At 43.0% G+C, this 110,000-nt stretch overlaps 1 protein-coding gene and 1 long non-coding RNA gene across 2 annotated transcripts; one reads left to right on the forward strand and one right to left on the reverse strand.

Annotated features, from left to right (window-relative positions):
* Positions 1–43,534: 43,534 nt before the first annotated feature.
* Positions 43,535–46,453, forward strand: LOC121402893. The gene is made up of 3 exons (XR_005966843.1): positions 43,535–44,064; positions 44,993–45,083; positions 45,252–46,453. It is a non-coding gene; the product is annotated as an uncharacterized LOC121402893 (long non-coding RNA).
* LOC108713442 (protein inscuteable homolog) lies at positions 46,426–106,806 on the reverse strand. The gene is made up of 14 exons (XM_041589675.1): positions 106,630–106,806; positions 104,235–104,382; positions 88,991–89,085; positions 83,082–83,427; positions 80,812–80,864; positions 79,165–79,288; positions 75,421–75,534; positions 72,052–72,177; positions 57,253–57,424; positions 56,827–57,005; positions 52,544–52,610; positions 51,222–51,377; positions 49,402–49,478; positions 46,426–47,328 (listed from the first exon to the last, which is right to left on the reverse strand). Exons 3-14 carry the CDS (start codon positions 89,041–89,043, stop codon positions 47,200–47,202), a joined length of 1,596 nt encoding a protein of 531 aa, XP_041445609.1. The 5' UTR covers positions 89,044–89,085; positions 104,235–104,382; positions 106,630–106,806; the 3' UTR covers positions 46,426–47,199.
* Positions 106,807–110,000: the final 3,194 nt, after the last annotated feature.

Genomic DNA, 110,000 nt, shown 5'->3' on the forward strand with positions numbered 1-110,000 from the left:
ATACCTGCCAATACATGTATTGATGGCAATTTACAGGGGGAGGGGCTGGAAGTCTGTGACACAAGCAGTGGGAGGGACTAGGAAACGCTGATGGCAGCTTATAGGGGGTCTTGTACCCAGTTGGAGGCTACAGTGCATTTGTAGAAGATGGGTAAATGTAGGAGTTACTAATATGTGTTGAGTACTAGGTAGGGTTGCCACCTGGAGATATTTTACCGGCCTACCCAGTAAAACACCTGCCAAGGCCGGGGACGGTATAATAAATTTACTGGCAATGTAGTTGCCGATAAATTTGTAATACCCTTAACAAAAGCCCTTGGCCCTCTGCTGGAAACGTACCTTTTCTCCACCTTCTGGCCTTAGTGTGACGTGGCTCCGTCCCTTTTGTGTAACGGTTCATATCCGATTCCCCACCCCCTTTTGCATCATGGCCCACCCACTTTGTTCCCGCCCCCACCGCCGGCTGGTATAAATTTTCTGAAAAGGTGGCAACCCTGGCACTGGTATAATATGGATCTATTGTGCAGTGTTAATAACAGGACTGGTTTCCATGCAGCCCACCAGAGCCTGTCCTTCCCAACTCCTAAAAAAATCTCACCATAGAAAAGGTTAATTTATACCCAAAGCCTCTCACTCGTTCTTACCAACCCCAAATATACCCCCCCCACACCCCTGCCTGGAATCTTATGCGCTGAAACCCTCCGCGCTACAAAAACTAGGTCAAATGAGAGAAACTTAACTAATTATTTACATTGGATAAAGCTTCAGGGGGAAGAGAACTGAAAAGAGTTGAATTTGATGTTGTTATAATTAAGATCCAGGCGGAAGGGAAGTTGACAGGTAGAGATTCTCTTTGTGATCACCTGTGTGAGAGCCGACCATAAACGACCTGACAACAAACAAAAAGGAGGCAAAAGCCCCCGTGCGTCTGATCTTCTCTGTGTTCTCCGTAACTCGCTCTTGGCTGGTTCAGGACTTTTACCGCTCGTAGCGTCAGGAATCCCCAAAGAATCTGATCTTTCCACTAACAAAATACAAAATGCAGGATTAATAAAATAATCCTTTGAAACTGACACTTGTGCCGCGGGCAATCTCCTCGCCTGCCAACTGCCAGAAACCTCCGCTTTTTCTTCTTTTTCTTTTTTCATTTTCCCCGATTCCTGCACCTTTTGTACACAATTCCCAGGACCGACCGGGTCAGACTTTGTTAACAACAGCAATTTTATCACTTGTGTTTCTGTAAATGAGTAAAAACGGACTCCGGCCGGCTACGGGCGATTTATTGTCAACTGGGAAGACTTTCCGATGATAAATTCAATTGTATGGGGGGGGGGGAGACTGCGCTACGGACGCACACGATAAATCGATTTATAGGGACAAAACATCTTACAGTTATGTATTTACTAACCCCAGCCTCGGGAAATAGGTAAACTGCTTATAGTTGTAGTTGAGATGAAATAAGACACATGTTGTGTACATCAAGTTGATACTCTTGGCTTCAGTAAATCCCAACTTCCCCTCAAAGTCAGGAGAATAACATCCCTAAATCAATGTATTCACCTTTGTATAATGTGACATATTCCAAAGCCAAAGGCAAGAAGACATATTTTGTATTACTATTCACTATTCACCAGACTCAGTTGCTTAGAGCAAGCAGAGGCATCATGCCTACTCAACTCATAGCCAAGTGTACACTTTATTGTGATACGGAGAGGCCACAAAACATCTACTTGGTATAATATTGTAGGGTACTAATTACATATAAAGCTCCTGGTAACTGTAATGTAGGCCCAGGGGTAAAATGACTTCTTCCTGACCAGAGGTTTTATTAAGGGGTGGAATCACATGGCTCTTCATCTTCGGAGTAAGAAGAAGCTTATTAGCCTAAGGGAAGGAGGACCCTTAGTAAAGTCAGGGAAAGGGACGCCAAGATCAAAATATAGATAAAAGAGATGTTGTAGTAGAACAAAGTAGGAGTGCTAGATAGGAAGGGTAACTATAAATAGCAGCCTGTGCTCCACCAAGCAAATTTAGTGTGGGGTGGTTTCCCAGGAGGTACTCCCTGGCCTTAAACTCCCTGACAATACACTGATACATTTGCATATACCGAGAAGTATCTACTGCCGTTTGGGAATAAATCATCATTTGGTTTAAGAACCACTGGTGTCTTTATTGTTTTAAGATATCTCTCTATCTTTCTATCTATCTCTCTGTCAATTATCTATAATTTATCTATCTGTCTGTCTGTCTATCTGTCTCTCTATTTATTAATTATCTATCAGTTATCTATCAATCTATCTCTCTCTCTCTCTCTCTCTCTCTGTATATATATATATATCTATATCTCTCTGTCTTTCTATCTTTCTATCTATCTATCTATCTATCTATCTATCTATTATCTATCTATCTATCTATCTATCTATTATCTATCTATCTATCATATATTTATCATCATCTATTTATTATCTATCTATCTGTCTGTCTATCTATCTATCTATCTATCTATCTATCTATCTATCTATCTATCTATCTATCTAATTATCTATCTATCATCTATCTATCATCTATCTATCTATCTATCATCTATCTAATTATCATCTATCTATCTATCTATCTATCTATCTAATTATCTATCTATCATCTATCTATCATCTATCTATCATCTATCTAATTATCATCTATCTATCTATCTATCTATCTATCTATCTATCTATCTATCTATCGATCGATCTATCTATCTATCTATCTATCTATCTATCTATCTATCTATCTATCTATCTGTACAATATCTATAAATTGCTTCTTTGCTAAAGTTGAATTTTTCCTTGTAATTTGCACTTTGTTTGTGAAGGGAGTTATTTCCGGGGGGGAAGATGCATCTCATTCCAGACTGTGATAACACTGCTAAATATTCTTTATTCTTGTTCTATTAATTATTTATAAATTGTCAACACATTTCACAGGACTGCAGACATTGTGAGAGCTGGGAATCTATGGAGAGTAAGTGAGCAGGAGAGACATAAGGAATCAGAAGATGTGGCATAAGGGGTGCAGGAGGCAGAAGTGGAATCAGCGGGGCTGCAATATTGTAAGTGGTACATTCACTCTCTGGCAACAAGATTTTCTTTGGAATACAGGGATAGTAAAAACCTCCTTAAAGGAACATCACATACACTTAAATATGCTGGTTCAATCCTTCACAGAAAGAAATAGCTAAACTGGAATAGATTTTCTTTTATTTCTCTTGGTACAGACTATGAGCAAATTTAGGGGCTGTTCCTGCTGAATTGTGCTTAGTACAGGGAATACCTATGCTGCCATAGTTTTATGGGATCTCTCTGTACAGACTATGAGCAAACTTAGGGGACTGTTCCTGCTGAATTGTGCTTAGTACAGGGAATACCTATGCTGCCATAGTTTTATGGGATCTCTCTGTACAGACTATGAGCAAACTTAGGGGACTGTTCCTGCTGAATTGTGCTTAGTACAGGGAATACCTATGCTGCCATAGTTTTATGGGATCTCTCTGTACAGACTATGAACAAACTTAGGGACTGTTCCTGCTGAATTGTGCTTAGTACAGGGAATACCTATGCTGCCATAGTTTTATGGGATCTCTCTGTACAGACTATGAGCAAACTTAGGGACTGTTCCTGCTGAATTGTGCTTAATACAAGGGAATATCTATGCTGCCATAGTTTTATGGGATCTCTCTGTACAGACTATGAGCAAACTTAGGGGACTGTTCCTGCTGAATTGTGCTTAGTACAGGGGATATCTATGCTGCCATAGTTTTATGGGATCTCTCTGTACAGACTATGAGCAAATTTAGGGGACTGTTCCTGCTGAATTGTGCTTAGTACAGGGAATACCTATGTACCATAGTTTTATGGGATCTCTCTGTACAGACTATGAGCAAACTTAGGGACTGTTCCTGCTGAATTGTGCTTAGTACAGGGGAATACCTATGCGGCCATAGTTTTATGGGATCTCTCTGTACAGACTATGAGCAAACTTAGGGGACTGTTCCTGCTGAATTGTGCTTAGTACAGGGGAATACCTATGCTGCCATAGTTTTATGGGATCTCTCTGTACATACTATGAGCAAACTTAGGGACTGTTCCTGCTGAATTGTGCTTAGTACAGGGAATACCTATGCTGCCATAGTTTTATGGGATCTCTCTGTACAGACTATGAGCAAACTTAGGGACTGTTCCTGCTGAATTGTGCTTAGTACAGGGAATACCTATGCTGCCATAGTTTTATGGGATCTCTCTGTACAGACTATGAGCAAACTTAGGGACTGTTCCTGCTGAATTGTGCTTAGTACAGGGAATACCTATGTGCCATAGTTTTATGGGATCTCTCTGTACAGACTATGAGCAAACTTAGGGGACTGTCCCTGCTGAATTGTGCTTAGTACAGGGAATACCTATGTACCATAGTTTTATGGGATCTCTCTGTACAGACTATGAGCAAACTTAGGGGACTGTTCCTGCTGAATTGTGCTTAGTACAGGGAATACCTATGCTGTCATAGTTTTATGGGATCTCTCTGTACAGACTATGAGCAAACTTAGGGGACTGTTCCTGCTGAATAGTGTCTAGTACAGGGAAATATCTCTGCTAGTTTATGCCAGTTGGGTTTAAAGCAACAAAGAACTGAGAGGCACACTCATCCCTTGGATATTATAATGTAAACCCTATTTAATTTATGGGATTGATGAACTGTTCCTCATGGGCAGGTCTCAGGCTCTTAGACAAAATATTGTCCATCTACCTATTTGGCTTTTTGACCAGATCTGTTGACTTTTTTCCCAGTCAGTCGGATACTTCAATGATCTGCAAAGTGATGTTGATTGGATGAGGTTGACAACCACTGCCCGAGTATTTGGGCCCCTTGACTCCCCCAGATAGAAATGTTGATGACTTTAGAGCAATTCGGATGAGCAAGAAATCAAAGAATATCGAATTGCCTTAATCCTTGTGCCGGAGTCAGTGGGAATATGCTCAGTGGGGAAAGTGCCTGTGCCCAAGAGGTGTGTAAAGAGACGAACGGCGTGTCTGTTTTAGCCGAATCTGATGGCGTTTAGGGTGATTAGCATATCTGAGGTATACATCCCTTTAGACACCAACTTGGTGCCTGTAGAGCAAAAAGACAGGTATTTAAGTAACCATCTAAAAGTCTAATTATATGGAATTTGCATTCCTTTTATGCCGGGATTGTGCTTTTGTAAAGCAGTGACAGAGACTCCCGTCGCTTCCGACTCACCAATTCTGCTTCTGATAATATCACATTTCTTACATATTGGGGAGGAAAAAAAAAGAGCGTCGGGGCCCAGCGCAGCATACGAAATTGACTTGTTTTAATTCCACCAGATGCACGGACATATGTTTAATTTAAAACGAAGGCAGGGCGTCTTTCTATTTGAGTGCAATATTGATATGAAAGAGCACTAATATAATGCCTGTTCTTGTCACGTTTAAAGAGAAATGAGAGCGTGCCGCTAGTTACAATTCCCCCAGACCCGCCAGTGCTTTTCAGGATGTTAAATATCATTTGTCTCCTCTTTATCTCCTCTATCTGCAGGCGAAAGGGAAAGGGAGAAGGGAAAGGATCCGTTTTTGAGTTCAAATTTCCCACCCAGTTCTTGGCCTCCTGTTGTGGTCTTCAGAATGTTCCATCACTGTTTATGGTCAAAAGTAAGGGGACCCCTGCTCCCCAACATCTCATTCCCAAATCAAAGGGATGAATATGAAGTTGCCCTTTGCTGATACAACTGCCCCTGTGGCTGTGCTTCTGGGAAGGTTCTCACTAGATGTTGGAACATTATTGCTGGGAGTTACTTCCATTCAGCCACAAGAGCATTAGTGAGGTTGGGCACTGATGTTAGGGATCAGGCTCACAGTCGGGGTTCCATCCCACAGGGGTTCAATTGGGTTGTCCCTCCTTTTTACTGCTATAACTGCCCCTACTCTTCTAGAAAGGTTCCCCCTAGATGTTGGAACATTGTTGCTGGGAGTTACTTCCATTCAGCTGCAAGAGCACTAGTGAGGTTGGGTGCTGGTGTTGGGGATCAGACTCACAGTCAGGGTTCCATCCCACAGGGGTTCAATTGGGTTGCCCCTCCTTTTTACTGCTATAACTGCCCAGTGCTTCTGGGAAGGTTCCCACTAGATGTTGGAACATTGTTGCTGGGAGTTGCTTCCATTCAGCCACAAGAGCATTAGTGAGGTTGGCACTGATTTTGGGGATCAAGCTTACAGTCGGGGTTCTAACTCATGGGTTCAGTTGGGTTGAGGTCAGGGCTCTGTGCAGTTTCACCTCCCATCCATTTAGTTCTGTCTACATGTATTTGTTGGGCCCTAGGAGACCCATCTGATACTATTTGGTCCCTCCTTTATCACAGCCAAGGTTGTTGCCTCAGACTATACTAGTTGGTGCCTGAAGGATTTTGGGCAAGTTCAAACCATTCTGGTGCCTGCTGAACTCCCAGCATCCCCTGACAACCAGTGCCTTGTAAATAAACAATGGCCAGAGGGCTGCAGGTATCATACCTTAAGCCCAAACATTGACTAGCCACCTGAAATCAAATATGTAAATGAAATTGTCTCAGTGGAATATATCAACATTTTATAGCCTGGGGCAAGAACCTTTTCTTCATTAACATTTTAGAAAGCTAAACCATTCTGCTTAATAATAATAATAATAATAGTGGATTCTCCATTCTTTTCCAGAAAACTCTGGGTATTTTATGGATTTTGAAAAGATAATTTTGCCTGAAGAACCCCCCCCCCCCAAGAAATGTTATTGTCTATAACTCAAATACAATGTCCTTATAAGGAACACTCACTGCCGAGTCTTAAACTGTATCCAGACTCAGGTTGCCTCCTTTCCATATTCTAAAAGCTGATCGAAGATTGGGAGATCACCATGTCAATCTAGGAGAGTCCTGCCCAGTTTTCCCAATTAGGAAGGTCAAAACTGGACAACACTACTCCAGAAGCACAAGAACTATTAGTAGGGAATGTGAAGTTTTTATGGGGGAATCAGACGGCCACTGGTTCCAGTGAAACCTTAAAGCTACAGGGTACAGTGACAATTCCGTACTTCCTACTTTGTGAAACAGTTAGGGGGGGCCTTTTCCTCTTTCAGCACAATAATGCTCCCCATGCACAAAGCCAGGTCCATACAGAATGGGGTTGTTGAGATGGGAAGAACCTGACCTTAACCCAACTGTGGGATGAATTGGACCTCTGCCTGTGACGCTGATCTCCAATATCAGTGCCCAACCTCATTTATGCTCTTGTTCCTGAATGGAAACAACTCCCAGCAACATTGTTCCAACATCTAGTGGGAACCTTCCCAGCAGAGTTCAGCAACCCAACTGAACCCCTGTGGTATAAATTGGAACCCCAACTGTGAGACTGATTCCCAACATCAATGCCCAAACTTACTAATGCTCTTGTGGCTGAATGGAAGCAACTTCCAGCAAAAACTCCCAGCAACAATGTTCCAACATCTAGTGGGAATCTTCCCAGAAGAGATGGGGCAGTTATAGCATCAAAGGGAGGGGCAACCCAACTGAACCCCTGTGGGATGAATTGGAGCCCTGACTGTGAGCCTGATCACCAACATCAGTGTCCAACCTCACTAATGCTCTTGTGGCTGAAGGGAAAAAACTCCCATCAACAATGTTCCAAAATCTAGTGGGAACCTTCCCAGAATAGAGAGGCAGTTATAGCTGCAAAGGGAGGGGCAACCCAACTGAACCCCTGTTGGGTGAATTGGAACCCCGACTGTGAGCCTGATCCCTAACATCAGTGCCCTCACTAATGCTCTTGTGGCTGAAGGGAAGCAACTCCCAGCAACAACTCCCAGCAACAATGTTCCAACATCTAGTGAGAACCTTCCCAGAAGAGCAGGGGCAGTTATAGAAGAAAGAGAGGGGCAACTTCATATTAGTCTCCTTGGTTTGGGAATGAGATGTTGGGGGGTGCAGGGGTCCCCATACTGTTGAAGTACAGTTTACATAGGAAGGGATCTCTCACAATTGTAACTCAGTCTTCCCTAGTATTACGTTTCTCTTCTGGTTTGGATAAAACTCTTACAATTCTCACAACAAGCTGTTACTAAATATCTTTACTGTATTTATTATAAAAAAAAAATCCACAAACATCCAAACAGAAAGGGTTTTAATCAGCCGACCATTTTGGCCAACAATAAGTTTATTCCGGTGAATAGAAGGACACAGACGGCAGACGCTGGGGAGCCTTAACTGCCACTCAGTGCGGAAAGCAATGTATAATCTATATCTTGATTTATAAAGGGAGGCCTCACAAAGGGACGTGTCAGTCTCCCCTCTATACAGCCAAGGTGCTTTAAGTATAGTGTTTTGTGCAAACATTCCCAGGATGCAGGCAAGTTTGCCTTTAATCATGCACTTAAGCTAAATAATACATTCGGAATGTCATAACCAAGAGGACAGTCATATTAAAGAAATGTGATTTAACCCCTGTTTGCTTGGCCCAATAATACTCGCCTTTCTTTATCCTGGGACTGCTTGTCATTTATAATTTCCAGCCGACGGAGAGATAATGGATTTACAATGAAACCCTGAAGGCTTTCCCAGTAAAATGGAAATATAGGAAATAAGCGCCCGTGACATTAGCCGACGCACTCACAAATAAAAAATATATATATAGAAAAAAAGGGGAAGATAAAATATGTTTTCAGGTGAGCGCCGACCCGATGACAGAAAATAAATACAAGGTTTGAGCAGGAAGAGCGGTTTGGAGCTAATCGCAGTCTTTTCGATGCTTATGGTAAAATAAACTTTTTTTTTTCCCTGAACTTGGCGGCAAAAGGTTACAGAAATGTGCATTAAATGATGTCCTCCGAGACGCGCTTATAGGTTTGACATTCTACGTGGGAGGGCGGCTATTATCTGTCTGTGGAACGTCCATTGATTTCAATGCCGCGCCAGTAAATAGCACTCGGCCGATTGGCACTTTCCCTTGTGAATTGTATAAAGGAAAACATGAAAAATGATAAAACTTGCCATAAAACATGAGAAAGTATTTTAAACATTGATGGTTTCTGCCTGTCGCTAGCTTTTATATGTGATATAGTGAATAAAGTACCTCCTATTGTAAAATATAAGGATATTATAAGTTACCGAGGAGTTTCATGACCATATAAATACACGATGCCGAAAATATAAAAACGCTGAGGTGACTTCTAATATCCACATATTTTGTAACAGGGGGTACTTTATTTATTACAATACACAAGTCTTGTGACAGAAATGACATCACTAAGCTCTGATTGTAACTGATGACATCACTAAGCTCTGATTGTAACTGATGACATCACTAAGCTCTGATTGTAACCAATGACATCACTAAGCTCTGATTGTAACCAATGACATCACTAAGCTCTGGTTGTAACCAATGACATCACTAAGCTCTGATTGTAACCAATGACATCACTAAGCTCTGGTTGTAACCAATGACATCACTAAGCTCTGATTGTAACTGATGACATCCCTAAGCTCTGATTGTAACCAATGACATCACTAAACTCTGGTTGTAACCAATGACATCACTAAGCTCTGATTGTAACCGATGAAATCGCTAAGCTCTGATTGTAACCGATGACATCACTAAGCTCTGATTGTAACCGATGACATCACTAAGCTCTGATTGTAACCGATGACATCACTAAGCTCTGATTGTAACCAATGACATCACTAAGCTCTGATTGTAACCGATGACATCACTAAGCTCTGATTGTAACCGATGACATCACTAAGCTCTGATAGTAACCGATGACATCACTAAGCTCTGATAGTAACCGATGACATCACTAATATAAGGATATAATTTACAGGATCTTTATGGCTCCTGTGTTTTAAATGTTTATCATCCCATTAATTATTATTGTGTTTTATATATTATATTATTTTTAAAAAGTATTTCCTTTTTCCCCTGTAATAAGAAGATAGTGTAATTTACTTGATCCAAACTAGGATATAACTAGGGATGCACCGAATCCAGGATTTCGGAATTCGGCCAGGATTCGGCCTTTTCCAGCAGAATTTGGATTCGGCCAAATCCTTCTGCCCAGCCGAACCGAATCCTAATTTGCATATGCAAATTAGGGGCGGAGAGGGAAATCGCATGACTTTTTGTCACAAAACAAGAAAGTAAAAAATATTTTCCCCTTCCCACCCCTAAATTTGCATATGGCTGAATCTTTCGCAAAGGATTCAGGGATTCGGCAGAATCCAAAATAGTGGATTTGGTGCATCCCTAGATATAACTAATCCTTATTGGAGGCAAAACAATCCTATAGGCTTTAATTAATATTTAAATGATTTTTTTAGTAGATTTAAGATATGGAGATCCAAATTACGGAAAGAGCCCTTATCTTGAAAATTCATTCTGGATAACAGGTCCCATACCTGCACCCTGCCTGTAGGTAACTCCCATGCCCCAGACTCTCCCTTAATTATATGAATATTTGTGTTTATTCATAGGAGTGGGGCACACTGACTCACAGTAATAATTGGGCTGTTAAAATTCTTATTAAAGGGATACTGTCATGGGAAAAAAACATTTATTTCAAAATGAATCAGTTAATAGTGCTGCTCCAGCAGAATTCTGCACTGAAATCCATTTATCAAAAGAGCAAACAGATTTTTTTATATTCAATTTTGAAATCTGACATGGGGCTAGACATATTGTCAATTTCCCAGCTGCCCCAAGTCATGTGACTTGTGCTCAGATAAACTTCAATCACTCTTTACTGCTGTACTGCAAGTTGGAGTGATATCACCCCCTCCCTTTCCCCCCAGCAGCCAAACAAAAGAACAATGGGAAGGTAACCAGATAGCAGCTCCCTAACACAAGATAACAGCTGCCTGGTAGATCTAAGAACAGCACTCAATAGTAAAATCCAAGTCCCACTGAGACACATTCAGTTACATTGAGAAGGAAAAACAGCAGCCTGCCAGAAAGCATTTCTCTCCTAAAGTGCAGGCACAAGTCACATGACTTGGGGCAGCTGGGAAATTGACAATATGTCTAGCCCCATGTCAGATTTCAAAATTGAATATAAAAAAATCTGTTTGCTCTTTTGAGAAATGGATTTCAGTGCAGAATTCTGCTGGAGCAGCACTATTAACTGATTCATTTTGAAAAATTTTTTTTTTCCCATGACATATGTATTAAAAGTTCCACATATAAAAAGCATGAACGAATGAATTGAAAACACAGAAAAATACCAAAACCTCAAAATCCTCATTTACTCCAAAATTTTCATGCAAAAAAACTTCAAAAACTCTAAAACCTCACAGTAACCAGACATTTTACAGCTTGTTAAGGACAGCTCCCAATGACTTCTATGTGGCCTCAACATCTTTTAGATGGTGTACTATTACATTTCTTGTGGTTTTTACGCTTAATCATTTGGAACACGTTTTAAAACCATTCTTTGCGTGCAAGATATTTAGCGCTACAAAGTTCAGATCGTAAAAAAATTAAAACGTTAATAAATACGTCCCGTTGGTGAAGGAGAAGGAAAGGCTAAAAGTAAGTAAGCTTTATCAGAAAGATCTATATAAATACACCAGTAACCCCTCAAAGTAATGTTGCTCTGAGTCCTCTGTCAAACATCACATTTCTTTCCTTCTATTGTGTACTCATGGGCTTCTGTATCAGACTAACTGTTTTCAGCTTAAACCTCCAGGGCTTGGGCTTGAGCATGCTCAGTTTGTTCCTCTCTCCTCCTCCCCTTCCTGTGGAAGAAGGTAAGTGCTGGTGGGAGGTCTGGGAGGGTGGACAGAGGGCTCAGAGTTCAGGGGGATTTGTGATGGGGCCCATGCAGGGGGCAGAGTTGGGTCAGGGGTTGGGAGCTCGTGCGGTAGCTGGGGGGGGGGTCGGGCCAGGGGGTATGTGGGCTCCTGATGTGTCAGCCCTGGTGAACTCAGACCCCCAATCAGACGCTGTATATATTAGCATTTCCCTTGACCCCAGAGAGGGGTGGTCCACCACCCCTCTCTGGGGTCAAGGCAAGTGCAAATATATACAGCGTTGGACTGTGGAGGACCAAGTCATGCTTTTAGGGTCAGGTAGGAATGTGCAGGCCGGCACAATAGCCGCGGGTCTAGTAGGTTTGGGACAACTTCAACAAATATTTTGTGGGTCGCGGGCGTGTTCAGGTTGAGATCTTCTTCTGCTTCTTCCTGCCCTCGACCTCACTATGCGGCTTTTGGCTCCAGCAGCCTCAATTTATGGGTGCACACCTGTCCCCCCCTTTAGTGACATTAGACATGGGCGGGTCTGCGTGGTTTTCTAAATGTGGTGCCGGCTGGGTTTGGGACGTGTGGTTTGGGAGTGGGGGTTACGGTCAGGTGTGGGCTGAATTTTTGTTGACTACAGTAGGGGTTAAAGATTTCGAACTAATGTATCAGTGAGGTCCAGGGGGTACTGGGGTACTGGCCAAGGTGATGATGAAATAGAAACAGGTTAATGATAAGCCAACGAAGCTCTAATGTCCCTTTAATGTGCTAATTACCCCAGCGACTATGTGCAGAACCCCAGCAATGGAAATGTATTTGATACGGGTGGTGGTGCCTGTTTGAATGCCAACCTATGGAAAAGATGTGAAACACCCAAATAATTGCAAAAACCCAGGCATTTAAGGGATTCCGCCACCAGTAGAGTGCACAATGGCCCCATTATGTCTAATTATTACGACTTTAAGGCACATTATTAGGAAGTCATTGTGCTGCTGTTGGCAAAACAGCCGTGTCGTTGCTGCTCAGTAATTAAAGTCAGTAAAACAAACATGATCTTTCTCGTTCTGGGATTAGGAATCGCAGGAAGACACAAATCCTTTTAATCAATAACCCTGTCTATCTGTCTGTCTATTTTCTACCCGCGGAATAATGAATCCAGCTCCCAGCTGGCCCTTTTAATTACCATATGGTTGGATCTTGGCTGCTCCTTCTGCTTTATGTAGATTGCCATCATGAAAGAATAAAACGTGATAATGAGGGGAAGTGATCAGGCGCCGCAGCTAAACAAATTGTCTGACGCCCTACAAAGCCTTCGGAAAGTTTAACGAGGTTCCGACACAACTTGTTGTCCTTCCCCAAAGAGGCCGCCGAGTCGATCAGCTTTGAACTGAGAAGATGTTAATAAAACATCACATTTTTTGTTAATTATTTGGTTTTTGTCTTCCAGTAACGATTTCTGGTTTATCTTTATTCCATTTGTTCTGTCCTGGGATCTGTACCAGGTGAACATGTTCATTTAGGAACAGGGTATCTCTGGGCAAGCTGAACCCTAAGCAACCTCACTAGTAATTGCCAAAAAACTGGCCAACACCCATATTGCACCTCTTCTTAAAGGGCTCAGTCGCCTTAAAACTAAATGTAAGCAGAATTGTAAGAAATATTATATTTGGTCTTCATTTTAAATTTTTTGGTTGTTTTTCTTCTGCAGCTGCCAGGCTTCCAGTTTGGGTTAATTGCCCCAGAACCAGGAGGAATCAAAATGGAACAGGAAGAGTAGAGAGTAAACTGAAGCTTTTTGGTTGTCAGGGTCACCAACCCCCAACAAAGGCCGGAGGAGGAAAGCTGATCTTTTTCATTATTTTTGGGTTTATATCTCGATGGATAAATTGAGTTGAACTGGAGTTTTAATGTAAAGTCTAATGAGCTCAGACCTAAGACTTTAACCTGCTGGCTTTTCCTATTGGGGTAGGAAAGAGGGCGCCATTCTGTTGAGGTTTCCATCCGCCCGTTAGAATGTAAACCTGGAAAAGTCTCCTCTAAATCCCGATAAGTGTCGAAGTGACAAGTAACAGTCAGTAGATGGATGAAGACACGTGCGAGTGGAATTGAGCCTTTATGTTTATTCAGGTGACACCATAAGAAATGTTTTTTCCCTTTCTAAAAGCTGTTTTGGCAGCAGCAGGTCCTCCTGTAAATAACTGGGCTGAGGGGAAGGAGGAGGCGGATCAGAACAGTTCTGTCCGAATGTAGGAAAAGTAGGTTCTGACTGATGTACAATATCAATATATGTGTGAGATACAGATCATTATCACAAGGTTTGGGGGTGCAGGAGTATAGAGGGGACAGTGGGGTTCCTGACTGATGTACAATATCAATATATGTGTGAGATACAGATCATTATCCCAAGCTTTGGGGGTACAGGAGTATAGAGGGGACAGTGGGGTTCCTGACTGATGTACAATATCAATATATGTGTTAGAGATACAGATCAATATCCCAAGGTTTGGGGGTGCAGGAGTATAGAGGGACAGTGGGGTTCATGACTTATGTACAATATCAATATATGTGTTAGAGATACAGATCAATATCCCAAGGTTTGGGGGTGCAGGAGTATAGAGGGACAGTGGGGTTCCTGACTTATGTACAATATCAATATATGTGTTAGAGATACAGATCAATATCCCAAGGTTTGGGGGTGCAGGAGTATAGAGGGACAGTGGGGTTCATGACTTATGTACAATATCAATATATGTGTTAGAGATACAGATCAATATCCCAAGGTTTGGGGGTGCAGGAGTATAGAGGGACAGTGGGGTTCCTGACTGATGTACAATATCAATATATGTGTTAGAGATACAGATCAATATCCCAAGGTTTGGGGGTACAGGAGTATAGAAGGGACAGTTGGGTTCCTGACTGATGTACAATATCAATATATGTGTGAGATACAGATCATTATATACAAGGTTTGGGGGTGCAGGAGTATAGAGGGACAGTGGGGTTCCTGACTTATGTACAATATCAATATATGTGTGAGATACAGATCATTATTCCAAGGTTTGGGGGTGCAGGAGTATAGAGGGACAGTGGGGTTCCTGACTTATGTACAATATCAATATATGTGTTAGAGATACAGATCAATATCCCAAGGTTTGGGGGTGCAGGAGTATAGAGGGACAGTGGGGTTCATGACTTATGTACAATATCAATATATGTGTTAGAGATACAGATCATTATCCCAAGGTTTGGGGGTGCAGGAGAATAGAGGGGCAGTGGGGTTCCTGACTGATGTACAATATCAATATATGTGTGAGATACAGATCATTATCCCAAGGTTTGGGGGTGTAGGAGTGTAGAGGGACAGTGGGGTTCCTTTCTGATGTACAATATCAATATATGTGTGAGATACAGATCATTATATACAAGGTTTGGGGGTGCAGGAGTATAGAGGGACAGTGGGGTTCCTGACTGATGTACAATATCAATATATGTGTGAGATACAGATCATTATCCCAAGGTTTGGGGGTGCAGGAGTATAGAGGGGACAGTGGGGTTCCTGACTGATGTACAATATCAATATATGTGTGAGATACAGATCATTATCCCAAGGTTTGGGGGTACAGGAGTATAGAGGGACAGTGGGGTTCCTGACTGATGTACAATATCAATATATGTGTGAGATAGAGATCATTATATACAAGGTTTGGGGGTACAGGAGTATAGAGGGACAGTGGGGTTCCTGACTGATGTACAATATCAATATATGTGTGAGATACAGATCATTATCCCAAGGTTTGGGGGTGCAGGAGTATAGAGGGACAGTGGGGTTCCTGACTGATGTACAATATCAATATATGTGTGAGATACAGATCATTATCCCAAGGTTTGGGGGTGCAGGAGTATAGAGGGACAGTGGGGTTCATGACTGATGTACAATATCAATATATGTGTGAGATACAGATCATTATCCCAAGGTTTGGGGGTGCAGGAGTATAGAGGGACAGTGGGGTCGGTGTTGGCATTTTGTGAGCCCCAAATGAAAGTACAAAGCGAGTGGCTGAGATGCTCAATGTGCCTTTGCTGCAGAGGGTGGGAAAGAAAATCTCCTTGTTTGGGAAAATAAAAAGCTGATTTCTTGGCTGCAGAAGTAGCAGGTTTGATTAGTGAATGATAAATATGAGCTGATAATCAGTTTGTACAGTGCCCAGAATGCAATAAAAATGATTGGCCCATTACGCCTTGTGTCCGGTAAGCGCTGGAGCTGGTGGAACTCTGATTTATACACAACATCCCTGACTAAATATTCCATTTTAATACAGACTTTTTTCCCTTGTTTTGATCTTAATGCTGAATGCATCTTCTTTGGGGCATGTATAATTTATAGGGGATGTTTTATAGTGTCACCGAGCTGTTGGCATCCCATAATATTTTAAGAATCACACGTGTATCTGTGGGCGGCTAATGGCTGCCGGTGCTGGGAATGGAGCGCTAGCAGGTGGCTCAGAATTTACATTTTTATTGCAATGACCTCACTATTGTGTTCACTATAAAGAAAAAATATTACAAAGCATTAATGCACTTTAAGCATTAAATTACCCTTGATTTACGGGGGGATATCTCTAAATGAATTTGGCCGATTGAAGGAGGGTTATTTGCATGGGAATATACAGCCGCTAATGGCGGGAGAAGGGGCCGTAAATGTTCCACCTCGTCTGTTTCCTCTCAGATAAAACAACATCCCCCTTTTTAATTGTGTTGGGGGGGGGAATATTCCAGGCGGAAAAAAATGCGATCTCCGGCAAAGCTGATTCCCACCTTCACCTCCTTTGTATTAATCTGTTGTTATCATTAAGTTATCATGGGAAAGTATAATGACAAGACTTACCTCTACCCCAGGTGCAAGTGCAAAGGCAATGGGAAGTGTTTCCCCCTGATTTCAGGTTAAAAAACTGGTGCCAAATGCAGAGCAACCGAACTGATCCTGGGGAGACCCCTGCACCCCCTCTGCATGCACGACTGCTGAACAAAGGCAGTACCATAATCAGAGTGAGGGGTAATCATTTTTCTTCATTTCTTGCATGGGTGTATTTTAATGAAGACTTGTGGGCTAATATAATAAGTTAAGGCTGTATTTATCTGCTGTGGGTTCTGGGGTATTATACATGGAATTGACACTGTATTTATCTGTTGTGTGTTCTGGGTATTATACATGGAATTGGCACTGTATTTATCTGCTGTGTGTTCTGGGGTATTATACATGGAATTGGCACTGTATTTATCTGCTGTGTGTTCTGGGGTATTATACATGGAATTGGTCCTGTATTTATCTGCTGTGTGTTCTGGGGTATTATACATGGAATTGGTCCTGTATTTATCTGCTGTGTGTTCTGGGGTATTATACATGGAATTGGCCTGTATTTATCCTGCTGTGTGTTCTGGGGTATTATACATGGAATTGGCACTGTATTTATCTGCTGTGTGTTCTGGGGTATTATACATGGAATTGGCACTGTATTTATCTGCTGTGTGTTCTGGGGTATTATACATGGAATTGGCCCTGTATTTATCTACTGTGTGTTCTGGGGTATTATACATGGAATTGGCACTGTATTTATCTACTGTGTGTTCTGGGGTATTATACATGGAATTGGCACTGTATTTATCTGCTGTGTGTTCTGGGGTATTATACATGGAATTGACACTGTATTTATCCTGCTGTGTGTTCTGGGGTATTATACATGGAATTGGCACTGTATTTATCTGCTGTGTGTTCTGGGTATTATACATGGAATTGGCCCTGTATTTATCTGCTGTGTGTTCTGGGGTATTATATATGGAATTGGCACTGTATTTATCTGTTGTGTGTTCTGGGGTATTATACATGGAATTGGCCCTGTATTTATCTGCTGTGTGTTCTGGGGTATTATACATGGAATTGGCCCTGTATTTATCTGCTGTGTGTTCTGGGGTATTATACATGGAATTGGCACTGTATTTATCCTGCTGTGTGTTCTGGGGTATTATATATGGAATTGGCACTGTATTTATCTGCTGTGTGTTCTGGGGTATTATACATGGAATTGGCACTGTATTTATCTGCTGTGTGTTCTGGGGTATTATATATGGAATTGGCACTGTATTTATCTGTTGTGTGTTCTGGGGTATTATACATGGAATTGGTCCTGTATTTATCTGCTGTGTGTTCTGGGGTATTATACATGGAATTGGTCCTGTATTTATCTGCTGTGTGTTCTGGGGTATTATACATGGAATTGACACTGTATTTATCTGCTGTGTGTTCTGGGGTATTATACATGGAATTGGCCCTGTATTTATCTGCTGTGTGTTCTGGGGTATTATACATGGAATTGGCCCTGTATTTATCTGCTGTGTGTTCTGGGGTATTATACATGGAATTGGCACTGTATTTATCCTGCTGTGTGTTCTGGGGTATTATATATGGAATTGGCACTGTATTTATCTGCTGTGTGTTCTGGGGTATTATACATGGAATTGGCCCTGTATTTATCTGCTGTGTGTTCTGGGGTATTATACATGGAATTGGCACTGTATTTATCCTGCTGTGTGTTCTGGGGTATTATATATGGAATTGGCACTGTATTTATCTGCTGTGTGTTCTGGGTATTATACATGGAATTGGCACTGTATTATTTTGTGTTGTGGAGCATTATATATGAATGTGGCACTATATTTATCCCTACTTGTGTTGTGGTGTATTATTCATGGAATTGGTGCTTGGATAGGCTTAAGGAATCTTTGCAGAAAATGTTAGTAATCAGCCTCCCCAAATACAAAAATCACCCTTGGACGATACTTTTGTAGTAAAATATATAAAGGCAGAGACAAATGGAAAATGATGAAAGGGTTACTGCCTGCTTTGTATTTATTTGCCATGTATAGGATTAAAATAATTTTTTCACCTCGTACTGCTGACATATTGAGAAACAAACTAGAAGTTATCAGCTTATTACTACCAACCTCAGGGAGCAATAAAAGGTTCCTTCCACACCTTGGTTAATATTGCAGGTAACCAATTTTTCCAGGACTTCAAACTGTCCCCCGTCTGTTGCTAAACCTCTTCTGCCAAACCCCCCCCCCCCCACGTGCCCCTTCCATAATATGGGAAATAAAATTAGTTCTGACGGGTTGGCAGGTGTGACTTCGGGGAGGATAAAACAGGACAGAAAAAGGAGAAAAATATCTTGAAAACATCAATGTTCCCGTCACAAATGACTTCGCTGTCAGATTATTTTACTTCAAAGAGCAGGAGAAACAATTAAAACAGATAATTAATATAGTGTTTGACTTCTTGTCTCTTAATTACCGGGGTTTCTGGCACCTCCCTAATTATAAGAAGGTTATTTCGTTCTCTCTGTGTCTGCTGGCCTAACGAGTTTTATCTGATTAGCGAACATGTGACATTTATACCGACCTGTTTATAATGTTGTATAAAAATCAAATGTGCTGAGGATTGGAATGTAATAACCAGTGAGAAACATGGGCAACTTCATGAAGAAAAATGGCCGAGGGAATGTTGGCACAGAAGCCTGAGGGAAAGGGATCTCCAGTTGGCCTTTCCCTCAAATAAATTCAGCAAGTATATAGAAGACTGGTCTTTGGGTTCATAAAGCAATTTACATATAATGATGTCTAGGATCATGTAAAACATTATGGTTGATGGTTATTGTACCATGGCTGGAGGAGGAGTCCTCATGAGTGTGAGAGAAGGAGGGATGATGGTGGAAGGAGAGACAATGAGGAAGACCCAGATAACAATATCTTGACTCCCAAGTCCACTGGCAGAGGTTTGGGAAGTGACTATAAAAGAGTGGAGGTTGTTGGTTGAGCATTTGAGGTTGTATCTTGAGGTTTTATGAAGAAAATGTCCAACTTACTGATCATGAGGAAAGTGATTGAGAGAAAGTTGGCATTGACAGCTTTAGTAACAGGGATCTCCAGTTGGTTCTTCCATTGGTGCCCCAGGTTAGCTGTACCTATGAGCAGGCTGTACTCTTGAGTCCCTCATGAAGGGAAATTACTATGAAAGCCAGGAGGTTATTGGTGAACATTTGGCTGGAGGTTTTATGAAGAAGATGCCCAACTTACTTCAAATTACTGATCATGAGGAAAGCAGTTGAGAGAATATTGGCACAGAAGCCTGAGAGAAATCATCTCCAGTTGGTCTTTGCTTCAGATAAATTCGGCAGGTCTATAGAAGACTGGTTTTTGCGTTCATAAAGCAAATAACTGCTTGTGATACCTGGGATCATGTAGAGCATTAAGGTTGATATTCATTCTACCATGGTTGGAGGAAGAGCCCTCATGAGTGTGAGACAAGAAAGGATGTTGTGGGAGGAGACACAATGAGGAAGACCCAGATAACAATATCTTGACTCCCAAGCCCACTGGCAGAGACTTGGGAAGTGACTATGAAAGAGAGTAGGTTATTGGTGAAAATTCGGCTGGCAGTTTTATGAAGAAGATGCTCAACTTACTGGAACTTACTGATCATGAAGAAAGTGGCGGTAATGTTGGCACAGAGGCCTGAGGGAAAGTGATCTCCAGTTGGCCTTTCCTTCAGATCAATATAAATTGATATATTGAATATAAATTCAATATAGAAGACTGGTATTTGAGTTAATTTCAGCAATTAGCATCTTATTCTACCATGGCTGGAGGAAGAGCCATCATCAGTGTGAGAAAGAGAGGAAGGGATGTCGGTGGAAGGAGAGACAGATGACAGAGGTTTGGGAAGTGACTATAAAAGAGTGGAGGTTGTTGGTTGAGCATTTGAGGTTGTATCTTGAGGTTTTATGAAGAAAATGTCCAACTTACTGATCACGAGGAAAGTGATTGAGAGAAAGTTGGCATTGACAGCTTGAGTAACAGGGATCTCCAGTTGGTTCTTCCATTGGTGCCCCAGGTTAGCTGCACCTATGAGCAGGCTGTACTATTGAGTCCCTTTTGAAGGTCTTCAATGGCGATTTGCACAGGAGTAGGGCAATTTATGTTCAAAAATCTGCCATTAAAATATCTTTATTAAAGGAAGATGATAGCCCCACCACCACTACAACAATAACAAAAAGGTGGTAATATGACAATTTCAATTACATCACGGTTGCCTCTCCCTTGGGATCAAGGGGTCAGTACCATCTATAGATACCACTGCTTATACAACACACAGTCCTCCTCACTACATCTGTATGGACAAGAGGTGGTGCATAGATGTATTTACATGTTTTAACCCCCTATAAGAGCAGATAAGGTCTTTCACACCTCAACCACCCCCGCCCCAACAGCAAAGGAGTCTAATATTATTAGCCTCTCAGCTCTCTGCTTTAGACTCTCTGCTCATAACCTCTGCTGAGAGATTCCATGAAAGTATGGCATTCAGGGGCGCGCCGCCAATGAGGCGAGCTGAGACGCTCGCCTCAGGCGGCAACGCCGAAGCGGTTTCCAGGGGCGGCAAAAAGCCGCTCCTGCACCTTTAAGAGCCGAATTTCCGGTTTTTAAACCGGAAATTCGGCTTTACTAATGCGAGAGAGCGCAATTGCGCTCTCCGCATTAGTGTTCCTGCCTCCCCTCCCGACAAGTAAGTCGGCGAGGGGGGGCGGCATTGCAGGAGCCGCCTCAGGCGGCGCTTAGGTCCGAATCGGCGCTGATGGCATTGCCCATTACTAAGCACAATTCAGCAGGAACAGCCCCCTAAGTTTGCTCATAGTCTCTACAGAGAGATCCCATAAAACTATGGCAGCATAGGTATTCCCTGTACTAAGCACAATTCAGCAGGAACAGCCCCTAAGTTTGTTCATAGTCTGTACAGAGAGATCCCATAAAACTATGGCAGCATAGGTATTCCCTGTACTAAGCACAATTCAGCAGGAACAGCCCCTAAGTTTGCTCATAGTCTGTACAGAGAGATCCCATAAAACTATGGCAGCATAGGTATTCCCCTGTACTAAGCACAATTCAGCAGGAACAGTCCCCTAAGTTTGCTCATAGTCTGTACAGAGAGATCCCATAAAACTATGGCAGCATAGGTATTCCCCTGTACTAAGCACAATTCAGCAGGAACAGTCCCCTAAGTTTGCTCATAGTCTGTACAGAGAGATCCCATAAAACTATGGCAGCATAGGTATTCCCTGTACTAAGCACAATTCAGCAGGAACAGTCCCTAAGTTTGCTCATAGTCTGTACAGAGAGATCCCATAAAACTATGGCACATAGGTATTCCCTGTACTAAGCACAATTCAGCAGGAACAGTCCCTAAGTTTGCTCATAGTCTGTACAGAGAGATCCCATAAAACTATGGCAGCATAGGTATTCCCTGTACTAAGCACAATTCAGCAGGAACAGCCCATAGACTGTGTTTATTGCAATTTCTATCTTAGAATCTTAGTTGAAAAGGACTCAAGAAAGTCTGAGCTAATGGGATTTGACTTAAATTATCCTGCACACCCTGCGAAGAAGACATAGTCCCTGGGGGTCTTTCTCTCTTTATTTATACTGTATATATATATATATACAGTATATATATATATATATATATGAGTCAGTGTGTTGTGCTGAAGAGGGGCCTGTTTGTGCGGCTCTAGATCTCACTGAAGCACTTGCTGTTTTCAGAGAACACAGAGTTGCTAATGATTTTAATGAGTGCGACTTCTGGATTCATATTTATTTCAAAGAATATATCGCACTAAAATAAAATCAATGAGAAACATTAATTAGGGCCTTTTTAGCTGCCGTCTGTGTGTGTGTGAGTGTGTGTGTGTAGGTGAGTGTGTGTGTAAGTGAGTGGGAGTGTGTGTGTGTGAGTGTGTGTGTGTGTGAGTGAGTTTGTGTAGGTGAGTGTGTGTGTAAGTGAGTGTGAGTGTGTGTGTGTGAGTGTGTGAGTTTGTGAGTGAGTGTGTGAGTGAGTGTGTGAGTGTGAGTGTGTGTGAGTGTGTGTGTGTGAGTGTGTGTGTGTAGGTGAGTGTGTGTGAAAGTGAGTGGGAGTGTGTGTGTGTGAGTGTGTGTGTGTGAGTGAGTTTGTGTAGGTGAGTGTGTGTGTAAGTGAGTGGGAGTGTGTGTGTGTGAGTGTGTGTGTGTGAGTGAGTTTGTGTAGGTGAGTGTGTGTGTAAGTGAGTGGGAGTGTGTGTGTGTGTGTGAGTTTGTGAGTGAGTGTGTGAGTGAGTGTGTAAGTGAGTGTGAGTGTGTGTGTGTGTGAGTGTGTGTGTGAGTGTGTGTGTGTAGGTGAGTGTGTGTGTAAGTGAGTGGGAGTGTGTGTGTGTGAGTGTGTGTGTGAGTGAGTTTGTGAGTGAGTGTGTGAGTGAGTGTGTAAGTGAGTGTGTGTGTGAGTGTGTGAGTGAGTGTGTGTGAGTGAGTGTGTGTAAGTGAGTGTGTAAGTGAGTGTGTGTGTAAGTGAGTGTGTGTGTGTGTAAGTGAGTGTGAGTTATTGTTACTGCTTTTGAGGAGCGGCAGATGAAGAACGCTCGGGCTTTATTTCAGCGAAGTTGTCTGACATTTAGATGAGAGAATAAAGAAAAGAAAAAACCTCCCCAGTAACAAACACGGGAACAATTTCTGACGTCTCTTTGTCGTGCGCGGCGAGAAGAAAGGGGCCCAACTGCGAGATTTTACTTTGAAGCCTCGGAAATTTGTAATGAAAAATTTAAGATACAAGGGGAGGAAGAAAGGCGAGCGATTCAGTGGCTTCTGCATACATTAGCACTCGTAATTCCAACCAAAGGTTCCTTGTGTGTTTTCATAATTCCGACTGGAATAAATAACACGGGAGTCGCTTTGATACCCCCCCCCAATCATACGGGAGCCGCATCCATTAACAAATACGGGGGGACAATAATATTCCATCTCCAAGCGCTAATGAGACGGTCACTGCTCTTTAATTATTACAGACATGAAACTATGAGTTCAAAGGATCCCAGTGTCTTTGGGCAACACCGGAGAACTGTTTATTGCTCCATCAAACGAGCGCCACCCACATCTCTGCTTTTATATGTCACTTATTTTGCCTTTAAATCAGCGCCGTCACCCGGATCTTTCATTTCCCTTTTGGGAGGGTGTTATTTGTATTTAGAGACATTAAAGAGGACGTGTCAGGATTCGCTATTATAATACCTCATGGCAGCAATCAAAGCAATGACTCAAAGCAAAGATTTGTGAGCTGCTCATATATTCAAATTGTTTGGCTTTGTTGCCTCTGATCAGTGATATGCGACATACCAGCACCCCCCTGCTGTAACTCATAAGGATATTAGAAGTCCCTCGGGGGATTTGTGACCATATAAAGGCACAAGGCTGCAGGCTGAGTTATACAGGGAACTCTGAGTATCACTCATGTATTATAAGGGATAATGTACCCCCTACTGTAAATGATAAGGATATTAGAAGTCACTGAGGGGTTGTTCTGTGACCATATAAAGGCACAAGGCTGCAGGCTGAGTTATACAGGGAACTCTGAGTATCACTCATGTATTATAAGGGATAATGTACCCCCTACTGTAAATGATAAGGATATTAGAAGTCACTGAGGGGTTGTTCTGTGACCATATAAAGGCACAAGGCTGCAGGCTGAGTTATACAGGGAACTCTGAGTATCACTCATGTATTATAAGGGATAATGTACCCCCTACTGTAAATGATAAGGATATTAGAAGTCACTGAGGGGTTGTTCTGTGACCATATAAAGGCACAAGGCTGCAGGCTGAGTTATACAGGGAACTCTGAGTATCACTCATGTATTATAAGGGATAATGTACCCCCTACTGTAAATGATAAGGATATTAGAAGTCACTGAGGGGTTGTTCTGTGACCATATAAAGGCACAAGGCTGCAGGCTGAGTTATACAGGGAACTCTGAGTATCACTCATGTATTATAAGGGATAATGTACCCCCTACTGTAAATGATAAGGATATTAGAAGTCACGGAGGGGTTGTTCTGTGACCATATAAAGACACAAGGCTACAGGCTGAGTTATACAGGGAACTCTGAGTATCACCCATGTATTATAAGGGATAATGTACCCCCTACTGTAAATGATAAGGATATTAGAAGTCACTGAGGGGTTCTGTGACCATATAAAGGCACAAGGCTGCAGGCTGAGTTATACAGGGAACTCTGAGTATCACTCATGTATTATAAGGGATAATGTACCCCCTACTGTAAATGATAAGGATATTAGAAGTCACTGAGGGGTTGTTCTGTGACCATATAAAGGCACAAGGCTGCAGGCTGAGTTATACAGGGAACTCTGAGTATCACTCATGTATTATAAGGGATAATGTACCCCCTACTGTAAATGATAAGGATAAGGATATTCAACCAAGCTCAGACTAACCTGCCAGGAAACCAGTGAATCTCCAGGTTATCGGCACTTTTTGACAAATCACGCTCTCATATTTTTTACCATAGACTTGTGTACAAACACATTGATAACATTACAGGGGTGCACATAGTGGGCCCCAGGTGTAACTCTGGTTTTAACACTATTATTGCTGCCTATTTAGCCAGGCTGGTGAGGTTATAATGGGAGACATTTGTGGAGCTAAAAAGGGGCGAGGGAAAATATTGGGGTGGTACATTTGCAAATGCCAGGGGGTACAGCACAAGCTAGAGATAGACCCCTGATTGGCCGCTCTATATATGAGCTTTTCAGATTAAAGGGCAAATGAACCTGCAGAGCCCTGGCTATTCTATGTCCTCTGAGGGGATGTAATTGTATGTGACTTTAATTCTGATTGTACATCATAGAGAGCAATAGAAGAAATAACGAGACTGCACATAAACGTCGCCAAACGTTAATCCTGACCCATAAGAAAAAAATCATTTCTTCCTGAGAAATAAATGGCGATCCCTTTCGAGGCTTCGCTGCACACGGCGCCCGCTTCCCTCCCTCCGCCCCTTTGGTTATTTTAAATAAATGTTCCGTAAATGCAGCACGTCCCCCCCTAATTTGCAAATGATAGGAAACATTTCTCAAAAGGAGAGAAAAGTGTGAAATTTGTACATTAAGTGATTTCTATTAATGCCGGAAGGGTTCAATGACCCGGAAAGAATTAGCCGATCGGCGGAATTATCAGAATGAAAAATCGCCCTCATTTTGGCCTCGACGAAGGCGAATGTTGAACGCGAGGAAGAGTCGTTTCTGGGGAGGGTGAAACACAGATTGAGAAATTGGAACGAGTATTGATCCATATTTTCCCTATAATAACGACGTTCCAGACAGTCTTCACGGAGTCGCACGTTTTTGTTTTTTTACGGAAACAGCTGTTATTTCATCTCGTCGTTGTGCGGTGGAGCGGGGGGGGGGGGAAATTGTCTTTCTGATAAAAAGTAAAATTATGCGCAACGGCGGCGGCGCTTTCTAAGTGGGAAAACAGCTCTAATTAGGGAAGATTTCAGCAGGAACCTCGCTGGATCTCAGGCTGGTTTCCAACCACCAGACTTGAGCAACACACACTGGTAACGATGACTTTCAATGGGGGAACATCACTCGTAAAAGTATCTGTCACTCTAAGCGACTTCTGCTACATTGTTTCAAGAGTCAGAACCGGAGTGCAGAAAAGGACAGCAGATGTTGCCTTCAATGGAAACGACTAGGAACCCAGTGAATGATTTTATTGGCTGGTTCCTTTTATTATGCAAATAGATTTCAGAAGGAATGTTCTGGGCACACAATAAGCTATACCCTCATACTGTACTGTCTAAGGGAATCAATATGGCACCTCCTCCTCCCATATGTATAAATACAAATATACAGAGAAGGAATGTTCTGGGCACACAATAAGCTATACCCTCATACTGTACTGTCTAAGGGAATCAATATGGCACCTCCCTCCTCCCATATGTATAAATACAAATATACAGAGAAGGAATGTTCTGGGCACACAATAAGCTATACCCTCATACTGTACTGTCTAAGGGAATCAATATGGCACCTCCTCCTCCCATATGTATAAATACAAATATACAGAGAAGGAATGTTCTGGGCACACAATAAGCTATACCCTCATACTGTACTGTCTAACTAAGGGAATCAATATGGCACCTCCTCCTCCCATATGTATAAATACAAATATACAGAGAAGGAATGTTCTGGGCACACAATAAGCTATACCCTCATACTGTACTGTCTAAGGGAATCAATATGGCACCTCCCTCCTCCCATATGTATAAATACAAATATACAGAGAAGGAATGTTCTGGGCACACAATAAGCTATACCCTCATACTGTACTGTCTAAGGGAATCAATATGGCACCTCCTCCTCCCATATGTATAAATACAAATATACAGAGAAGGAATGTTCTGGGCACACAATAAGCTATACCCTCATACTGTACTGTCTAAGGGAATCAATATGGCACCTCCTCCTCCCATATGTATAAATACAAATATACAGAGAAGGAATGTTCTGGGCACACAATAAGCTATACCCTCATACTGTACTGTCTAAGGGAATCAATATGGCACCTCCTCCTCCCATATGTATAAATACAAATATAGAGAGAAGGAATGTTCTGGGCACACAATAAGCTATACCCTCATACTGTACTGTCTAAGGGAATCAATATGGCCTCTCTTATTTGCACAAATACAGAGAAGGAATGCTGTGGGCACACACAATAAACCTTGCTCTTTACTACTTATGACCAGTACTTACAGTCAGAGAATAGTAGTTGTTACACAGTGGAGGGGTGACCATAGAAAGAAACATAAGGTGAAACAAAACAAACACTGGCAGGTTACGACTGCTGACGGCCCCCCTAACACATCAGTGGGGCTGCTGAGAGTCGGCTAATATAATAAAGCGGTGCCTGAGTTCAAGACGATTAAAACTTAGCGTTTGCCGTTTTACAGCCATTTTATTTAGAAACACAAATAAATATGCACTGCGCTCCCATTCCTTTCATTACCCGCACAACTCCGGCTCTACCTTGTATGGGCGCGTTTTTATCTTCGACATAAATGTCATATACGGAGAGCCAAGTTCTCTCGCCTTTTGCCGGGGGACAATAAAGGTAAATTTGCAATATGCGCCGACATCCCTAACAGCCATAAACAAATGGATTTAAAATCCCCCTTCCTTTTAAAAAGGAATTAATGGCAGCTTCTATTGCATTGTTTATGCACTGTAATTTAAATAGAGCACGCGGCGCTCGCAGGTAGTTAACAAAAAGATTACGGCGGCGCCGACAATATATGCGCGCTCATTGATAATCTGAAAACCTTTATTTCAGCAGCCATTAAACAATCTCACAAAATTATTACCTGTATTTGCCGCGACTTCCAAGCAGCCTTTATTCCTAGTTACCTGTGAAGTGCATCGTAAGTGGGGACTTGGATTGTTACCCTCTTAACATTAACGCGGGGAGCGCCGGCGAAGACTTTCATTTTTTTATGTTGGTTTTTTTTTTAAGGTAAATCTGAAATCGTAGGAAGAAATAACTGCCATTAGTAGGGAACGTGTATTCCGCAGAGTAGAAGGGTTAAGTGCTCGCTTTGTTCCGGAGTCTTCTGCTTAATGCTGTGGAACGCGTCGGGGTGGAAATGTAACTTAATGCACTGCCAAAACGAAACGAGATCAATGATTGTGATCATTTTGCCAAATTCTATATTCTTTTGAGTCCAAATGATACAAAGTTCATATGGAAGCAGCTAAGATTGACCCATTCCCTGTCCTTTCAGCCCTGGCCCACTCACAACTCCAACCCACCCCATTTTACTCTCAATCTGTCCCAATTCACACTCCCATGACAGCCAGTTCCACCTTTACCCACTAGGCTTCACCCCTCATCCACACAGTCCTAACCCCAGGGTCGGACTGGGCCGGCGGGACACCGGGAAAAAACCTGGTGGGCCCAGGTTTTTTCCCGGTGTCCCAACGGCCCAGTCCGACCCTGGGGTGAGACTGTGCGGATGAGGGGTGAAGCCTAGGAGGGCCCTAGGCAGGGCCGGCCTTAGGCCTATTGGACCAATTGGGCCCAATAGGGCCCCGCACCACAGGGCAGCACAGATAATATTTCCCTCAGCACATGATGCTGCCTGGCCTGCCCCCAACTTTGAGAGTCCAGCCCATCCCCAAATCCATAGGTCCAGCCCACCCCCAACTCTGATAAGCCAGCCTATCCCCCAACTCCATAGGTCTAGCCTGCCCCCAACTCTCATAGGCCCAGCTTTCCTCCAACCTTGATAGGCCCTGCCTGCCCCCAATCCAACCAAGCCTGCTCCCAAGCTGAATCTGCCCAGCCTGCCCCAAACTAATTGGCCCAGTCCACTCTCCTATTTCCTCCCTCTCTCTCTTACCCTGTGTGCCCCTATTATGTGCCCCTATTTCATCCCTCTCACTCTCTTACCTTGTCTGCCCCTTTCCTTTCTATTTTGTGCCTGTATGCCCTTATTTTCCTAAATACTTGGTGTGTCAGTAGCCAGCAACACTTTGTCTAGGGGCCCCGCCAACATGGTCCCAATTGGGCCCCACATTTGATAGGATCAGCCCTGGCCCTAGGTGTCGTAGCCCCAGTTGGCCCCCAATGCTCCAGTCCGACCCTACCCACCCCTGTTAAATCACCTCCCCAATGTGATCAACTTGTGGGACTGTTGGACTGATATGCAAATGTTTAGCATTGTAGAGCTCATTTATGACCCCACCCGCAAGCATGGTGGCTAGGGTTACCACCAGCCTGGTTTTGACATGGACAGTCCAGTTTTCAGGAGAGCTGTCCAGGTCAGGACCTGGACTGATCAATCGGCAATCATCACATCATAACCCCCACCCGATGTCACTGGGCCTGCCTCTGAAGTCGCCGACCCTGCTCATGATATCACCCATCACATCCCACTGCCCCATCTAAATGCAGCCAGAAGGTGGCACTAAAATGGGGCCCACCGACACCATTCATTTAAGGTACCCAAACACACTCCTTGCCCTTACGTAAAAGTGCACTTGGCACCAGCGTGTTTATGCCGTTCCTTGAATTGAATCAAGGGCAAGTATGCCTGTTGATAGTGGGAAATCCTCTATCTACCACCACCTTTAACATGGCAGTAATTCCATAAAGCTTCCCAATCACAAGCTAAGGACATTGAAAACCTGATCTCCAAAAGTGCCTCCATCCCCAATGGGAATATTTTAACCTAAACTGCACCCAATGGAGTCAAAATACAATTGCAATTAGGGGATTCCATGGATCAAGCAGATCTTTATCCAATTTTAGTGGGGCCTAGGGAGACCCATCAGAAGATGACCATCAACACACAAATGTGGTCTACTCTCAAGAAGACTGGATAGACAGATATCTGTAAGGTGAGGGATCCATGAACGCCAACATTATCTGGAGCGGCCGAATCGACAGATTTCATAGGCCGGTGTTTGGCCACCATTACTCTAATCAAGACGAAGCTTAGACATTCCTAGCCTGGTGCATATCTTTGGGAGAACCTAACAAAGAAAAATCCCTCGAGCAAAGTAAATACTTTTAGAACTGAATTTTGTGAAAATGACCAGATTTTTAAAAGTTTAAAACGGCAGACACCAACGCGCTTTGACGCGGTGAAATTTGGTGGATCTCTAGGGGGGCTCTTGTAGAGCAAGACAAGTATAGGAAGAGAAACCCTCAAACATCTTCCTTTATGATTGTAGAGACTCGGCTCACAATGGGCCCTGCATTGTTCACTCATGTGCACTAACTCCTATTTTTATGCAAGAGTAATTTGTGATTAGTAGGTGAGATTTAATGGAGACTAATTAGACAACATCGTTACCCTGGGCCATGCTTGTCATGATCAAATAAGTGTCACCCCCCGATGCTGATACAATGTTCTCACTCGGTGCTACACGGTAACACTCCCACACTGAGCAGCCTGAGATCATTGCCTGCAGCAAACATGTCAAATTATAGAGCCTCCTATGCACCTGATATTTAATTACCTCCTCGCTCTACAGACGCGCCGTGCAAACGGCCAGCGACTTCAATACACTGAGCCAGACAGCAGGAACATTGTTTGTGGCAGGTGGAAAAGAAAAACCGTACAGAAAGGACGCCGTTGTAATTGACTGGTCTGACCACCACTTACCCTTTGATTTGCCTCCCCCCCCCCCCCGTCTCTTCAAAACACTCCCAGGCTGTTTAGTGTGAACCTGTCTATAGCAATCAATTCCTAATCTGAATCACACATTTGAAATTGACATTTGCAGCATTTTACACTTGCGCACAGTCTCCAGATGCATCGCGTTGCTGCGGGGGGAATCACAGAAGAATCATTTCATTACCATAAGAAACACGGTTTTTTGTTGATACTAGAGAGCAGGGTTTGTGTCAGGAGCATTCAGGGATCAATTCAATCTTCGGAAAAAAATGGCAAAAAAAAAGATTTTCGGGGGTACTTCTTTATATAGGGGGGCAATTACATGTTGTAAATACCGGGGAAAGATCTCAGCAAGATCTCAACGCACAAAGTGTCAGCAATTTATATGAGGTTTTTACAACCTCAGATTTCAGTGTTTCTCTTTTTAATATCAATTAATAAAAATTTTGGGCACGTTTGTCCATTTAGCTTAAATCTAAATATGCAAATCAGGCTTTGGGCTTTCTTGCTGTTGTCTAGGAATTAAGTTTATTCCAGAAAATGATTTGCTTTTGGGCAGAGATTTGACTTTTATCTGCAAATAGGGCACAGCTATGGGGATCACAGTGGTCCCTAACAATGCACATCTATTTATGAATTTTGGGGGGTCTTTCCATGTCATAACCATGGATGAGACAGAAGGAAGGCCTCCTTTAAATTTGGAAATGGCACATTGATTGTGTATTTTTGGGGGTGAATTGACTGGCACACAGGACTCTGCAATGTGAGGGATCTCCAAAGATTAGTTGGTCACATACAGCGTTTCAGGGGTAGGCCCCTTAGTCAGGTAATTATTTAGGGTGTCACTTGTAGATATCAGGGTTTCTCGTACGACATCACTAAATGGCTTGGAATTCCTAAAGTGAAAAGGGAGACTGTTCGTTACCTAGACGTTCCCCATAAGTTAGTTACTACGGCAGACCTCCATGTAATTGTTACTGTTTGAAGGCACCACATGTTCCAGGAGTGGGCAAATTTGGGACACAAAAGAGGGTGCAGTCACTATATTTTTTTGTCTGTAGATTTTTATTTGGTAGGTTTAAGCCAAAAAGTGTGGATTTGGAGAAACCTCTAATTTCTTTTTTGCCTTTTGCAATAAATGCACCAGTTCATTGACATTACTTATTGTGTTGTTATTGTTTGGATACTTCTCCTAAAGAGCAATATTCCAAGTGAGTGGAGATCATAATATCTCAGCCCCAGGTCTCCCATTCCATAAATCTGCCCCATGTGCCATGACCCTTAAAGCCAATGTATATCAAGGTGGTGTAAGTATACAACTATACAGAAGGATACACTGAGTACAGAGAAGGGAAACACACAAGGAAAAGCACAAGGTTGGTGCCCTATCACATACTCTCTATAGGGAACATGAAAAAGGAAGAACAGAGTAGTAGACAAACAAGGAACCCAGAAATCTACATTCTTGAGGAGAAAAGTCAGAAAGTAAAGAAGAGAAGGAGTAAATTAAGGAGAGAAGCCCACAATGGGTGGGAATGATGGAGAATAAAACCATATTGGAAAGGAGGAGAGAAAAACAGAATGAGAAAAAAAGAAGAAAAGGAAAAAGGGAAGATAAGAGGAAAATAAAGAATGTGGTAATAGAAAACAGGGCACAAAGAAGAACCTAATGATGGACCAAACTGGAAAGGAGGAAAGAAAGACAGGATTAGAATAAAAGGAGAAAAGGGAAGAGAATAGGAAAATTAAGAATGAAATAGAAGAAAACAATAGGCATGAAGAAGAACCTAGTGAAGAACCAGACTGGAAAGGAAGAGAGAAAGACAGAATGAGAATAAAAGGAGAAAAGGGAAGAGAAGAGGAAAAGAAAGAATGTGATAGATTAAAACAATGGGCATGAAGAAGAAGTTAATGACGGACCAAACTGGAAAGGATAAAAGATAAATTGGGACAGAGTAGGGGTGAATTAGTTATTCCTTTGGCCTTAGACTGTACTGCAAAACTGTCCCATTCAGCCTCACCCTGCCCCCATCCATCCAACCAGTTTCAGCCCTTTTTTTTGGTCCTGGGCCCCCTAAGAATGAATGACCGCAGATAGACCTGATGTTAAAATTCCACCGGATAAGAGAAGGAAGGGGAGAAAAAGGTAAGGGGAGAAAGGTAGAGTATCTGGAGAGAATAAAAGGAAGAAAGTGAAAGGAGATGGAATGAGAGAACAGAATGAGAGAAGTGCAGGAACCAGGGCCAAACCCTACAGTGAGTCTTGTTCTTTGATGGGGCCACAACACCCCCTAATCTCAGTAGCAAATGTATCCAGTGGATCACACATTGCAGGACCTGATTTTACATTGGCGCTTCATGGTTAGAACCATTGGGGGGATGTACCATCTCAAATTCAGATTAAAACTTATTTAAGTTCCCCAATACAGTCACACGGTACACGGGTAACTTTTTCTTCATTAAGGGGCGCCATGCAGGGGGAAATCTCTGGCACTGTAATTATGTGGGGGGCAGTGGAGCAGAAGAGAGGGAGGAGAGAGTTACACAACTATTTTGATTGCCTTATCTGGGGTTTGTTTTTCAGTTTGTAAAACAGCCCAAATTCTCTATATTTTGCGTTCACCATGTAATTAGAAGGTAAGTGGCCCTCACCTCTGTATTCTAATGAGCTGATCAACAACAGAATTAGCAAAGGGAGATCTTTTGTGATGTGCGCAGGTGCCTGGTGGCTAAACCGCTCCCTTTCTGCATCTCCGAGCCCTCGAGTCAGAATAAAGCAATCTAATTACCTGTAATCCTAATTGCGCAGTCGGCTAGTAAAAGGCTTAATACGACTTCTTTTATATTTATAAAACTGCACAGCTTGTGGAAAAAGTCCTCCAAACACTTGGCAGGAATCCCAGGAGATCAAGATGGAGGCTGCCGTGCCGCCAACACGTAAACAAGCTCTTTGTTCTTCTTCCTAAACATTATTCTTCCTAAACATTATTCTTCCTAAACATTATTTTCCTAAACATTATTCTTTCTAAACATTATTCTTCCTAAACATTATCTGCAACGGGCCTCAGCCTGGACCCATGTTGCCTCACTCTCTGCTTGTTTGGGAAAAGCTGGGGCAAAACTGACAAAAAGTTATAGTGGGGGAGGGGGTCTCATTACTGGAAGGATATAGTGCAGATGTACTAACATGATACATAAAGACTGTATTCCTCTTATCATAAACTTCATGATCTCTTTAATGGAAAGGAAGCAAAGCAACGAGCATAGGAAGGGTGTTATTATTACAAGGGCTGCTCACCAATCTAAAGGGTATAGGTATCCTACATTGTGCTGTACAACTCATCAAAGTTTTGGGGTGCAGGAGTATAGAGGGACAGTGGGGTTCCTGACTGATGTACAATATCAATATATGTGTGAGATACAGATCATTATCCCAAGGTTTGGGGGTGCAGGAGTATAGAGGGACAGTGGGGTTCCTGACTGATGTACAATATCAATATATGTGTGAGATACAGATCATTATCCCAAGGTTTGGGGGTGCAGGAGTATAGAGGGACAGTGGGGTTCCTGACTGATGTACAATATCAATATATGTGTGAGATACAGATCATTATCCCAAGGTTTGGGGGTGCAGGAGTATAGAGGGACAGTGGGGTTCCTGACTGATGTACAATAGCAATATATGTGTGAGATACAGATCATTATCCCAAGGTTTGGGGGTGCAGGAGTATAGAGGGGACAGTGGGGTTCCTGACTGATGTACAATATCAATATATGTGTGAGATACAGATCATTATCCCAAGGTTTGGGGGTGCAGCAGTATAGAGGGGACAGTGGGGTTCCTGACTGATGTACAATATCAATATATGTGTGAGATACAGATCATTATCCCAAGGTTTGGGGGTGCAGGAGTATAGAGGGACAGTGGGGTTCCTGACTGATGTACAATATCAATATATGTGTGAGATACAGATCATTATCCCAAGGTTTGGGGGTGCAGGAGTATAGAGGGACAGTGGGGTTCATAACTGATGTACAATATCAATATATGTGTGAGATACAGATCATTATCCCCAAGGTTTGGGGGTGCAGGAGTATAGAGGGACAGTGGGGTTCCTGACTGATGTACAATATCAATATATGTGTGAGATACAGATCATTATCCCAAGGTTTGGGGGTGCAGGAGTATAGAGGGACAGTGGGGTTCCTGACTGATGTACAATATCAATATATGTGTGAGATACAGATCATTATCCCAAGGTTTGGGGGTGCAGGAGTATAGAGGGACAGTGGGGTTCCTGACTGATGTACAATATCAATATATGTGTGAGATACAGATCATTATCCCAAGGTTTGGGGGTGCAGGAGTATAGAGGGGACAGTGGGGTTCCTGACTGATGTACAATATCAATATATGTGTGAGATACAGATCATTATCCCAAGGTTTTGGGGTGCAGGAGTATAGAGGGACCAGATGCAGAATGAGGTGCAAGTTACAGAAATAAAGGGAAAATGGTGTAAATAATAAATTCAGAAGCCGCTGATACATTTACAGAGGGAGAGAGAGAGAAAGTAACTCCGTTTGGGGAATTTACACCTCTGTGGAATTTGCGGGGAACATTCCTGATCACAGGAGAAATCTTTATGCCTTTGGGGGGAGAAAGCGGCTACCAAATCCGGTACAAATTACTAGAGAAACGTCTGTAGCCAAAACAAATTTAAAAACAAAAAAATCAAAACAGATTTGAAGTATAAAGCGGTGTTTTCCCTCCTCGCTGGACCTTTTAAAATTGTCTTTAGATGTGGAGAGAAATTGGACAAAACATCAACTAACAGGACGAGGCGGATTAAGAAAACCTTCTCGAAAATCACATTTCAATTTGGCAGCAAGAAGCGTAAAGTGTGTGTTTGTGTATCACAGTGAGTGTAAGCTGGACTGGTGCAAGGACTGATGGGAATCATTACCTAGAATAATACTGCGAGCTGTCAGATCCCGAAATATTGAAAATGTTCATTTTTTATAATTCTGATGATTTTACCCTTTATATAAATTCTGAGATGCTCAAATGTCAAAATTATTTTATGAGGTTAAAAGTTGTGGAAAACATGAAATGTCCCTCCATAGGAAATAATGATTTTTTTTTCTCCTCCATCATGACCAGAGGCCTGGCAATATTAAATAAAAATAGTAAAATAAAAACAATAAATCAAGATAGTGAAAAAAATAAAATAAATACAGATTTTAAACTAAAAACTATAAATCAAGACAATGAATTAAAATGTAAAAAAAAATTGATAAAAATAAAATAAAAATGAAAAATAAATATTTAAATATATAAAATAAATAAAAGTATATTATATTTGATAATAAAATAAAAAACAATTTAAAAAAAGAAAAAATAGAGAGGGATGGTGAAATGAGATTTATTCACCAAATATTTACTTATTTTTCTTGCCAAACATCATTGCAGGATTGTGAGCTGATTAGAAAGAGGTGCTGTGTCCTATGAATGGGGACGTCGCTGCTGGGACCCCCAGACAATCAATAATCACTTTGGCAGCCCTTAAAAAATGTAAAAAAAATAATTGTTAATTAAAAATATACATTGAAGAAAATGTTACAGCTAGTACATGTCATGTGATGTTGCCGGTAGATACTTGTAAAGTGTAAGAGAGGAGTGTATTAATAATGAAACATTGTTTGTGTTGTGTATGGAAAGAAAATAATACAAAGCAACTGTATCCAGGCTTACGCTAAAGTAATACACCAGGTTACGCCCGCCATTGGCCAAACTAATACATTGAAAAAATATAGGGTCTATCAGCTTGAATGTTTTTGTTTCAAATTATTTTATACATGAATACATACATTCACGAGACTGTGGTTCAGGTTTCAGGAGTGTTAGTACAAGGATGAAATGGGGGGCTGGTGTGAACCCCCCTATATGAGAGACGGCATTTAAGAAATGGGCCCAAATCAAAGCAGGGGATTTGAGCAACAATGTAAGTACAAACTCATGAGCGCTGGAGAGAGAAATTAAACCAATTCCCAGAAAGCTGCATGTAAAGTTGGCATAAAAATGTGCCGAAATGCCCCCCCCGATTCAGAATTGTGTTGCGCTGCCACCTAGTGGTGCCGTCGGGGAGTGCGCGCGCTCATCAGATGAAGACGTTGTACTGGAGATTTTTATTTCAATTTGCTTTATTTATTTATTTCCTCAGCCCTTCCCTGGAACATCTTTATTAGCAAGTAGTTACTGTGTCCAACCCGTAATATTGTTTTTTCAGCTTTCTTTATATTTTTAATTTGTAAAACTTTTTTGGGGGGTGGAGAGGGGTGCAAAATCTATCATCTATCTATTCATTAACAATTGATCTGGAGATTCTGCAGAAGTATCAAGTAGACAGTGTGGAGCCCTACAAACTGACCGATAGAACACAAGTGCCCTGAGAGCACCCATGTGCCGAGAAGCTTGATGCCATTTGGGCCCATGTAACCAGGCTGGGGTTAGGGTGCAAAGATTGGGGGGCAGAACGGGCAGAGAATTTCATTACCAAATAAATCCTAATCCTGGCCTAAATCTTGGGTGCAGTCTCTCTCCTTATTGCAGGAGACCTGCTCCACCCACATTCCAACATGGAGACGGGCAGTGCGAGAAAATTCCACCTGATTTCTTCCTTTTCATCTAATCCAAAATCATTTTATTTTGTGGAAACCTGTTTCCAAGTGTTGAATCCCCCTGGTTCCGAATGGGTTTAGGCCCTTGGAAACAGAGCCAGTCCACCTGTTACACAACTACATTTCCCATCATCCTCTGTTAGTTACATTAAGCCTCGATTGTAGCAACTCTGCAAAAACAAACCATCACAAACTGTCAGTTATTATTGGGCTAAAACTCAGCAATTTATTGTTGAAAGGTCACAAATTCTGGACCCTGTTTCTGGCAGGGAAGTATGGAGCCAGTACCCTAATTAGAGGCCCATCATGATAAGGATTCTGACTCAGGCCCAGTCTGTGGGTTCTGGAAAATTCCAGAGGGGCTGCTGTAAGATGCCATAGAAAGTCACTATTTAGTGGGCTGGTGGGGGGCTGTTTGGGCTTCTCTGTATTTGGAATGCCAGGGCCTCTAGACCTGTAATCTGACTGACCCACTGGTACCGTCCAATCAAACACAGCATCACAATAATGAATAAAATGACAGGCTCCTGTTGTATTTAATTCCAGAACAGACAGGAGCAGCCCCCCCCACCCTGATATCCCACTTTCTGCCCCAGTCCCCCCAAAATCCCAGATCCTTGTCCGGGGGCTTTGATGTGGGTGGCCCCAGAGAGTAGATATTATTTGTAGGGCCTCTTTGTTTAAAAATTAATGTTATTATCTCTGCATGAAACGCGGCAATTCCCCGAGTGCACCAGAGCCGGGGCAATTAGCATGTTCAATTGCTGGTCTGTTTCGAGGCGGAACCTCCCCAGTGAATGTACATTCTGAGCTTCGTTTGTGCGATCGCTTCCCTCCCGGCCGGGCAAGTAGAACTGTTAAACTTTAATGAACGCAACTTGTACGCCGTGGTGCCGGGACTCTCACACAATGCAGTGACCTACTTAGCGCTCGTCCCTATTATCATAATGATTGTTTCACTCGTTATTATTCCTCATCAAAGAGATGAATATGGAATGTGTAATGACTGTGAGTAATTAGTGCAATGTGAGTGATTGAGTGCAGATATATATACATATATATGAGTGCCCTGCCAGTGGCCTTGTCTCATGGGTCCATTTCTTTACAAGTGGCATGTCATGTCATCAGGTCTACTTGCCCTTGGCTGCTCTTCAATGTTGTCTCACTTTGTTCTGATAGTAGCTTACAGGGGGAGGAGCTGGGAGTCTGTGGCTCAAGTAGTGGGTGGGACTACAACACTCTGATGAAAGCTTACAGGGGAAAGGGCTTGGAGTCTGTGACTCAAGTAATGGGCGGGACTAGAAGACTCTGATGGAAGCTTATAGGGGTAGGGTCTTGGAGTCTGTGACTCAAGCAGTGGGTGGGACTGAAATACTCTGATGGAAGCTTACAGGGGTAGGGTCTGGGAGTCTGTGACTCAAGTAGTGGGTGGGTCTAGAAGATTCTAAAGGAAGCTTACAGGGGGAGGGGCTTGCAGTCTGTGACTCAAGCAGTGGGTTTGACTAGAACACCCTAAAGGAAGCTTAAAAGGGTAGGAGGTATGAGTCTTTGACTCAAGCAGTGGGTGGGACTAGAAGACTCTAAAGGAAGCTTACAAGGGTAGGGGGTATGAGTTTGTGACTCAAGCAGTGGGTTTAATTAGCAGACTCTGATGGAAGCTTACAGGGGGAAAGGCTGGGAGTTTGTGACTCAAGTAGTGGATAGAGCTAGAAGATAATTGTTATGTTTTGGTAGCCGAGGATGAGTAGAGTATAAAAGTGCTTTATTAGCAGGTTCATGCAGCCATTACACTTCAACTCTAATACTTTAAACCAGTCTAGAGTACTTTATACACAGTATAACTCTTGTGCACAGTGAAACCTACAGGCCCTTTGTATAAACACCACAATAATGATAAAAGCTTACAGGGTTAGGGGCTAGAAGTCTGTGACTCAAGCAGTGGGTGGGATTATAAGAGTCTGATGGCAGCTTGGGGCAAATTGGATCAGTACTTGTTCAAAGGGTGTGTGAATCCCATGCATTGGGCTGATACAACCCATCCTACACCTGAGGTAAGATATTCAATTTGGGCAGCTGCACATCATTCATCGGACACAGTGGCTCCTATTTCATATGTTCCGCTTCACCCTCTCAAAACACAAAGCATTTGATTCTAATCAGTTTATGGCTTTGCAGGGAAAATCTTAGTATTTAATTAGATATTGATATATATTAACCTGACACCAAATGGAGCGCACTTCTAGGAGAACTCAACATTACAGAGTTTATTATAAAGGCTTGAGCGACATCTGCTGGTCAGGCACAGAAATGTCCAGAAACAGAATAAACGAAGGGGATTTATTTTGGAACAGAGGGGGCAAGAGAAGCAATTAGCAGCATTCCAGTCGCCCCCTTCTGTACTTCCATTTCCGAACAGTTTGGTGCTTTTTGGAGCATTTTAATATAAAAGCTTTCAATCGATTGAGCCAATTCCAGAATTCTGCTTCCTCTGCAACGTGAGTAACGCTCTGCAAGGTGTTCTGCATCAGCATTGAATGTAGTAATAACAGCAATTATATGTGGAACTCAGCACATGCCCACCTACCTCTCTGTTCCATTTGCCATTGTATCAAATCAGTGGCTGCTCTGCTCCCTACAGAAATAGGGATTGGTAACACTAGATAGGTACCTAATATATAGAGACAAGAGGAAAGTGTTGGAAGGGTTACTGTCTGCTCTCTCTCATTTCCCTACAGAAATAGGGATTGGTAACACTAGATAGGTACTTAATATATAGAGACAAGAGGAAAGTGTTGGAAGGGTTACTGTCTGCTCTCTCTCATTTCCCTACAGAAATAGGGATTGGTAACACTAGATAGGTACCTAATATATAGAGACAAGAGGAAAGTGTTGGAAGGGTTACTGTCTGCTCTCTCTCATTTCCCTACAGAAATAGGGATTGGTAACACTAGATAGGTACCTAATATATAGAGACAAGAGGAAAGTGTTGGAAGGGTTACTGTCTGCTCTCTCTCATTTCCCTACAGAAATAGGGATTGGTAACACTAGATAGGTACCTAATATATAGAGACAAGAGGAAAGTGTTGGAAGGGTTACTGTCTGCTCTCTCTCATTTCCCTACAGAAATAGGGATTGGTAACACTAGATAGGTACCTAATATATAGAGACAAGAGGAAAGTGTTGGAAGGGTTACTGCCTGCTCTCTCTCATTTCCCTACAGAAATAGGGACTGGTAGAACCAGATAGGTACCTAATATATAGAGATTTTTATTATAAAAATACACTTATATTAATGCAAACAAAACATCAGCAAATAAAAAATTCAACAAACCCACCCATACACCGTCCTGCCCGCAGAGTCCATCACTCTTTCCATAGGCAACAGTCCAAACCACCAATTCACAAGGCCAGACTTGCAAAGTCTTGTTTGTGTCCATATGGCCTTTATACCACGCAACACAAAAACAATATCCAAACTCCACAACCCTCTTCCAGAAATATATGAGTAACAAAGAATCATTTGCAGCCCTTGCTCTGAGCTTTGCCTTCTTCTAAGGTCTCCCTGATAGTAAGAAGAGCCCCAAAGATGCTCCGCCCTTTCACCGTGCCGAATTGAAAGCCTGACAATAATGTGCCTGAGAACGTACCTGAGAACGTGCCTCCAGTTCTCAATATGCTCCGGGTCCTTACCTTTTGAAAGCAGGATCAAAGAAGAAATCCTCATGGAGGGGTTCAAGACGCCCTCAGCCAGGCTGTCTCTAAAGACCTCCACAAGGACCGGGGCCAACTCTTCTTTGAAAGTCTTCTTTTTATGAAGGCTGTCAATAGCTGCTCTTACCTCGGCCTCTGTTATTTCTGCTTCCAAAGGGGAAAAGTCCAAATTAGACCCCGGGTCACCTCGAAGTAGTCAGTCAGCCAATCCAAGACCTCACAACACCCAGGATGCCCTCCCTGGTAGTCTGCAACTTACCCTGGGTGTCCATGAGGCTTGTTACTAACTTCCTGGCCACAGATTCTCGATAATTCTGAAAAGGGTCCGGTGAGTGAAAATTGCCTTAATCCCTCTCCAGAACCAAAGATCTGTAACGGCTGTACTGATGCCGCCTGATCTCGGCCTTCAGCTGGTTCAACTTTGTCCCATCCACCCCGTCCGAAATACAGGCCTCCAACTTCTTTCGTAGGGACAGGTATCTTTTGTATTTCTCCCCCTCCCTACGTACAGATAGCTTTCTGAAGAGATTTCGGAATGACTCCTTGGCATCCTCCCACCACAATGACACAGAGTCATAAAAGTCAACCCTATCAATCTCGCTCTGAAGGCGCATCCTGAAGGAACGCTGAACCTGGATCTCAATAAGATGATGAATGACAACATTTAATGCTCTGAACAGCACCCCTACACCACCGCATGGCTCAGCCGCTATTGACCAGACAGAAGGCCCATGACACCATTCAGAAGTCGCCTTCCGCGTGTCAGCCCTGGTGGTCAATCGAGTCTCCAAAATGTCTCCATCTGATGATGAGAGACTAGAGAAGGCCAGAAATCTAGCCCTGGGCGAGCAGATGCTACAGACAGAGGTGTAAATCCTAACTGGTACCGTAGCCATGTTGGTTTTTTAATTTGGCTTTTTTTCCTTCTCTTTCATCTTCACATACCCCCTCTCCAAACCTCTTGATCTGGACCCCTGATGGTATAGAGTCCTCATCCCCAAGAGGGACCATCTCGTCCTCTGTGGTTGGATCCATCTCAGGCTGAGAGATAACCATATCGGCGATGCCAGGACATGTTGAACCTCTTCTAAAGAGGCCATAGTGGGTCCAACCACTTCAAGGCTTCACTACACACCACATCATCTGATATGGTCCCATTACCCATAGGTGTTGACTGACTAATGGGAGATGAATGCTGCACTAACTGTTCTAGAGAAAGTTCTTTATCTGTTCTCTGAAACTCTGTCTCCATATTAGACCCCAAGAATCATCAAGATTCAAATCATCGCCTTCACCTGCAGCTGGGCATATCGATTGGATGTTTGTGGGCTGAAAGCCATGATTCCAGGGGACTTCTTTCCTTTACCTGAGGTCTTAACAAACTGCCAGCCCCCTTCCTCAGGGCTATGGGTGTCTCTCTGCTCACTGTCTGATTTATCCTTTTTTTTTCTTCTTTTTTTTGGGTGAATGTTCCTGCAAGGTGGGTGCAGGGCTCAGGCTGGATTCCTGAGATTGCTGGGGTGTTGCCCTTGATGTAGCTGATTGCTGTTTGGGATCAGGGGCTTTTGGGGGAATTACAGCCTTTGACGGGCCTGTTTTAGCCAATGATGGGCCTGCCTGTGGTCTCTGAACATCAAGTCCCTGATCATTAGAGCTCCCTTCCTGACTTTGTGCCTTCTTGCCCTCATTGCTCTGATGTTTCCCAGGGTCTCTCTGCTGGGTCTGATTGGCCTTTGCAGCCTCCTGTCTGTGGTTTTTCTCCACCCTGTCCTGCTGCTCTATCTCCTGAACTGCAACAATCAGCTGATCTTCCTCCTGCTCCAACACATCTTCCCTCTGGGTGCACTGACGCTGCAGCCACAACGCCACATCATTAACTGGCACCCCTTCATTTCTGACAATGATAGTGACAGTTTTTGTCTCAGGTCTGGAGACTGGAACGGCATCAACATTTTTCCATTCTGGCTGATTTTTAAGGGTGTCAAAAAGGCGCCAAAATGCATCCAGTCCCTGTGGTATTTTAAAGCTGACATCCCATTCTGTAGGGGACTGGACAATGCAGGCCTCCATTTCACGGGCCTTAAACTTGGCAGACCTTTCCAGCAGTGTCTTAATATATAGGTTCTACTAGGAGCCTCCTCTTTCTTTCCTTCCCACACCAGTTTAACGCAGTTTTGTCTACGGATTTCTGCTCCCCCTCGGAATCCTCAGCCTCATTGTCTGTATCAGGCATCACATTCCCAGCAGCAACAGCTGAACTTCCCTGATTCCCTCTAGTGGCTGCAGTCAGTTGGGCAGGTGAAGGGTTAAGATGAGAGTTGGGTTCAGGTGTCTCGTTACCTGCAGGATCCTGAGCAGTGGATTCCCCGGCCTGTGAAACCTCAGCAGCCCCAGATCTGACAGTTTGGGACAAAATAGCAGCTTCTCCCTTTCCAGCTGGACTTTTCCCTGCAGCACAGTCTTCAAGGGGTGTTTCTGGCACCACATATTCATCACCCCCAGTCTGACTTATTTGGCTGCCAGAAGAGATGTTTACAGGGGATGATGGGAGTTGTAGTTCATGCACAGACACGCCTCCACCCTGTGGTTCCCCATGACATGTGCCTTTAGCATCCAGTCTGGCTTCAGCCCTCACTGTAACACCAGAAGGTGAAGCCCCCAGAGATGCAGAGTGCTGGTGTTTTCTGCTTTTGGGAAGAGGGGATTTAGTACTCACCGCACCAGAACGCAAGGTACGAGTTTCCTCCTCAGCTGCTCCCGGGGTAAGTTCACTTTCTTTTGCCTCTGGGTGTTTCTTCCACTTCTTCTGGTTTCTGATGGCTCAGACTTTCTGCCTCCAGCAGTCTTTTTCTCTGCAGTTTGTTTGGCAGGGGCCTGGGCCTCCATCTCACCTGCCTCCACTTCCACTGCAACACAATGGCCTTCGGAAAAACTTTGACCCCGGCGTCTAAATCGTGAGGCCGGCGAATTTTCGCGGCCTGCCGAATAAATTTGCCCATCACTATAGATAACGTGATTGGCTAATTAGGAGAGTGTTTGGCGTTCGGATTATTTGGGGGGGTATAATGTGGGGTCCCTCATGTCACAGAAATCATCTTTCCCGCATGTAACAGTTCAGAGATGAGTCTGCGCTGCGGCAGGTCCTTTGGGAAACCCAAAATGAGGGAGAAACATCTGCCTATTTGTATATGGGGGGGGGCACTGAGACTGGGGGTCTAAAAGTGGGTGCATTGGGGGCACTAGAGCAGATTACTTGTCAGGCACAGCAGTCGCAGGCAGGAGATTAGAATCTAATAATGTTCTGACCCTCAGGATCACGGAAAGTAGAACCCGAAATTAAGTTGTGGTGTTGTAGTTTAACTACATCTGCACGGACAGACACCCACAACCCACCCAAAAAGATGGCTGAACTGCCCAACCCACTGATTCTACAGATTTCAGCCCAAGCTTCACTAATGGTTTACCTGTGAGTGGTGAAGGTTCGGGCTGACAATGGAAGGCAGGTGGAGCTTATGGGCAGGGGGGCGGGGGTATTAATAATCTGTGGCCCCCTGGTGACATCATTGCACATATCACAAATGCTTTGGAGACATCACCAGGCATATGCTGCCCCTCGATAATTTTCTTTACCATGACCCTCCTCATCCTCTTTTTGTTGCATTTCCCCTTGTCTCCCCAAAAATTCCCAAGGAGACCAGATAGCAACCCATAAAGACGTTGAAGCTGATAAATCTGTTCTGCGCTGAACCCCCACAACTTCAGCGGCGACAACATCCGGCAGGTGAACCATTTCTGTTAATCAAATCTAATTGCCTCCTATTTCCATGGGATTTCTCTTAGAGCAGTTAATAAGTTGGATGAGGTTGATGAGGAGACGTCAATCTGAAATGACTATTAATAGAACATTTTGGAGATTTAACAACAAAACAACATTTCATCTCATTTCTAGAATTTGGAAACGAGGTCAAGAATCTTTCTAAGATGGGGCGTAAAGAATGAAATGAATGTTCTGGTTCTCAATGAAGCAGTTGCTGGGGGAGGGACAATGCGATCATCGGACTCTGAAGGAAGCAGAAAATGATTAACTTCTATGGTCATTGAGAAGATACTTCAGGAACGAGAAATAACATCCCCTCCCCCATCCTTCATAACTACAGAGGGACCCAGGCACGACAGCTGATAGACATTCCGAGCAGAATTCAAAGGAGACAGAGATGAATCCACCAAAGGTGAAGAAGATCTCAACAAAGAAAGTGGAGGACACATCGGCTCTTCGGTGGGCACGGGTGGTGAACCGCGGAGAAGAGAAAAGGAATACCGAGATTATCAAAGTGTTCCAGAGATCCGCCATGATTGAGTGCTCTGATATCAACAGAGACATCAAGGCCTTGAGGCAATCCCTGATAAGGATCAACACGTCTACTGGTTCCTTTGAGGAACATCTCAGCCGAGAGAAGTAGAGTCGTGTGGTGTCTAATCCTCAACCTCAAAAAATCCAGCATTTAACAATGGAGGCAAAGCAATCTTAGAACCTGATGAGAACATGATGGAACATATCTCCCCACCAGCCACAGATGAACCTTCCATTGAGTTGGCATTGGACTCAACAGACCTGCTAGTGATCCACATTATAATGAAATGGTTTCCTGTAGATATCAACCCTCCTGTTTATAACATTGCTTGTAATTTTAAGGGGGTCCTAAGGTGTTTCTTTTATCATGTATCCCCTCACAATGTAGAATTTGAAGATGTCTTGTTTCCCACTAAATCAGATATTGCCATCTGGATTAAAGTTGTATACAGTGTGTTTACCCTACATGACGAAAAGTATGGGGACCCCTGTGTGGTATCTCCTTCCCAACGTAAGGGTATTAATATGAAACTGCCCCTCCCTTTGCTGCTATAACTGCCCCTACTCTTCTGTGAAGGTTCCCACTAGATGTTGGAACATTGTGGTCTAAATTGACCACTCCCATGATCTGCCCTGACCACACCCAAACGCTTTCTAAATCCCACCCACTCTTCCAAATCTGAACTATTTGTATCTGGACTTGTCTACTCACAGTACCCCTACCCCTCTGCCCCAAAATGACAGCCCCGTTGTACATAATACACAAAATCAATCAAAATGAGTCATTATTTTAGTTATATTTCTGAGAATCCAGGATTTCCCTCTTTGCTGAAGGAACGTCAATTTATTTACTGTAAATCCTTTCTGCTTCCCAACCTGTGATATGCGGATTATTGTAAAGTTCTTATTATATTGAATTATTTTCTTAATAAAGCACCAGTCTTATCTCAAAGCCTTACGTGCTGCCCTCTGGTGGAAATGTGAAGGAGAGTTTTGTGCAGAGAGCCTGGAGTCCAAGAGGTGAGGACATGGGTAGGTACCAATAGCACCACTATAATACAATGATGATTAATAGCCTAATGCAGATTTGTAAGGTCCGTTTGACTTATATCCAGTGTCTGCTCAACTGGACCAGGATCCAGACAGCGTTACCCCAACTTTATCAGTTATAATGGGATTTCTACACCCCATGTGAATTTTAGGCATTTCCCTAAGCATGAGTCCCTTGTACTAAGCACAGTTCATCAAGAACAAAATGGGAATTAAAGGGAAAGTAAAGAATGGGGCAAGAATAGACCTTGAGCCAACGTTGGCCATGACACTCAACCTCACCCCAAAGTTTTTGTTCTTAGTATAAAATGTTTCCAGATCAAAATGAAACCCATAAAAACCAATATAAAGTTGATATAAAAGTGTGTGGTACAAATGAGACACTTGGGTGGCACCCGGCAATGATGTCCGGTCCTTCTCCCGGCACCGACGCCATTGAATTCATTACAGAATATTCTCCTTAGTGCAAGTGATATGGGAACCCGCCGGCTTTCTCCTATACGAAGCTCTCCTCCATGTTTGAGCAGAGAAGGAAAGAATCAACAAGTCGTGGCTTCACCAGTTGTTTGAAATCGGAATCTTCTAGACCCTCAGGGCACATGGTCGCCAGTCTCCGCAGAGCAGCCTGCAGAGAAAACTTCAATTAATAATAATAATAATAATAATACTGGGAGAACTTAAGTGAGTGAAGAAGAGTCACATGGGAACTATACAATGAATTCCTTGCAAGTACAAGGATGTGGGTATCAATACATATACAGCAGCGCAGTGTTACTCTAAGAACTGACTCTTCCAATCTCCTCTCCTGCAGCAAAGTCTCTCCTCTGACTCTCTTGTTTCTGTTGGGCTGTAATGTCATGAGGCACAGGTCCCACTCCCCTTCCCTTTTCCCTAATAATCACATTCTCTTTCTGTCTCCCTGTTGGCTTGTTATGTTGTATTTGCTTCTCCCCACTTACCTCTCATCATATTACTATACCCAACTGTTTGGCCTTACTCTCCCCTATCCTCCCTCTTCTCTCCCCTTCTATATTTCTCCTCTACATTTGTCTCTCTACTCCCTAACCCCCTTTCCCTTCTCTCCTTCTGTCTCTCATCCCCTCTCCTTTCCTTTTCTCCCCCAACTGTTTGGCCTTACTCTCCCCCATCCTCCCTCTTCTCTCCCCTTCTATATTTCTCCTCTCCCCATTTGTCTCTCTACTCCCTAACCCCCTTTCCCTTCTCTCCTTCTGTCTCTCATCCCCTCTCCTTTCCTTTTCTCCTCCAACTGTTTGGCCTTACTCTCCCCATCCTCCCTCTTCTCTCTCCTCTTCTATATTTCTCCTTTCCCCCATTTGTCTCTCTACTCCCTAACCCCCTTTCCCTTCTCTCCTTCTGTCTCTCATCCCCTCTCCTTTCCTTTTCTCCCCCAACTGTTTGGCCTTACTCTCCCCCATCCTCCCTCTTCTCGCCCCTTCTATATTTCTCCTCTCCCCCATTTGTCTCTCTACTCCCTAACCCCCTTTCCCTTCTCTCCTTCTGTCTCTCATCCCCTCTCCTTTCCTTTTCTCCCCAACTGTTTGGCCTTACTCTCCCCCATCCTCCCTCTTCTCTCCCCTTCTATATTTCTCCTCTCCCCCATTTGTCTCTCTACTCCCTAACCCCCTTTCCCTTCTCTCCTTCTGTCTCTCATCCCTTCTCCTTTCCTTTTACTCCCCAACTGTTTGGCCTTACTCTCCCCCATCCTCCCTCTTCTCTCCCCTTCTATATTTCTCCTCTCCCCCATTTCTCTCTCTACTCCCTAACCCCCTTTCCCTTCTCTCCTTCTGTCTCTCATCCCCTCTCCTTTCCTTTTCTCCCCCAACTGTTTGGCCTTACTCTCCCCCATCCTCCCTCTTCTCTCCCCTTCTATATTTCTCCTCTCCCCCATTTGACTCTCTACCACCTAACCCTCTTTTCTCTCTTTTTTTTCCTTCTCTTATGCTTTCTTTTACATTTCCCCTATTTTTTATTCTTCTCCTTTTCACCCCATTTTTCTAGTGTCTGCCCCTCAGTTTCCCCTCTGTGGGTAAGTTCTGTACAGTTATATTTAGGAGCCCAGCAACCTTTCCCTTAGTAACTCGGCTCTGGAGTTGATTCTGTTTATAATGATCTTCGTCTCTAATGAAGTGAGTTTGGGAGGCAAATTGTTCAGCCTGGACACATTCTCAGTGTAACAGTTGAGAGATCAGGTAAATTGGAAGGACGGCCAATAATTAACTGAGTGAATAAGACTGTGAGGTTATTGCTGGGGAGGGAATTTAGCAAATAACAATTCACTGCCCCTCAGTAAATCAAACTGACCGAGGAAATGGCCCTACAGGGTTCAGCCAATAAAACCTCTTTTATGGTTTGTCCCAATATTGTTTCCAGGGGGATTTTAGTCGTTTATAGAGAGGGAAAAGGGACAATAAAGAGTAAATTCATTATTAGTAAGTTTTACATGGAAGGAATCTCCCCAACAGTCGCCGCGGTTGGAAAAAAGATGATGAATTTCATGGAATGAGATGAAGGTTCCATTTCCCCAATCCTTGTTTTTCATTGTGTAAGACCCCAGTGTTTCCTATATTATTATTCTGCTCTGTAACTTGCTGGTGTTCTATACACTACATAAATGATGATGATGATGAAGAAGAAGGAGAACAAGGATCATGATCATTTCTCAGAGTCATTAACTGACCAGACAGGCAACGAGGACGGCGTCGCTGTTATGTCTCTGCTCTGGCGAACGGCAAAGTTGGATGAGCCGGGGGATACCTGCGGGGGGACAGAGAAATATCAAAGTCTATGAGAGCAGCCCCCCGACGGGGTCCAGTATCCAAAGTCAGTAAGTGAATGGGAAAGGCCCATCTCTTTTACTGTATAATTAATGCAGATAAGGCCAAACTAATTACCTGTGTTATTCTAATTCACTGCTTTTTGCAGTGAAACACAAAGACTCTTATTTAATTACCTTAATTATCCTAATATAACATAATCCGTTTATTCCTGATCTGTGGTCGTTGTTTACTTTCCCTTTAATCCCTTGCTGGGAAACCGACATTTGATCAAATTGTATGAAGTCCCGGGAGTCACAGACTATTGGCTGATTCATTTGGTGTATGACTCTCACCCTTGGGTTAAGGACTCCATTTCTGTCTGGCCTGAGAGCACAGGCGGCACTGAGGGAAAGGAGGGGCTTGTTACCAAATGGGGGTGGGGACAACTATAAAAAAAAAATCATCGAAAATGTTTTTTGGTTTTTTTTTTAGATAAAAAACAAGTAGTTTGGGATTCTTGCACAATTGTAGCTTTGGCAACTTTTTTACTATTTCACTGAAAATTATTTCCCAACATCATCAACTTTTAAAAAATGTAAGAATTAGACAATTTCTACTTGATTTTAAAATAAAGCTACAAATTCAGTTTTAATTCAATTCGACTTTTTTATCACCAGGTTTGAAAATATTTAAATCTTTAAAATCTTGGAAATAGGTGCAATTTGACTTTTTTTTTTGTTGTCAATTAGAATTGCCCAATTATAAAGCACCTGGAAAAAAATATTCTTAGAAAATTTACAAATAAAATCTTTTTTTCCCATATCCCCCCATAATTGTTTGATTTAGATAAAATGTGAAAACTTTTGAAAATCTAAATTCTAAATTTGATTTCAATTGAATTTGATTGCTTTTGAGAAACATTATTGCTTATTTTATAGAGAAGCAAAAAATGTTCCATCTTACAAAAAAGTGAATTTTATCACTATGAAATTTTGAACTTTTTCATATATTTTCCCCACCAAAATTTTTTTTTTTTTCTTTGCAAGGTGTGGAGTTGAGAAAATGTTTAAACTTGAAATTTTTTTTTAATTTATAAAGCTCTAAATTCAATTCTGAATTTTAATTTGTTTCATTTGTGAAATTTCATATTTTGTGAAATACAATTGCCTATTTATAGAGAAGAAAAATAATGTTCTTTTAAAAAAATAAAATAAAAGACTACGGATGCACTGAATCCACTATTTGGGATTCAGCCGAATCCCCGAATCTATCGTGAAAGATTCGGCCGAATACCGAACCAAATCCTAATTTGCATATGCAAATTAAGGAGAGGACAGGAAAAAGTGGAAGAAAATCTTCTTTTGTTACGAAGAGTCACGTGATTTCCCAACCTGCCCCTAATTTACATATGCTAATTAGGATTCGGATTCGGCTCGGCCAGCCACAAGGATTCGGCCGAATCCAAATCCTGCTGAAAACGGCAGAATCTTGGCAGAATCCCTAACCGAATCCTGGATTTTGTGCATCCCTACAAAAGAATATTATCCTTATGCTCCCAAGTGATGCCAAAACTCTGCCCACTATGCATCTAAACCCCGCCTACTCATAAGTCCCGCCCCTTTTATGACCTATGAATTGTGCTTGTGTGACAGCAATACCCACTGTAGCCTCCTGATGGCAGCACTGATCTCAATGGAGTTAGGCTAAAACACATTCAATATTTGCACTATTGGGAACTCACAATTCTGTTTTATTGCACAGCGGGCGACCTCGGGATCCCGACACAGACGGGCGAGGGTGACAGCGGCTTTCTGCTGGACGCGCTCACAGGATGAGATTTCCGACAATCTCCCAGAAGCGGATTTCTCAGACAGCATTTCCATCAGAGTGGCGACGCCTTGGTAAATAAAGAAATGTTTAATTACTGACATGTGTGCTGCTGGTTCTGACCCTTGAAACAATGTAGCAGAAGCCAGCTGAGAAGCATGCAAGTTTGACTTCTGCTACATTGTTTCAACAGTCGGTATTTGCAGTACAGATGGTGAAAGACGGACACAGAACTACAAACCCAGTGAGAATGAGGAATGAATGGATATTGGGAAGTTGTATCAGGAGTCAGAAGCAGCAGTGCAGAGAAAGGGACAGACACAATGACAGTTACACAGAACTATAAACCCAGTGAGAATGAGGAATGAATGGATATTGGGAAGTTGTATCAGGAGTCAGAAGCAGCAGTGCAGAGAAAGGGACAGACACAATGACAGTTACACAGAACTATAAACCCAGTGAGAATGAGGAATGAATGGATATTGGGAAGTTGTATCAGGAGTCAGAAGCAGCAGTGCAGAGAAGAGAAAGGGACAGACACAATGACAGTTACACAGAACTATAAACCCAGTGAGAATGAGGAATCAATGGATATTGGGAAGTTGTATCAGGAGTCAGAAGCAGCAGTGCAGAGAAGAGAAGAGAAAGGGACAGACACAATGACAGTTACACAGAACTATAAACCCAGTGAGAATGAGGAATGAATGGATATTGGGAAGTTGTATCAGGAGTCAGAAGCAGCAGTGCAGAGAAGAGAAAGGAACAGACACAATGACAGTTACACAGAACTATAAACCCAGTGAGAATGAGGAATGAATGGATATTGGGAAGTTGTATCAGGAGTCAGAGGCAGCAGTGCAGAGAAGAGAAAGGGACAGACACAATGACAGTTACACAGAACTATAAACCCAGTGAGAATGAGGAATGAATGGATATTGGGAAGTTGTATCAGGAGTCAGAAGCAGCAGTGCAGAGAAAGGGACAGACACAATGACAGTTACACAGAACTATAAACCCAGTGAGAATGAGGAATGAATGGATATTGGGAAGTTGTATCAGGAGTCAGAAGCAGCAGTGCAGAGAATGAGGAATGAATGGATAATCTTTAATTACATCTTTTTTCATCCTGTTTCTAACTGTCATTTTTTTCTAATGATCCTTTTTGTATCACTGGGAAATCTGCAATAACAGTAATATCTGGGGGGGATCAATATGGACAACGTGGGAGAAACGTACCGTTTCCTTGAACAAATTCCGGGGCGCACTGATCCAGAACCGACAGGTTGGCCAGAATTGTCACAATCTGTGGGGGCAAAAGAACATGAAACGGAGTCAGCGGTGACTTAGATCTGATCTATCTGATAATAACTTAACCCTTCATTATCTGACAAAACAACAGTCCTGCCTTGCTTTATGGCTATTTACGTATTGACCTTTCTATTGCCGCTTACAAAGCCGCTATGAAATAATAAGCACAAAGCTTGAGTGAAATACAAATGACTCTATAAGTAGCGATGGGCGAATTTCTCCTGTTTCGCTGAAAAATTCGTGAATTTCCCGAAAAATTCTCGAAATGGTGAAAAATTCGCTAAAAATGAGTGAAACTCAATTTTGACGCCAGCATTAAAGTCAATGGGCGCCCGAATAGTGTTAATAGGGGAGTGACTTTTCGGACGCGAGTCCAAAAATTTTTTATGCCGCCGAATTTCTGCTTGAATTTTGTGAATTTATTCGCCCGTCACCATCTATAAGATCTGAGCTGTTTATAAGTTTTAAACCTCAATCCTTCCTTATGTCTCACACAATGACCTTCCCTGAGTTTTCCAGTTCAGTGGAATCTCAATGGGAGACATTGTAGCCAACGACGAGAGTCTTTTTACCCTTTAAATGATTAATTAGTGATTGTTTTACAGGTTGGGGAACCGCTGAGAAGGGGGGCAGGTAAGTGAGAAGTAATTTGCACCTTCAGTCCCGTAACCATAAATTATTGTCAGCGAGTGATCGACTCAGACCTGTCAGTCACGGGAGGGTTTTACATACGTGATTATCCTCCCGCCAGAATCCCCCGCCCGCGGCAGCGCGTTAATAAATGGCGAGGATTAAGTGTCAGCTCGGACCTTTGTTTAGCAACAAACACTTTCCACTTGGGGAATTAACGGAGGTAAAAAACGAAATTACCGTTCATTTAAATCTCAACGTGAAATTATTTCTAATCTGTAAATAGTGTCGTTATGGGTCTGTTCTGACTCACTCCGAACTCCCATGGCTGATTATTAAAGGGCAAGAAAGTCATATTCACTGGGGGAGCCAAATGTTTATACAGAATGAGACAAAAGGAAAGTGTTGGAAGGGTTACTGTCTGCTCTCTCTCATTTCCCTACAGAAATAGGGATTGGTAACACTAGATAGGTACCTAATATATAGAGACAAGAGGAAAGTGTTGGAAGGGTTAATGTCTGCTCTCTCTCATTTCCCTACAGAAATAGGGATTGGTAACACTAGATATGTACCTAATATATAGAGACAAGAGGAAAGTGTTGGAAGGGTTACTGTCTGCTCTCTCTCATTTCCCTACAGAAATAGGGATTGGTAACACTAGATAGGTACCTAATATATAGAGACAAGAGGAAAGTGTTGGAAGGGTTACTGTCTGCTCTCTCTCATTTCCCTACAGAAATAGGGATTGGTAACACTAGATAGGTACCTAATATATAGAGACAAGAGGAAAGTGTTGGAAGGGTTACTGTCTGCTCTCTCTCATTTCCCTACAGAAATAGGGATTGGTAGTACTAGATAGGTACCTAATATATAGAGACAAGAGGAAAGTGTTGGAAGGGTTACTGTCTGCTCTCTCTCATTTCCCTACAGAAATAGGGATTGGTAACACTAGATAGGTACCTAATATATAGAGACAAGAGGAAAGTGTTGGAAGGGTTACTGTCTGCTCTCTCTCATTTCCCTACAGAAATAGGGATTGGTAACACTAGATAGGTACCTAATATATAGAGACAAGAGGAAAGTGTTGGAAGGGTTACTGTCTGCTCTCTCTCATTTCCCTACAGAAATAGGGATTGGTAACACTAGATAGGTACCTAATATATAGAGACAAGAGGAAAGTGTTGGAAGGGTTACTGTCTGCTCTCACTAGATCGGTACCTAATATAAAGGGATATATAGGGAATCTGGGCCCATTTATCTATGGAAGGAAAGTGTGGGCACAAGGGAAGAGCACGAGGAACTACGTGTTGTGACTCCTGACAAAGCTGCGAGTGTTGGAGCAACTCGGCGCTTGATACAAACACAAACAGTATTTAGTCTGAGGATCTGAGACCCCCAATTCCACAAGGTATCGCCCTAAACAGATGCGCGGGGCAGAGTGATTACAGTTCAGGCGCATCTCTCGGCTGCTGATGACGGTGGGCATACATCAATATAAATATCGAATTTCACATGCAAAGAGACAGAACTGTGATTGCGCCGGTTCCCATAAATGTTTCCAATTACAGACGTGTAATTAGAGCGTGTGCGGCGCGGCTCCCCGGGAGAGACTGAGATTGAGGATTTCATTATCTTCCCTGAGCCAAAGTGGCTGATCTGCGTTACAAGTAGGAACCGGTCCCCCCTGACTCCAGACTCTTAACTTGCCCTTTTATTTTCCGCCGTTCAGACTCCCCAGTCTCTCGTCTCCGCAATGGAAAAAACTCAGACACGGCCCTGAAATGGTTAATAATCACCGGGGGAGACGAGCCGGCGCAGCAAATAGGGACATTAAATAATTAAAGGGATAACGAGTTGATCATTTCATTTTTTATAATCACCTACAATTACAAATAAAGTCACGGGGAGTTTTAGTTAATGAGAGTTTTAGGTTTCCATCAAAGTATTTTAAAGAGAAATTTAGTTTGTATGTTCCCTTTAAGTCTGAGAAGTTGGGCAGAAACACAGTTTATTCCATAGACTATAATGCAACAGCGCCCCCTAGTGGCAAATACTGATGATATTGCTTAACAATTTATTCAAATATCTGCCCTGTATCCGTAGAAACAGTTCCCCACCCATCAATAAATTATTCATAACCCCTGGGAATCCCATTACCTGACTGTCCTTACAGTAAAGAACCCCTTCCTATGCTGATGGTGAGATCTCCTTTCCTCCCCACCAATGAATCACTCATTCCCCTCTCTTGGTAGGGAATCCCATAACCTGACTGTCCTTACAGTAAAGATCCCCTTCCTATGCTGATGGTGAGATCTCCTTTCCTCCCCACCAATGAATCACTCATTCCCCCTCTCTTGGTAGGGAATCCCATAACCTGACTGTCCTTACAGTAAAGACCCCCTTCCTATGCTGATGGTGAAATCTCCTTTCCTCCCCACCAATGAATCACTCATTCCCCTCTCTTGGTAGGGAATCCCATAACCTCACTGCCCATAAAATTAAGAACCCCTTCCTATGCTGATGGTGAGATCTCCTTCCCTCCCCACCAATGAATCACTCATTCCCCTCTCTTGGTAGGGAATCACATAACCTGACTGTCCTTACAGTAAAGAACCCCTTCCTATACTGATGGTGAAATCTCCTTTCCTCCCCAACATGAATCACTCATTCCCCCTCTCTTGGTAGGGAATCCCATAACCTGACTGCCCTTACAGTAAAGAACCCCTTCCTATGCTGATGGTGAGATCTCCTTTCCTCCCCACCAATGAATCACTCATTACCCTCTTTTGGTAGGGAATCCCATAACCTGACTGTCCTTACAGTAAAGAACCCCTTCCTATGCTGATGGTGAGATCTCCTTTCCTCCCCACCAATGAATCACTCATTCCCCCTCTCTTGGTAGGGAATCCCATAACTTGACTGCCCTTACAGTAAAGAACCCCTTCCTATGCTGATGGTGAGATCTCCTTTCCTCCCCACCAATAAATCACTCATTCCCCCTCTCTTGGTAGGGAATCCCATAACTTGACTGCCCTTACAGTAAAGAACCCCTTCCTATGCTGATGGTGAGATCTCCTTTCCAGCGCCGTTTCTGGGGAAGGAGCCGCCTGAGGCGGCTCCTGCAATGCCGCCCCCCGCACCGACTTACCTGTCGGCGAGGGGAGGCAGGAACACGATTGCGGAGAGCGCAATTGCGCTCTCTCGCAATAGCGCAGCCGAATTTCCGGTTTAAAAACCGGAAATTCGGCTCTTAAAGGTGCAGGAATCCTGTCTGGCGCTGCCGCCTGAGGCGAGCGGCTCAGCTCGCCTCATTGGCGGAGCGCCCCTGCTCCTTTCCTCCCCACCAATGAATCAGTCATTCTCCCTCTCTTGGTAGGGAATCCCATAACCTGACTGCCCTTACAGTAAAGAACCCCTTCCTATACTGATGGTGAGATCTCCTTTCCTCCCCACACTAAAGAGTAGTAATCTGAGGCCCCTTTTTATGAACACCTCTCTGAATATAGGGGCATTATCTGTAAGACCTTCAGGCCTCTTTCATGCTTTATACCCATCTACAGTAGAGTGTAAGCTCCACTCACTTGGTCTCTGGCAAACGATGTGTCAATCCGCTGTTTGTCGGTGCAGACGTTGAGCAGGATTTTCATGGCGTTCATCTGAAGAAGCATCTCGCAGGCGAGCGTATCGAAGAAGGTGATGTTGGCGAGCGCGGCTGAGGCCAGTAGACAGACTTCCCCACATGAAGCCTCTTTACAAAGTCCTGGGAGACAGATACAAGAAGCTGATTGGATTCTGTAGCACAATCATATTGGCTTTGCTTGATAATAAAGTTTTTTTTTAGTGCAACTGGACCCACCGTTCTGAAACATCAAGGGCAATGTTCTTAGTTGAACATGAGCCACCTAGTGGACAAATAAGGAACATCAGGCCCACCAGAGAACCTACAGTCTACAGCCCACCAGGTGATGTCCCGGTCTACCAGCAGTCCATTCCCCACCAATACTCACTCAGCAGAGCGGTCACAATTTCCTCCATGTTTTCCAGGAAGCTGCTGAGATGTTGGGTGAAAGGGAGTTGGGGCGACGTGATCTGGGCTATAACCGCTGCCACTTCTGCTCTCGTTGCTTCTGGCTGAGTCTCATCCGTCAACATATCTGTCAGACACAAGATCCCGTCCACCTGGAAAATGAGCCGTCAGTTTTCAATCACAGTATTACCATCAATGATTGCTTATTCGTTAATCAAATAGAGGCAATAACATTTGCAATTGTTAGTTGTGTGCTACTTGCCCTTTAATTCAAAATAAAACCCTAGCCTAGAGCTCAGTTGACTCTTAAGAGTAATGAGCCCCTGTTTCCCATCTCGTTATACCCTCCTGTATTACCCACAATCTGCAGGCAGCAGCTAAAGGGGTTTAAAGGGGAAGTAAACCTAATTTTTTGCTCACTTTCTATTGAGAAAGGAGAAATCTCTAGGTATTTGCTTAAAATAATTCCTTGTTCAAATATTTCTTCACTATGAGCTCATGATTCTCCACCATATGATTTAATTTAACGCTCAATGACATTTCTTCATGCGATTTGTGCGTTTCTGAAGGTTAGGGGAAATAAAAACACAGAAATCTGCTTTTCTGTTCAAATTGGATCAATGCCCGAGTCGCACTGATTTCAATAAATTCAGATTAATAAGTGCTAAATTGGTTCGTTAGTCGTGCTTGTTTTGTTTTTAATCACGTCAAGATTCATTACAGCCAGTTACAATGAGAGTCTTTGAATCAATGCGACTGCAATTCCATGCGGGATTACAAAATACCCCTTTATTTTAGCCTCGAAACGCCAAACACATGACTAGCTCTGGAATGAACCAATAGAATTGCAGCTTGAAAGCATCAGACATTTCTATAATCCCATAGCCTTTCTCAAATACAAACACTGTATGTGTTTTTTTGGGAGATTGTGTTGAACTATACATTTATGTCTAGAGGGGTATAAACCCAACGGAGCTGGAGTAATTCTGAAAAAAAAATAAAAAAGGACATTATATATAAGAAGACAGAGAAGAGCAACAAAACAGATAAAGGGGATGAGGAAACTGATTTATGAATATAAATTCCCCTCGCTGGTATTGTACATTGAATTAGAAGAATGGAGAGTGGATATGACCTCTCTCTTACCAGTAGATCTATCCAGAGGACACCAGGACATCCCTTGACAGTGTTGGACTGGACCTCCTAGGGTCCACCAAAGAACCACACATCCAGGGCCCTCTCTGCAGCAATTAGATGGAGTAAGTGCCAAATAGTGTGGAAGTTATTTAGGCTTAAGGTGGAAATAAGAAAGTTCTGATGGGAATTGTCCCTGGTTTTATCCCAACTGGAGATCCTCAGGCACTCGTTGAGGCCAGTCAGACCCAGTCCCTTGAGATTGGAGACCTTGAAGAAAGGAGAACTCAATTTACCATTACAGAACTAGTTCTCAAAACCTCTACATATACATACATATACCATAGACATCACAAGTCATGTTCAGTCCTCAGCGTCCTTGGTTAGTCAATTCTGTTGACTTTTTCTTGCTCACGTAGTCATTGCTGAGTTACAGCTGTTCATTGTTTCTGGACCTGCTCCATCTGCTTGTTGAGTGATGGCCTGTTCCATGATGCGGATCTGCTCCCATGTGCTCATTTTCTTGCTGCTCATTGCTGTAGAATGGCTCCATCAGCTGAGGGACCTTCATCCTTTTGCTCATTACTCTGATCCCAATGAATCCTTTGACTGTTGTTGACAATCTACATCTGCTTGTTGCTCTGTTCAACTAAGGGTTTTACAACTCCTTGCAAAGAAGACGCTCATCATAGGGATTTCTCCTAAGATCCTAGGGATCCTACACCGGCTGTTGGTTGGTCACCAAGGATATAGTGCATCCCACTTGAACTGTAACAACCTACACAGCGGTTTTTTAGGGAGACAAATGAGCAACTACTAGAAAAAAGTACAAAATTCAGATCTCTGCCTCTTCCCTGCAACAGTTTCAGGGACACGTAGTGTCTGGCTCACCCCACGACTGTCTCCAGGGTCTATGGTTGCCACCTCAGTCCTGGAAACATATTAAATCCACATATGACTTGGCCAATCAGCAAATAATTATGATGCATAGCGCAGGCTGCACTGGACCTTGTACCATGCCAAGGTCATTCCTGTTTAGCCAATAAGAATGCAGATTTCATACTCTACAGGGTCCGACCAAGCGGCCAAAACCACTGCAGAACGTTCAAAAGCTCCACCTACCTTTTTTTTTCCCCTTGATTATTAAAAAATATGTGTCTTTGAAATATTTGGTATTTTTTCATGAGATTTTCAATAAACCCCGAAGGCCAGAAGGAAAAGGCCAGCGTCCCGCTAATGATTCATTGGCGTGAGGAACAATCTTTTAAGCACAGTTTTATCTTCCAAAAGCTGCTGATCCAAGCATGGGTATAATTAGAATTAATGTTCAGAAGGGAACTGGATCCCTGCCCTGTGCATTCTATTCTTTTATTACAGCAATCAATTAAAGGCTATATTAATTCTGCGCCGCTCGGGATATGATAAAAGTGGGAGCGTTGAGGCCAAGTGACTTGCAGGAGTTATTTTTGTCCGTCCCTTGTGGTAAATTTCATTTGCTTCTATGACATCTGCTTCTTTAAAAGACTTGCAGCCACGAGTAACCTCTGTGTTTGTGCCATTTTATCCCATAATGCTTGGTGTTTCCATTAGACTATGGGCACACTGATGGCTGGGGGCATTGAGTGGGTACTAGAGTACAGGGTGGGTCTCCTTGTCCTTCTGAAAGTTGTATCTTTAGGAACCAAATATTTGTCATAATTGTATAATGAAACTGTTTATGCCCCACTTCTTGAGTAAATTAGGGCAGCACCGAAATAAATAGAATTACTGTAAACTAAGTGTAAACAACATGTAAAGATGATCAGCCTTGGACATTGCAGAAATAGATCAGGCAAGAAATCCAGAGAATCCCATTGGGTAAAGACCTCATCAGGCCACTGGTACAAACCTTGTCCAATGAGTATAAACAGGCCATGCATGATCCAGTTGTTTAAATCGGGGATCACTGAAAGTGATTACTGGAGGTAAAGTGTAAACAACATGTAAACATATAAAGAAGATCAGCCTTGGACATTGCGGAAATATATCAATCAAGAAGTACAGAAAATCCCATGGGGTGAGGACAAGGCCACTGGTACAAACCTGTCCAGTAAGTATAAAGTGTAACATGTAAATTTGTGTAAAGAAAATCAGCCTTGGACACAAACAGTGCAAACTATAGTAAATACATGGACCAATACTGCCTTCCTACTAAGCTGCTCATCAATTTAACAGATTATTGGGTGGTGTTTGGGACTATGGGGATGATATCTGATTGGATTTCCAATTGGTTGAAGACTCATCAGCTGTTGTGTAAAGATCAGCCTTAAACATTGCAGAAATAGAAAAAAATGGCAACATGCAAACAACAAAGTGTAAAGTACAGTAAAGCTGCCTCCACATGGACCAATACTGCCTTCCTACAAGGCAACAGATTATTGGCTAATGTTTTGGACATAAAATGCTGATATCTGATTGGGTTATATTCACATATCAGTCAAGAAGCCCAGAAAATCCCATTGGGTGAGGACCTCATCATGCATGTGATCTAATTATTTGACTAGGGATCACATCAGTATTATACATGGAATTGGTACTGTATTTATCTGCTGTGTGTTCTGGGTATTATACATGGAATTGGTCCTGTATTTATCTGCTGTGTGTTCTGGGGTATTATACATGGAATTGGCACTGTATTTATCTGCTGTGTGTTCTGGGGTATTATACATGGAATTGACCATGTATTTATCTGCTGTGTGTTCTGGGGTATTATACATGGAATTGACCCTGTATTTATCTGCTGTGTGTTCTGGGGTATTATACATGGAATTGGCTCTGTATTTATCTGCTGTGTGTTCTGGGGTATTATACATGGAATTGACACTGTATTTATCTGCTGTGTGTTCTGGGGTATTATACATGGAATTGGCCCTGTATTTATCTGCTGTGTGTTCTGGGGTATTATACATGGAATTGGCCCTGTATTTATCTACTGTGTGTTCTGGGGTATTATACATGGAATTGGCCCTGTATTTATCTGCTGTGTGTTCTGGGGTATTATACATGGAATTGGCCCTGTATTTATCTGCTGTGTGTTCTGGGGTATTATACATGGAATTGGCACTGTATTTATCTGCTGTGTGTTCTGGGTATTATACATGGAATTGGCCCTGTATTTATCCTGCTGTGTGTTCTGGGGTATTATACATGGAATTGGCCCTGTATTTATCTGCTGTGTGTTCTGGGGTATTATACATGGAATTGGCCCTGTATTTATCCTGCTGTGTGTTCTGGGGTATTATACATGGAATTGACACTGTATTTATCTGCTGTGGGTTCTGGGTATTATACATGGAATTGACACTGTATTTATCTGCTATGTGTTCTGGGATATTATACATGGAATTGGCTCTGTATTTATCTGCTGTGTGTTCTGGGGTATTATACATGGAATTGGCCCTGTATTTATCTGCTGTGTGTTCTGGGGTATTATACATGGAATTGGCCCTGTATTTATCTGCTGTGTGTTCTGGGGTATTATACATGGAATTGGCCCTGTATTTATCTGCTGTGTGTTCTGGGGTATTATACATGGAATTGGTCCTGTATTTATCTGCTGTGGGTTCTGGGCTATTATACATGGAATTGGGCCTGTATTTATCTGCTGTGTGTTCTGGGGTATTATACATGGAATTGGCCCTGTATTTATCCTGCTGTGTGTTCTGGGGTATTATACATGGAATTGACACTGTATTTATCTGCTGTGGGTTCTGGGTATTATACATGGAATTGACACTGTATTTATCTGCTATGTGTTCTGGGATATTATACATGGAATTGGCTCTGTATTTATCTGCTGTGTGTTCTGGGGTATTATACATGGAATTGGCCCTGTATTTATCTGCTGTGTGTTCTGGGGTATTATACATGGAATTGGTCCTGTATTTATCTGCTGTGTGTTCTGGGGTATTATACATGGAATTGGCCCTGTATTTATCTGCTGTGGGTTCTGGGGGTATTATACATGGAATTGGCTCTGTATTTATCTGCTGTGTGTTCTGGGGTATTATACATGGAATTGGCCCTGTATTTATCTGCTGTGGGTTCTGGGGGTATTATACATGGAATTGGCCCTGTATTTATCTGCTGTGTGTTCTGGGGTATTATACATGGAATTGGCACTGTATTTATCTGCTGTGTGTTCTGGGGTATTATACATGGAATTGACACTGTATTTATCTGCTGTGAGTTCTGGGGTATTATACATGGAATTGGACCTGTATTTATCTGCTGTGTGTTCTGGGTATTATACATGGAATTGACACTGTATTTATCTGCTGTGTGTTCTGGGGTATTATACATGGAATTGGCCCTGTATTTATCTACTGTGTGTTCTGGGTATTATACATGGAATTGGCCCTGTATTTATCTGCTGTGAGTTCTGGGGTATTATACATGGAATTGGACCTGTATTTATCTGCTGTGGGTTCTGGGGTATTATACATGGAATTGGCACTGTATTTATCTGCTGTGTGTTCTGGGTATTATACATGGAATTGGCCCTGTATTTATCACTCCAGTCAAGAGGAAGGAAATATGTGGTCCAGGGTATTAAGACCCCATGAATAAGGATAAGGCAGTATTTGGGCCTATGCCAAGCTGAAGTCACAAGCAGATATGACACATGCAGACTTTAGTGGACCGTGTGTGGTTCTGTTGCCCGAGGCTACTAATAGCCGAGAGAGCCAATGTTTAGGCATCAGTTGTCCACTTGCCAGAGAACCTTATTCTGCTTTTGACCACAGGGTAAGTTGCAACACACGCTGGTTGGACACACAAAGCTCCAATATAAGTGAAGACTCATGTTTGACTATAATGGGTCTGATGTGTTGCCCAGAAAGACCCTATAGCAAGTCAATATGGCGACCGGTGTTAATTCAGGGGTTCCTCTGTCCCTCTTGCCATTTTAGGGGGCAGATCCTGTGCCCATACAGCAAAAAAGTCAACGGCTCTCCCTGCATTAAAAGAGTTGAATTTCTGGATTAGAAAGTTTATCGTTGGCGCTGCCCGGGGGCACAAGAAAGGAAACGAGAGGCATCAGATGAGAAAACTGCCCAGAAGTGCTGACATTGCGCATTTCCTCAGCCGCCTCCTTAAATCTCCCTCCATCTTTGTTCTGCGGCGACTTGGCCACCGGTATCTCCTGGAAGAGAGGGAATTACTAATGGCAGCAAACGAGACGCGCCATCCATCTGAGCTAACGATCACCCCCGGCACAGTCTGCGCCCCCTGATTTATTAACGAACAAACCAAGCGCCTCATTGACATAATGTTTCCGAGTCCCCCTCGCCTCACATTGGTCACAACTAACGAACTTGTGTTTAAAGGAGCGGCGCGTTCCCTCGGCGCCATTATTAGAGCTCAAGTCTTGGCCGTTCCATTTGCTGCAAATCAGGATACGCCGGCCACTAAATAATTCATGCGGTGTATCGAGTCGAGGGGAGCGGAGAGTTCATTAAATGCAATGTGGCTCAAGAGCTGTCACTCACTCTCATAATAATGACACAATGCTGGAAAGGAGGTCAGACATTAAATTCCGAATGTAATTCCAACCCCCACCCCCCCCCCACGGGTCTCCGGAACCAACAACAACAAACACGCAGCCCGAAATGTCTAAGAAACGAGGAATTTCTCGTACTCGTACAAACTAGAGTTTCACTCGAATGTTTCAATAATTCATATTGTTTTGATCAGCGGATTCTGCCCGTTCCCCATGTCTCATTATCCCCACTTGTCAAGAATGTCACATAGTGTCGGGTTTGGGGCTGAAGTTTTAGGTTTACAGCAAATGAAGCAACTAGAAAAAAAAAATGATATATATATATTAGTTCTCTGAATCTTGAAACCATATTGATATTAAGTGCAATTCAGCAGGAACAGTCCCCTAAGTTTCATTATAGTCTGTACAGAGAGATCCCATAAAACTATGGCAGTATAGGTATTCCCTGTACTAAGCACAATTCAGCAGGAACAGCCCCTAAGTTTGCTCATAGTCTGTACAGAGAGATCCCATAAAACTATGGCAGTATAGGTATTCCCTGTACTAAGCACAATTCAGCAGGAACAGTCCCTAAGTTTGCTCATAGTCTGTACAGAGAGATCCCATAAAACTATGGCACATAGGTATTCCCTGTACTAAGCACAATTCAGCAGGAACAGTCCCTAAGTTTGCTCATAGTCTGTACAGAGAGATCCCATAAAACTATGGCAGCATAGGTATTCCCCTGTACTAAGCACAATTCAGCAGGAACAGCCCCTAAGTTTGCTCATAGTCTGTACAGAGAGATCCCATAAAACTATGGCAGCATAGGTATTCCCTGTACTAAGCACAATTCAGCAGGAACAGTCCCCTAAGTTTGCTCATAGTCTGTACAGAGAGATCCCATAAAACTATGGCAGTATAGGTATTCCCTGTACTAAGCACAATTCAGCAGGAACAGTCCCTAAGTTTCATTATAGTCTGTACAGAGAGATCCCATAAAACTATGGCAGAATAGGTATCCCCTGTACTAAGCACAATTCAGCAGGAACAGTCCCTAAGTTTGCTCATAGTCTGTACAGAGAGATCCCATAAAACTATGGTACATAGGTATCCCCTGTACTAAGCACAATTCAGCAGGAACAGTCCCTAAGTTTGCTCATAGTCTGTACAGAGAGATCCCATAAAACTATGGTACATAGATATTCCCTGTACTAAGCACAATTCAGCAGGAACAGTCCCCTAAGTTTGCTCATAGTCTGTACAGAGAGATCCCATAAAACTATGGTACATAGGTATTCCCTGTACTAAGCACAATTCAGCAGGAACAGTCCCTAAGTTTGCTCATAGTCTGTACAGAGAGATCCCATAAAACTATGGCACATAGGTATTCCCTGTACTAAGCACAATTCAGCAGGAACAGTCCCTAAGTTTGCTCATAGTCTGTACAGAGAGATCCCATAAAACTATGGCAGTATAGGTATTCCCTGTACTAAGCACAATTCAGCAGGAACAGTCCCTAAGTTTCATTATAGTCTGTACAGAGAGATCCCATAAAACTATGGCAGAATAGGTATCCCCTGTACTAAGCACAATTCAGCAGGAACAGTCCCCTAAGTTTGCTCATAGTCTGTAAAGAGAGATCCCATAAAACTATGGTACATAGGTATCCCCCGTACTAAGCACAATTCAGCAGGAACAGTCCCTAAGTTTGCTCATAGTCTGTACAGAGAGATCCCATAAAACTATGGTACATAGATATTCCCTGTACTAAGCACAATTCAGCAGGAACAGTCCCCTAAGTTTGCTCATAGTCTGTACAGAGAGATCCCATAAAACTATGGTACATAGGTATTCCCCTGTACTAAGCACAATTCAGCAGGAACAGTCTCTAAGTTTGCTCATAGTCTGTACAGCCCTCTATTCCATCATAGGCACCTATATGTTTAATAATTGATCTCTATTTATCTATTTAGTTTCCTTTTAATCTATTGATTGATTGTACAGATTGTAAAGCTTCTCAGTTTACATTTCTCTCTCTCTAATGATATTTGAAGATATGGGAGGGTGCTGCCATGTCTCTTGCCACACCTGAAATCTTTATCCATAAAACAGCACCCCTAGAGGACATAAATGGATGTGGGGCGTCTATGTGGACACACGGAAGCATTTGAGTGGAGTCAGACACATCATTATGGAAAATAGAATAAAAATTGTCAGTTCCACCCCTCCCATTGAATCTGAAGAGTTGCAGTTCCCTTACTAACCAGCAGATGGTAGTGTGAGACAGCAAATGATTTCCCATACAGGAGACATTATTCATTGCAGTTATGTAGAAATATTCATTGTTTTGTTACAGGAATTCTGTGGGAAACCAGAACCCAATACTGTATCTGAGAGGGGTGTAAAGTCATTTGGGCAAGGCCCACTAAAGAGAGATAAATAATAATATACATTGGAACTGCCCTACTGTAAATCCTGCCAATAAATCAAGGGCCTATGGAGGAAAGCCTCTGCTATTGGGCACTTGCCATTATCTGTACCCCTAACCCCTGCATCTGCCAGCTCAGTTTTAGGGAGCCGAGAGTTGTAGTTGAACTACAGTGGAAGGATTGGCCATTGTGGTTTATTTATCTGCATTGTTTTGTTTGGATTCAACTTGTCCTTGAAGGTTGAAAAATCATTTTCTATTTATCTGTCAATTCAATAAATATTGATCGGGATCAGCAGTCGTTATCCCACGGCAGCAAAATTCCAGCGAGTTTGGGGAGTCGCATCCCTTGGAGGCAGGGGAGCCGGTATTTTACTGACCTGGCTGGTAAAAATTATGGCTGATCCCAATGTTATTAATAGGGAATAAAGATAAATATATAGGAAGGTCAGTGATCCCAATGTTATTAATAGGGAATAAAGATAAATATATAGGAAGGTCAGTGATCCCAATGTTATTAATAGGGAATAAAGATAAATATATAGGAAGGTCAGTGATCCCAATGTTATTAATAGGGAATAAAGATAAATATATAGGAAGGCCAGTGATCCCAATGTTATTAATAGGGAATAAAGATAAATATATAGGAAGGTCAGTGATATGATCCCAATGTTATTAATAGGGAATAAAGATAAATATATAGGAAGGTCAGTGATCCCAATGTTATTAATAGGGAATAAAGATAAATATATAGGAAGGTCAGTGATCCCAATGTTATTAATAGGGAATAAAGATAAATATATAGGAAGGCCAGTGATCCCAATGTTATTAATAGGGAATAAAGATAAATATATAGGAAGGTCAGTGATATGATCCCAATGTTATTAATAGGGAATAAAGATAAATATATAGGAAGGCCGGGATTTATTTCCTACTTGGAGGCCATGGCGGATCCATCGGTCCAGTAATAACTTCCAGCGATCGTTATGGATCATTCACCATTGGTACATAATCCCTATAGCGTATGCCATTTAAAGGGCCAGCTATGATCTTCTGACACAGTTTGCAAGTGGTCATTATTTATTTAGCTAATTACAATTGCCTGGGAATCCCCCCCAGATATTCAGCCTATTAGCCGTTAGCCAATGGGAAGGAAGGAAATGAGTGGCAGACTCAAGGACAGAACTTTCCGGAATGAAATATTTAGGAATAGACAAGGATGAGGAATCATTTATTTATGAAGGTGTAAATGGGTTTGGGAGGTTCCGTTAAATTGACGTCCCTGGTGGGGCATTGGCCAGAATGAAAGCTGCTCCAAGAATGGAAAGCAGGAGGAATTCTGGGTAATTGACAAAAATGCTAAGGAACCCTGTATCTATGGGCTTTTTATATGCTTGCATTATTCCCAGTGCACATCTTTGCTTTCCAGCAGTGATGCGATGATGGCCCAGTTTCCTATATTAAAAGAGTCAGTGGTCAATTTTCTTCACTCCCCAGCCTGTTAAACAATCATCGGTGATTTATATATATTATATAGATATATATAGGGGGTCTGGCCATGCCTGGGGAGGCAGTGGGGACCCTGAGACTTCAGAGGGGCAGAATAAAATAGATTTGCTTCACTTAACATTTGACCTGTCTCTTCTATTGCAGCCCTATGGGAAAGATCAGCCGCTGCCCCATGCTGGTGGGAAGGGGTACTGCAACTAATCAGCTGGAAACCCAGAAACCACAAGGGTCATGTTTTAATGAAAGCTCCATAAATATCCATTGGGAATAAGCGTCAGACCCACAGGGGTTACAGGATTTGCTCCATGTAGTCCTCACACCTTGTATACGGATTTATTATTTGTTCTAGGGTGGCCCTTGCCCAGACACGCCACTCTAACGCCTCTCTAACGCCTCTCTAACGCCTCTCTTACATCTCCGGTGGCAGAATATTCACACATTGGAATTAGGGAACATGACTTCTTTCATTTTTCCTATTACTGGATCAAGCCCCCGTTTTCTTGGTTATTGCCCTCCCCCCTGACCCTTTAATAAAACTCAGATCAAATTTGCATTTCTGCATTGAATGTTTGCAGTTAGTCTTTTTTATTTGTATCCTTTTAAGGGGCTTTTTTACCCTTATGCTCTGTAGTGCCCAGGTTTGGCATTTACAGTTGCTGCCTGGTTGCTAGGGTCAACGACCCTCTTTTTTTACCCCCGGTGTACGGCTGCTGATAAAAACACAATCAGCTGTAGAAATTGGTCAGAATGAACTGTAAACTGCCATGAAAGGGTTAATTGGGAGCGCAGCAGGAGAGTAAATATGTACCCAGGGCAGCACTAATGCTTCTTTATTCTTTCATATTCTCTGCAACGCAACAAGAGGGACGTATTCATACAGCTCTGGCTCAGTATACGGGCGAATACAAACATGGCATCTGTAGTTTTATTAATATCAGCCACAATAGTCGCCAGGAAGCACAGCGTTGTGGTTTGTTACTGCCCCGGGCCGGGGCTTTATTTGTTTGCCAATCACAGGTCAGAAGAAGAAATGAGGGTTTAACAATTTAATTGAAAACCAGTTAATGAATCTGTCTGGCAATGAGCAGCCGAATTAGGCCCTGGTCTTATACCAGTGTTAGTATTTAAAGTTCCAAATACAATTGTTAGAGGGTAAGTGGCACAAAATTGCACCCGAAGGGCACATGCCCCAAGGCAGATCCAGTGAAAGGTGCAGAAAAGAAATCGAGCAGAAGAGATTCCTTATTCAGCTAATTGGGACAGACAAACGAGAATAGAACGTTCAAGAACACGAAGATCCAGTTCATCTGTTTCTCTCACACTGGGGATGAGCACAGACAGTACAGAATAACCTTCACTTGGGTAAATAATGACTTCCCTCCTCTACTGATTTACATCCCAAGTTGGGCTCCTTCAGACAATAAAATATGTTGATACTACAATAACTCTGATGCTAGAGGAGAAGAAAAGAGAAAGGGGTGGGAAACTAGAAGAAGAAGAATAAAGACTTTCTGATGGTGGGATCTGCTTTTGAATTGAGGCTCCTCCTAACTTGACCCATGTTTTTCTTAGATTGTCATCTGCCAAGTATTACCTGCAAGTTCAGAGCAGTTCAATTTGTACTTTATCATCGGTTTGCAAAGGACTGGGCTGGTTGGAATGACTTGAGATGAGTTAAATCAAGTTGTGTTAGATGAGGCCAAGTCAGGATGCAATCGGTTGGGACAACTTCATTTAGGTTACATTTATATTTTGTTGGGAAGAACTGTGTTAGGATTGCCTGTGATACATTTTATTGTTTTAAGATGAGATGGAATGGAAATAGTTAAGCAAGTTGAGTTGGGTTGTAAGAGATGAATTTGAGTCTGTTATGCTAATACTTAGCTGGATTGCGTTGACCATAGATAGGTCAGAACAAGTTGGGAAGGCTATGTTGAGTTGGGTTGGAATTGTTGAAGTTGTGTTGAGTTACACTTAGACGTATTGAGTTGACCGTAGCTAGGTGAGAATACATTGGCCAGGTTTAGTTGAGTTGGGGAAGCTGAGTTACACATTGTTAGACTGAGCTGACTTTAGCTAGGTCGGGATGGATTAGTGAGCTAAGTTGAGTTGTTTCAGAATTAAAGTTAAGTTCAGTAGAGTTACATGTAGTGGCATTGAGTTAACCTTAGTTACATCAAAACACACTGTCCAGGCAAAGTTGAGTTGGGTTAGAATTGGTGAAGTTGGGTTCAGTAGCTGGATTGAGTACACCTTAGATAGGTCAGGACACGTTGGCCAGGCTTAGCCGAGTTGAGTTCAGTAGAGTAATATTCAGTTGGAATGAATTGCCCTTAACTAGGTCCGAAGGCATTGGCCAGGCTAAGTTGAGTAGTGTTGGAGCTTTAGTTGAGTTAAACATCTGAATTAAGTCCATTTTATGTTGTAGATGGGTCAGAACAGTTTGGCCAGGTTAAATTGAGTTTGGTTGGATTGGGTCAGTAGAGTGGCACATGCAGTAGAACTCAATTTTAATCCAAAATTCAATATGGATGATAGATTGGTGGGATAAGACAAAATGGTATTAAATGTGAATTAAAGCGATGAGGTTTTTCAGTAAAAATGCTGGAGATGTAGAAAATTCAGCAAAAACATGAATTTGGAAATTAATAAATCAGCCTCCCCGTGTTCTCATAAAAAGTAACTGAAATTCCAAATATTTAAGATGCTGCAAAGGGATGAGCCCCTTCAAATAGAGATCTCCAGTAGGAATGGCACAAAGTCATCTTCTGTATAAGAGCGAGGCATATCCTAGCAACATTCTCGTTTAACCATTCGCTGCCATTGGCACGCAGTCTGTTTAACTTGTTATTTGATGTGACAAGAAAATGATTATTATAAAAACCTACAAACAAATCACTTTTCAGCTCCTGAGCCTCCATGGCAACAAGTCTTGCCTTTCCCTTTCATCCCAGACATCATCCGCCTGAATTCCTTTCTAAATCACTGGGGCAATTACACAACAATGGAGCTGGTGGGGCGGAGTCTAAAAACAAAGTTATTCGAATAAAAACGCTTTCAGGTTAGTCAGAAAAAGTCTAGAAATCTATATGAAATTTGGCAGATTCCTCTGTGTTCTTAAAGATGAAATAATACTTGGTGCCCTTTGACCTTCCAGTTACAAATGAAGCCCCAAAAGTTACAAGATTTTTGTAGGAAACTCTCAATGGGGGGTTAGGGTTATAAAATGTATCACTTTTCTTACAATATCTTGAGGGCATCTGCCACAGGTTTATGGTGCCACCAGAAGGGTAATATTTGCCTTGAGGAAGAGCACACTACTATTGAGTGAATTTAATTATTCAATGTGAAGTATCTCCACCCTTACTCTAGGCCAGTGCTGCCCAATGGTTTCCATAGAGTTGGTCAGTCATTCATAACAACACAAGCTTGTCATAAAATGAGAAGGTCATCCGTAAAAGTCAGAAGAGCTCTTGAGCAGTCTTGTGAGGGCCACATATGACCAGAGTCTTCCAATGGAAAGCCCTACCCAAGGCCAGGCAGCAGAGCAGCATTAAGTGCCCTATACAAGTACAAACCAAAAGTCCACTGGATAGTTCTAAATGCTGCTCTTTAAGGCCCAAGGAATTATTACCCTGAGGGGGGGAAATGTCCATATTAAGAAAGTTGAGCCTGAGGGGAGCACCACGCATTGCCCATTAAAACCAACATATGGGTGGAAAAACTATGGGTCTGGAGATGCCAAGATCCTTCTGTGATGACGTCATTGTGCGCCTGCCACATTGTGACATCATCATATACCAACGCCACTTCTTTAGCACTAAATTCAAATCTAAAAACCCCTCAAGACATGTGTTTGATGCTTCCTGGGTACATTTTGACTTTTATCATTCAGGCTGTGTTGACTCTTGTACATTCCTGACTATCCTCATCCTCATTGACCCAGGGGCATAACTACAGAGGAAGCAGACCCTGCAGCTGCAGGGGGCCTCATGAGGCCCTAATTAAGGAGAATATGAATTTGTTGTGGGGCCCAGTATCATATAGTTACTCCACTGGCTTGACCTTTGGACTAGGGCTCTGCTTGACCCTTCTGGTACCTTCCAACTGATCTGTTCTACAATGTTTCCTCCCCAAACCTTACGTCATGGTCCCGACCACCATCTACCTCCATGACGACTACTTACCTTCTCCATCTGGCAGAGACCTTCCTCCACGCTGCACAGAGAAGCCAATGACCGTAGCGCTGGCGAATGGAGACATCGGAAGCAATCTTGCCGGCAGATCTTAAACAGCGCCACCACGGCTTCTTCCTGTAAATGACCCAAGACTTGTTACTGAGACATTGGCCATTGGTGAATAAGCCCCTTCGGCTGATTAGGTTGAACCTTGACATAAATCTGTAACCATGCCTACCATCTACCCTTTTCTACCCGCCCATTTATTAATATGTTTTATTAGCCAGAAATCAAACAAAATTATCTAATTTATCTATTATTAGATCAAATTGACTTTTAGCATTTACAAAATATCATATTAATTAAACTCGCTGTAAGAGTCAAAGAGGCGGCGGCATGAAGTGAATCATCCTCGGCAAACTGCGCAATTTGGAGCCTTAATTAGCGACCAATTAAGATGGAAGAGACTTCAGTGACCAGTGATAACGAGAGGTACAATGCGGAATCGACCCGCTCGCTGTCGTTGTTTTTTTCGAGTTGTCAGACTCCTATTTACTGACACTTTTATTGATCACTTTCATTTTCTGACATGTAATTAGAGGAATAATAATAGCTCTTAGCATGAATAATAACGTTTGTCCAGTTGTGCAGCAACTAAGTCTTTAGTAATAACGAGCAATTATACACCATCGTCTATTTGTGTTACCCTTTAGTCCGATCCCTTTGGCTTGGTACAAACTGGAGTTTATAAATGGCCAGTAGGGGCGCCGTTCTATGTCTGGTTATGGTTCATTCCATGAAGCTTAATTGTGTATTGTGTTCATTATATTTTCATTTATCTTGGTTGGGTGCTCAAAATATTCTTAAAAGGGGACCTCAACCTTTTCCTTTAGGGAACATACAGAGTTGTGCAGTTGGGTTGACGGCCGCCATATTTGAGGTCTGTCCCCAGGCCCCAGAGCGATGGTTCTGGTTCAGGGTTCATGTTCCTCTTTGTTGATCACCAACCTGGGAAATGCTGTGGCTAAACATGGCGGCCACTAGAGTAGCACAAGAGACCTATGAGAAAATTGGGAAACTCTTTATTGGGCTCATGTACAAGACTAGCCAATGTTACCGAAGAGGTAGAAAGAGCGAGCGACTGCAGCGGCGGGTGCGTCAGACTTTGAAGCGCAAGACTTTTGCTCAATTGATGATTAACCCCATAGCAGCTCCATTAGCAGAGAGGTAGGCTCGACTGAAATGGAAATGAGTGTGGCAGCTCACGGGCAGGGATGTAATTTCCTGGGGGTCACTGACTCCAATGGAAACTGCCGCTGACATTCATTGCTGGGCTCCTCGCCGGAAAGTTCAGCAGCAAATGAACATCAGCACTCGATACGCATGAATCTCAAGAGGATTCTCGGAGTTCAGACTTCACAAATGACCTCATTGTCGCCGCGTTTCCAAGCGCCCATCGCAGGCGTCACAATGTGGAATGTGTGAGTGTCAACAATGCCTCAGAGATGCTTCAACTTACCCTTTACATCCAAACGTTCATCACCATTAATCACCTATTTAAGCCCATTGTGGAGTCAGCAAAAGTTTCATGAGAAAAACTGTATTCTTGAATTTGTCAATAGTTGTAAAAACACTTGGAATGTTCCCTATGCCGTATCAGTGCTCTAAAGCCTATCAAACAAGCTGCCCAGATTCCCTTTCTGTGCCCCAGTTTGGGGATTTATACTGACCATTTTTTTTTGGCTGCCCTTGCAGCACTGCAGGAAAGCAGATCTAAGATCAAATGAGTAAATTCTGAATTCAGGGTGGAGGCGTGGCTATGCAGGGTGGAGGCGTGGCTATGCAGGGCATCGGACCAGACGTTTTTCGGATGAGCTCCATTCCTACTTTGATCGATTAATACCTTGATTGCTGTGACCGATACCCGTAGCACCATTGACAAGACAAGAGCTGTGACATCCAGGACACGTCGCAGGTCCAAGTGTGGCCCCTAACCGCACTCAAAAAGGCAAACTCAACCACCTCAAGGTGCCATCTTGGAACAGGCCCCAGCCACCTTCTGCACTATGACTGGCAACTATCCCAGAACCAGCACAACTTCCCAAGATATCTCCAGATATCTCCTGGGGTCAAGTATGTACAGGACTTATATCCAGAGGGTCAACTTGAACAACTTGAACAACTGCACCTTGTGGAACAACTAACTCCCAATGTAAACTTTAGATATTTCCAACTCAAACATGTAGCAATTAGCCAATTTACAATCATGGGCCCTCAACTGATATCTACTACTCTGGAAATTAAACTTCAGCTGCAAACTTTGTTTAAACCTCCGTCTACTATATACCAGGTCTTGACTCTCCCAAATAATCCAAAACATCTCTTCTGCCATGATAAATGGAGCTCAGATATACCTACTGTAACTGAAAGTGACCGGGCGACGGAGCTCGGCATTTACTACCACCATTGATGTTGGCCAAGGCTAAGCTGATACAAATCAAATGTATCCATTGTGTATACATGACCCCCAAACAACTTAACTGCATTAACCTGAATAGAGTGAACGTCCGTCCGAGATGTGGGAGCGACCCTGGGAAATGGCAACATACGACGTGGTCCTGCTCCAACGTTGAAGACTATTGACACAGATCTTGGCTTTCATATCAAAAGTGACGGTTTCGAGCATTGAACCTACTCCGGCGACCGCACTACTGGGATCAACCACTGGAATTGTCTCCTCTAAAGAAAGTAGAACTTTTCTTTTTCTAAAAAAACTGATTATCCTGAAATGGAAATCACCCACCTTAATGGAATAATGGAAAGAAACAGTAAACGAAACGTTACCATTTTATAAAGCGGCATAAATTGCTTGGGGATGCCAGGACAAGTTCTTAGACATTTGGCTATTAGTCCCCATGTACAGTGAGTAGCCTCCTTATTAGAACACAATCTGATGTGAGTAGGGATCCAACAAATCCACTATTTGGGATTCGACCAAATCCCTGAATCCTACGTGAAAGATTCAGCCGAATACTGAACTGAATCCGAAAACTTGAAGGCATATGCAAATTAGGGGAAGGAAAGGAAAAAATGGATAAACATCCTTGTTCCTTGATAAAAAGTCATGTGATTTCCCTTACCGGCCCTAATTTACATATGCAAATTTGGATTCGGATTTGGTTTGGCCATGGACAAGGATTCGACCGAATCTGAATCCTGCTGAAAAAGGCAAAATCCTGGCCGAATCCCGAACCGAATCCTGGATGGTGCATCCCTAGATGTGAGCCAGGTTGTAGCTCTCTCCCTTCCACCCTTTTCTTATTGCTGTACTGTGCACAAAAAAAATTCTGAATGCAATGAAGAAGACTGGACACTTACCTGGGCAACCAGACTGCAGAGCCGAGAGCCTTCTTGGGTGAGACTGTATAAACTGCAGATTGCACCCTCCATGCTATAGATGTTATCACAGGCCTCCAGCTCCGCAACCAGGCTCTGCAAGAAATAAGGGAAAGAGCAGGGTCAGTGGATAAATTCTGGAAGAGGTTTGGCAGAACTGGACTGGTTAAAGGAAACGATATGGCAGCTCCTACACAAATATACAGAGAAAACTGCATTGGGTCATTATGACTTTCTTCCCACCCCAAAATACAGTGTAGGTATAAGACCTATAATCCAGAAGGCTCTGGACCTGGGGTTTTACAGATAATGGATCTTTCCGTAATTTGGATCATCATACTTTAAGTCTACTAAAAAATCATGTAAACAATAAATAAACCCAATAGATTAGTGTTGCTTCCAACAAGGATGCATTATATAGTACCAGGTACTGATTTACCATTACAGAGAGAAAAGGAAATCATGTTTAAAAATCATTATTATTTAATTATAGTGGAATCTATGAGAGACGGCCATTCCATAATTCGGAGCTTTCTGGATAACAGATCCCATACTTGTACCAGAAACTCACACTGATATTTCTAAATGGTGGCAGGAAGGGGCGCTGGTTCGAAGAATCAGAGAATCAGACTGCACTTCATTCTGTATATAAACCCTATGTACAAACAGAGCACTAGGATTAAGACATGGGACCTCACAATGGAAGAGCATTTAGCAGAGGGATCATCAGCACCAGCGTTGAGCTCTGAATGGCCCAGAATAAATATTTACAAGCCCTTGAGTCAATATTCTGCCTCCTCTTGTGGCAGCTGAAAGTCAATAGAAAGTAAGGGAAGAGCCGCAGTTGATTAGTTGTGCGTGGGCCGGGGAGTTGGGGGACAGTTGGGCCTCATTAATGGCCTCACCGATTGACATAAATAATGGAGATGTTGGTGCAGATCCTGAGGAACCTGGAGAAAAGGCCACATTTATTCCTTGTGTTGGAAAGTCCTGACCTTGGGAGAACGAGGCAGGTCACAGGGGGTCACAGCTTGTAAAGGAATCATAGGTCGGGGGGAAAAGGCGGCCTCATCCAGATATACTTTCATTCCCATGATGCTCTGAGAACACCACCAGACTTTATAGGGTGAAGAAATACGGGGAAGTAGAGTTTGTATTTGTTCCTCTTTATTGGAGTATTTCTCTTTATTCATGTGAAATGTTCAATGCTCTGATTCTCTATAATTCTACATTTATGTATCAACGACAAGATGGAGACAGTAGGACAAGATGGAGACAGTAGGACAAGATGGAGACAGTAGGACAACATGGAGACAGTAGAACAAGATGAAGACAGTAGGGCAAGACGGAGACAGTAGGACAAGATGGAGACAGTAGGGCAAGATGGAGACAGTAGGACAAGATGGAGACAGTAGGGCAAGACGGAGACAGTAGAACAAGATGAAGACAGTAGGGCAAGACGGAGACAGTAGGACAAGATGGAGACAGTAGGACAACATGGAGACAGTAGAACAAGATGAAGACAGTAGGGCAAGACGGAGACAGTAGGACAAGATGGAGACAGTAGGGCAAGATGGAGACAGGGGGACAAGATGGAGACAGTAGGACAAGATGGAGACATTAGGGCAAGATGGAGACAGGGGGACAAGATGGAGACAATAGGGCAAGATGGAGACAGTAGGACAAGATGGAGACAGTAGGACAAGAGGGAGACAGTAGGAGAAGATGGAGACAGTAGGGCAAGATGGAGACAGGGGGACAAGATGGAGACAGTAGGACAAGATGGAGACATTAGGACAAGATGGAGACAATAGGGCAAGATGGAGACAGTAGGATAAGATAGAGGCAGTAGGGCAAGATGGAGACAGTAGGACAAGAGGGAGACAGTAGGACAAGATGGAGACAATAGGGCAAGATGGAGACAGTAGGATAAGATAGAGGCAGTAGGGCAAGATGGAGACAGTAGGACAAGAGGGAGACAGTAGGACAAGATGGAGACAGTAGGACAAGGTGATCACAGGACAGATGGTATTAGAGTTTAGAGTCTGTCACCACTGGGTCTCATAGAAATGACAGCAGAGCCTACAGACACTTTGCACAATCCATTACTGACAGAGAATTCCTAAACTTGGTTTCTCTATTTTAAAAACGAGCTGAGCAGCCAATGGTGACATAAGAGCTGAAGTAAAGTTGGGCGCAACCCAAGGTCGGACTCAGTTGCACCACGGGGACCTTAACTGCTCCGACACTGAGAAGCTTTTTCCCTTATTGAGATGAATAATGAATGAGTCCCACTGGATTCACAGGTTGGAGGCTTCTCTGAGAAGGTGCAGGGAATGATGTAAGATGCAGGGAGTGAGACGGAGCAATGAGTGTCAGCGAAGAGACATTACGCAGACAGGCGGCACCAGCGCAGAGCATTACATCAGCCACTGGGATAATTCATGGTGACACCGCACCGTCGCAAACAAGATTTACTAAACAACAGATTTCAGCTTTCCTGTGCGGATTCATGTCTAGTAATTATTTCTCCCTCTATGAGAGATCACCACGCCGTGTGTCGGCACCAAAATTTATTCCGTGCGTTTATCAGGTGTTTTTTGAGGGAATTGGATGTATCATTACAAATAGGCACGGGCCGGATTTAATGGCCCAACCATGATGGGAACTGAAAGCGAAAATAGGTCTATATATTCCTTTATACAGACAGTACAGTATGAGGGTATAGCTTATTGTGTGCCCAGAACATTCCTTCTCTGTATATTTGTATTTATACATATGGGAGGAGGAGGTGCCATATTGATTCCCTTAGACAGTACAGTATGAGTGTATAGCTTATTGTGTGCCCAGAGCATTCCTTCTCTGTATATTTGTATTTATACATATGGGAGGAGGAGGTGTCATATTGATTCCCTTAGACAGTACAGTATGAGGGTATAGCTTATTGTGTGCCCAGAACATTCCTTCTCTGTATATTTGTATTTATACATATGGGAGGAGGGAGGTGCCATATTGATTCCCTTAGACAGTACAGTATGAGGGTATAGCTTATTGTGTGCCCAGAACATTCCTTCTCTGTATATTTGTATTTATACATATGGGAGGAGGAGGTGCCATATTGATTCCCTTAGACAGTACAGTATAAGGGTATAGCTTATTGTGTGCCCAGAACATTCCTTCTCTGTATATTTGTATTTATACATATGGGAGGAGGGAGGTGCCATATTGATTCCCTTAGACAGTACAGTATGAGGATATAGCTTATTGTGTGCCCAGAACATTCCTTCTCTGTATATTTGTATTTATACATATGGGAGGAGGGAGGTGCCATATTGATTCCCTTAGACAGTACAGTATGAGGGTATAGCTTATTGTGTGCCCAGAACATTCCTTCTCTGTATATTTGTATTTATACATATGGGAGGAGGAGGTGCCATATTGATTCCCTTAGACAGTACAGTATGAGGGTATAGCTTATTGTGTGCCCAGAACATTCCTTCTCTGTATATTTGTATTTATACATATGGGAGGAGGAGGTGCCATATTGATTCCCTTAGACAGTACAGTATGAGGGTATAGCTTATTGTGTGCCCAGAACATTCCTTCTCTGTATATTTGTATTTATACATATGGGAGGAGGAGGTGCCATATTGATTCCCTTAGACAGTACAGTATGAGGGAACTTTCCCTGTATGAATGAGGTAGGTACCTATAACAACCACTTACCTTTATTTCCTGAGTCAAAGCAAGATTTATCAGTTGACTAAAATACTGCCCAACAGATGTGAGAGTCTCATTAATGGACAGTTTGATGGACGGGTGGGCATCATCCCCCTCTGTCAATGCACACCTACAGGAGGGTGAGGGATAAGTTATAAAATGCTCGGTAGGGGTAAAAAACCCTAATATTTGTATGTTTCCAATTTGCCACAGATGGGTAAAAAATGAGCTGTTCTATCAGATTCATGCTGCAGACTGCATTGATTTTTGTGCCACAGTAACTTTGAGACTATGAGCAAACTTAGGGGACTGTTCCTGCTGAATTGTGCTTAGTACAGGGAATACCTATGCTGCCATAGTTTTATGGGATCTCTCTGTACAGACTATGAGCAAACTTAGGGGACTGTTCCTGCTGAATTGTGCTTAGTACAGGGAATACCTATGTGCCATAGTTTTATGGGATCTCTCTGTACAGACTATGAGCAAACTTAGGGACTGTTCCTGCTGAATTGTGCTTAGTACAGGGAATACCTATGCTGCCATAGTTTTATGGGATCTCTCTGTACAGACTATGAGCAAACTTAGGGACTGTTCCTGCTGAATTGTGCTTAGTACAGGGAATACCTATGTACCATAGTTTTATGGGATCTCTCTGTACAGACTATGAGCAAACTTAGGGTACTGTTCCTGCTGAATTGTGCTTAGTACAGGGAATACCTATGTACCATAGTTTTATGGGATCTCTCTGTACAGACTATGAGCAAAATTAGGGTACTGTTCCTGCTGAATTGTGCTTAGTACAGGGAATACCTATGTACCATAGTTTTATGGGATCTCTCTGTACAGACTATGAGCAAACTTAGGGTACTGTTCCTGCTGAATTGTGCTTAGTACAGGGAATACCTATGTACCATAGTTTTATGGGATCTCTCTGTACAGACTATGAGCAAACTTAGGGGGCTGTTCCTGCTGAATTGTGCTTAGTACAGGGAATACCTATGCTGCCATAGTTTTATGGGATCTCTCTGTACAGACTATGAGCAAACTTAGGGGGCTGTTCCTGCTGAATTGTGCTTAGTACAGGGAATACCTATGCTGCCATAGTTTTATGGGATCTCTCTGTACAGACTATGAGCAAACTTAGGGACTGTTCCTGCTGAATTGTGCTTAGTACAGGGGATACCTATGCTGCCATAGTTTTATGGGATCTTTCTGTACAGACTATGAGCAAACTTAGGGACTGTTCCTGCTGAATTGTGCTTAGTACAGGGAATACCTATGCTGCCATAGTTTTATGGGATCTCTCTGTACAGACTATGAGCAAACTTAGGGACTGTTCCTGCTGAATTGTGCTTAGTACAGGGAATACCTATGCTGCCATAGTTTTATGGGATCTCTCTGTACAGACTATGAGCAAACTTAGGGGCTGTTCCTGCTGAATTGTGCTTAGTACAGGGAATACCTATGCTGCCATAGTTTTATGGGATCTCTCTGTACAGACTATGAGCACATTTAGGGACTGTTCCTGCTGAATTGTGTCTTGATCTTTCCATTAGACCAGGAAAGAGGGGGAACATTTGGGAAGTGAAGATACAGGGTGGGTTCATTATGGTTTGGCTGTTGATTTTTGGAGTAAGGGGAGTAGGTATTTACCTTTCAGTAACATCAGTCAGCTCGTAGCACTTGTCCATTAGTAACATCTCATACTGCAAATGAGCAGACGGGAGAGAATGGGAGTTAATGTCGGCATTTAATGCAGAGTTTTAATTTTAGCTCCAAAGGGACCCCCTTCCTCTCAGCAGATCACACCCAGCGCCCCCCTCTAAGCACATTAGGAACCAGCAGCCCCACTGTCCCTGTCCTGTCAAAATAGAATATTATTTTTCATCATGTTTGATGTAATTGTGCTTGTTTTTCCTGCCAAATGGCTTAATTACAAGTGATTATTGTGTTCCCGACGCTGAAAGCTCATATTATATTTTCCATCTTTCACTTCCATCCCTGAGCTGCCATTACGCCGATAAGTGTCTGTGAGCAAAGCATTCTGGGTTATGGATTTGGGCCCCTCAACGTGATGAATTCGACCTCGGAGATGAGATCATTTTCAGTTGAGCCCCGGCCCAGGGGTTTATTTGGTTACAGAAAAACTAAATCATCGATAGCAACCGAAATAGGCACTTTCCACTTAAAACTCAAACTCGCTGCTATTTCTAGAAAAACAACCCCTTGATATTCATATACTCAGTCTTTATTTGTTATTGGGAAATGTTTCAGCCAAACATCACTGAGGAAAGTTATTTAGCCACAGTGGAATCTCTCACCTCCAGCTCTGTACCTAGAAACTTTGTATAGTTCTACATTCATCTTGGTCAAAATGGATTAACGTTTCTATTTCTTAATACTTACAATACACTTTATACACAATTCTACTGTAAACATAGTATAGATTGTAGGGGACTAGGAGAGATGCAATAGAGGAGAGTATATAAGGGATAAGACTGGAAGAGATACAGTAGAGTATAGAAGAATTGTCCCTTCTATACTTCACTGTATCTCTTCCAGTCTCTTTCCTTCTATACTTTACTACATCTCTTCCAGTCTCTTCCCTTCTATACTCTACTGTATTTCTTCAAGTCTATTTCCTTCTATACTCTACTGTATCACTTCCAGTCTCTTCCCTTCCAGAGGGAAGGAAGAGACTGGAAGAGATGCAGTAGAGTAGAGTAAAAAAGAGACTGGAAGAGATACAGTAGAGTAGAGTATAGAAGGGAGGAGACTGGAAGAAATGCACTAGAGTACAGTATAGAAGGGAAGAGACTGGAAGAGATACAGTAGAGTAGAGTAAAGAAGAGAAGAGACTCTAACGTATGCAGAAGAGTAGAGTATAGAAAGAAAGAGATTAGAAGAGATTCAGTAAAGTAGAGTGTAGAAGGGATGAGACTGAAAGAGGTGCAGTAGAGTAGAGTAAAGAAGAGTATAGACTGGAAGAGATGCAGTAGAGTGGAGTATAGAAGGGAAGAGACTGGATGAGATGAAGTAGAGTAGAGTAAAGAAGAGAAGAGACTGGAAGAGATGCAGTAGAGTAGAGTATAGAAGGGAAGAGACTGGATGAGATGAAGTAGAGTAGAGTAAAGAAGAGAAGAGACTGGAAAAGATGCAGTAGAGTAGAGTATAGAAGGGATGAGACTGGAAGAGATGAAGTAGAGTAGAGTAAAGAAGAGAAGAGATTGGAAGAGATGCAGTAAAGTAGAGTATAGAAGGGATGAGACTGGAAGAGATGAAGTAGAGTAGAGTAAAGAAGAGAAGAGATTGGAAGAGATGCAGTAAAGTAGAGTATAGAAGGGATGAGACTGGAAGAGATGAAGTAGAGTAGAGTAAAGAAGAGAAGAGATTGGAAGAGATGCAGTAAAGTAGAGTATGCAAGGGACGAGACAGGAAGAGATGCAGTAGAGTAGAGTAAAGAAGAGAAGAGACTGGAGGGGATGCAGTAGCGTTGAGTATAGAAGGGCTGGAAGGGCTACAGCAGAGAAGATTATAGAAAGGCTGGAAGTGAGATACAGTAGAGAATAGAAGGGTGGAGACTGGAAGAGATGCAGTAGAGTGGAGTAACAAAGGGAAGAGACTGGAAGAGATGTAGTAGAGTATAGATGGCTGGACGAGATACAGTAGAGTATAGAAGGATGGAGACTGGAATAGATGCAGTAGAGTGGAGTAACAAAAGGGAAGAGACTGGAAGAGATGTAGTAGAAAGGAGTATGAAAGTGAGGAGACTGGAAGAGATACAGGGGAGTAGAGAATAGAAGGGATGGAAGAGGAGTGGTTGCATGGAAGGGAGGAGCATGCCATGGAGTAGGAATGTAGTACCATTCAGTATCTCAAAGACACTTGTTTAGTAAAGGGAAAGGACACAGAACCCCCAGTACCTTCTGCATTTCCTCCGTTGAGGTGCGGTTGAAGCTGTGATACTCTTTGAGCATTGAGCGCACGTGGCAGCTGATTCGGATGGCCATACTGTGCAGCCTCCTCCATCTGCTCTTCATCAGCTTCTCCACTATTTTTGTGAGCTCGGTGCTTACAATCCACGCTCTCTTCAGTAGAATCTCCAGGCTGCTGGGTGCCGTGCCCTGAGAGGAGAGCAACAGGTCACTTTGGGAGTCCTCTTCCTTCCCAATGGGCTTGGACTGGAGGATGCACATACACTCACACTCCGTCATCAGCTTCAGGTCATCCATCCAACGTCGTACCGAGTCTACTTGGATGATGCGCAGTCTGAAACCCAGGGACAACATTACAATTACATTCATTTCTACCTTGAAACCATATTTGTACATGAAAGACATATTAGTGCACTGCTGGGCCTGACTACATGCACCACTGAAACAATGTAGCTGTAGGTAGTAAAGACTCCAATCCCACAATGCCTTGCATGCCTTTGTGATGCTCTTTCTTCAAAGATCTTTTAAAGGACAGAAAAACTATAACTACCCCAGAGGACCCACACCCAGCGAAGCCCACAGACCCTTGCTTTTAACTCAACCCAAACCCACTGGTGCTGCCACTGACACCACCATCAGGGAGACAGAAGATTACAGCTCAAGGTGGCCAAGGTGACTAATAGCTGCCACCCAACTGAACCGAAACCAGCAAAGCCACTTTGTGACCCAAAACACCTGAATATTGGACATTGAGGAGAGATGACTATTGATACATTGTTTCAATGATACAGAGTGGGGTTTGCAAGTTCTAAGGAGAAGCATAAGGGTCTTCACTTATTGAGGGGTCAGTCTGCCCCACAAATTACCCCAGGAAGAGTCAATGCATTAGACAATGACATCCATATATCAATATACCCAATTATTTGCCCCTTTATATGCATTAGTTATATTGTACCTAGTGGGGTTTACGTAACTCCCCAACTTAATCAATAAACTCTGCAAAATAAATTAATTTACATTTAAATATTAAATAATTCATAATGACACCGCGCTTGATAAATGCCTCTGAAAAGCGTGCGCTTATTCTCCCTGTGCCATCGGGATGGGATTGATCTCACAGTAAATAATGTCAGGGCCACCATTATATGCGCACAGGGGGTTATTGCAGTCTGGGGTCCCCTGGCAGAGTACAATTTACATGTCTTGTGGGGGAAGAGACGGGTATTAAAAATTGTCAGTGGGAATTTGGCAAAATGTGACATGGGGTTGATCAGGGGTGTGGTAATATATGTTGGGGCCCCGTCTGCTTATTTTTGGGCCCTCTTCCCTGGGGCTCAATTGACCAGTTAATAACTGGTGCCACCTGGTGAGGGAGAGCCCTGCAAACATAATATGGGGAACCATGATCCCTAATAGTGGCTTTGATGTCATTACAGGGTGCTTGTTCAGATTTCAAGATAACTAAGGAACTACACACAACCAGGGGCGGAACTACCGGGGGAGCAGGGGGTGCGAGCGGGCCAGGGCCTGCACCCCCTCAGGGCCCCCCGGCAGTCCGCGCGCCATGCATATCCCGGCCAGTTCCGGGTTTATGGAGGGGGCCCGGCTGCGCGTCCTGCGCCAGGGCCCGCCCCCCCTCTAGTTCTGTTTCTGCACACAACCCTGGATGACTAAGGAACTACACACAACCCTGGATAACTAAGGAACTACACACAACCCTGGATAACTAAGGAACTACACACAACCCTGGATGACTAAGGAACTACACACAACCCTGGATAACTAAGGAACTACACACAACCCTGGATGACTAAGGAACTACACACAACCCTGGATAACTAAGGAACTACACACAACCCTGGATAACTAAGGAACTACACACAACCCTGGATGACTAAGGAACTACACACAACCCTGGATAACTAAGGAACTACACACAACCCTGGATAACTAAGGAACTACACACAACCGTGGATGACTAAGGAACTACACACAACCCTGGGTGACTAAGGAACTACACACATCCCTAGATGACTAAGGAACTACACACAACCCTGGATAACTAAGGAACTACACACAACCCTGGATGACTAAGGAACTACAAACATCCTTGGATAATTAAGGAACTACACACAACCTTATATAACTAAGTGACTTCACACAACCCTGGATGACCTACACACAATGGCATTCATTATAACCAAATGTTGCCCTACAAAGGAGAAATGTTTTGCTTCACTTAAACCCCTGGTGCTCATTGTTACCCAGTTTGTGTACAAAGAAGCTCTTGTCCGCTGATTTGTCTTGGAACAGGAGAAGAGGTGACCCCCAATCTACACAATCACTGAAAGATCCTACATAGCCTCCAGCTCTTTGTCATTATGTTTGAACCATCCCTGAGGCTTCACCTTGGAATGGATCATGACTCCATTGAATCGCCTATGATATTACCCTGAGGCAATAAATTCCCATTCAGACATGATGATAATTGCTCCTTAAAGCCCCCTTCACGCATTAGAGACTTGCCCCATCCGCACATGATATATGTATATATATATATATATATACTGTATATATGGCTTCCCATGCAGCATGTACCCTCAATATGCAATGGATACAGTGAAAGAAAGATGAACCCCCTCCCCATATATAAATGTAATTATTGTATTTAAATGAACAAGGGAAATCTTCAGAAGTGACATGTTAGGGCTTCGTTTAATCAGCTAATTTCGCTAGGAGAAAGCAGTGAGTGCGTCTAACGGCGGCGCATATATAATGTCAGGCTGGTTATTCCAAGAACTCTTGGAAACATCAATATCCATCAAAGCGTTTCACATTTCTCTGAGCAGCAGCACTTTAGTAGCAGCAGCAGCAAAGAGAACTATGGAACCAAACGCTCCCCTCAACTACTCCAGGAACTGAGAGGGGGTTAATACTTAACCCATGAAAATAACAGGGTTAAAAATGTAATTCACTTGAGTATGAAAAAAATGGGTCCTACTTAATTCTCCAGGGTCAGACTGGCCTGTCAGGATACCAGGAAGTCTCCCGTTGGGTAGAGACACTAGTGGGTTCCACTGTTAACTGTAAACACCTACACCTAATCTTGCCAACGCCCTGTGAGAAACTGTAAGGGTGTCCCATACCTATCACATTGCCCAGTGTTATCCAAATAATAATCAAATCGAAGGAATGATGGGAATGCACAAGATCATGGGAAGAAACATTATAATGTGAAGAAGAAACCTCTTCTCTTATAGTCCCACATTTCCCCATGTTCTTGTACTCTAGCCCCATACAACTTACCCCTTCCTTCTGAGCAAGTTCTCAACTTTCATCCTTCCCTTTACTCTACTGCCCTCAACCTACTCCTTCCTTTATGGCTTCTTGTCTTCCACAGTGCTCTCCAATTTACAGCCTCCCTTGTGCTCATCACTTCTGCTCTACACCTCACCAAGCCACTTCCCCACGTATGGTTCCTTGTGTTTTAGAGATACCCCTGCTCATAACCAGTATCAAACAGCCTCTATGCTTGCAGTCCCTTGACTTTCTCAGGTCCTGCAAATGACCCCTTCCTTATCTTCCAATCCCCTCCAGTTTACTTCATCCAGTGCCCTCCTCCATGTCCTCCATCCTCTGCTGCTTCATGTCCCTCAACACTTTATTCTCTCATGTGGTTATTTTCTCTTTTCATGTTCCACTACTTTATCTTCATATCCTACAAGTCACCTCTTCCCTTCTACTCCACTACCTCCCTCAGTCTTCTACAAACTACTGGCTCCTTTTCTCTCAGTCCATTTGCTTCATTCTTCAGAAACCAAGTTCTCCCTTCTTTCGCACTGCTCTTCTTAGTTTCATTCCATGTAATCCTCTCTGCTTCATTCTTATCCAAATTGTTCTCTCTCTTCTGTTCACTGCCTTCCAGTCGCCTGCTTCACCCTACAACCTACAAACTCCTTCTTCTTGCACACATCAACTCAATTTTCCCTGCGCCATCATTCCATAGTTTATTCCAGGTTGCATTGACTTATTTTCTTCCTTTTTTAAGCCAGTCATCCTCCAACCTCCACAATTCTCCTTTACTTCACACCCTTTAAGCTCTGCAGTAAACCATCATCTGTCTACTCTACTGCCTCGTTCCTCTCATATAGTTCCAACCATTTATTCAATAAGCCTTTGCAGCCTCTGCTCCATGATATCCTTTCCACCCCTTACTAACCAGGTCTCCTTTCTGGTCCTCTCTGCACCTTCTTTTCCCGTCTCCATGATATACCGTTCTATCCCCTACTAATTCAGTCTCCGTTCCAATCCTCTCTATCCCTTCTATTCCCATCTCCATGATTTACCTTCTTCACCTTACTAGCCATGTCTCCTTTCTGGTCCTCTCTGCCCCTTCTCTTCACATCTCCTTTCTTTCTTCTCTTTGTTATAATGACACCATTCCCACCACTCACAATGCTCTGCCACCTCTTGTTATTTGCTCATCCATTCAGCAGTTACACATATAGAGGTAAGTACTCAGTATAAGGAGTAGTGGCCGCGGGGGGAACAGAAGAGACTACACGCTGCAATATTATGTGACAGGGAAGTGCTACTGTAGGGGGGTTATAATATCTGTAGGGGATCATATCTGTTGCCATTAATTCGGTGTGTTTGTGCCCCGCTGAATAGCAATGAATACAAACATGCGTCACTGCTGCTTTATAGGAATGAAGTATTACGTCTAAATAATTTAGTTACTCATTCACATTAAAAGGGGCCCCAAACACTGACAATGGGGCCGATTATCTGTTTGTCTGTCCGTGGGCTAAAAAGACGCTGATTTATTCATTTATTCTCCATGTAAAACCCTAGAGCACAAATCATGCTTGTGTTTATATATATATATATATATTATAGTCATACACCAACACTCATCTGATGCCAACTAACCTGTTCAGGACTGAACCCATGAATAAATAGTAGAGGATGAGGAATACAGGCGATATATTTGTATTTACACATATGGGTAGGAGTTTTCATATTGTTTTCATTACAGTCTAGATTCGACAATATAGTGTATAAGCAAACTTAGGGACTGTTCCTGCTGAATTGTGCTTAGTACAGGGGAATACCTATGCTGCCATAGTTTTATGGGATCTCTTTGTGCAGACTATGAGCAAACTTAGGGACTGTTCCTGCTGAATTGTGCTTAGTACAGGGAATACCTATGCTGCCATAGTTTTATGGGATCTCTCTGTACAGACTATGAGCAAACTTAGGGGCTGTTCCTGCTGAATTGTGCTTAGTACAGGGAATACCTATGCTTGCCCATAGTTTTATGGGATCTCTCTGTACAGACTATGAGCAAACTTAGGGGACTGTTCCTGCTGAATTGTGCTTAGTACAGAGGAATACCTATGTACCATAGTTTTATGGGATCTCTCTGTACAGACTATGAGCAAACTTAGGGACTGTTCCTGCTGAATTGTGCTTAGTACAGGGAATACCTCCCATACAACACCAACTTTGTTGCCCAACCCTCAGCCTGAGAATAATGGAGAGATTTGCAAGGCTGAAACTACAAGCTGAGTCAGTGAAACTCCATAGAAAATAAAGAAGATGAGGCGAGACAAATAGGGAATACGCAGTGAGAGAAGATATTTTGGTTACTTAGAGGATCTGCATCTGGCAGGAACATGCTGGCGGCAGTTGCCTTGATCTCCCCCCTCTGTCCCCTATAAAAGAGCAACAAGAAATCGCTCCCCCTACACCCAGTGCCCAGTAAATGTGGAATTTATTAACAAGGAATAAGCAAATGTTTCTTATTAGCACAATGTGTTCAGCTCATAGAACTGTAGCACCAACCTCTGCACATGGACACGTCTCCTAAACACCAGTGAGTATTTGGGACTTACCGCTGGAATGTCACAGACAGGGAACTGTATTGGCAGCCATCTTGGAAAGCCATCGTTATCTGCACCCGACGTCTACCTTATCGACTGAGAGCCCCCTGTATAAGAGAACAAGAAACCCATACATTATGTGAGAGGGAGGTAAAGTGCACCTTAAAGGAGAAGGAAAGGTTAAAAGTAAGTTTTATCAGAAAAGTCTATATAAATACACCAGTAACCCCTCAAAGTAATGCTGCTCTGAGTCCTCTGTCATAAGAAACATCACATTTCTTTCCTTCTATTGTGTACTCATGGGCTTCTGTATCAGACTAACTGTTTTCAGCTTAAACCTCCAGAGCTAGGGCTTGAGCATGCTCAGTTTGCTCCTCTCTCCCTCTCCTCCTCCCTCCCTGCTGTAATCTGAGCCCAGAGCTATGAGTGAGTAGGGAGAGACTCAGGCAGGAAGTGATGTCTCACCAAGCTAATATGGCAGCTGCTATCCTAAACAAACAGAGTGACCTTTTTACTTAGGTATGGTAAAACACTCTACAAAATAAATATAGCATTCTAGCTTGCTCTATTGTGGCTAATCTACTGGCAATAAAATGCCTCCGTAGCTTTCCATCTCCTTTAATATTCATTATTAGTACCTATCTAGTGCTACCAATCCCTATTTCTGTAGGGAAATGAGAGAGAGCAGACAGTAACCCTTCCAACACTTTCCTCTTGTCTCTATATATTAGGTACCTATCTAGTGTTACCAATCCCTATTTCTGTAGGGAAATGAGAGAGAGCAGACAGTAACCCTTCCAACACTTTCCTCTTGTCTCTATATATTAGGTACCTATCTAGTACTACCAATCCCTATTTCTGTAGGGAAATGAGAGAGAGCAGACAGTAACCCTTCCAACACTTTCCTCTTGTCTCTATATATTAGGTACCTATCTAGTGTTACCAATCCCTATTTCTGTAGGGAAATGAGAGAGAGCAGACAGTAACCCTTCCAACACTTTCCTCTTGTCTCTATATATTAGGTACCTATCTAGTGTTACCAATCCCTATTTCTGTAGGGAAATGAGAGAGAGCAGACAGTAACCCTTCCAACACATTATATTTTTCTTTACTAAACAGGAGCCTATTGTACTTTAGCCACGAGTTACTGAAATCCAGAGAATGAGTAAATTCCTCAAACCCTTACAGTTGATTTTCCTTCCACGTAAGAACTGAGTGAGCGAATTCTATGACTAACCCCCCGCCTGCCAACAAACAGGTAAATGACGGGGTTTGTGAATCATGTTCCCTTCACTGATCTCTAATATCAGACAGACGAGCCCTGCAGATACATTGAAATTATAAGGAGCAGAGAAACCACATTGGCTCCATTATTAGGTGGGAAAGGGGCAATGATGAGCCCCCCGGCAGGCGCCTTCTAATAAGTAACGTTTTACCTTATTATTACTGACGCTTGTAAGAAGCCGCATCGTTAGGCATCATCTCTTGTATCAATAATGAAAATAATGGCAGATACTGAGTCGTTAAATAAAAAGTAATAAAAACAATTATCAGTAATAAATGCAGCCAAATAAAATCAATCCCTGGTTATATTATTGGGGGTATTTACTCTGAGATATATATAATATATATATATATATATATATATATATATATATACCCCCATGCATCAGAAATAGAAATTGGAATTGATTGATTTTCCTTTGCCTTTTTCCAGAAGTGAAGTTTAGTTTAAAGGGATTGTTCCCCTTTAAATTAACTGTTAGTATGATGTAGAGAGGGATATTCTGAGACAATTTGCAATTGGTTTTCATTTTTTATTATTTGTGTTTTTTCAGTTATTTAGCTTTTTATTCGGCAGCTCTCCAGTTGGCAGTTTCCTCAATCTGGTTACTAGGGTTCAAATTCCCCTAGCAACCATGTATTGATTTGAATAAGAGACTGGAATATGAATAAGAGAGGCCTATGAGTAATAAAAAGTAGCAATAATATTACATTTGTTGCCTTAGAGAGCATTTGTTTTTAGATGGGGGTCAGTGACCCCATTTGAAAGCTGGAAAGAGTCAGTGGAAGAAGGCAAATAATTAAAAAAAACTATACAAAATAAATAATGAGGACCAATTAAAAATTGCTTCGATTAGACCATTCTATAAAATTACACCTGGCACAGGGGTGAATAGCGAGTAGGGAAGTAGCAGTGCAGCCAGGCTAGTGCTTAGGGGCAGGGCAACCATTGGGGGTGTGGCTTGTAGGGATTGGGCAGATGGGGTGTGGTCTTTGTATAATGGAGTCACACAAAGGGGGCCACAGCAGAGTCTCAGGGGCCACAAGTACTTTCTGCATGGCTCTAAGGGGGGCAAGATGGCACCCCACAAACACTCCAATACTTGTATCCCTGCCCCCCCCAAAAAAATGAGCCCTTTAATTTCTCATGCATTTTAGTTATATGGGGCCAACATCCGTAATCACTGGGCCCCATACTACTACATTAGCAACAGTAAAATTAGAAAAAGTAAAAGGGACCCCAAAGGAAAAAAGTCCCTCGTATGCACAGCAACGCCCCTAATCTCCAAGCCCCTCCCTCTTTTGCTGGGCACCTGACCCTCTGTACCCCCCCCCCCAGATGGTGGCCTTGAGTTTAGGCTTGAAATTTGGAACTGAAAAACAACTAAATGCTACAAAATTCAATTTAGGACAAACCATTGGTAAATTGACCTGTTCTACCAAGATTTGGAATTGCTCATTAATTTCGGCTTTACAGGCCCCCTACACTCCCGGGTCCCCCTGAAACCTCAGAACCAACAACCCATAAATTATTCCCCAAAAAAAAAAAAGAAAATGCGACTGGGAATAATGATCCGACGCTTAGGAGCATATTTATCAAGGGTTGAATTTCGAATTTGAAAAACTTCGAAATTCAAAAAGACCAAACGAAATGAAGTCAAAGTTATTTTTTGGCCGAATAGGTCCGAATTCGAATGGCACGAATCGAAGTAATAGCGCATAGTCCACCAATAGGTTCTAGGAGGTCCCCCATAGGCTAAAGCAGCAATTCGGCAGGTTTTAGATGGCGAATGGTCGAAGTTGAATTTTTAAAGAGACAGTACATGATAATTATCGATACTCAAATTTTTGATTTTTTTTTCAAATTCGAATCGAATTTGGACTATTCCCTAGTCGAAGTACACAAAAAATAGCTCAAAATTCGAATGTTTTGAATTCGAAAATTCACCTCGACCTTTGATAAATCTGCCCTTAAAGTTCATGTGGATTCGCCCCCCTGCGCTGATGGTACAATCGCACTAAATGCGACTCAGGAGTCTCAGCCAAAGTCCAAATCAGTCTCTGCCGTCGGAAAAGTTCCCCTTAATTACTGGAAGCGCCAGTTCTGTTTGCAAACACCCGGTGACCCAGACAATTGCTGTGGGTGATGCTCATTAACTCCAAAAAGCTTTTGTGCGGTCGGGTGGGGGTTGGCGATGACTAAAAGGAAAACTGGCACCCGCAGGCCTTACTCAACACATCCGACACAATCCTGGCCCCGGCGCAGACAAATCGGTCTTCGGAAAAAAAGAACGTAAATCAGTTCATGTGAAAGTGGAGAGGGATTCTGCTTAATTACACAATTTAAAGGAAAACTAAACTCAAGGAATAAATAACATTGTAACAGTCTGGATATTGATTTTTCCTTCTTTTCCCCTGGCACTAAATATAAATTTAGATTTTCTTCAATTGCTCCGACTCTCGTCTGTTTTCCATTGGAAAGAAGAACAATATGAGGGTTAGAATTACTTAAAGGGAAAGTAAACCCACATATAAAGTGTTAGCTAATGAAAGAAAATATCTTTTTAGCAACTTCCTAGTTGGGTTTATAGTTATAGGTCATTGTGTCTGTCTGGCTCTGTCTGTTCATCCATTTTTGTCCTGTTGTTTGTCGCTTGATACAATGTAACAGGAGTCAGTTCTCCTGAAGTTTCTTTCATTAGACAAATTGTCTGTTTTTGGTTGAGCCCAGAGGAATGTGCAGAGGAAGCCGGCGGGTTACAATGTATCACTAATGAAATGTCACTTTGCCTGTGAATCCTCAGAGCTCACACTCAATCAGTATAAAGACACCATAACATTTAAGGATCTGCCCTTCATTGGCTGAAGTCTATTGTCACTCATCTCTCTGGGCCCCCAGGTGTCATGGTTACAGGACGTACAATAAATGGGGCCAATCAGGGCGAGACGCTCAAACAGATAAAACTTTTCCTGAACAATTTTAGCAATTTTTTTTCCTGCCAGAGCAGAAGGAGAGAATTAATGGAAATCCAGGACCTTTGAATGTGAGGAGCGGAGACTTATCTTTTATTAGAGAACTGGGCCGAATAGAGACGAGAAGAGGAAAGTGGGGGGCTGAGGGGATGAGAGACAGAAGGAGAGAAGGGAAAGGGGGTTAGGGAGTAGAGAGACAAATGGGGGAGAGGAGAAATATAGAAGGGGAGAGAAGAGGGAGGATGGGGGAGAGTAAGGCCAAACAGTTGGGGGAGAAAAGGAAAGGAGAGAGGATGAGAGACAGAAGGAGAGAAGGGAAAGGGGGTTAGGGAGTAGAGAGACAAATGGGGGAGAGGAGAAATATAGAAGGGGGGAGAAGAGGGAGGATGGGGGAGAGTAAGGCCAAACAGTTGGGGGAGAATAGAAAAGGAAAGGAGAGGGGATGAGAGACAGAAGGAGAGAAGGGAAAGGGGGTTAGGGAGTAGAGAGACAAATGGGGGAGAGGAGAAATATAGAAGGGGGGAGAAGAGGGAGGATGGGGGAGAGTAAGGCCAAACAGTTGGGGGAGAAAAGGAAAGGAGAGGGGATGAGAGACAGAAGGAGAGAAGGGAAAGGGGGTTAGGGAGTAGAGAGACAAATGGGGGAGAGGAGAAATATAGAAGGGGAGAGAAGAGGGAGGATGGGGGAGAGTAAGGCCAAACAGTTGGGGGAGAATAGGAAAGGAGAGGGGATGAGAAATGTGGAGAAGTAATTAAAAGAAGGGGGATAATGATAATTGGAGAAACAGAAAATGAGGAGATGAGAAATACAGGTTATGGGATTCCCTGTAAATAGAGGGTGAATGAGTAATTTATTCGTGGGGAGGAAAGGAGATCTCACCATCAGTATAGGAAGGGGTTCTTTACTGTAAGGACAGTCAGGTTATGGGATTCCCTACCAAGAGAGGGGGAATGAGTGATTCATTGGTGGGGAGGAAAGGAGATCTCACTATCAGCATAGGAAGGGGTTCTTTACTGTAAGGGCAGTCAGATTATGGGATTCCCTACCAAGAGAGGCGGAATGAGTGATTCATTGGTGGGGAGGAAAGGAGATCTCACTATCAGCATAGGAAGGGGTTCTTTACTGTAAGGGCAGTCAGATTATGGGATTCCCTACCAAGAGACGGGGAATGAGTGATTCATTGGTGGGGAGGAAAGGAGATCTCACCATCAGTATAGGAAGGGGTTCTTTACTGTAAGGACAGTCAGGTTATGGGATTCCCTACCAAGAGAGGGGGAATGAGTGATTCATTGGTGGGGAGGAAAGGAGATCTCACCATCAGCATAGGAAGGGGATCTTTACTGTAAGGACAGTCAGGTTATGGGATTCCCTACCAAGAGAGGGGAATTAGTGATTCATTGGTGGGGAGGAAAGGAGATCTCACCATCAGCATAGGAAGAAATCTAAAAGAGGGGCAATTGATTTCTGGTGGTGGCAAGTTATCAAGTAGAAAAAGGGCAGGGAAATGAAATGATAAAATAAATCATTACAAAGTAGAAGAAGAGCTAACCATCTCCCTTTGCATTAAACTTTGTTATTTCCCCACAATTCCTCGCATTTCACCCCCCTCCGGCAAACAAGTCCATTTATAAGAATGCAATAAAGCTTTGTAGCGACTCCGCACATACAGATCACACAGCGTAATAAACGTTATAAATATTCAGACTCGGCTCCAATAAATAAATCAAGAGCCGATCAGACACAAATAGAAAGGTCGTCACTCGCCCAGAAATGAAAAGATATTTCCCAACCGTCGCTCGTTACATTTGTTACTTTGTTACACAGAGAGGGGTCGGTACTAACTCATTTATACAGGGGGTCGGGATGTTTCTGGGAAATGCATTTAAACATTAGTGAAGCTGCACAATGATATTGTTGCTCTATCACTTGCAGTACCACATCTTACCACTGTCTTGTGCTTTACCATTGACTGCAATAGAACAGCGCCACCAGCTCACGTCTAATCTCTAATATGGAAGCAATTTCAGCAAAGATTCTACTGGAATTGTCACTTCAGGTTTTATTCAATGGAGACATGCAGCTTAGGATGGCAGATTTGGGGGAGGGGCAGGAAGTCTGTGACTCAAGTAGTGGGTGGGACTCGAAAGATGTGATGGCAACTTACAGGGGATGGTGTTAGAATGGTTAAAGCTTATGTTTGCTACTCAAACTACAGCTGTGGAGCAGATACTCGGCCCTCCTGCCCTTCTGTGTGCTAATGATTTCATTGGTTCAAATGGAACCAGAACCAGGAAACAAATCCATATGATCCTGTAACTTGTTCCATGACACCTGCCCATCAACTTCAACCCTCAGTTTATTCCCCTGGAGCTTCTGAATAATCCCAGGACCAGGGAAAATGATCCTTATCTCTCTCCAGGGAATATAGATTAATGTCCAGCAATAACAGCCTCGAATCTGTCAATTGTAACTGCCAGCCCAGCCCTGTCCCATCATTGCAACTGTCAGTGTAAAATCCACTTTAAAAGAAAGGAATAGAAAGAGCCCTACCCTGAACAATAAAATGAAGAGATTATTTATGGCAGCTGAGATTCTAGCTATCTGTATAACAGAACATTCTGTCCCAGTGGCTGCACAGATCCTATCTGATCCCCATTGTAAGCAGCAGTCCTGTCCTGCTTTATGGCAGCTGAGATTCTAGCTATCTGTATAACAGAACATTCTGTCCCAGTGACTGCACAGATCCTATCTGATCCCCATTGTAAGCAGCAGTCCTGTCCTGCTTTATGGCAGCTGAGATTCTATCTGTATAACAGAACATTCTGTCCCAGTGGCTGCACAGATCCTATCTGATCCCCATTGTAAGCAGCAGTCCTGTCCTGCTTTATGGCAGCTGAGATTCTAGCTATCTGTATAACAGAACATTCTGTCCCAGTGGCTGCACAGATCATATTTATTATCAGTGATGTTGGTACATGAGGGCATATGGGAGATGCTCTTAATTATTTTAGTGTGAAGCCAAGTGGAATATTGGGCGACTGATTAAATACAGAGAATATTTTTATCTTCCACTCAGTTGCCCTTTGATATAAATGAAATCAGAGTTTTCAGATGTTGCTGGAAGAGAGTAACGGACATTTCATGTTCCATTTATTCGCCGTTCCACGGAGGAAATGAGTCTGGCAGCCGAATCAAAAAGGATTTCCGAGTCTGTTTCCCTCTGCGATTCAATCTGTCTGAGTTGACGGGGAGTTGGGGTCCAAAATACAAACAAATCTTATCAGTTCAATGAAGCAGTGGGATTTTAATGACTCCGAACAGAAGACACAAACATTGTTCCCTTCCCATTATAAAATAAAAACTGTGCTAGAGAGGGGTTAGTGGCATCTGTGAAACATACTTGGAAACTATGTCAGAATAGACATTTCCCTGTACTAAGCACAATTCAGCAGGAACAGTCCCCTAAGTTTGCTCATAGTCTGTACAGAGAGATCCCATAAAACTATGGCAGCATAGGTATTCCCTGTACTAAGCACAATTCAGCAGGAACAGTCCCCTAAGTTTGCTCATAGTCTGTACAGAGAGATCCCATAAAACTATGGCAGCATAGGTATTCCCTGTACTAAGCACAATTCAGCAGGAACAGTCCCTAAGTTTGCTCATAGTCTGTACAGAGAGATCCCATAAAACTATGGCAGCATAGGTATCCTCTGTACTAAGCACAATTCAGCAGGAACAGTCCCCTAAGTTTGCTCATAGTCTGTACAGAGAGATCCCATAAAACTATAGCAGTATAGGTATTCCCTGTACTAAGCACAATTCAGCAGGAACAGTACCCTAAGTTTGCTCATAGTCTGTACAGAGAGATCCCATAAAACTATGGCAGCATAGGTATTCCCTGTACTAAGCACAATTCAGCAGGAACAGTCCCTAAGTTTGCTCATAGTCTGTACAGAGAGATCCCATAAAACTACAACAGCATAGGTATTCCCTGTACTAAGCACAATTCAGCAGGAACAGTCCCCTAAGTTTGCTCATAGTCTGTACAGAGAGATCCCATAAAACTATGGCAGCATAGGTATTCCCTGTACTAAGCACAATTCAGCAGGAACAGTCCCCTAAGTTTGCTCATAGTCTGTACAGAGAGATCCCATAAAATTATGGTACATAGGTATTCCCTGTACTAAGCACAATTCAGCAGGAACAGTCCCCTAAATTTGCTCATAGTCTGTACAGAGAGATCCCATAAAACTATGGTACATAGGTATTCCCTGTACTAAGCACAATTCAGCAGGAACAGTCCCCTAAATTTGCTCATAGTCTGTACAGAGAGATTCCATAAAACTATGGCAGCATAGGTATTCCCTGTACTAAGCACAATTCAGCAGGAACAGTCCCCTAAGTTTGCTCATAGTCTGTACAGAGAGATCCCATAAAACTATGGCAGCATAGGTATTCCCTGTACTAAGCACAATTCAGCAGGAACAGTCCCTAAGTTTGCTCATAGTCTGTACAGAGAGATCCCATAAAACTATGGTACATAGGTATTCCCTGTACTAAGCACAATTCAGCAGGAACAGCCCCTAAGTTTGCTCATAGTCTGTACAGAGAGATCCCATAAAACTATGGCAGCATAGGTATTCCCTGTACTAAGCACAATTCAGCAGGAACAGCCCCCAAGCTTTTATACAAGACTGAACCATCAGAGTCAAATACAAATAATTATATCTGCAAGACCCTTAAATATAAAGTGACACTTCCATGGAACTGATGTTGTGGACAGTTCCCCTTGTATCAGCATTGGCGGTTCCTGCACTTATGTATCAATGCAAATAGAGAGATAAAAGGGGTCTTTGGGAAGGAGAACATTTGTTCAAATAAAGAGAAATGTTAAACCTTCTGAGGACCCTGAACAAAACCCGCAGTATTATATGTATGTAATTATGTACATTGTGTGTATAGATCAGTATTATAAATCCACACTGAGCAATTGAGCAAATCAGAGGGGTTTATTGCACTCAATAGGGTTTGATGCTTCTCTCTCTGTATAAGCTCCTATTGTATTATTGAACAAGCTCAGGTGTTTCCTACAGAAATAAAATATATATATATATATATACATAATACAGATCTATATTATCCCATATTTGGGGAGGGCTAGAGCGTAAGCTTCTGTTCAGTTCTGCAGGGACCAGATGAGGAAGATGAGGCCCTTTGACACAGATATTGTTTCACTTCGCTTCATATAAAATATGCAAAACACTGAATTGTCCCCTAATAACGACCCACGAAGCTTCCCACTAGCGCAGGTGCCTGATTATAACAGACAATAAACTATAACAGACAATAAATTATAACAGACAATAAACTATAACAGACAATAAATCATAACAGACAATAAATTATAACAGATAAATAAATATAAATAAGGGAAGCAAATCTCCCAATTAGATCAACATCAGGGATAGGAGCACAGAATGGCCCCTCCCAGCTCCCCCAATTGGGGTAATTTCAGCCTGACTGATCCAATGTCACCAATGGGAATGTGTCCCCCAATAAAGTGAAATGAAGTATCAATAGAAATACACAGGGGAATGGGCGTGTGGGGTGCAGGCAGGGTGCTGGGGGTACAGTTTCAGGAGACAGCTGGTTGGTAGAAGACGGAACCTGATAGGGAATTGACGTTGGAGAAGGGAATACAATGAGAGGTGTAATATTGCCATGAGAAAAGAGACACAAGCAGAGCTGGAGAGAGACAGGGGAATGGGGCTGATATCAGGGTACAGTTATTTTGGGGCAATAAAGAGAAACTGCCCCCCTCCTCTCTACATTCACATTGCAGGTTTCCTTATACAGAGAGACTTTTGTGCCAATAATCTATATAAGAGCCAATCAGATGCTTTGCTTCCTATACCTGTATTACACCTGACTCCAGCAGGACAGGTATTACCCAACCTAAATGGGACATTCAGCTGGGGGTCCTGTTATTCTGGAGACCAACTAACGGGCAGATTTTTCAAATGTCGAAGTGAATTTTCGAATGAAAATAATTCGAATTTCAAGCTATTTTTGTGTACCTTGACTAGGGAATAGTCCAAATTCGATTGGAATTTGAAATATAAAACGAAAATTCGAATATCGAAATGTATCATGTACTGTCTCTTTAAAAATTCGACTTTGACCATTTGCCATCTAAAACCTGACAAATTTCTGTTTTAGCCTATGGGGGACCTCCTAGAAACTGTTTCTAAAAATAATTTTTGGGATAAAACTTCGAATCGAATTTGATCTAATGCACTATTAATTCAATTTAAATTTGGCTGAATACTGACCTATTCGATTGAAAATGGACCAATTCGGCCAAAAAAAAACCTTTGACTTAATTTTCGGTTGGTCTTTTTGAATTCCAATTTCGAAGTTTTTCAAATTGGAAATTCGACCCTTGATAAATATGCCCCTACGAGTCAGGCAAGAGTTACGGGAGATATGGGATTTATGGGAGTTACGGGAGTTACAAGAGTTATGGGAGTTACCAGAGTTTTGGGAGTTATGGGAGTTACTGGAGTTACGGGAGTTATGGGAGTTACGGCAGCTATTGCAGTTAGGAGAGTTATGGGGGTTACGGGAGTTATGGGAGTTACAGCAGCTATGGCAGTTAGGAGAGTTATGGGGGTTACGGGAGTTATGGGAGTTACGGGAAGTACAGGAGTTATGGGAGTTACAGGAGTTATTGGAGTTTTGGGAGTTATGGCAGTTACAAGAGTTATGGGGGTTACGGGAGTTATGGGAGTTACGGGAAGTACAGGAGTTATGGGAGTTACAGGAGTTATTGGAGTTTTGGGAGTTATGGCAGTTACGAGAGTTATGGGGGTTACGAGAGTTATGGGGGTTACGGGAGTTATGGGGGTTACGGAAGTTATGGGAGTTACGGGAAGTACAGGAGTTATGGGAGTTACAGGAGTTATTGGAGTTTTGGGAGTTATGGCAGTTACGAGAGTTATGGGGGTTACGGGAGTTGTGAGGGTTACGCGAGTTATGGCAGTTATGGGAGTTATGGGAGTTACGGGAATTACAGGAGTTATGGGAGTCATGGGGGGACTAGAGGGAAATGAGTTTGAAGCCAAGTGATGGTGTCACTGGGGCAATAAGGCATCAGGTGTCACTTACCCATTGTTTCCGCAATTCGGCAGAAAATTCCACCCCGGGGCATGTCGGAATGGGACAGACAAACACCATGAGATAAAATAAAGCGACTCTCTGGGCAGCAGATCTCACTGAACGTTGGGGCACCAGGATCTGATAGAGCAAAGGGCTACAGATCTGATTGGCTGCCAAGCTCATAAAACATTTACTTGCACCTGGGTGTAAACTGATAGTCGGCCTTTCAGGTGCACTGGGGCTTCTCTTGTGAGGGACACAGAGGGGAGGGGGTAAAGGACAGACTGAGAAATAACAGAGAAATAACAAATTCAGGCAGATATTCAGGAGACTGGACCAACCACATAACCAGGATGGGACAGAAAGTTTAATTATGGGCAGGGGGGTACAGAGACTGTAGGTACCAATGAGAAACCAATAAATAAATCATGTGACATTGTCGTTACACATAAAGGAACCACCTGACACCTGAGCAGAGCTCATTCAACTTGCACTACCGTAAAGTAACTGATGGTGGTGCTGTTCAATGATGCGCCCAAGTAGGGTTCTCAATGTAACAAAAAGGAACCTTTAGAAAAGAGTACGAAATGTAGACTGGAGGAGACCCCCGATCCTGCACATGAGACACAGCCCCCACCTCCAACACTCCAAGTCTGAAACATTATAAACATGGGAGGAGGGAGGTGCCATATTGATTCCCTTAGACAGTACAGTATGAGGGTATAGCTTATTGTGTGCCCAGAACATTCCTTCTCTGTATATTTGTATTTATACATATGGGAGGAGGAGGAGGTGCCATATTGATTCCCTTAGACAGTACAGTATGAGGGTATAGCTTATTGTGTGCCCAGAACATTCCTTCTCTGTATATTTGTATTTATACATATGGGAGGAGGAGGAGGTGCCATATTGATTCCCTTAGACAGTACAGTATGAGGGTATAGCTTATTGTGTGCCAGAACATTCCTTCTCTGTATATTTGTATTTATACATATGGGAGGAGGAGGTGCCATATTGATTCCCTTAGACAGTACAGTATGAGGGTATAGCTTATTGTGTGCCCAGAACATTCCTTCTCTGTATATTTGTATTTATACATATGGGTGGAGGAGGTGCCATATTGATTCCCTTAGACAGTACAGTATGAGGGTATAGCTTATTGTGTGCCCAGAACATTCCTTCTCTGTATATTTGTATTTATACATATGGGTGGAGGAGGTGCCATATTGATTCCCTTAGACAGTACAGTATGAGGGTATAGCTTATTGTGTGCCCAGAACATTCCTTCTCTGTATATTTGTATTTATACATATGGGAGGAGGAGGTGCCATATTGATTCCCTTAGACAGTACAGTATGAGGGTATAGCTTATTGTGTGCCCAGAACATTCCTTCTCTGTATATTTGTATTTATATAATGGGAGGAGGAGGTGCCATATTGATTCCCTTAGACAGTACAGTATGAGGGTATAGCTTATTGTGTGCCCAGAACATTCCTTCTCTGTATATTTGTATTTATACATATGGGAGGAGGAGGTGCCATATTGATTCCCTTAGACAGTACAGTATGAGGGTATAGCTTATTGTGTGCCCAGAACATTCCTTCTCTGTATATTTGTATTTATACATATGGGAGGAGGAGGTGCCATATTGATTCCCTTAGACAGTACAGTATGAGGGTATAGCTTATTGTGTGCCCAGAACATTCCTTCTCTGTAATGCATACAATATGAGTGGGATCTGTCATGTTAAGAAAGTATTTTCTTTAGGATTTACAAAGCAGACTGGAGAAGGCGCTGCTACTAGTAGTAAATATTCCAGGAGCAGGAAGGGAATGGGAATGTTTGGAGCTGCTGGGATTCCTATCAGGGATTTAGTAAAGTAACTAGAGGAAACAGCTCAGTAAAGAGCAGATGTATCACTAAATGAAGCAGAGGGGTGACTGGGAGAGTATGTTGCATAATTGTCTGTTAGAAGCACTTGGATTTGGAAGTTTTTTCCTTGGAGCCGGTATGGAAAGAATTAGTCTCATCCCAGAGGAACAAAGACTCTTTGTACAGAAAGCAAACTATGCAAAATGCTTGTGGCTGAACTGTTGCAGCTCCAACTCCTTTATTCCTTCCAATGAGCTAAATTACAGTGGCTACATGTTATTATGGGCAGATATTTCTCTTCCTAAAATGAGAAAAGCACATAGTGTTGTCATAACTTTCTTTTTATTACAGGGGAAACCCACCCATAACAGTATCTGTGTGTAGGTAAGATCAATATCTTATATACAGCACAACTGGGGGCGCTGTTCTGTAGTATCCCTATAGGAAACATTGACCAACCAGCAGGTGGGAATGGGAACTGCACCTAAAACTCTCTGATGAAAACTTTCTTCAGATCACTGGAGCACAGGGGATTGTGGGAAATATTTTCTAAAACTGTTCAATTTCTATGCACCCCACCCACAGTCACACTCCCTTCCCAGAGACTATTATCCCACTGTTACTATAGACACCATCTCTCCCTACTATACCTGCTATCCCACAGTCACACTCCCTTCCCAGAGACTATTATCCACTGTTACTATAGACACCATCTCTCCCTACTATACCTGATATCCCACAGTCACACTCCCTTCCCAGAGACTATTATCCACTGTTACTATAGACACCATCTCTCCCTACTATACCTGCTATCCCACAGTCACACTCCCTTCCCAGAGACTATTATCCACTGTTACTATAGGCACCATCTCTCCCTACTATACCTGCTATCCCACAGTCACACTCCCTTCCTAGAGACTATTATCCACTGTTACTATAGACACCATCCTCTCCTACTATACCTGCTATCCCACAGTCACACTCCCTTCCCAGAGACTATTATCCACTGTTACTATAGACACCATCTCTCCCTAACTATACCTGCTATCCCACAGTCACACTCCCTTCCAGAGACTATTATCCACTGTTACTATAGGCACCATCTCTCCCTACTATACCTGATATCCCACAGTCACACTCGCCTTCCCAAAGACTATTATCCACTGTTACTATAGACAACCATCTCTCCCTACTATACCTGCTATCCCACAGTCACACTCCCTTCCCAGAGACTATTATCCACTGTTACTATAGGCACCATCTCTCCCTACTATACCTGCTATCCCACAGTCACACTCCCTTCCCAGAGACTATTATCCACTGTTACTATAGACACATCTCTCCCTACTATACCTGCTATCCCACAGTTACACTCCCTTCCCAGAGACTATTATCCCACTGTTACTATAGACAACCATCTCTCCCTACTATACCTGCTATCCCACAGTCACACTCCCTTCCCAGAGACTATTATCCACTGTTACTATAGGCACCATCTCTCCCTACTATACCTGCTATCCCACAGTCACACTCCCTTCCCAGAGACTATTATCCACTGTTACTATAGGCACCATCTCTCCCTACTATATCTGCTATCCCACAGTCACACTCCCTTCCCAGAGACTATTATCCACTGTTACTATAGGCACCATCTCTCCCTACTATACCTGCTATCCCACAGTCACACTCCCTTCCCAGAGACTATTATCCACTGTTACTATAGGCACCATCTCTCACACTCCCTTCCCAGAGGTTTTTTCTTTACTATAGGAGCTGTGGGCCTGACAACACAGTCATAATGTGAATTGTACTGAACATCATTTAGATTCTATTAGTATTAAAGGTGTAGAACATCACTCCCTTGATGCTTGAACCCCAAAAGCATGTTACCCGCAGGTACTCCCTTGTGAATCTTGTGCAAAAGGGGCAGTAAATTAAACATCTAATATAAAAAATAGAAATCCTCACCTTTATAGTGGGACTGTATATTACAGGAGTGTGACAGTTGCTGAATGAGGCAGTTGCATCTCACCAAGACGGCAGTTAGGGAATTCCTATGTCTCTGGTACCAGGTCCCATGGCAGAGGGTAAGACTTTGAGAGGTGCCCGGGTTGTGCTGTTGTTGTATAAAGACACAAGACAAAACTGTTGAGCAGCGCACACAGAATAATGAGGCAGCTAAAGGGCGTCTAACAAAAGAGTAATTGTCTCTACACATTCCTTATGAATTTATGGAGGATCAGAACCAATTAAGGCTGGCAATGACAACGGCCTGGAATTTGCCTCTGGACTTTATTGTGGGTGAATTTCAAACACTGGCAAAATATCGACAATGGGAAGTCCAACTTTAAAGGGGAAACTTACCGTTTTCATTGTTTACTTTAAATTGATATGTTTTGGCCTGGGAACTTTATCTGCCTTGTATTGTATATGTTATTCATTTATGCACTGTATATTGTGAGTGGGTCCCTCAGCTCATGTAAGTGACAACAGAGCATGTGTAGTGAATCAGCAGAAATGAAGATGAGAAGCTACTGGGGCATCTTTGGGGGCACAGATTTTACCTGCTAAAGGTTTGTAGGGACATTGGGCTGGTACAGACAGGGCCGCCATCAGAAATTGCAGGGCCCCATAGCAAAAAATTTCCTGGGCCCCCTGGGCTTCACCCACCACAAGCCCCACCTACAGGTCCGCCCTCCCCACCCCCACAGGTCCACCCCCCACCACACACTAAAAAAAAAAACATTGGTGGCTATTGTTCCCACATGTTAATAAAAAAATATTGGTGGTCAGGGCCCCCCCATTAAAAAAAACATTTGTCACTGGGGAAAAACAATTATTGGTGGCTAGGACCCCACATGGGGAAAAACAATTGGTGGCCAGGGCCCCCACCACTTGTAAGAAAATTGGTGGTCAGGGCCCCCCTTAAACATCCAGGAGTTTAAAAAAAATTTGGTGCCCAGGGCCTCACCACACAACAGGGACCACAAAGGGTTACCTTTAGGGGGGCCCTGCCATGTTACACTTACTACATTAGTGGGGCCCACCTGCTGTCAGTGAGCTGCCAACTACAGAAGGGAGGAGGGGAGCACAGGTGGCTGCATCTTCTTCCAGTGACAGCATTTTCTTCCCTTATTGGTCACAAAATTTCAAGTCCTGGTAAAGCTGCACGGTGATTGGATGAGCTGGAGGAGAAGTTCAAACCTCAGCTATCTAATCCCTTAGCAGCTCAACCGGGACTTAAACTCAGTGACCAATAAGGTGAAGTAATGGACAGAAGATACCTCCCCTTGTGCTCCCGCCCTGCCTTCCCGAAGTCAGCAGCTCTCAGAAAGCAGGGGGCCCGGCTAATCAAAGTGCGGCGTGGCTGAGCCCCCCTTACCCTCGGGGCCCCCTACAACTCTCCCCCCTGTCCCCCCCTGATGGCTGCCCTGGGTACAGAAGCCCAGACCATAAACTGTAACATTTCTAGTCCATTTGAGAAGCTTTAGTTCTCTTTTAGGCTTGTGACACACGGCAGATTCGGGGAGATTTAGTCGCCTGGCGACTAATCGCCTCTTCTTCTGGGCGACAATCTTCCCGAACTGCCTTCGCGTGCTTTCCCATCCGCTATAATGAAAAGTCGCCTGCGTTAAAGCACACGCGGCGCTTCGTTTTCTGAAGTCGCCCGAAGTTTCCTCGTGAGGCAATAGAAGGAATGGTATGTGGGGGCGGCACAGCAGGTAAAATAATTCCTCTATGAACTTCCGAACTAAAATGCCCCCTTGTGATGAGAGGTCAGGCTCCCCCCAGCCAACAGCCACTGAGGGACATAGAAATCCATATTCATACCACATTTATACCACATTTATACCACATTTATACCACATTTATACCACATTTATACCACAACCTCATTCTCATGGGAGCTGCCGTATGATTGGCTGAGAGCAGGACTCAGATTCCCATTGAACACCCTCCATGGAGGAAAGGCAAAGCTTCTGGGGGCCCCCATTGTACCCCTATAATACTCTACGCCCGCTCTGTTTTTGTAGAAAGGAAAATGGCATTTTAAGGAATTAAATTTCGGAAAATAATTGTATCAAAACATCTCATGTCAGTGTCTCTCGCACGTGACCCCAAACGACCGATAAATGGCGCAATTACGATGACAAATAAATTTTCAAAAAGATTGTGCGCCATTCGGTGAGTAATGGGGGGTCACAGCCGATCCCCTCAGCATTATTTCCCTAAATAAATACAATTTGTGCTTCTCACACATCCCCAACTCTTCTGTTCATCTGATATCAACTTGTTACATTGTATAGCCAACTCTACACCCCAAAATCCCACCCTATCCCTGTGCCTTGAGCTCTGTACTTACAAAGAGTTTCTCCCAAATCCTCAGCTGGAGCTTCTCATCCACATCCCACTTCCCTCTCTGCTCCGACAGGATAAAAAGCCCCTTTTCTAACATTTGCTCACAAGCCGCTCTGCCCATCACAAAAAAAAAAACCTCCACATACTTTGACTCAGGCTCCCATCCAAAAAAAAAAAAGAGAGACTTGGAATAATTCTATTTTCGTCCAACCATCACACACCAGAAATATTTCAGCCGATCTGCGGCGAGGCCCCAAATTTGAGCCCGGTTGGTTGGGCTTTGAGGAGTGAAATTAGAGACTTGGGTCTAACGGAAAAAAGTAAAATAATAATAATTCAGTAATTTTCTGCTGAGTGGGGGTCTCTGGGATAATGTTCTGGTCTCACAAGGAACACTTTGTGCCATGGGAAAGAGTTTTAGGATTTATACAATATTTTTGCTGCGCAACCCCCTGAACCCTCCGAGAGTTGCAGAAAATCTGGAATTTACAGAATCGGCGTATTTTGTGCAAAAAGCAGGTGCCGGGCAGAACATTCCATCAACCTGGTCCTTTGCATCTGCAAATCCATCTTGAAATTCTACAACCCCCCCCCTCCTGCTCCCCAAGAGCTTATTTTCCTTTCAGGGAGGTGGAATTCTGTGGTTTTTCCCCCTATAAACAGCCTTTGAAACAGGCAGATTCCAGGCAATAAAACTCCAGCTGATGTTCATTCCTTTCACATGCCCCGAACAGCAACTGGGAAATGTATATGTGAGATTAAAGGGATCCTGTCATCTGAAAACATGTTTTTTTCAAAACCCATCAGTTAATAGTGCTGCTCCAGCAGAATTCTGCACTGAAATCCATTTCTCAAAAGAGCAAACAGATTTTTTTATATTTAATTTTGAAATCTGACATGGGGCTAGACATATTGTCAATTTCCCAGCTGCCCTCAGTCATGTGACTTGTGCCTGCACTTTAGGAGAGAAATGCTTTCTGGCAGGCTGCTGTTTTTCCTTCTCAATGTAACTGAATGTGTCTCAGTGGGACCTGGATTTTACTATTGAGAGTTGTTCTTAGATCTACCAGGCAGCTGTTATCTTGTGTTAGGGAGCTGCTATCTGGTTACCTTCCCATTGTTCTGTTGTTTGGCTGCTGGGGGGGAAAGGGAGGGGGTGATATCAGTCCAACTTGCAGTACAGCAGTAAAGAGTGATTGAAGTTTATCAGGGCACAAGTCACATGACTGGGGGCAGCTGGGAAATTGACAATATGTCTAGCCCCATGTCAGATTTCAAAACTGAATATAAAAAAATCTGTTTGTTCTTTTGAGAAATGGATTTCAGTGCAGAATTCTGCTGGAGCAGCACTATTAACTGATTCATTTTGAAAAAAAATTTTTTTTTCCATGACAGTATCCCTTTAAGTCATGAGTGAGAAATGACAGTGCAGCAACTGTATGGGGCACGCCAGCCACCGCACAATAGTCTTCTAACCAACTTCCCCCGTATACATTCATTTTATTAAAGTGCGTGTTTTTGATTGGAATTGCTAATGAAAAGCAATATGTGTCTCTGCTCTGCGGGTTGTGACTCCTGAAGCAATGTAGCAGAAACCAGCTGATTAACAGGCCTGGAGGAGAACTGAGTGGAGGGGAAAAAAAACTGTTTATTTTTCTTGTCTGATGAAGACAAAACCCACATTTGTTTCCATGTATTTGCTGTTTTTGGTAACTACTGTAGCAGTTTCAGCCTTACACAAACAGCCCTGTACATCAGAGAATCCCCAGTGCAACGGAAACCTGCCTCCCCCCAGCCTGTAGAACATGAGCACATATAATATCCTGTATATCACATGCTGGGGGTTACACAGGCCCCTTGTGTGGGTCCCTTTCATCCAACAGTCGCCTCATTCATAAACATAGGAAGCCGCTGTGATACATTGTAACGTCTCATTCACTGCAACAAACTGCAGCTTTCCTATTGGTTACTGATTCTGCACTGCTTCAAGGAGTCAATAAAGTAGAAGTCGTGTAGCCACTGAGCATGCTGGGAAGTGTAGTTCGGCCATTTCTAGAGCACCACAGACAACGTGGGAAACATTTTGTTGAAGTGTTTGGAGAGAGCGCGGGGGGGGGGAGATTGTAACAGACTCCACGTGTCCAGATGCTTTTCAGCGCCGTCTGGTTCGAGGTTTGGGAAGAGGGAACACCCTGCCCAGAAATGAGCGAGTCTGGGGATAATAACATCTTGTTGTGCAGCAGAGTCTCTACTTACTGAGTGGATGGGCTCCTCTGTAATTATCAACATCAGACAAACCCTAAATAAAGGCTCCAGATCTGCACCCCCCCAAACCCAACCCGCACCCTCCCCCCAATGTTTCTCAATGTTTTAACTGTTCTAAGTGCCAATCCCATCTGCAGAATCACTTAAACGTTGTTATTGTGGCTTTCTGTCCCTCTGTTTTGTTTCCCTCCTGTGTCACTTGGAAACTTGAATGTGTTGGCAAAGTGAGTATTACATTCAGAACCACAGATGGACCCTGCCATGAAACAGAGGGAAAGTGAGGGGTACATACAGAATGAGGAACCACAGATGGACCCTGCCCAGACAGAGGGGAAGGTGAGGGGCACATACAGAATGAGGAACCACAGATGGAGCCTGCCCAGACAGAGGAGAAGGTGAGGGATACATACACAATAAGGAACCACAGATGGAGCCTGCCCAGACAGAGGAGAAGGTGAGGGGCACATACACAATAAGGAACCACAGATGGAGCCTGCCCAGACAAAGGGGAAGGTGAGGGGCACATACAGAATGAGGAACCACAGATGGAGCCTGCCCAGACAGAGGGGAAGGTGAGGGGCACATACAGAATGAGGAACCACAGATGGAGCCTGCCCAGACAGAGGAGAAGGTGAGGGGCACATACAGAATTGGGAACCACAGATGGAGCCTGCCCAGACAGAGGGGAAGGTGAGGGGCACATACAGAATGGGGAACCACAGATGGAGCCTGCCCAGACAGAGGGGAAGGTGAGGGGCACATACAGAATGAGGAACCACAGATGGACCTTGCCCAGACAGAGGGGAAGGTGAGGGGCACATACAGAATGAGGAACCACAGATGGACCCTGCCCAGACAGAGGAGAAGGTGAGGGACACATACAGAATGAGGAACCACAGATGGACGCTGCCCAGACAGAGGGGAAGGCGAGGGGCACATACAGAATGGGGAACCACAGATGGACCCTGCCCAGACAGAGGGGAAGGTGAGGAGCACATACAGAATTGGGAACCACAGATGGAGCCTGCTCAGACAGAGGGGAAGGTGAGGGGCACATACAGAATGAGGAACCACAGATGGACCCTGCCCAGACAGAGGAGAAGGTGAGGG

This window comes from Xenopus laevis, chromosome 4L (assembly GCF_017654675.1).
Source record: "Xenopus laevis strain J_2021 chromosome 4L, Xenopus_laevis_v10.1, whole genome shotgun sequence".
Taxonomy (NCBI): Eukaryota; Metazoa; Chordata; class Amphibia; order Anura; family Pipidae; genus Xenopus; species Xenopus laevis.

Bases quoted from the DNA above. Each gene is read 5' to 3' on its own strand.
- LOC108713442 (XM_041589675.1), bottom strand. From the start codon at position 89,043: ATGGCTTTCCAAGATGGCTGCCAATACAGTTCCCTGTCTGTGACATTC. The intron at 80,865-83,081 runs GTACTGGGGGTT...GCTCATTTGCAG, and splicing joins CAACGGAGGAAATGCAGAAG to TATGAGATGTTACTAATGGA. The intron at 52,611-56,826 runs GTGAGTGGAGCT...TTGCCCCCACAG, and splicing joins CATCGTTTGCCAGAGACCAA to ATTGTGACAATTCTGGCCAA.